At 39.6% G+C, this 112,876-nt stretch overlaps 7 protein-coding genes and 1 long non-coding RNA gene across 16 annotated transcripts; 5 read left to right on the top strand and 3 right to left on the bottom strand.

Annotated features, from left to right (window-relative positions):
• Positions 1-3,941: 3,941 nt before the first annotated feature.
• On the bottom strand, positions 3,942-22,658 carry scn1ba (sodium channel, voltage-gated, type I, beta a). The gene is made up of 6 exons (XM_040117422.1): positions 22,604-22,658; positions 11,133-11,299; positions 10,019-10,256; positions 8,166-8,307; positions 7,784-7,855; positions 3,942-5,509 (listed from the first exon to the last, which is right to left on the bottom strand). Exons 1-5 carry the CDS (start codon positions 22,656-22,658, stop codon positions 7,789-7,791), a joined length of 669 nt encoding a protein of 222 aa, XP_039973356.1. The 3' UTR covers positions 3,942-5,509; positions 7,784-7,788.
• A 5,728-nt stretch (positions 22,659-28,386) lies between these two features.
• Positions 28,387-34,259, bottom strand: LOC120784578. 2 transcript variants are annotated; one of them, XM_040118488.1, is made up of 5 exons: positions 34,167-34,259; positions 32,031-32,390; positions 30,124-30,393; positions 29,295-29,357; positions 28,387-28,896 (listed from the first exon to the last, which is right to left on the bottom strand). In XM_040118488.1, the coding sequence occupies exons 1-5, from the start codon at positions 34,213-34,215 to the stop codon at positions 28,535-28,537; spliced, it is 1,104 nt and encodes a 367-aa protein (XP_039974422.1). In that variant the 5' UTR covers positions 34,216-34,259; the 3' UTR covers positions 28,387-28,534. The 2 variants fall into 2 exon arrangements, with proteins under 2 accessions (XP_039974422.1, XP_039974423.1); XM_040118489.1 differs by having other exon boundaries at positions 28,869-28,996.
• A 1,333-nt stretch (positions 34,260-35,592) lies between these two features.
• On the top strand, positions 35,593-43,110 carry psmc4 (proteasome 26S subunit, ATPase 4). 3 transcript variants are annotated; one of them, XM_040118784.1, is made up of 11 exons: positions 35,593-35,714; positions 36,379-36,477; positions 37,480-37,666; positions 38,930-39,076; positions 39,403-39,512; positions 39,747-39,840; positions 40,081-40,248; positions 40,420-40,496; positions 41,456-41,624; positions 42,642-42,697; positions 42,875-43,110. In XM_040118784.1, the coding sequence occupies exons 1-11, from the start codon at positions 35,682-35,684 to the stop codon at positions 42,986-42,988; spliced, it is 1,254 nt and encodes a 417-aa protein (XP_039974718.1). In that variant the 5' UTR covers positions 35,593-35,681; the 3' UTR covers positions 42,989-43,110. The 3 variants fall into 3 exon arrangements, with proteins under 3 accessions (XP_039974718.1, XP_039974719.1, XP_039974720.1); XM_040118785.1 differs by lacking the exon at positions 35,593-35,714 and adding an exon at positions 35,757-35,868; XM_040118786.1 differs by lacking the exon at positions 35,593-35,714 and adding an exon at positions 35,915-36,047.
• A 3,411-nt stretch (positions 43,111-46,521) lies between these two features.
• On the top strand, positions 46,522-65,700 carry si:dkey-199f5.8 (beta-1,4-galactosyltransferase 3). Of its 3 annotated transcripts, XM_040117756.1 has the most exons (9): positions 46,522-46,701; positions 54,847-55,159; positions 55,254-55,332; positions 55,966-56,185; positions 59,788-60,023; positions 61,153-61,340; positions 61,470-61,592; positions 62,053-62,157; positions 62,329-65,700. In XM_040117756.1, exons 4-9 carry the CDS (start codon positions 55,975-55,977, stop codon positions 62,618-62,620), a joined length of 1,155 nt encoding a protein of 384 aa, XP_039973690.1. In that variant the 5' UTR covers positions 46,522-46,701; positions 54,847-55,159; positions 55,254-55,332; positions 55,966-55,974; the 3' UTR covers positions 62,621-65,700. The 3 variants fall into 3 exon arrangements, with proteins under 3 accessions (XP_039973690.1, XP_039973688.1, XP_039973689.1); XM_040117754.1 differs by having other exon boundaries at positions 55,254-56,185; XM_040117755.1 differs by having other exon boundaries at positions 54,847-55,332.
• Positions 65,701-66,803: 1,103 nt separating this feature from the next.
• Positions 66,804-79,581, top strand: LOC120783677. The gene is made up of 3 exons (XR_005706367.1): positions 66,804-66,855; positions 76,355-76,493; positions 77,329-79,581. It is a non-coding gene; the product is annotated as an uncharacterized LOC120783677 (long non-coding RNA).
• zmp:0000000881 (CBL-interacting serine/threonine-protein kinase 24) lies at positions 70,688-78,936 on the bottom strand. Its single transcript, XM_040116800.1, has 5 exons — positions 78,805-78,936; positions 76,329-76,474; positions 74,166-74,304; positions 73,424-73,531; positions 70,688-72,479 (listed from the first exon to the last, which is right to left on the bottom strand). Exons 2-5 carry the CDS (start codon positions 76,472-76,474, stop codon positions 71,544-71,546), a joined length of 1,329 nt encoding a protein of 442 aa, XP_039972734.1. The 5' UTR covers positions 78,805-78,936; the 3' UTR covers positions 70,688-71,543.
• A 2,924-nt stretch (positions 79,582-82,505) lies between the features above and the next one.
• Positions 82,506-86,922, top strand: LOC120783747. 2 transcript variants are annotated; one of them, XM_040116936.1, is made up of 8 exons: positions 82,508-83,001; positions 83,455-83,485; positions 83,652-84,205; positions 84,927-84,986; positions 85,350-85,610; positions 86,172-86,222; positions 86,389-86,426; positions 86,740-86,922. In XM_040116936.1, the coding sequence occupies exons 1-8, from the start codon at positions 82,941-82,943 to the stop codon at positions 86,743-86,745; spliced, it is 1,062 nt and encodes a 353-aa protein (XP_039972870.1). In that variant the 5' UTR covers positions 82,508-82,940; the 3' UTR covers positions 86,746-86,922. The 2 variants fall into 2 exon arrangements, with proteins under 2 accessions (XP_039972869.1, XP_039972870.1); XM_040116935.1 differs by having other exon boundaries at positions 82,506-83,001; positions 86,389-86,922.
• Positions 86,923-87,806: 884 nt separating this feature from the next.
• Positions 87,807-105,535, top strand: lsr (lipolysis stimulated lipoprotein receptor). Of its 3 annotated transcripts, XM_040118789.1 has the most exons (12): positions 87,807-87,888; positions 87,966-88,047; positions 89,824-90,153; positions 90,881-91,000; positions 91,331-91,387; positions 93,415-93,561; positions 94,674-94,877; positions 95,069-95,125; positions 97,815-97,931; positions 98,735-99,032; positions 102,236-102,704; positions 104,480-105,535. In XM_040118789.1, exons 2-12 carry the CDS (start codon positions 88,008-88,010, stop codon positions 104,513-104,515), a joined length of 1,875 nt encoding a protein of 624 aa, XP_039974723.1. In that variant the 5' UTR covers positions 87,807-87,888; positions 87,966-88,007; the 3' UTR covers positions 104,516-105,535. The 3 variants fall into 3 exon arrangements, with proteins under 3 accessions (XP_039974723.1, XP_039974721.1, XP_039974724.1); XM_040118787.1 differs by having other exon boundaries at positions 87,825-88,047; XM_040118790.1 differs by lacking the exon at positions 91,331-91,387 and having other exon boundaries at positions 87,827-88,047.
• Positions 105,536-112,876: the final 7,341 nt, after the last annotated feature.

The raw sequence follows: 112,876 nt of genomic DNA, 5'->3' as shown, positions 1-112,876 counted from the left end.
ACTTGATTTTTGGCCTCTGATGATGTGAAAACATCTGTCATCTGTACTTCCTCCTTTTCTTCTTCTTCTCATCACTTAACCCCACTCTTCCTCTCTTTCCTCTGTGTGCTCACTCTTCCCCTTCTCTCTCTCTCTCTCTCTCTCTCTCTCTCTCTCTCTCTCTCTCTCTGTTTGTTTCAATGAAAATAGTGGCTACAGAAGCATGTGGGCCCTGCTGTGCATGGCCATCTGCGGATAACAAAAGGATGTAATATTTATTTAGGAAGGGAGGGGGGTCTGGGGTGGGGGGATGGGGGGGTAGAGAGAGAGACAGCTGAGGAGCAGGGGTGAGAATGTACTGTAAAGATGTGATTGTACACCACGCCATGGAGAGAAATGAAAAGTTCTAAAACATGCCACAATTCCTCACTCGTCTTTGAGTCTGTGTGTGTCTTTACCTTGAAAAGCATTTTGGTCAAATAAGGCTGCAACTAATCCTTATTTTCATTGTCAGTTTGTCTGTCTCCAATTTCTTTGATAGTTTGGCCCACAAAATGTCATTGTCTGACCATTTCAACTCTAAGTAAACGCAGAGCAGCCTTTGCTTGATTAAATCGGGGACAAATTTGGCTTAACATCACTGAGTTCATACAGTGATAAGAGATCGGCTTCTGTAACTCAACAATAATCGTATCCAAAGAGAAATTCTCTGTTCAAGTTAACCCAGTCATGAGATAAAACCACTGACTCAGGGACCAGTTTCATAGACGTGATTTGTGTTCATTCTGTGTTAACTTTTTTTCAGCCATCTTTCAACAGATTGAGGTAGTTTTAGTCTACACAAAGGGTCTACAATGAAAGTTACAGTAGCTGACTTACATCCAAAGAGACCAGTGATTAACAATTAACTCCCTGAACTCAAGCAGCCTTAGATGCTACTTAGTGGATAGTGTTCAGTGGAAGATGCTGGGACAATACTGGTTATGATGGATGATATCAAGGCATTTTCTCTGCCCCTCAAGTCATTTGTTACCATTGTACAGAATGAAAAACCATCTTCAATGCTGAATAGAATACAACAACAGCAACAGTATGCATAAAGGTTTTATCAGATGTAATTGTTTTTCATATTCATGCTGCGTTACATAATGCTCTGATCATTTTCAAATCTATCCAGTGCAATAAAGGAAAATAAAGTGTTTTGTCTAGGGGTGCAACTTAGAATTATTCGTTTTATCGATAATTTTTTTTTTTTGATGAATTGACTAATTGCTTAGTCAGTTATATGTCAGAAAATTGTTGAAAAAATGTCCATCCCAAATTCCCAAGGTACCTAAGGTGACATCTTCAAATTACGTGTTATGCCCAATTATGGCGGTTTAGGTCAGGCACCCGGAAACCATTCAGCTCTCTAAAGCTGAACGATTAAGGTCATTGATCACTGATTGACATACTATTAATGTTAATCAATGATGACATCAATATCAACAATTTAGATATCTGATTAATTGTTTTAAATTGTTTTTAAAGTAATCATTCAAAATTTTCCTTGGTACCAGCTTCTCAAATCTGAATATTTGCTAGTTTTCTTAATTATAAACTCTTGGGGTTTTTGACTGTTGGTCAGACAATACAAGACATTTAAAGATAATAACTTGGGCTTTTAGGAATAATGGACATTTTCCACTATTTTCTGACATTTTGTTAATTGAACATCAATTATTTCAAAGAAAATAACTCTCAGGCCTATTAATAATGAAAATAATTGTTAGTTTCAGCCTTACAGTTCTCCTATGATGGAATAATGCTACCTTGCCTGAGGTTTTCTGTGTGTTAATTAGTTGACACAGAAAAAAAGGAAGCAGTTTGACAAAACGCAACTTTACAACACATTAAGGACAAATATACACTAAGACAATTAAGGTCTTAAAACTATATTTTGACACAGTCACTCTACCGGGGCCACAGGATGGAGGATGGAGGAGCTGTTGATATTGAAGTTAAGCTGTGCAAATTCTAAACAAATTTCAGACAATGACTGGTTTTAATGTTTTGGCACCATTCAGACAAAAGAGTAGAAGCACGATGTGGCTGATTGTTGCACGTTGGACCAACTGATATTGAGTAAACCTGGGGCTTTTGGGGCCCCTGTGGACCACCATCAACCCCCTCCATTATGACCTTTCCAAAGTCAAACCGGGTCAGCAACTGCTTTTTAAACATAGTTTTAGCTTTTGAAAGGAGGTGAAAGAAGTGTTCAAAAGTTGGGAAAATTAACTCCATAGTGTTAGATCAGCATTTATACCCCGTTTCAACTTTTTACAAAGTAGATTTTCTCTCAACCAAGATCCTCTGACCGTTGCAGGGTTATGGCCCCTGTGCCCAACACTGTTTTACCATTGTATGTGTCTGTTTTGGTAGAAATCAGTTACATTTCCCTTTTTCTGAGAGCATAAGCAAAAGTAGCATAAATACACTGAGGCCATGTCCTCATTGTTCACATGGAACCTGAGGATAGTTTACAAGTTACAAAATTACACATGGTGGTTATTTCTTGGTTCATTCCAGAGTTTTTAGACTCAAAATATTGGAATATGACTACTTTTAGTCAACAGAATAAAAAAGTAAACCAACTATTGTTTTCTCACCAACATCGAATGCTCGGCAGTATAGAGAAGGCTTTGTGACAGCATTCAGATACCGGGTAATAAACTGAAATGATTTTTAAAAAAAAGTAGAGTTGCAGGTGGTAGTGAATGAATGGTTGAACAGGGTTTCCGAGAAGCATAGTTTGCTTTCAACCTGTTTGAAAACCGTGGAGGGGAAGTGTGAATTGAAACTGAAACCAGCCACCAATCTTCCATTTACTGCATGTAAGATCAACCGAACTCAAGCCAGACACAATGGGGTTTTCTCATAAGAGTTTTATTTTTTTCAGTGTATCACTTTTTTGGCAAGCAAAAATTCCCACACTTACACATGAAGTTGAAAATGACAGTTTTAGTTGAAACAAAACTAGTCACTGGTCGGTTCATCTGTGCAGGAAAAAGCGTTAATGATGATATAAACTGATGCATACCCAAAAATTAATTCGCTCAGTAAGCAGTCTATACATTTCTTGAAATGCCTTAAACGGAGATATCAATCATTTCTCTTCTTCTCTTCATTTTTTTAAAGCTTATTTGGACACAATTTGGACATTGTGTGTTTGTACTGAAAAAAATTCATGTTGCGGTCTTTTCTTATTCCATCAGTTAGCATTCATTAATTCTGTATTCATTTATCAGTTTGCGTGGCTTCCCGTCTCAGTATCTCAAAATGTGTCAAACTCGGTTTTGGTACAGAAGAGATGAACAGTAAACATGCAGAACGGCAGTGTTTGGCTGCCATCTAGTGTTCGCCAATAGTCAATAAGTGGTCGTCTTGAGAGAGAAGCAAATACAGCTGCTTTTTTTGTTTTGTTTTGTTTTTTACAAAACAAGGCTTCAGCTCTTTGCTTTTCCCTTTTTGGTTTCCACTGGCTTCACTCTGGGAGGCACACTGGACAGGTTCTGTGGTACATTTGCCCATGGCAGTTAGATAATAGCAATTTGCCAAGCCCTTAATTTTCTACAAAGACACTAAGACATCTGTGAGAAATTACACATCAGCGGGAAAGTTTCCACTGTAGACAAACTCAGCGGAAAGTGACACGTTCATATCACGCCTCAGGGTAAATGGGTAAAGCAGAATTTTTAAAAAAAATTTTTTTTTATAGTGATACAAATTAGTCTGATGCAGTCATCTTTTAATATGTCACAGGAAGCCCCGCTTAAGCCTCAGATGCCATTGTAATGTAGCGAGAGTTTTTTTCAGCACTAAAACTTGTAAGCAATTTTGAAGACCAAATTAAAATCAGCCTATCGTGTTTAGCCAATTTAAACAGGTTGGTGTTCTGCTAAAAAAAAAAAAAAAAGGCCCGCAGTACTTTAATTAAAAGGGAATTCCCACTAAAAATGCGGCTTTAGATTGTTGTTGCACAAAAATCAACATTTCCAACATTTTTATAGCAGATTTATGCATCATGAGCTCTAAGGATTAAGGAAAACACAGGAAAAACATCACCGATTTCTGAGAATTTAAGATAAAACAGGGTCTCATCTCAGTTGCTTCCCCTGTCCAATGTGAAACATTAAAAACATGACTTTTGTTATGTTGTGTTTTTCTGCCATGTTTTACCTAGAATGTACAACCTGATGATTGTATTTTCCTTTATCTGAGAGCTAAAAAAAAATCTTCTTCAAACATCCCCCGGTGATGAACTAAACATTTCGCAGAATTTGCATTCAATACAGATAACGTCTCTCCTGGTGAGCAGATGTGTGAAGGTGATGGGCGATCACTTTCCTGTTAGGTTGTGTTTAAACCTGCAGAAGCGACTGAATACAGCAACTTTAACCTGATGTGTGACAATCATGACTCACTGATTTTCACAGCTGCTCCAAAAGTGACATTTCATCTCACATTTTCACATCTACTTAATTACAATCTGCTCTCTGATTCCGTACGTTGAAATTTCTCAAGACGAAAGAAAAACGTTTGCATGTGTTGCCAGTTTGGGTTTGACCTTTTATGTTGGTCCGCCTGTTGTATGGCTCACTGCCGAGATACTTTTTTTTCCTTTGTATTTTCACTTATTGTGTCTCATTTTGGTCCAAATGCTTTTTTTTGGGGTTGGGGGCTTTTTCAGGCTGATCTTGATTTTTTTTTTAAAATTGGGGGAAAACACCAAATACTTGTAATTATTTAGCAATAAAACTGGTCGAAAATGAAACATTTGAACATCAGGACAAAATATATGCTGTTGCAGCACTGTTTCCTCTGCAGTTTTAAGAAGAGTTACATCACAACAGCAAGAAAGCCTTACTAGTATTTAAAAAATAAAATTAATCCAAATTTTCTTCCTGTTGTGTTTGTTCATTTAAAAACATTTTATTTGCACCGCAGCTTCATAGACCTACAGAGTCAACACTGACAAAGGTTTGGTTCAAAAATTGACTTTCAAAACCCATATCGGTGGAACCCTGACGCCAACACACTGTGTGTAATCAAATGTGACAAAGCTGATTCGAAACTCTTAAAGACGTGGCACAACATCTTGAGCACGTTGTCAGTTATTTGGCTAAGCTCGTAAGCATGCAAATAGTAAATATACAATGTAGGCCAGTAATATACTCTACATATGTTCAAAGATTATCTGTGCATACTTATATACCTATGTACAGTGCAATTCTCTCTCTCCCTCTGTCCCGTTGAACCACGACCTGACGCATCCATTCTGTCCCTCAGAACGGGATACAGCTCAGTCCTTCACATCCATTTTGCAGGAAGTCAATTAAAAACCTTTCAGTGAAGCTCTTTCTGCTCTCTGTGGTTTCATTTTTCCATCATGCCGAGAGGATGGCGGGAGGCGAGTGACGGTGAGAGGAGAGGAGGGCACAAAAGTGGATGTGAGTTTCATCAAGGAAGCCGTCTTGAATTCTTCCTTGACCTTAAGTAAGAAAACATAAAACAGATAAAATGATTAATGCTAAAGACGGGGTAGGGCTGGGACGGAGGTAACACACAGTAACATATGAAGTTTCTCCATGGACAAATAACGCTGACTTGTTGAGAACACAAGGATCTATCTAAAATCGAAACCAAATGTGTTTACGGGATGTCAGAGACAACATAACATTGTCTTTCATTCCAGTATCTCAGTCCAAGATAAAAATAAATTTTTACTAAATTCAAGTGGCCTATAGCAAGATTGTAGAGGGGAGAAAGTCAAATAGAAATGAAAGTAATATGAAGTTTAATGGAGGAAATTAAGTAGTTTTAGGGTACAAATTGCTTAATTGAGTGAGGGAACAAAATAGGTGCTTTGAGAACACTAGTTGGTACTGTGAGGGGGTAAAACATTTAGATCGTCACTTTGAAAAAGTTAGAGTCTGCACACTTGCAGTGTTGAAACATTGATCTTTCAGTCTAATAAAAATTTTGGGAGACAAAATCCAGTGTGTGGACACACTTTTTTGCTTCACTGTCCTGCAGCTGGCCTAAATATAGAATGGGCTATGCACACAACTACCTACTGAATGGCACCGAAGCTTAGTTAAAAAAGTTTGATGGGTAAGTAAGTCGATTGAAGACCGCAAAGTTGAATGCGGCATGCTGCCTAACCGGAGATTCTTTTAAGGTGAGGTTGTCTAAGGCAGCGGTTCCCAAGCTGGTGGTGGTAAACTAGGCTGGGTTACTAACTGGGCAAAGCAGGAAACTGCCCAGGGCCCCTAAATCCTCAGTTTATTTTGGTTTTTAATTTCTGTCTACATAGTTCGATCAGCCACTACTTTGTCGGAAAAATTTGTACCACTTGAAGTACAATAACAGCTATGACAGGGCCTCCCTCCTCCTCCTGTAGCCTGGTCTTGTAGGGCAAATCTAGTTTTAAGACCTTAATTATTTTAGTTTATATTGTTTTGTCAAATTGCATTACATTTTTTTTCAGTGTATCAAGTAATTAACACAAAAAGCCTCAGGTAAGGTTGTATTATTCCACCACAGGAGTACTATAGGGCTGGAACCAACAACTATTATCATTATCAATAGGTCTGACTGTTATTTTCTTTAATAATTGATTAATTTCTCAATGTATAAAATATCAGAAAATAGCAAAAAATGCCCATCATTATTGGAGCCCAGGTGAACATATATAAATGGCTGACCACCAGTCAAAAACACAAACATGTTGAGTTTACTGTAATAGAAAACTTGGAAAGTAGCAAATCTTCACATTTGAGAAGCTGGGACCTGTGATTTTTTTTTTTTTTTGTTGCCATTTTTGCATAAAGAAAAAGACAAATGATTGATCCAGTATCAAAACTGTTGCCAATTAAGTTTCATCTAATTGATCAACCACCTAATCATTTTAGCTTTAGAGTTCTGGCTGGTCTCGCGGTGCCTGGGGAAATAATAAAACTGCCATGTATTGTAACAGTCAAGCCTTAGTTCATATTTTGAATAAATACGAAACACGAGAGATGAAAGTAAAGAGTATGGCAGAAAGAAACAAGAACAAAATTCTAAGGGATTTGGTCCCCAATGAGAAAAAAAAGCTGCAGAATTACACGGAAAATATAAAATAAGACTGTGAGTCTATAGTCATGTTGGGGCTCTGTGATGCTGTATATGCTAACATACCCACATTGACATTTTTAGCTGGTATAAAGTCTTCATTTAGTGATTTAGCATGCTAGCCCTTGCTAGCACTAAAGACAAAGTGCAACTGAGGCTGACGGTAATGTCATTAGTTCTGCAGGTATTTTCATCATAAACCAAAATACTGGAAAAATTTAAATAGAAAATGTCTGTAATCCATTAATGATGGTTAAGAGGAGCAGAAGATTTCCACCTGGCAAGAATCCGGCTTCTAGCTGAAAGAGCCACATTGAGACCTTTCTACTATCTTTTCTGTTTACATTTTTTTTCAAATTAAACAATCTGAGAAGAGAAAATCACTCTTTGACTGAACTGCTCACTACTCCTAGACATGTACCTTTGCTTGATATTTAGGGGGGTCACAAGCAAGAAAAGGTTGGAACCCACTGGCTTAAGAATTAAATTTAGGCCTGTCTGATTGGGTCTTGGGTTGACATTAATTAACAGTCAATACTTTTGTATGGAAAGAGCCGTGAATAGTATATGATTAAAAAAAAAAAGAACAAAGCAAAAGATAAGAAAAAAGTGAATTTGGAGATCAAGTTTAATGAGAATGCAGACCTACCAGTGCTATTCTGCCACTTGTACACCTGCACAATTATCTTTACTTTCCGATGCTATGGCTAAATACTCCGCCCTGAAGGAAAGAGAGTGGTAGACATGAGAAAAAGAAGAGGAAAAACAGGCAGTCGAGATCAGTGAATCAGAAACAGAACAAGATATCAGTTTCAGTGAGGAAAAGGGGAAAATGTTTGTTATATTGAAAAGAGCACATTGAAATAGATTGCGTCTCCGCTTTCCAAACAATGACAGGAAAGGAAAAAAAAGCAGAAGGTGGGAAATCAGGACATTTGGACGGCCCAGCAGGATCTGGGTATGAAGGAGATGCACTGGAGGGAGGCTGGCTGCATGTGTGTTTGTGTTTGTTTGATTTAGGTGTTACTCACGCGCTCTCTCTCAGAGCTTCCTCTCCTGCTACTGAGATCTTCCTGTAGCAGTAAATCATCTCAACCAGCAGCCAGAACTGCAGCCCGATGATGGAGACATACATCATCACCTCAGACAAGATGGATGCCATTCCCCTGGTGACTACAGAGACAGAGAGGGAGATAAGTTAAGATGTATTATATCTGTGTACTCATGGAAAGGGGTTTGAGTCTAATTTGTACCATGAAAAGAACTGAGGGCTGCCCAGGCCAAACATTTTTTGAACGATATGAGACATAATTCACGACCCCCTTTCAGGAAATTCATTTCCTGAATGCTGTTTCAGATATAGTTAACCTTCAGGATCTGATGTCTGCAAGGGTTTAGCGTTCTGCTGTAAAAGCCCCACAGGTTAAAGTTTACTGCTTATTGTAGCCTTGCGGTGAAACAAACAGCTTTTAGTGGTTAAACTGCCTGCTTCAAGTAATAAAAATGAATTAAGGACCAAGCATTGAACCTTGGAGGACACCTTTGTGCTAATTTAAGCACTGGTCACTAAAAGCACCCACTTTAATAAACATTAAGTAAAAATACCTGCATTAATATGTTTTTGAACACTTGGGGGCATCAGAACAAACATAAAACACAATATGTTATCACTTTTTTAGTTAATGTGACAAACTTGTAACCACCTGGTCAATGTAAGTCCAATACTAACTCTCGCTTTAGCTCTGTTTTTGGTCTCTACCACTTCCTGAGGGAAATATCTGGCTCTTTAGTTGCTAAATGCTCTACTATGTTCACCAGCTAGTTGCTAACTTTGTTCGTCTGCTGTTTAATGCTGGGTACATCGCGTTATAGCAGACTCTTAGATCTTTTCTTGCAACAAAAAAGTGGCTGCGGCAAAAACCGAAGATGCTGGAATTCTACACAGAGCTAAGGAGAACTTTAATGAACTTGAATGACTCTTTAAACCTGCATTTTTAGCACTTGGGGCAGAACAACAATCTGTAAACATAATCTTAAATTAACCTTAACACGTATAGAGTTGATATGGTGAACTTGCTAGCAAACATCTGCCTTTTAATACGTACAGCAGATAGGTAGCAACATTATCACTCATTTAAAGTCCTGTTTCTGTCCACCAGAAAAATATCATTGTATCAATGTCATCATCTGGCCGATCATTAATATAAAAATATTGATTAGAGAGGCTTTAACAGTAGATCTGACTGAAATGCAAGGAAATGCATCAACACTACTCTGACAATTCGAGAACTTAGAAACATGGCGAGAATGTTCCTGAGAGTTTCGTTCTTAGATGTTTATGATCTGTGGAAGAAAAACAAACACTGCAGCTCTGCAAATAGGCTTGGGCAAATTTAAACTCTGCTTGCATGGCTGTTTTTGCTTTTGTTTGGACTGGGACTATTCACAAGACATGTAGAAGGCAGTGTTTGACTAAAACAGACAGATAACATAATCCCTTACTGTGTATACACTGTAACAACAGAGCTATCCTCACCTCTTAAAGGAAAACCCTTACCATGTATTATTGTATGTATTGTAGGTGTAGAAATGGCTTGGGCTGTTGTGGCGTGAGTGTTCAGTGGACAACTGAAATGTGGGAAAAACTATTTGAACTCTTGCAGGAGAATTAATGCCTATGCAATTTCTTCAGTGTAATTATATGTTTGATAAATATGGGCTCTGGTCTCCCAAATGCTCTTCAGATATCTCAGTGTGATATCATGTTGTCCCAAAACATAAAAATTTAAACCCAGAAATGCAAGTCAATGGTGATTTTGGCAAATTTAGTGTCACTCTTTCCCGCTCAAGCATTCAGTACAACATCCCTCCCCTCCGCCCTTACGTCGTGGCACCACATTAATGACGATAGTCTTGCTAGTGTTGGTTTGAAACTCGTAGTTGGGGTACATGAGGACGCGGTTGAATATGCACTGGTAGGTTCCCGTGTCGTTGTACGTCATATTGAGGATGTAGATGGAGCCGTCCTGTAGGTCCCTGGTGTGCTTGCTGCCGTTCCAGTACAGACGCTCGTAGAATCGCGGGTCAATGATGTCGCCCATTTGATCTCCATAGCTGTATAACTGGAAGAGAATCACAGAACGGGATTTCTTTGAACAGGAGGCAAGGTAAAATAGACTGTGAACATTAAGCTAAATGTTCTGACAGTGCTGAGATGTAAGGGTTGTAAGGGATGTGCTGGGCTCCAGTGCTCATTCACACATCCTTGTAGTAGGTGTAAGACAAACTGATTGTTCTGTCTTGATTTGAATATTCATACCCAGAGTGTCAGGTTAGCATTTCAATTTTCCTGTCATACTTGAGGTCAGACAGCTGGCCTCCACATCACCCCTGCTGCTATTTTTCCGATACTGTCCGAGCTGCAGTAATAGCCTCACTTCTGCACTTCCTGGTGAATTAATGGATATAGATTCTAAATGGCAGCTGAGGGCTGATGGGATCTATCTTGCTATAGGTACTGTACATACAGTAATGGCCTCTTTGCTTTTCCCGGTGAAGACTCCTTAGGTAAGCAAAAGCGCTGCCTTCCAGTCGACACAAAGGGGGGGGGGGACCCTAATAAAAAATGCAAGAGTCTGCTCTCTTTCTCATGATAAATGCATCAAAGCTGTTTCCCAGAAGAGGAGACAAAAGACACTGCTGTGATGGATGTTTGGGGCTTTGTGCTGATTTTATCTATCGCTTTATCAAGATACTTGATAACTAATTAATTTTAACTAATAAACTAATACTATCTGCTTCCCCCTGTTTCCAGTCTTTGTGCTAAGCTACGCTAAACAGCTGTAGCTTTATATTTAATGTAGAGTGCAAGTGTGAGAGTGGTACCACTCTCATTAATAAGCATATGTCCCAAAATGTCGACTATTCCTTTAATTCGTTGCTGAGTTCTACTGCTTCAAAGTTTGCCTTGTCATGCAGTATATCCTTTTACTACTTACATGGGAGAAATCGAGCTCATCTGAAGCCTTGAAATACCATTTGACGGTGGCAGTGGCGGGCACCTCGCCCCTCATCTTACAGGAGATGCAGCCCAGTTTGAAGCCTTCACTGGCCACGGCCTCTGTGTCCGAGTCCACCTCCACACAGGCTCCGTGGCACAGAGATGCTGCAGAGTGAAGAGGATGAAGACCACATAGTTAGATACATCGTGCTCTCAGTTTTTATGGCTCTCTGTCTATTTGGAGGTCACAGGGTTGAGAGGTAAGAGCCGTGGGTGGCCATCATCGTCTTTTTCATGTACCCGTGACTCAAGGGAAAGGTTGACACACGGGCAGAGCTCTGATGTTTTCCAGTATCTCAGTACTTGCAGGCAAACTGTCTAAACAGTACTTTACAAAACAATGTTAGCTACTTTAAGTTTTGTATTTTTGCGTGCTTGCTCCCAATGCTCATTGCATGCGAGTTTTTTTTTTTTCTTTTATGTCGGGCACAGCTTTGTTCTTGCATTTTTTTATTTCCACTCGTCATTTCAGTTCATAGATTGTTGTGAATTTGGTTCATTCTCATATCGAATTTGGTAATTTAAATTTTAGGTGTTTTAAATCTGTGAAACTGAGGGGAAATAAAGAGGTTGCAGTGAGCGATACTATTTTTTTGCATTCTGTCAATTGGTATCCGAGCTAAATTCATATATAGAAGCGTGAGTCTATATATGCCATCATCACCGTGACACATACTTCTCATTGGCCAGGAGTTACACACCTGTAACTCCAAATGTTTCTTTCTCAAACTGCACCTTGCAGTTTCCACTGAGGCCTCAGCATCGCTCTCAACCAATGTTCTTGTGCTATTCTCAACTTTGACCTCTGGGGAAGCTTTTGTTTCAAATTTTAAGATGGAGGGGGAGGGAGATGAGGGAGAGGACAGGAAACACATACCACGACGCTGATCAGATGAACTCTAAGAAATCATTAAAGGGCTGTTTGAGATTCACAGTGGCTGCACATCGTCCATGTATACAAATATATAAAAAACAAAGGCTCTATTTTTTACTCCCTGGGATACAAGTATTGCAGCACCATAGCGAGACATTTAAAAGAATTACACACATAGAAATGCCACCACACTGCAGAGAAACAGGGAGGGGGAAGAATGAAGGAAGAGGGAAGAAAGAGAAAGTTAGCACAAGCTTCAGTAGTAGCCATTTCTACAAAAGCATGCGGAGATGGAGAAGCGGGAGAGAAAAAGCCTAATGCTGGCTGATGCACTGCAGAGAGAGAAGGGGGGGGGAGAAAAAAGGGAAGGAGGAGAAGAGAAAGTTAGGAACATAATGTAAGACTTCACAGGCCCAAAAATGTAAACCCAAATGTACTGTAACTAATGTATCTGGCCCCACTGTTGTCATATGTCAGTATAGGAGATGGACCCGTGCATTTAAAACCAAACACAGACCCGAACCACCCAGCTGGACCCGAGAACGACTGAACCCGAGCCTTAGCTTGACTGAAACTGATTTCATTCCAATTCGGCGGTTTTAGTCGACCTGAACATAGACAGGTGATTAAACGCTTTATTTTTTTTTTTGCTGAGCTCTGGCCACAAATTTGCGAGTGTTTGTATCAAGGCCACATTCGAGCAAGTAATCAGTTGCGTTTTGTTCAAATGGATGAAAATACAGCATGCATCGATGAAGGATTTCATTTCATCAGGGCGTGTTGGCTCTGCTGACCACCTGAAGGTGAATGGCAGCTTCATAAAACTTGAGTCTTATTTTTGTAGTTTTAGCCATGATTCTTATTCATATTAATAAAATTGTCCTCACCAGGATAACTGCTGAGATCTGGGAAGGCAGCAACATTTCTTAAAAGACATCATGAATACAAGCAGTCACATGATAACACAGGTTATGAACAAACTGCCAGGTCAGCCACAGTTATTTGGAAGAAAAAACAAAGGTGAATATTAAAATTACCACTCAACCTGTCTGTTGCAAGCATTCATCACAGGTTACAGACCTCCTACTACTAGTTACATGCATACAGTCTTTCTTTGCAATATGGGATTACTACTGATATTTCTGGTGCACTCAGGTTCAGTTTTAACTCAAAATATAGTAGTTTAAATCAGTGTTTTTTTTGTCCCCCAAAGTTGTATCAGATGAAAAACCCCTTCACCGACACCCAATTCGTTTCAAATGTTTTTTGACAATATAAATAAATGAAATTTCAGTATTTTTACCATCCTTTTTTTTTTCGTGCAAGACATCGTAATCTTGAAATTGTTGATACTGAGACTCAGGGTTTTGTTGGTTTGTTCTTTTTAGTAGGTTTGGTCAAGTTTGCATTTACCATACAGTATAATACTAGCACTTTGAGTGACATTTTGACTTGCTAACTAGTTTCAGACTCTCTTTCATATCAGACTTTGTTGTAGCATAGTCATGTTCCCAGATCTCTGTAATTATTCTCGTGGGTACAATATCATAATAAATGGTTGAAACAATGGCCAAAACTCTTAGAATACAGCAAAAGTTGTAATAAACTGGAATTTTCCTTTAAAGTGACATTTACACAGACCTGAAACCTACCACAATAAGTCAATGGGAGGAAAACTTATATTTCTAAACCTACAAAACAGGGTTCGGTTAAGGCCGGGGTCTTTTGTTTTCTGGTTTTCTGGGCGGCGAGTCCTTTGAGGACCTCTAGATTATAATAAACAGACCTGAAGGAAACAGCATTTGCAAATTCTTCTCTGAACTGCCTAGAGAACAGGTGCACTTATTCACAGGAAAAATGCAGTGAGCGGAAAATATAAAACAGTTGCGTTATTTTATAGTTTTCAGTTTAATCTCTGCTCTAATTAGCTCTCTTGTCTGTTACAAATGTGACTTGATTGTTTTTTAATGACATGCTGCTGTAAGATGCACCAGCTGTCAGTTCTGCTGCTAGTCCTTGGCTGCCAATAGAGGTCCATGAAAGTCATTCATCACTTAATGCCCCTGTAAAATCTCACAGGAAAGCATTTTAAACATCAACAAATAGACATTTTTACAAATAGACACAACCAAATTGCAGGTTAAACACTAATATGCAATGATTTTTTGACTCGAGTCTGTGAGAGATTCTAGGATATCAGCTTCAACTGTGTAGAGAAGACAGACATGCAGAAAGAGACAGAAAGGCAAAGAGACACCAGACAGACACAGGAGCAAGACATCCCATGCAGAAACACACAGAGGGGTTTGAGATGGCTGGCACATTGACTGGTCAGAGAAAAGGAGGTGAGACCTGGAACACACATAGAAAGGAGACACATTACAATGACAACAAAGTGCATGTTTGTTGGGAAGCAAGACTGAAATTAAGAGGGTGTATGAAGACAGAAACAGCAGCAAACACAGAGACACAGCGTGGGGCAGTAATCCTGAGGGAGGCCGGTTACGCAGCGAGAGGTGAGATTGTGCAAGGTGAGCAGGGATGCTGCTGACCGTCCGAAGCTGAGACAGCAAGTTAAGACGACAGCGGAAAAGACAGAGCGTGAGAGGGAGACAAACACGCAAGCAGACACAAAAGGAACTGCACATCCAAAGTGCAGACTAAACAGAGTCGGAGCCATCAAACTGCCTCAGTAACAGTTCTCACTAACAGCAGCAGGACACATATACACAGAGCATTGAAAATGCAAATCAATTGCATAATCTGTGAATTTAGGTCCAGGATTATGCAACGGATATTCCAGAAATTGCAGATTAGGAGTTTTTTTTTCCCTGAGAGGGGGTCTGGCTGGATAATCCCTCATATCAGTTGCTGTATACCCCTGAGGCCTACAAAGCAAAAAACTGACTTATAGCTCTAGCGCCACAAAAGACCATCAACCCACCGAGGTTAGCTAGTTTAGCATTTTGCTGGGAGCTAAAGGAAATACAAAAGGATCAAGGTTATTTGCTGAACTGGCCATAAGAGAGAGAAGGAGAAGAGAAAATTGGATAAGCGACAGCAAAAGAGATGAGGGAGGACATCATCTGTTTCCATGCCTGGGTTACTACGGACATAAACTCACACACACACACACACACACACACACACTGTAGGCATATATAACCTGGGGAAATGCCAAGCATCCATGACATTTCCCTTGACACAAAGCAAGCGAGAGACTTTCCACTGGAACAAGTGGTCCACTGAAGCACACTGCTCTGTAAGCGTAGCTTTCAGTTTACTCCACAAAGCTGTCACATTGTCTTGGCTGGTAGAGTGATGGCACGCTGGTTCATCTGTATAGAACAAGCCCGGGGAATCCCAGACTGTCTTTTAATCTTTACATCTTGCACTCAAACAGCTTCTCCGTTGCTTCAAGAGCATACTATCCGTTTTGTGGAGTGCAAAAACCACAACAAGGCACCAAATTCCACCACATTTCTTACTTAATTACTTACAAAAAAGAAATAAAAATCTCGTATAAAATTGCCTTATGAAGTCAAAAATTATTTGGAGTTGTGTTTCTGGTCACCCGATGAATGTAAGTCCAATATTCATTCTTCGTATAGCTCTGTTTTTGGTCTCCACCAACTCCTGAGACAAATATCTGGCTCTTTAGCTGCTAAATGTTCCACTATGTTCACCAGCTAGTCTCTAACTGTGTCTGTCTGCTGTTTGGTGCTGGGCAGGAAGGGACATTGCCTCACAAAGTCAAAAATAAAAATTTAAGAGGACTTCTTATAAGCTCCCAGGACAGCGAGGCAAACCTGTGATCTTCTGTGATCAAATCAAACTTTACACCGTTGCTACATTTCATCTCTGCTCTTCATTCCTTCTCAGAATTAGCTTGCAGTCCCCACTTATGAGATTTATGTGGGGTAAAATATCAAGAGACATAAACAAATAAACAAAGCAACCTTCAGAAATCAAGGATGCAAGAGCTAAATGGCAAAATCGGTTCCAAAATCAAGGCCATTACTGAAGATAAGGACCAAGGATATATAGACTTTGTTCTCTGCTGAATGTCTGCATTCATGCAGATTGAGATCTCTTTGGCCGCTGTCTGGCTTCATGTTGATCTCATTTCATCTCTCTCTGTTGCAAGCTCTGTTCTCTGTAATTTGACATTTTGCCCTGCAAAATAGATCCAAATCTATTTTGAAGAATGAAATACAAGGCCTGCATTCATTTTTTTCTCAAGAAATCTTCAGCTTAGAAGCCTCTTCAACTTTGTCATGCCACTAAAAGCCTTATTTGTCCTGTAATCATACATGTAGCCTCTAGAGTTTTTCTGGACAGATATTTTGACTCGCCAAAGCAGACAACTTTAGGTTTTCTAGTTCCAGGACCCTGCAGTCTGCTGCACCAGCTGAACATAATGTAAATCATAAGTTTGAGTGTAAACTTATACTTATGTAACAGGTATTTTGGAACTTGTCAGTTTCACACTAAGCTTTCCAATTTGTTCAGTTGCACCACCTCTACCTGAGCTACAATTTTCCTAAGTTGACCACAATCAAAACATTGTCACAGAACGTGACAGTCACCTGGTGCATTGTAAAGGTAAAATGGGACATTACAGACTAATGACAGAAATTAAGACACCAACAGACTTAAAAAAGAAAACCTAGCTAACATATCACACAACACATTTATCAGTCACCTCACTGATAATTCAATGGTCACAACTGATTGCTTTTGTTGTACTTTTATGTTTTTTACCGAGGTGAAATGTCTGTATCACACATAAAAAGTACTCATAAATAATAAAAATATCAGCAAATTGCCCCTGGGAAAACTGACATCCCGGTCAAAAGATTCTGCCGAAGTCAGCACCCAAACAGTTACAGGTATATCCTATCTAATGTTTTATGGTGCAACCTTAAGTTATAAACTATAGTATGTTTGAACATTCACACAGCTGGTGCAACAGCCTGCTGGTGTTTTTATGCTGACTCACTGGTACATCTACACTCATTAATGTTATTAGTTACACCCATGCTTTTCCTGCTATGACATGTCAGTATATGGGCCATGGAAAAGAGCTATACCTGTGTCCTGCACAATGGGCTTAATATAACATAGGTTTGACATATTATATAACATGTTAGCAAAGTATTGCCGTTTTACTCATCCTAGAGACAAGAGCAACATTAGTGTTTATTCGTAGTTTTGTTTCTGGCCACCTGATGAATGTAAGTCTAATATTTATTCTCCTTTTAGGTCTGATTTTGGTCTCCACCAAATGCTCCACTATGTTCACCAGCTAGCGTCTAACTTTGTCTGCTGTTCAGTGCTGAGCAGGAAGTGTACAGTGGGTGTTGAGATTTTTCATTCTTTCTTTCTTTCTTTCTTTTTTGCTGAAAACAACTGCCCGGTATTTGGAAACGAGGTTGATGAGAGGCTACAACTTTACAGTTTTGGGACATAAAATCAAAACAATGAGCTGAAAGACGCTAAGATTCTGTAGAGCTGAGGGAGCAGCATACTGTATACTGTAATTCTCTGATGGTTCATAACTGCAAGCAACCCCTTTCACATCACACAAAGTAATTTTAGTCAATGTTAATATAAAAATATTGAGTAGTGCAGCTTTAAGGCTTGAATTTTTTTGCATTGGTGAATAGTTGAAAACCAGCATATTTGCCTGATCTGAAATTTAACTATTTTTCCATTAATTGGCTCAAAACATGTTGTGACATCAATGCTTCAGTACTTGTCACAAATGTTGGAGTCGGAGTTTGAAATTTTGGTGACACAGGTGACACATTGTTTTATAAACTGACTGAAACACATTCAAATCAATACTTCCATCTGTTTCCACACAGAGAAAATTATCTCTTCGTGTGCTGATTAATAACAATTTCCAGGAGCAGTACCTCAGTGAAGTAAGTGTACAAGTGGAGTGAAGAAGTACGTCACTGGTGCTGATAAAGCATTGTAGCAGTGACAGCACTTATGAGCTTCAGCTCTCTCTTCTCACTGGTCTTCCTGTCTCTAAGATAACAGCTCCTTCCACACCTTCTCTTTCTTTCTTTCTTTCTTGAGTGATTGTCGGAGAGCTAATTTTGCTTTTGCTGTAGCTTCTTCGGGGTTTCTTCTATCTCTCGGCAGCGTTATTCTGTACACCCAGTACTTGCGACAAATAAGCAAGCTCCACAACTGTGTGTTCACGTGTTAACTCCAGTTTTGGTGACCGGTGATAGATAGTTAGAGGGATTTTTGCATTTTTCTCGGTTGGTTTCAATGCTAGAAGTAGTTTTTATTTTTTCCAGATGGGAGTAACAAAGTATATTTTCCAATAAAAATGAGAAACTTGAAATCTGCTTACAGCTACATATCAAGCTATTAGCCAATACATTTATAAATTCTTACTGACCACTTTATTTTTGCTTTAGCAATTTCACGCTTATCATAGGAGCAAAGTGCAGAGCAGCACATTCATTCAGGGCTGAGCAAAAATACTTTTCTATTTTGACGGTGCTTACAATAATTAATGAGAAGCTGATGAGGCCCCAGTTCTACAAACACAAACTGAGTTGTGTGGAAGGTCATCTCGTCCTTCAAAGCCCCTCTCGCTCTTCTGACTCCCACCCCCCTCCAGCTGCTACAGGGCACCCTGGGAATACAGACCTCACACAGCTGGATGAATAGGGGCTCAGGTGTGTGTGTGTGTGTGTGTGTGTGTGTGTGTGTGTGTGTGTGTGTGTGTGTGTGTGTGTGTGTGTGTGTGTGTCTATTTGCCTGTCGTGTGTGAAACAAGAGAGCAGCACACACGCAGCCTGCAATTAGGTCGCGGCACAGTATCTCGCTCCAAATTTGTGGTTTAGAAAAGGATCTCGCAATATAAAAAAAAAAAAAAAAAAAGGCCTCAACTGGAATGAGAAAATAAACTCCCATCAGAATTCGATCCATGAAGCTTTGGGGCTGCATAGTCTGACATTCATGTGTTTGTTCAGATTGCAGGGCCACTCAGATGGAGTGCATCAGTCAAGAGCTCCTTGTTTACAACGCCTGCTGACCGTACGGGGCAATAAATATAGATCCAGACATCCTGTACACTGTACGTAGCAGCCATTGCAGGTCTGCTAGACCAGGATCCTACGACCTTATTTTATCAGGGGTTGTAAGCACACTCAGGTGGGAATAGAGGTGACTTTGATTCTATTGAATTATTCAACTTTTATGGGGAAAAAAGATTTTTTTATTCTAAATGTAAATGCTGAAGAAAAAAATGTTTTTTTTCACAACTTACGGCCTCCATTCTAATGTGTTATTTTCCTAGTTTAAGAGTTTGGAAAAACTGCAAACTGTATCACAATTCAGAGCACGAGTGCTTTTCTCTAGACAATTCCCAAAGCATAAGTACAGACCATGAATCACACTTGATGTGCTTTTGAAAACTTGCTGCAGTGCATCACTTGAGTGAGCATCTGTAATCGGTTTATGTTCTCCCCCCTGCAACTCTCCCTAATGTTATTTCCAATTTGTGCAGACGCAGTGGTTGGAATGGAGTGATGGAATGTACATGAATCCAAATGGCTCGATGCTGTGGTCATTCAAATTTCCTGTTGACAGTGATCTCCTTTGACCGCGGGTTGGTACTCGACTGCAGACTAAATGGCTCCATGGAGCGACTCTGGACACAAAGAGTCTCTCTGCTGCATGCATTAGTTCAAGCTGCCATTAGACGCATTAGGTTTTATGAGCCTGTGTTCTGGAGAGCAGGGACACACGACTCTGCCAGTTGACTAGTTCGTGTCATTTTTGAAGACAGCATGAACAAATTGAGACTTTATTGTAAACCTTGGCTGAGTGTTGTTTGTAGGGATCTAATGTCATAATTCATTTTTAAAAAATGAAGAAAACATTCCTTCATAATTTATGCATCTTCAGTGCTGATCTTAGGACGAACTACAGGTGATCTCTAAGTGGGTTCTATTGTGTTTTGGGGCGAGCTGTCTCTTTATTGCTCCCGATTCTTCTTTTTCTGATTACGTTTATCCTCTGCACCTGTCAACAAACTTCATTTAGATGGAGCTTAGTGTGATGGAGCATGGGTGGAGCTTGTGATCATCCTCAAATCACCCTAGTTAATATTTAATTGTTGTAATATGTGTATTTCCTTTCCTTGGAGATCCATTGCCTATCAGAAACGTCTTGAATTCACCCCGTTTTTATTTTTAAAAGCACATGCAAATGCACATTTCAAAATAAAAAGAGCACATGCTGCTATTTTTATCAGCCTCAATCTGTTCCTTTTCCTCTACTTTTGGAAGATTCCATCCAATTTCCTGCCTCGCCTTATATCCTCATCCTCACTGTGTCCAGCTCCAGATGTGCTCACTCACTTCAGTCCTTAACTAACCCGCTGGCCCTTCAACCAAACCGTCTATTTCTGTCAGTCGAGGTTGTATAACCTTCTTACTTTTTGCCAGGCCTCGCTCGCACTCACTGTTCGGTTCCTGGCTCGACATTCTGCAGCTCTGCCTGCGATTGTTACAACCTCATCTCTTGAATGAACTGCCACTTTGCTTAGAGGAATAACAACATTACTGTGATCTTTTTATTGTTTTTGAGATTATGAAGTTCTGCTGGCTTTTGCATGTGCGGCATGTGTGGTCAGTAGTATTGTTGTCCGTGACAGAGTGTCAGACAAAGAGAAGCTAGCCGACAGACATAAGTACTCAGTAAATCTCTCTTCTAATGCATTGCCTACTTTTTGTGCTCGATTTTAAATCTCAGTGCTTAAAATAAGATTATCTCTGATGACAACATGCCATCTAAAAAAACTTTTGACGTGTATGTTTTTTTTTTGAGAAACATATTAAAAAATGGGTAAACTGCTTTTTTTTTGTTTGAACTTGGATTGGGTTTTTATTATGTTAAAAAATAAAAGCATTTAAAGGAAGAAAAACTTTGGTTTTAACCCATTTACCAACGTCTGCATCTTGTGTAAATTCCCCCAAATCTTTTTTAATGCATTCCAACTGATCTTTTTTTACATTTAGTTATGTTTTCAAATAAACCAAGAGGCCATAAATAAAGAGACGCTGACAGTGTTATCTTGCGAAAGATCACTTCTTTGCAGAGTAGCTTCTCTTCCTGTGGGTGCCATGAGACTGACAGTAACTTAAAGGGGACGGATTATACACCTCAGGCTATTTTCACGTCAGTGCAAGGTGTTTCTCCCACCATAAAAGAATAAATTGCAGTTAACGGCTCCTTGTGAAGGTGGGAAACTGAGTCGCGATATCTCAAACGATGCAGCAGGAGGATTGGAAAGGTTGGGGAACAGCTTAGATGATTGGTACAAATTTAAAGGAAAATTTTCTCTTTCATGAAGCTAGTTTTCTGGGGCAGTATTAGTACATACGTTGCATACACAGTAGAGACCTGACCCGAGTGAAAGCCACCAGCTGCAGTATTATGAAAAATAGCTGAATTTTCTTCCAGCAGGTGCACAGTCTGAATAGTATCAAACAGAAAAAAAGTGCCTTAACAGGAACATTTGCAGGAACAACTCGTCACGAGTGCTGAAATCAATCACTGAAAACGTCCACTGAACTCATCTAGGGCTTGTTGATTAATCGATTGACAGAAAATGAATCAGCAACTGTTTTGATAATCAATTAATTATTTAAAAAGTTTTCAAGCAAACACACTAAAGATTCTTTGGTTCCAGTTTCTCCAGTGTGAGGATATGTCGCCTTTTTCTGTTTTATGTCAATGGCAACTGAATATCTTTGGGTTTTTGACATTTAATGATGTCACGTTGGACTTTAGGAAATGGGGATAGGCATTTTTCTCTATTTTTTGACGTTTGATTAACCAATTATAAGACTGAATTATCGAGAAAAACGTCGGCATATTAATTGATAATGAAAATAATCATATGAAACCGCGCTGAACTGCAAACACACATGCAGACATACACATCAGAGGGACACTATGGCCCAGTGTAAGACACAGCAAGACATGAATAATGTACATTGTTCTAGGGCATTGAATACACAACGGCTGCTGTATGTGTGTGCATGCATGTATGAGCGTGTGAGTGTGTGTGTGTGTGTGTGTGTGTGTGTGTGTGTGTGCTGTCCATTTTAACGGCCCCACAAGGTCTCATCTCATTATCCGGAAAAAGGAAAAAAAACAAAACAAAAACCCAAAAAAACCTGAACAGCTGGGCTTTTAGCAAGCAGAACACTCAACCACGGAACCACAAACACTCATTCACACATATGCATCTGAACAAACACCGACACACACAAACACAACCGTCCATAAACACACTCACAGGCTCGAGGAAAAATCCCAAAACACTGCCTTCAAACAGCAGACAGCAGTAGAGAGGGCAACGTCAGACAATGGCAAACACCTCAACAGTAACACACAGCGCAGACAGTGAATGGCAGATTGAATGGTGGCTCATATGCATGCCAAGGTGTTGCCATCACGGCGTCGGCATGGCAACGCAACCACTGCCCACTCACCTTGAAGCACCAGGAGGGCCAGTGGTAGCAGCAGCAGCTCGTGTTCTGCAGACATCCTGACAGGAGAAAGAAGACTGGTGGCAGCTCTCAGCGGCGTCAAAGCACTCCACGCACGCACACACACACACACACACACACACACACACACACACACACACACACACACACACACACACACTGCAGAAAGTGAGACACACAGGCAGACAACACAGCTACAGCAGCTAATCCAGCTTGGTGATGAGCACAAAGATACCAAAGACCTCCTAACTATGATTAAAAGTCTGGGAGGTGAGAGGAGGTGACTCTTTTCCTGATGCAGTTGGGACCCTGGGTGTGGTTCACTTGGGTCTCTCCTTCTTCTTCTTCTTCCTCTTTCCCCCCTTTTTTCCTTTCAGCTGATACAAGGGCTGGAAGAAGGGGCGGTCGCGTGGGTGGGTCTTCTTGGGCACCCGGTCTTCTTAACGCCTGAAAAACCTGACAACAGCGGTGTGGAGGGTGCGCTGCCTTGTTTGTTCACGTCCCAGGGTCCTGAGAGTCCGTCCAGCCCGAGAGTGTGTGAGCATATAGAGTTACCAGAGGGAGGAATCGCCCAGATCTTCAGGTTTCAGCCTCTTGTCGCTACAAAAGGACCCTTGTTTAACTATTCATACTCTGTGGCACACCCCTAGGCCTCCACAGTTAGACTGTACGCGCTGAATAATGCCAGTATCCTGACTCTCTCACCGTCAGTGATTAACAATAAAAGGTACCGGAAGACTGATCTCTTAGGCTGATCTGATGGGGGAGGAGGATGAGGCGTCCGATGGACTTTGTGCTGGAAACGGAAGACGCGGCGGTGTGCGAGAGGACCGTGCAGCGGAGCCTGGGGGTGACTGTTCCATTCAAAAGTCTGTTGAGATGTCAAAATTGTTGCATGCATGAACGCCCTAGACGGGAAACATGTAGCCGCACGGGCTGACTTTTCCCTCACACGCCACTGGGTATGTGACCTGAGCAAGAAAGGAGGGGTCTGTGCTTGGCAGAGCCACAGTGTGAGTCAAATGCCAAATGGAAGCAGTGTGAAGTATCCTCCCGCTTGTTTCCACCTCTCTTTGGCTTTGGAAGAAGTGACAATTATCTCCTTGTTATCCTTATTGCCTCAAATCAGTGTTATTGCTTTTTTTTTTTTTGACAGCCCAAACTGCGGGCTCACAACTACATACCTCCTCAGATAAAGCTCTGTAGTCAGTGCTTCTGGGGCAGAGTCCGGCCGCCTCGTTACTTACTCAAGCGAAATCCCCCGCTGTTTGCGCACATCAGTTTGAGCCATATGGTTTGCTCGGCTGCTGTCTGCGCGTGGCGCTCGCGGGCTCGACTGCGACGGCACAGGTGGCTCCGCCGGCCAGATGGGTCGCCAGCGCGTGTGGCCCCAGTCTGCAAGGCGTGCGCTGAACAGTTACAAAGAATAAAAAAAATAAAGGGAAAAAAGGTGGTGGTGTGTGTGTGTGTGTGTGTGTGTGGGGGGGGGGGTCTTCGGTGCGTCTTTGAAGGCTAAAGGAAGTGCGCTGTTCTTCTGGGCATTCCAGCGGTGTGTCTGAATTAAGAATAGGGTTCGACTATGTTCGAACCCGGGCGATCATAAAAGAAACTACAATCAACTAACGACTAGTCTCGATCCGGCGAGTTTTGCTAAAAATGCATAAAGTCCCGTCCTGTCCTCTTTTTTTTCCCTAAATCCCACAAACGCAGCGGCGCCGAGCGCAGCTGCTCTGCGTCCTTTTACCTGTCACCTCCTCTGATCGCAAAACGACGCGCTTTCTTCCCCGCGGATATCCTCGAAACGCTTCGTCCTCCTGATGGGTCATAGGTGGGGGGCTCTCGCCCCGCGGTCCATCACGCAGTCCGATGCTGGAAGCCCCCCCACCCCCCCCACCCCCTGCTGTCACACCGGGTGACCACCGGTGAGATTTTAGGATCAGAGCAGGACGCAGAAAAAAAAAAAAATGAATAAAAATGAAAAATAAATAAAAATCTCCTTCCTCTTCTGGGGTTCAGGAGGAGACACGCGGAGGAAAATGTCTGTCAAAGACCCGCATATTCCTCCTGGAGACGCTGACCGGGGCGTCCGAAATGAAGGAAAGCGAGTTGGGGACACACACGCACGCACGCACACCGAAAAAAAGAAAACCCCACATAATCAGCAACTTCCAGAGATTACATGGTGAGTCACTGGAAGGACGCCGCGCTAATCAGTCTTTGGGATGGGTGAAGGCTGGTGGAGGGAGGTGCGCGCAGGAGGAGGAGGAGTAGGAGGAGGAGGGGGAGGGGGAGGGGGGAGGGTGTGATGCATTGCAGCAGAGGGATGATGGAGAAAGAAGAGGAGGAGGAGGAGGGAGAGGTATAGAGCCGTTGTTATGGCAACACTGATTTAATGCGATGTTTTCATCCCTTCCAGAAACCCCCACGTGCCGGCAAACAGAACAGTCAGGTCTTAAGCTGGAAAGTGCGCGAAACATTACATAAAAATACAGAATATTCCAGGAATATTACATGAATTCAGCGTCGTGTTTATAGCTCGCATAAATACACATTAGTCAACAGCACGATAATCGCAAATCGCTGCTGTCGTCGAGGTCATGGCCCCTGAGCTCTGCCATACACCCCCCCCCAGTGTCTGAGTCATCATTTGGAAGAAATTTGTTTTGTTTTGTTTAAATAATAAAATAAATCAGTCCGCAGCATCAGTTTCTTGAGCCACGTCTTTGTTGTCAGAGTTACCGCCACCAAAACCCTCCAGTACCGAGGAAAGCGACGTCCTGTGCCGACAGCAAATCCGTCCGCTTCTCCACTCGTCTTCCTGCCCGGTGTGTTGGGGGCGCCGACACAACAGTGCCCGTTGGGTGGCGCTCGGCTAACACCACCCGGTCTGATCCAACAGCCCTGCAGCAAATCCTGCCTCCGCGGGGGGTGAGAGTGGTCAGCTTGTGCTGAAGCTGCTCTGGGGAGGCGCTCACTCGACCCTCCGACCAGTTTTGGGGAGCTGCGGTTTGTGGCGCCGTCGACGCAGGCGCATCGCCCGTGGTCGTTTTGTGGCTCTGTGTGTCTGGATGTCTGGCTCCTGTGGGGTTGGCCGGGTCTTTTAAGTGTCGGTATCCAGGGGCCCGTTCTCTCTCCACCCGTCCACGAATGCAGGTTCTTTCACATTTCAAATTGGCAGCATTTTATTGGTCTCGTTTCATATTATAATGTTTAAAGTTGCCTGTCATTCTTTTATTACACTAAATAAACAGTAGAACTATCATTAATGTACAGTTTATTATTGCCAAAAATCAGGGCTATAATCTTGACTCTTGATGCAATTTGTGCCCACCTTCTTTACAGCTGTTCCCCGGTCTGGTCGCCCTGTTTCTTGACCCACTCCTGAATAGTGAAAATCTCATTGCCTCTTGAAAACAGTAGGTTTTTTTTGTTCTGTGTTTATTTATTCATTTATTTAAGGGATTGATCATTTTCAGATACAGTGTATCCCTGCCATTTTGGCTAGTGTCAAATTCACACATTTGAGTGTGTGTTTATGTGTGTGTTTGCGTGTGTGCGTGTGCTTATCCCTCGTTTTGGCCATTTCATTATGCCAGCAGTGGGGATTACTGTGCTGATTGCATCCCTGTCCTCGCCCTGATAATTGCATCCCTGTCCTCGCCCGTGTGCATGTGGGTGACCTTCCTGTCCCTAATTCCACCAACATCCCTTGTTTCTTTTTTCTTTTTTTAATTTCTGGATTAAATTCAGTCACAGCAGCAAAACACCAGTGAGGATGAATGAATATCTCTCATCCAGTAAGACACATTTAGGATGAAACTTGTTTCATCATTCACAATTATAAACCTATCTTGTGCTTCTAATACAAAAAGGCAGGTTTGATGCATTCGTAGATGATGAATTTTATTTTTAAGAGATAGAGATTCAGCACTAGTTTTTGCTTTTTGCTTTTAAATCTGTTCAGTAATTTGATTACCTCTTGTTTAGGTTTATGCTTACAACAGCAAGTGCTCTGTGGTTGTACTCCCAGTTATCACATAAATGACAAACAATTGAGTAAAGGGGGCAGAAAAAAGGCCACGCTCAGTGGCTACCTTTTGTGCAACTGACCTCACTCACCATTAGAGGGAGATAAAGTATCAATAATGCTTTTCCTTATTTTGATAGAAAGTAACAGAAGGGACTGTGAAGGAAATGATGCCAGAAAAAAGAAACAAATATAGAAAACACAGAATCCGGTACAGGTCTTTCTGACGAAAGAGGAACCCCTGGATCGAGGTTCTCTTTTATTTTCCTGCTGGATATTTAAAGACACAAAACGCAAAGACCAGTATCAACATGACGACTGTACAGTCCTGGTTGAAACTATTGGCACCCCTGAATTTTAAGTACAGAATTTAGAATATCTTCAGAAATAAATACAAATTCACCAATTTTGTATAATCAAAATATTAAAAAATAAAAACAATAAAAACATCCACGTATACTGAACAAAATAAAATAAAAATAAAAACAACTTGCATATTAGTGAAATAATTCAAACACAAACTGTACCTCAGACACGGTTATCGACTCCCTTCCCTAATATTTAGTTGCAGAACCTTTGGCAGCCTCTAAATGTTTCTTGTAACCATTTAGAAGCTTCTTGCACCTGACTGCTGGTAGTTTCTGCCACTCTTCCATTGCTATGCGTTCGAGCTCTTTTAAGTTTGCAGGGGTCCTTTTTGCAATTTCAGATTTCAGCTCTCTAAGGTTTTCAGTGAGATTTAGGGCAGGACTCATTGCTGGCCAGTTTAAAATAGTCCATCTTTTCCTTTTCAACCATTCTTGTGTTGTGCTGCTTGGATATTTGCTTTGGGTCGTTGACCTGCTGAAAGACCCAAGACCTTCACCTCAGACCTAGTTTTCTGACACTGGGTAACACATTTCGCTCTAAAAAGCCTCGGTAGTCTTCAGATTTCATCATTCCTTTGGTACATTCAGTCCCTCCAGTGCCCCAGGCAGCAAAGCAGCCCCACGGCATGATTGAACCTCCACCATGTTTTACTGTAGGTAGGGTGTTCTTTTCCTTATGGGCTTCATTTGTCACCTATAACCAAACTAATGCGCTGCATTCCCAAAGAGCTCTACTTTGGTTTCGCTGTCCATAGAACATTAACCCAGAAAGACTGTGGCTTATCCATACCTTTCTTTAAATAGTGGCGTCTTCCGTATCCTTCGCCCATGGTGCCCTAGTTGGTTTCGTGTGTGGTTTATGGTACAGGCTGAAACCACCGCTCCCGATGCTCCAGCTCAGCCAGAAGCTCTTTAGATGTCTTGCGTGGTGTATTTTTCACGATCCGCATCAACCTTTGTGGACTTCTCTCATTGAAGTTCATCTTACCACCACTTCCTGGAAACGTCTCAACAGTTTTATGACTGTGAAACTTCTTGATAAGATTATGATCTGTTGAAATAGGGAGTTCAGGATCTTTGGTGATTGCCTTGTAGCCTTTGGAAATGTGATGTTTTTTGATAATAGCATTTCTGATGCTCTCAAACAGCTCTCTTGTCTTCTCCATTGCGAAAAAGAAACTGGAAACAATCAGCCCTGGTTAATTCAGGTCAAAATTTTTTAAATTTTGATTGAGGAACTGATTTAAATTCATCAAAACAGTGCCAATAATTGCGTCAAGCCTACATTTTCTGTCTGTATTTTTATTTCACTATATGAAAGATATTCTAAATTCTGTACTTAAAATTCAGGGGTGCCAATAATTTCAAATGCCACGATTATCGAAGCATTAATAATATATATTAAAAAAGTCATTCATCATCCATCCATCTTTCGATGCTAAATTGTTGGATCCTGTGTTTAAATATGCAACCCACATCCTACCAGGGAACCAGGGACCTGGCATGGAAACTTGTGAATCAATGACTGCCCGAATGCACCATGAAACAACTGATTGAATTTTGGGATCCTGAGGGCTGATTGTGTCCTCTGATTGTGGGAAAAAAGAAAGTCACACTTCTGAAATGGGACAGCTTTGTTGAACCAGTATGATGTATTTGAGCTCTAAAGGGTGCCGCCCCTGAGGTAAGAGGTAAATATTTGACAGATTGAACAGTTATGTGTGTGCTTCTCTTCTGACTTGGATTGACTGAAGCTGAGGGCCCCTGTTTGTGAACTTTGATCTCATAGATGGAAGGATCGGTCTTCTTTCTGTGCTGCTCCGCCAGGATCTCCATCGCTAAGCGCCTCCGTTTCAGCCAGATATTGACAAACTCAGCATCTGCACACCAGCAGGGCAGTTACCAGGCCTAGCAGGATGGTGATGGGAACCAGAAGGAGAGCCAGATACAGGGCCCACGGCTCTGGAAACACCATCGAGCCTAGCCCGGAGAAACACAATCCTAAATGAATCCTAAAAAATCCTGAAAGCAGTATTGGATTTACTGTTATCCCTTCTCCTGTAAATGAAAATTGAAACTAAGGTGAAAGTTCACTCAATTTACAAAGAAAATAAAAATGACCCTGAAATTTCAAACAACACCCACTATTTGCATGGCTAGATGCCACTAGGTCTACACATGTCTTGCTGATCTTTTACAACCACAATATGAAAACATTTTAACTAAACAACAGAAGCAGCAGAAAGCGAGCGCTTGCTGCTCTTTAAGGCAGACTCACCACAGATGATTTTTGGATGTGCTGTCAAAACCTTTTTTCCAGCATCTCCAGCTTCTCCAGCCACTGAGATGAAAACATTTAGATCAAATGAGTCTTTAATGTCTTTTAGTGTGACATATTGCACGATATCTGGGTACTGAAGCATTTTGAACTTGAAAATGCCCAGTGCAGCTTTAAAATAATATCCTCTGATATTTTAATCTTTAAAGTTTTTAGTTAGAAGTCCTTAGGCCAATAAAATGTGGAGGCAGGCTTTTTCTCACACGTGGGAATGTCCAGCCAGGGTGTTTTGCTGGGAGATGATAACCGAAATGAAGCGTGGAACTACGGCCAGGATCTCAGAGCTAATGTGGAAGATTACGAGACGGATGAACACCAGAAAAGAGCTTGCTTTCGGCAACCATTCCTCCCGTTTATCCTGGCCATTAAAAGATCCCTTCCCAATATGCTTCTGATGTAAGCGATGGGAGGCAAGATCTGCAGTGCTCGCCCCGTGCAAAAATATATTGCAAAGTTTAATTGAAGCTACCGTGAAGCTTCAGCAGTCTGAGTTAATCAAATCACGTGGAGATCCTCCAAAGTTATAGAGTTTTTAGTACAAAAGATAATGTGTACAGTAATAGTCAACATGTCACGGTCAAAGGAAAGAGCATCAGTTATATAGTCCAGCTCTTTTTTCTTATTACTACCTCTTGTTGCTACTTATTACCAGATGAACCTTTTTATTTAAATGATCAAATTCCGAGGAGTGGTTAACACTCAGCGCAGAGCAGCCAGTGAGTAATGTGCAAGCATAAAAGCTAGATCAGATCAGAAGGGAGATTATTACCAGGCGGCGAGTACTGGAAGCTGCTCTTGGTTATCAAATCTTCATCCAAGTGCAGCTGACACTCATATTTTCCACCACCCCTCAGAGAAATAGTCGCAGAAAGCGTCACATAGTGCAGAGCTGCAACGTCATCTCCTGGCGCAGCGTCAACAGTTTGCCCTTTGCATCCATCGTGAAAAATGGACAAAACAAGTCCAGGCTCCTGGGTCACGTTTACTTCACACCGGAGCACAGAGTCATTGTGATTGGTGAGGTTAAAGGTCATGGTGTCTAAAATGAGATGCAGACAGATACACGGGTAAGTGCACAGCACGTGAAAGCACACTCATGAACACAATCCTGTTGCAGGTTGAAACTCTTTCCTAACCTCCAAACTTACGTCCTTCAGTCACTGCCCGGCGGTCCGCATCACCTAATCTGCCACACCTACCATGAAGGCCATAATTAAGTGTTTACACACTCTGTTTCTGTGCACACCGGAAAATTGGATATTTGGAGAAATCCGCTTCAGGCAAGAAATTGGAGAAACCGTTAAGCTTTACTGCACTGACCTTTTTAATACTTTACATGCAAGTTGTCAGCATGCAGATTTCCTCTCTTTGCCTACTACAGTTTAGAATTAAGGCTGTTTAACTGTTACAGTGATATAATAAAAGATTATTTTCTGATTGGGGCATTTGAACTTCTGATGTGATTAGAAAGCAGGCTCTGTGGAACATTTTTTCTTTTTTCCTTTGTGCAAATCTGTCTCAACTTCTCAAACAACCAACAGTTCAGCTTTTGTTCTTCAGTTTAAGACTTTCTAGGGCTAGGTATTATTTTACTCAGTAATATAAGTAATGATCTTTTCTTTCTTATTTCCACGGTCTGAAATCTTTGTCCTGCACACGTGCAAAAACCCTGTTAGACCTCTGGTTAGGTTTACCCATGGCCAAAAAAAATCTGGTCTCTCCAACAGAAGTGCACCTCTGTTAACCTGGTTTCTCTTAGTCCCTCATCCTGATTAAGGAAACCAGGTGTCTCATTTAAATCATAAAACATGTTACTGCAGAAAGTCAACAATAACCCGGGGACTTAAATGCATGTAAATATCTAGAGTGGACAATGAAGACTCAACTACCCAAACAAACCTTTTCTTACTTCTGTGCTCAAACCTAAAATCAAGTCCTAACTTTAAACTTAACTCTTGCCAAAACCATAAATATAATCATCTTTAATCCTGAACATGAGAACTGAGCTTCGACAATGCTTAACCACAGCTCTAACCACCGGGTGAGAAATTAACATGATAAAGGTCCACAGCTATGTTTCTGGAGATATGTCAGCGTGGACAAAAGTGGTGGACCGACAGACTGACATAACCATATTTAGAGTCCTCTCTCTGGGTGGCTAAAAAGGACTTGAGGGATGCTACAGGAGCATGAATATTGTAATTCTCCTTTATAATGAACCATTAAATTGAAGTTACATGTTGAAAATATCAAAATAAATGCCCTCATCAACAAATGCCAGAGGGAGATCTTTTGTTTGTGCCTGTCAACACCTCTTGGAAAGTTCTATGACAACTGTGACAAGGAGGAAATCACTGCATTTATGTTGCATATATCACCTGCTGCAGATGGCTGTGCCGTTATCCTGGCTTAAAGGCCTAGTTCTTCTTAAGGGGGATGCTAAATCGTAGCCCTGAACCTGATTTCTTCCCCTCAGCTTCTCTCAATCCTCTGGACAAATCGGAACTTCATCCCAGTTCTGCTTTTAACCCAAGCCCAACCGTAGAGGGGCCTCAGATGAAATTGTTGATGGGAAGACTGGTTCCTCATTATTTTTTCTCTACCCTGTCCGGATATTTGTGCCCCACCCCCCCAGCAATATATTGCATAAAAGAAAAAGTAAAGCTTTGTATTTACCATAAACCATCAATAAAGTTTCATTTCCTTTCCTCCTAAAACTTTTATGCCTCTCCGTGGTGATGGAGAGCTTGCAAAGGTACTTCCCATTATCTGCCCACTGGACATTTTTGAGGAGTACGGACTTGTTTGAAGAGTTTGGGTTTTTTTCCAGAAGTTCTACGCGTTGATCATATTTCTCAGAGGGGGTCCACAGTCTGGGATTTTCCTTGTCCTGTGTTAAGTGCACCCAATACAGAACTGGTGGAGTCAGCATCTTCTCGTCATTGGAAACCTCGAGCTGGCACGGCAAGATAACATCATTACCCAGAGCAGCGGTGAGCACGGGGGGCTGGTGAACTGTGACCAGGGAGCGAGTACCTGAGAAAGAGCCATGAAAATAAAACAAGAACAAAACAATGACAGGATGTAGGGCAACTGTAATAATTTCCTGTCAGATGTAAAATTTGCCGTATCTTTCACAGATATGCTTAACCACCTCGACTGTGGTGCTCTATTAGAACCGTGTTCTGATGATTGTAAATACAGCTGCAGTTGGCATTTGACAGGGTAAAGGCACTAAGCACAATGTCTGCACGCTTGAGTTTCTGGTTTTTACGGGGGTGTTTGAACAACTTATTTTTTGAGCAAACAATTTTGAATTTATGAGCATGTGATAGTTGCAGTGCCACCTAAATTCTATATATTTCAGAAAAATTAAATAAAACATGTTCCTTTCTGTTGAACACTTGAGCACTGCACTTTAAATTCACAGATTGTATGTCATTAGGATAAACAGCAAGTATTCCAGTTTTTACAAAAAACATTTGTAGAAAAATATGGATAAAACATCTGTGGCTTGAGCCCCAGATTTATGAGGGAATGTTTTGTAGCCTGGCGTTTGCTGTTTCTGCCATCTGCACAGTGACTGGACCCGAAACATAAAAATCCAAACTTTGGTGAGGAGATGCATGAAGAGATGCTCAGCTCAGGTGGAGCTGAGATGCCGCAATAAGGCTGAGGCACTTGTGAGGTCAAACTCCATGCTACCAAACCTTACCAAACAGTCTCTCTTTTGGACTCAACCTACCTAATAAACAATCTTTAATGCTTAAAGAAGACGTCAAATTTGATTTCAGCTTTCACATGTTGAGGCTGCAACTTCCCAAAACATTCCTGAATGGTTAAGGCACATACCATGACAACGCCATGTACTCATATAAATCCGTGGTGGGGACCTCTGTCTCACGTCAAACCCTTCTTTCTCCCTTGTTTCTAGTCTGCCTCTACTCTGTCTCTTATCCAACAGAAGTGACAATGACAAATTTTGAGACAAAATTTAGATTTTGAATGTTTTGATTTTAAGGCAAAAATGCAAATTTAATACATTTTTTCATGATGGCCAAACAATAGGTAGTGCGCTACCAACCAGATGCTACAAAAACAAAACAAAAAAAAAAAGAAAAAAGGAACAATTCAGATTTTTGTCATATCCAGATAGGTTTTCATGAAGTCTGAACAGTTTCAGACTTCATTACAGAATAACAATTGTAACACAAGATCTTCTTGAATCCCCCACTAGTGCCATTAAGAGGGGAAAAAAGTAATTTTCCAGATATAAAAACATGATGTACAGGGATGTACATTTGAAATGTGATTTGATTCAAAGACGTGTCTTGATCCACTAATATAAAGTTAAGATTGAGGATTCTCTCTCCTTGGATTTATCATGAAACACCTGTAGAAGTAAAAGAAGTTTAGCAACCTAAAATCAGACAACAGCTGTTAGTTAAAGACAGTTCATCTAACCTCAACCTTTTTTTTGCTTTGTTACATATCTGAAAAATACACCACAGAATGTACGTACACACACCCGTGTCAATAACATAGCAAAGTGACACACAACCTCTAAAGAAAGTCAAACTGGTCTGAATAAAATCAGGTCAACTGCAATCGGCGTCAACTGTGAGTCCTAAAGACTGTATTTCAGAAATAAATTTGAATTGCCTGCAAAAATGTATTTTGATCCTACAGAACATTTATGATTAAACACAGTGAATAGCAGAATATATACATTTCCCTGTATTTTATAATGACAGCTTGGCATCCCTTTTAAAAAAACACATATAAATTATAAAAAATCTTTCTAAATTTTACCTGGGAAAATAAAGTAGAGAAACATCATTGTCGTCAAGCCCCATTTCATCCAAATTAAGTTGTGATGCAACTCAGACAAAGTGATCTTTAACATGTCTCTCGACTAGAGACACATTAAAAGATAATGTTACCTCTTTAGAGTATGGAGAAATGAAGTCTATACAGGCGTGTGTTACGCCACTTCCTCAAACGCTGTAAGATATTACTCCAATGAATCATTTCGAATATAAAAAAAAACTAAGACACATAAAGGGTTTCCCTTCCAAGTATTTTATTTTATAGGTTGCACAGTAAACATCAAGAATGAACTTTCAAGCTCAACAAGAAAAACTTATTTTTTTCTGACTTTTTTATTTATGGTGCAATCACCTCATTTTTATTACTTATCAACTGTTGAAGCCTGAAAGGAAACTGTTGTGACGTGTATGTTATTAGATTCCGTTGGTATCATACAGGCTTTGCAGAGGTGTGAAGACCACCAGCGCTGCAGCAGGATATATGCAAAAAGCTTTCTGAACACCAACATGTGACTGTGGTAAAACTGAGTGAAGAGGTGGTTCAAAAAGAACTCAAGAAAAACCTGAATATCACAAGCATCTTGTGCCATTCTATAATTTCTGGAATTTATCTTGTTACTCAACTCTTTTAAAAAGGTGGGTAAAATGGGTTTGGCTAAGTTCAGCCATTAATCGAACAACATTTTGCATTTAAACAGCTTATGATAATGCACTTAATCAGGATGTGATTAATTTTTATCATTCCTTATTACGAAGCTTATGTGTTTGTGGTTTTAACACATTTCCTCGGAATCACAGCAAAGTTAGACGTATGACTAATTTCTAAACTCTCAGTTATGAAAAAAAACTAGTACTTAATTATTTACTCAAGCACTGTAGAGTACAGTTTGAGTTGTTAGCAATTTCACAAAAGACTGTCTTCCCCTCTAAACATCCTAAATGTTGTCATTTAAATATATAATTTAATAAATCTGTATAGCAGAACTTTTTCTTCTTTTCTAACTCGTTTATCACTCATTGACCCCTCAGATTTATTTTGTGACCATTTAGAGCGGTTGACCCCTGGGCTGGGAACAACAGGACTGTACAACCTATTAATAAATAAAGTAGTTAAAAGTAGTTCGGCCTTGGACAGCTGCAACGGTCAAATGCTGCTTATATGTTGCTGCATCAGTTTTATCAATCTAATAAATTCATACATATATATCCGTCACAGGGACCATTTTACTGCAGAACGAGTACTTTTACTTTGATTGCCGATAATACTTCTGTACTTTTACTTAAGTAGGGGTTTGAATCAAGGAATTTTACTTGTAATGGAGTATTTTGAAAATGAGGTATTGGTACTTTTATTTCAGTAATGTATCTAAGTACTTCTCCCAAAACTGGATGTATCCTGTAACAATTAAATGCCCGTACCCCGCAATGAACCACATTACCCGGACAACCTTTCGTCAGCGTATTACGTCAAAACGTTAGTCGGTTGGCAAATTCCAACATGGAGGATTTCGTAGCTGTAGAAAAGAGCCCGGTATGAATTAGTGAGATTGTTTCCTGTTTTACATTTAAACATATAAGGGTTTTCTGTGCTCGGCTTTTGTAAATATACGTTCTCGAGAGCTGCTTTCCGTGTGTATATGTCGCAGTCTTTTTGCCGTTTGTCAGCCCGTTAACACTGCCGAAACGTAAACCTGCCAATTCATTCTCTAGTCAGTGCAGTTGCTATGTCATGCGAGTTAGCTGCTAGCATTAGCTTGTTGTTTGTAGCAGCTCAAGAAAAAAGGATTTAAGCGTTTTTTTTTTTAGAAAACTCTATCTACCACATTGATGTTTATCTTGTAGATGCTGTTTTTATGTTTCGACGGTGGGTCGCAAACTGCTTTAAGTAGTCAACTTTTGCTTTTGCGAACCGCTAAAGTTAGCTAGCTGTTAACAGGCTAAGGGTAGCTAAGCTAGTGTTTGTCTCTGTTACGTGCAAAGTAATAACCGAGCGTACAGATGTTTTTTTATCGGTGTGTTCCTGCAAAATTCTGTTTCTGCTGTCTTCTGTTCCTGAGCTAAAAATAATGTTTACCATAAACATGACATTCCCGTTTGTTCAGGCGAAATGCAGTGCCACCTCGTCAAAGATGTATCGTGTTAACTACATTAGTGTGCTCGTGTTACATGTTTTTGTGTTGTTGTCTCCTTCACAGGACGACATGCCGGCAATACTGAGCTCCAGACCTCAGACAGGTCTGTCTTTCCTGGCACCAGAACCAGAAGATCTTGAGGACCTGTACAGCAGATACAAGGTCTGATACCTGCTCATATATTTGAGTTAAAAGTTCTAACCTACCACATATCTATCTTTTGAATATGACAAAACTTTAAGCTTCAAGGTGAATATAATAGGTTTTATTCAGTGTGAAGTCTGTGTGCAGTGAATTCCACTAAAGACAAAAATAAAACAAACGCTTGAAACAAACTTGTACAAATTATCCTCATGCTTAATAGTACAATAGTATTCTTTCAGATCTTTGTATCTCTTGATTTCTCAGTGATTCGTGTGATGATGATATTACGTGAAATAAAATGTCAATTCAGTCTGATTTTTAGGCTGAAATTACAGAGGAAGAGCAGTACATTTTTGTTCATTTCATAAGTTTTATCCAGTATTTAGCTACCTACTTTTGTTCATATTGATTTCTTGTTAAAAAACATTTGTCTCAGGAAATAACTTTTGGTTCGCTTGCAAAGTAAACTAAATAAAATATAAAATATAAATAGCTTATCAAGAGTAATACAAAAATAATAACTGTATAATTTACTTAGAAATTTGTGATCCTAGTTATATTTAGGGCTCCCCATAGAATGAATCAGAGACAATGTGGTGCTTTCAGTATGACAAGGTGTCCACTAGATGTCATTTTATCCGAGAATATTTCACATAGTCTAAAGGTGCATGATGGTCCTCACAGGCAGAGTTTTGAAATATGCCAGTACATTCATAATTCACCATCGCAGCCATTAATATTTACAAATTAGATAGTAGATCTAGAAACATATGTATTTTAGATCGCTTTCATGCATAAGGTATTTAAATGAATTCCAGATGCATCTTGTTATTGTTTTTTCAAGTGTTCAAAATGTTTGTTCTTAAATGTTTTGTAGTTTTAGTTATTCTTCATCTGTCCATGTCCACACGAAAGCCACCAACTTGGGTCTATGACCTCCAGCAAGCAGATTTATGCTACATTCATCTTCAGCAGGCTCTCACACTTGTTTCTTCCTCTCCCTTTGTTGTGCGTTGGCAGAAGCTGCAGCAGGAGCTGGAGTTCCTGGAGGTGCAGGAGGAGTACATTAAAGATGAACAGAAGAACCTGAAGAAAGAGTTCCTCCATGCCCAGGAGGAGGTGAAGAGGATACAGAGCATCCCACTCGTCATTGGCCAGTTCCTGGAAGCTGTTGACCAGAACACAGCCATCGTTGGCTCCACTACAGGTACCATTCAAAGAAAAAACTGCCAAAATGTAAAAGATCCATACCGACCAAAAATAATTATTTGCTGCCAATATTAATTATAAGTAATAAAATATGGAGATTAAGCTCTGTTTATCCTATTGACAGTACTGCAGAGCTTCACAAGTCAAAAAATGTATTGCTGACCCAAAAAGTACCAGTGATTATTTTACACAAACCCAAGATGGACTGCATACACTTAAAAAAAAAAAAAAAAAAAACATAGACCCAAGCCTGAACTGAGTGTAGCTGTACCTGGAAACGGGACCTGAATCACCGCAGATCTGAAAGTTATTAGCACTCAGTATTTGCTAGTGCTGCAGGCATCCATTTATTTGTTTTCTGTGTGTGGCAACTTTACTCATAAAGAGTGACCACATAGTTTATGCAAAATAAGACCTATGTGACATTTCAGTGGGAAATTTCAGATACAGAAAATCTTAGCAACTAATTTGGCTACTTTATGGTATGACGACATTTAAAGACATGCATCTGCCCTCTAGTTTTCACCCATAAATACTGAAATAGTTTTGTTTTGTCCTTTTCACAGATATTTTGATTGATATTTTGTCATTAGTCATAACTTAACTTAAAATTTAATACTAGAGACCATCTTGTGATGGGATAACACCAGTCTCGACACCCATCAACATATTGACATTCTGACCCATGAGTACTGAGTATGTCCACAGATGGACAGACATTTAAACACCTGCCAAAGTACTCAAAACCACTTGTCTGGTAGTTCCTGCTGCAGTAGGTGTCTCCACAAGCGTATTTTACAATCATGCCACACAAACGCACGTGTGCGTGCGCGCGCATGCACGCACACACGCAAAGACCCACACACAGACTCACAGGGTCAAAACAATACCAGCCACGTTCTCACATCTGGTAATTAAGGGGATTTATTTCTACACCAAGGAACAATTAACTTCTTACTGGCAATACATTTTGAAGAGTTAAATTAAAGTCAAAACAGTATACCTTTAAAACACAATAATAATCACTGTGAATATAAATAAATAAAGATAATTAAAAATGGATGACATAGCAGATGATGCATACAAGCTGTATATTTGAATCCTTTATCATGTTCTGGCTTTCAGAGTCTTTTGAGAAAACCAAGAAGAGATGTACTGTGTGCAAATTTTAATTATTCAGAGTGAAGTACATGTTTTAAATCTGAAATGAGCTCTGTCCCTGTGTTCTTTCCACTTTTACTCATCGTTGTTCCCCTTTAAGGGTCCAACTACTATGTGCGCATTCTGAGCACCATCGACAGAGAGCTGCTGAAGCCCAACGCCTCAGTGGCCTTGCACAAGCACAGCAATGCCCTGGTAGATGTGCTTCCTCCTGAAGCTGACAGCAGCATCATGATGCTGACATCAGGTGAAACACTTAGTACCACTTTCTCCCAGAGGATTTCAGGTTGCACAGTCTTTAGACATGATTAAGTGCTGAGAAGCTCAACACAGCAAAAGTGTGACTATGATCACATCTAGACTCCATTTTTTTTCCATTAGAGTCTCCAAAGATGTTATTTATTTTTTATTGTTAAATTTAATTTTATTTCCTCATCCATTGGCCATTGATTTTATCCATTTAAAATGCACAAGAAGGCATTTTCTGAACAGAATTGTATTATCTATTCAGTTTACTTTAATTGAATAGCAAAGCTGGTATAACTTTCCTTTTTGCTGTGTTTCTGCTCCCAGACCAAAAGCCAGATGTCATGTATGCTGACATTGGTGGTATGGACATCCAGAAGCAGGAAGTCAGAGAAGCAGTGGAGCTGCCACTCACGCACTTTGAACTTTACAAACAGGTCAGTATCCAACAGAAATGTGACATCTCAGCGTGGACTCTGACAAATATTTATAGGCTACATGGTAAAAGTGAAGGAAAATATCACGGATTTGCTCAGTCAAAATGTAGTACACCTGTGCTAGATTGTTAATAGATTTTTGTTAATGACAAACGATTTGCATTACCACTGACAAGCAAGTGGATTGAAAGAGGACTAATCTGTGAGTCGGCCTTTGTCTGCTTACCGTCTCAGATTGGTATTGACCCACCCAGGGGTGTCCTTATGTACGGACCTCCAGGTTGTGGTAAGACCATGTTGGCCAAGGCTGTGGCACACCACACTACAGGTAAGAGACCTGTATGTCTTTGCTAATGCACAGGAATTAAACTCTCGATATACCACTGTTTGATATTTTCTATACATTTTGTATATTTTGTGGTGTGATATTAGCCATTCTCCTTTATGTTAACAATTCAAGATGGATTCAAACACTATAATATATACATTATGTCATTACTTACAACAACAAAGACTACTACTAACACCAAGTGATAAAACGTATCCTTGTCATTCTTTCCATCTCCAGCTGCTTTCATCCGTGTGGTGGGCTCTGAGTTTGTTCAGAAGTATTTGGGTGAAGGCCCTCGTATGGTGCGTGATGTCTTCCGGCTGGCAAAGGAAAATGCACCTGCCATCATTTTCATTGATGAGATTGATGCTATTGCCACTAAGCGTTTTGATGCACAGACTGGAGGTACAAATCTGTGTGGCTCACATGTAGACGTGTTGCATACAAATCCAGCTCATAATGCCCTCTAGTTATGGTTTCTTTATCCTATATTCAATATTTATCCTGATTACATCCATGTATGTGCACTAACATCGCAGTAAAGATTTACCCTCTTATCTTGTTTTTCTTCTGCAGCTGACCGGGAGGTGCAGAGAATCTTACTTGAGCTGCTAAATCAAATGGACGGCTTTGACCAGAACGTCAATGTCAAGGTGAGCCAAATCCACCTGTCTCAGGAAGCTTTTAACTTTTCCCCTGTGACTGCACCATCTTCGTATGTGCTCGCTTGTAGTGCCAGTGATGGAGCGCTGTGTTAGCCATCCCAGCAACCAAACCCCCGCCCCTCCTATTAGCCATCCATTCACTATCCCATTGTCACTGTGTCCTGTGTCATTCAGCTTAGAAAACATCCCTAAAGCTTATATTGTCATTTTTTAAAACCTCTAATGGACATTTTGCCCACAAGCTATTTGCACATGCAGTACTGCACAGACTTGTACAAAGCCTTAAGTATATAAAGAGGGTGGCTGTTTGTTTAATTCCATGAACTGTGTTTTTTTTCTGTAAAGATTTCAGTTTTTTTTTTTTTTTTGGTATGTTTTTTTTTTTTCTTCTTTCTTTTTCTGCAGACACTTCACAAATTTCAAAGAGAAATCTTGTTCACTGAGCAGCTGTAGCTTTGCATCACACTCCCTGTTACACTGAACAAAGCAAGTGCCGTTCAGTGTCTGCATTTTTTGTTGAGCAGTTAACACACACATTCAGTTTTTGCTTGCAAAACAGCAATGGCAATGTGAAGTGTGACATTCAAAATAAAAAGTATATGATTTTCTCTAATTAAAAGTTATCATGACAAATACCTTTGTTTAGTTTACCAGCCTTTTTGCAAGTAATGTAATGTTGGTTGTTTTTTTTTTTTTTTTAATATAAAAAAAACCCACTATGCAGTGACACACATTGTATATTACAGCAGTGCTTGAACAGTTAGTGATAGATGTTTCAAAAGGATTGGCAAAACCACTGCCCTAGATACCATGGGTGCATGTGGTCCAATTTCAGCTCATTCTTCCTCCCTTCATTAAGCCAGAAGCAAACACTTTATATGGGACCAAATGCACCATATTACAATGTGTTCACAATTTACCATCATGCTCACATCAACCCCCCTTAGGTGATCATGGCCACAAACAGAGCAGACACACTGGACCCGGCCCTGCTACGTCCTGGTCGTTTGGACAGAAAGATTGAGTTCCCCCTGCCCGACCGCAGGCAAAAGCGTCTCATTTTCTCCACCATCACCAGTAAAATGAACCTCTCTGAGGAGGTGGACCTTGAGGATTGTATCCTTTTGGCTCAATAACAGCATGGTCAAGTGGTGTTTGTCTGTGTGTAACAGGGTGAGAAATTAACTTTTCCTTTTAGAGGGCATTTTGTGCACAGTACAAAATACTACATTTTCTTCACATACATTAAAAACGCTTCCATTTGTGCCATCAAAATTTGTTTGAACTTGTGTTTCAACTACTAAACATGATCAGTATTACAATACAAGATGGCTTGATTTTCTTCTTCCCGGTGACCAATTAATCATCCACTTATTCATTGTTATTTTTTTAATTATTATTTTTGAAGGGATAATTTATGTTGAAACAGTTTGTCTCACAGGCGTGGCATTTCCTTGTGGTACTGTGTGTTGTTGTGTTAATGTTTTCTGCTGCTTTTGGCCAAAAACTGTTAGTTTGCGTATTCATACTGCACTAATGACAATGTCCTGGTCTCTAGCTGTATTTACAAATTCATTTTAAGGACAGTTTTGCACCACGCTCCCTCTAGGACTTTTTCTGACCCTGGTTTACATGTATGTATGTATGTATGTATGTATGTATGTATGTATGTATGTGTGTGTGTGTGTGTGTGTGTGTGTGTGTGTGTACAGCATGTACTGTATGTTTGTACATGTGCAGACTTGCACTCCATCAACTCGTTGCTCACACAGGCTGGCAGCGTAAACACACCAATCCTATTCCCGTGTTTTTAATGGAAAAATGAATCCTCATTCTCTGCTGTTTTCCAGCTTAGTTCTTCTATACTGTTAATGATCTGTGATGTTTGTCTTTCAGTCACTTACTTATTTGCATCAGTATCACATTTAACACACAGCTCTGAGTGTGAGACCTGTAACTAGCTCCTTGCTGACGATAGCAGACTCGCTCAAATTGAAGAAGTTTGAAAGGTGAACGTACACCTTAGATTCACTGTTTACTCTGCATCGTGCCTGCATGTCTGAACACAGTTGGGATACTCAGATGTTGTATTGGCATTGCTGTGTTGTTCAGTCATCCTTAACTGATGCACAGATGTGGCTAGACCGGACAAGATCTCCGGGGCTGATATCAACTCCATCTGCCAGGAGGTGAGCTAGTGCTTTTGTTTATGCTTTTTTATTTTTTTTTTTCTTGGAGTAGTGGAAAATGAAAAGTAATGGAAAAATGAAAAATGTTTTATTTCGTGTATAGAACAACTAAATATATACATATTCATTTGTGTCATGATTTCTTCTTTCTAATTATTTCTTCCTCGGCTGTCTCAGGCTGGCATGTTGGCGGTGCGTGAGAACAGGTATATTGTCCTGGCCAAAGACTTCGAAAAAGCTTACAAGACTGTCATCAAAAAGGACGAGCAGGAGCACGAGTTCTACAAGTAGAGATAAAATACATCCAGACAAAAGGTGGCCAGACACACAAGTTTGTTATTGATTTACGTCTGTGTGTCTGTATCTACAGTGTGTCTTTTGTGGATTTGCAGTCCCTGACCTGCATTGAAAAATTTTTTTTTTTTTTTTGGACTAAATTTACTGCAGCACAAGGCCTAATGTCAGATTAGCCCTGTCTCTCCACCCTTGAGAAGAGACACTGCCATGTGATGGAGTGTTTTTTGTACAGGCACTCCTCTAGTTCCTAAAACTATCTGGCCCTGACTGTAGCTGAGGTAGAACATTTGTATCTATATGTATTCACTTAACAAGACATTACTTATAAAAAATCCATTAAAGTTTTTCCATAAAAAAGGTAAATGGTTGTCATCCTGTTTTTTGTTTTTGTTTTTTTTGCCTTGAAATATATGACTTTTAACTGAAGATACTTAATTATAAAACGAGCATTGCTGAGGCTTTCTTGTCATCAGCTAAATGGTGTGTTTATAGCGGTAACTATTAGTGGATTAATTAGTAAACTGATGGAAGATTAATCTGCAGCCATTTGGACCAATTGATTAAATTGTTTAAGGCATTTTTTTTTTTTTTTTTTTTAAAGCCTCCAAAAATTCAGTGGTTTCAGCTCCTCACATGTGATTATTGGTTGATTTTCTCAGTCTCTTATGATTTTCAGTCTTCTATGATATTAAACTAAATATCTTAATCTTAATGGGGAATGAATATATATATATATATATATATATATATATATATATATATATATATATATATATTATACACACACACACACACACACACACACACACGACATTACTGACATTCATTTGACCACATGATTAAGTAATAATATAATCAACAGATTCATTGATATAGAAAATAATTATTAGTACCAGACCTATTTGGGATTAAAGTTATTAAATCAGCAATTCCGTCAGCTATAGTCTTCCACTGCCAGTCCTTTGTGTACACTTTTTTTCACTGTTAAGTAATGGTGCTATGTTTCCTGCTACCAAAATGTTCTTTTGAGAGATGTTGCTAACACACTTAATAAACACTACTTTTACTTCACTTTTGCCCGACATTCTGAGGCAATGGAGATGGGAAATGTTTCCCTTAACGTTAGAATTGATTACTGAGACAAAATCAGTGTGAATGACTTGAGTATCAATCAGAAACATATTTGTCAAAAATGAACCATATCTCCCACCCATACACTTAAGTGTTATCCCTGCTGGTATCACATTACAACAGCAAACGCGTGCTCATTCATATCTGTATTTAGCAGTAGCCGTACATCAGATAAATGTAAAGTTTTGTGGAAATACACCTGCCAGTGTTTGGGTCTTGGATTTGACAGAGTCGACTCAAATGGATGCCAGTGCTAAGCCGGGCTTCTCGGTTAGTCCCTAAATGCAGTCTTCCATGCTGCTCAGTGGTCCTCTGCTTTTCTTGTTTTAAGTCTGCCCATGAGTCGAAGCAGACCAGCCTGAGGTTGCAGCTCTCCCTTCAGGCCACAAGTGGGGGGAAGAACATTATAGCATCCAAGCTGCAGTGTCAGTAAAACAAATACACACCAAGCTACATGGCAAACACTACCTTTGTTCAATAATATTGTGGATTGACATATTTGGACAGGGTGAGGTTGATGATCAGGGTCACTTGAGGAAACGCTTTGAATATACTGTAGTACATTTAAATGAGGTTAAATAAGGAAGGCTTTAAAAATTAATATTCTGATAAGAAATTTCAACTTAACCCGCTGTTACATCCCAAACTATGAAGTAGGTAAATAAACTAACATTCTGATGTTCTATGACAGTTTGGGAGCCCCCTGAATGCGACTTGACTTAAGAGTTTGATTTACATTTGAAATCAAATTAGTGGTACCCACATGTGTTTCACTTGGTCTCTGGTAGGAAGGCTGTAAGTGACCTGGTCAAAATAGTAGGGACAGAGCTGCAGGGTTGCCAGTTCTGGCCAGTTGGACAACCTGGCGAAGATGTTATCCAGTCTGTGGTTTTGACCAAAGTACCGTTCGGGGAAGAGTCGACACCACGTGGCTGACACCAACGCATCCATGCTGGTTTGAGCGGCTGATGGCCTGAGAGGAAATAACTGGTACACAGGTGGTTGGACTGCCATTTTTGCTAACTCTGCGCCGTCAAAAACAGATATGAGATCAAATTCAGCGTACTGGCAGCCACAGAAAAAAGTGATTCTATATTTATTGATATTTTCATGTTATTACACATTTGGATTTTCTTAAGCAAAACATTTGCTAATTGCTTTTGAAAAAAAATAATGAGTATATTATAACTATGATCAAATTAATCAAAAGTAAATGATTTTTACTCACCTTAACTTTGAAATGTAATCTCCTGTATGAAATGTGCACTTTTTGTTTTCATTCGATTTTTTTGCCCTGTTCTAGAGCATGAGTTTTTTTGAAAACACTGATTCAAGAATACATCATATCACATCATCTATATCATATCATGTTTATCATGATAATTGTAGTTAAAATAAAACTAAAAATTAAATATAATAATCTGCATCACCGGTGACACTAACATACATATAACTAATTTAAAACCTTGGCTTCTTCATCTTTTCTTTCTTCATCTTTTTTTCTAGCAGCTGAAAAGTTTTAATTCTTTAGTTTCACATTCCCACATTCTGGGTAATAGAATACAGAAAAAGAAAACAAAATTGGCACCCTTCACTAATATAATATTTGGCTGCAAGAACAAATTTTACCTTATAATATAATTGTGCCTTCTATTTTTTTTTTATTATTATTATATTACTATTACAATTTTTTTTTGTAATTTTCTTTTGTTCCGAATACTTGACATTTTTTTTTTTTTTTTTAAATATTCAGATTATTAAAAAAAGTGGTTAATTTGCATTTATTTCCGAAGAAATTCTCAATTCTGTACTAATAATTCAGGGGTACCAACAATTTCAACTAGGCCACATACAAGGATTTTACCGGTTCAAAACAGATCATGTTTTTGCCCTATAGTCTCAGGTCATACCAGGTCCTCTGGGAGTCTGAGCTAAAGTCATAACAGCGAACAATTCCGAAATTAAAGTCCCCATTTTCGCCACTTTTAAAGCCATAGTCAAGTCCAAGTCAGGTCTCATACAGCTCTCTATATTTTATAGACCTACCCTAATGATCTAATCACCCCATTTAACTGTTAATGGCTTAATTTTTATGACTCTCGGTTGGTTTAGGGGTGCCGGTTGTGTTTATGACATTTGAACAGCGTTTGAAACTTGAATTGCTCATTGAAAAAATAAACATAGATAGGCCTTATGTTACTAATGTTAGACACACTGCTAATTAAATAGTACCCATACCAGTATAGCTGAGGCAGTATTGGTGCAAATTACTGCTAGAATAACCACTAATAACACTGTGGTAATAATTTTCTCATGTAAAAAAAAAAAAAAGACAAATTTGATCTTTTTATACAGATAGGCGCATAATGTAATTTGGGATTGCCAGTGAAGGGGAGGGGAAAATTGCTGCGCGACGCTGACTCTGCTCAGTCGCTCTTGGAGACTGCCGCACATCGCGTCGCCCACACAGCATCAACTTCAAAACATATCGGGCATACGGAGGAAGTGGGGTATGGTGGGGTTTATCGAAGGCTAACAGCTACTTAACCAGCCGGGGGATAAAATCAGCCTGTCCGGTAAGAATGAAACGGCCAAATATTTTGTTAACCCGCACCGGAAAACGGCACCGTGTGGGTGTGTGTGTGTGTGTGTGTTTGTCTGGTAGCTAGCTAGCCAGCTAACTAACGTCACTAAACCGGAGCCGTTAGCTCGGCTTGGTTTGGCTCGTGTCGTCTGTCACAGCTGGCGAGAAACAGTTTAAGTTGGAGGTTCGGGCGAGAGCAGTTTCCTCTGTGGTGTTTAGAGTGTTGAAAAAGTTTGGTTTGATTATCTCTTGCTTTAACATGTTCATGTCAGTCATACAACAGTTGAAAGATAGTTAGTGTTTTTTTTTTTAATCCACTTAAAAGTAAGACCCGTGACGGTATAAAACACTTCCACTGATAAAGTTAATAAACGGCCAAAAGGTCGATTTGCTTACTCTGTGGTTGAAACAAGACTTTTTTTTTTGAAAGTATGCGTCATTAGTTAGTTAATCAAGTTAACGTATAACACAGTCAACATTGTGTCAGCTAACGTTCATCAAAATGAGCTCAGTTTACGTTACTTGTCTAGAATTCTTGCACAACTTTTATTTAAACCGCTCGAAAGTTGGCTTGCCTCTAAAGTTAGCTTGTTTCCGTGTCCCTGCTGAAAGCACAAGTTCGTCACCAACACAACTTTTGTTACGAGTTTAACGACGGCTGGAATTGACTTGCAACCCGGCTTATTAATAGCTAACTATTCACGGGGGGCTTGACTTAGCCGAGGCTGGCGTCATTGCCACTGTTAAGATATTAGGGTGTGTTGAAGATACGCATCGATCGCACCATTTCACGCTACTTTCAGGGCTAAGAGGCTAAGAAACAGGTTTCTTAGCCTCTATTCTTTCTCCATATCCTCATGTGTACCCTGCTTAGCAGAACAAAAGGCTCTGCGTGGCGGCCCCCTCCCCCTCTCAACTGTCCGATTGATTGAGTCCATACTTGAGGTATGAGGGGACCAGTGCAGGGGGGCAAACAAAGGGACTGCTCTTTTATTTTTTCCACAAGAGGATGGACCAATAGTTTCATCTTTTGGCGGCTCTAATGTCACACCTTCTCCGTGTGGTCAGGATGATGCACTCTGCACGCCAGCTCTCTTTAACTAAAAGTATGTTGGCCCATTTTTCTAAATTCACAGTACGGACATCTAACTATGTACTATCTCCACATTTGAAACCTTTCCTGTCTCTCAGACTTAATTGGTGGCAGAGAATAAAAGGTTTCCCTTTGCATATGACTGCTGGAAGTTATTCCAGGTTGTTGTGCTATTGAGATTTTTTTGTGATGATATAATCCTGTGACAGAGTAATGTCCTTAATGTTTTTTTTTTTATGATGTTTTATCTATTATCATATAACACATTACTGCAACAGATGACTAATTCATCATCAATCTGCCACATTCAAGATATTCCCTGGGAACAAATGTTGGTATTCAGCCGAAGTCAGTCTCAGTTATTTTTCAGCATTATTTTGTCTTAATAGATAGAATTTTACAGGACTGGGAGTGTCCACTCTTGTCTTGCTTGTGTAACTTGTTTCTCCAGTTTTGTTGTGGGTTTTATGGCCACATGGGAGTTTTCTTGTCTCCATGGTTGTCATTGCTAGGTTTACAACCTACTGGAAGTTTCTTTGATTGGATAAGTGACTGTCCCTGGTTAGTTGGTTATGCCGAAGGTGAAGGCTATACTAGGGCAACTGCATGAGCAACCAACATCAGAAAGATGAGAGAAAAAGTGGGAGGAAGAATGGTGTGTGTGTGTGTGTGTGGGGGGGGGGTTTTGTTTTAATTTTTTTTTTTATACCCCTTCTCTCCTCAGCAGTCTGTCCCAGCAGAGTCAGACTCGAGGGAACAGCCATAGAGACATGTACCAGCTGAACCCACAGTGAATGGCCAGGACTCAGGATGGTTGCCATGACAAGGATGCTGGCACGCGTTGTTATTCAGACACCTCTTTTCCCAGGGCATGTTTGCACATTATTTTATTGCCTGGTCTTGCTTGGTTGGTGCTTGAGAGAAAAAGCCTGCTTGTGTATACAGAATCTATATTTTCCTTAGTTTGTTTTTGAACCAGCACCTGTACAAGTTCTTTGGATGTGCTTAACCTACAACCTGTTTGCCTAATGTCTTGGCAGGCTGGTAAAGAAAATTGAGGCTGTTGCGTAAGTGTGATTTGTGGTCTGCTGACCACATCGGTCCACATCCGTTTCACTCCTATGTGTAGTAAAACACCAGTTCCTAAACCAGTTGAAATACTCCTGTTAATTACCTTACGTTCACAGGCCCTGACTGTATGGGTTTCAGGAATGACATAGACCAGTTGTCACGATCAGAAACCTGGATATTGTTATGATCATGTGTACAGGGATATGCATAACCATGTTTTTCATGTTCCATGTAAACGCCATATCCCAAATATATTCAAAAACAGGATAAGGCTCAAAGTCAGGACACTAATGCATATGCAAAAGGCACTCAGGGTGTTATCTGAGGTCACGATGAACCATCGGCACTCTAATGCTGCCTGGCACAGACAGTTTTTATCAGTGATGGAAATAGTCAGGCGTTGCTGTGGGGGACCTTACTCGGGAAATGTTTTTTGTAAAATTCCTAATTTTTTACACAAAAATAACCTTATTGTATTCTTCATTGATGTATTTAGGATCATTGGATTGTTGAATTTTTGGTCAGCAAATAAGAATCTAGCATCTAGTATTTTTCCTATATTAACAAAATATATGTGAGAGATTTTTGTTAGCATTGGAATGTTTTTATGTTTTTTGTGCAAGCTTCACTTTACCTAACATCATGCATATCCAACCTTTTTGGTTCAAGAGATACTCAAAAAAAGAGAGAAAATCAGTTGAGAGAAACTGTATATTTACTGCATATTCAGTTTTCAAAAACACATTCTCCTCTCTGTTTATGTCCTCCTGTTTGCATGTTGTCTCTGTTCTCCTCCTCCTTCTTCACTGTTTTTCTGGAAATTCACATTTTCCAACTTGTTTTTTTTTTTCCTAAAACAGAGATCAGTTGTGCGTTTTCCCCATCTGTTTCAAATTGTTTGTGTGTGTGTACATGTCTTCCTGTGGTTTTTGTGGATAAATTTTGTTGAAACCATCGTTGTGAGAACATTTTGGCATTGTGAGGACATTTTGGGAAAATGAGGACATTTTAGCCAGTCCTTACAACTTCTAAGGAATGTTTGAGGGTTGAAGGTTAGGCATTTAGTTGTGATAGTTAAGATTAGGGTAAGGGGCTAGGGAATGCTTAATGTCAATGAGTGTCTTAACAACTAATGTAAGACAATTTTATGTGTGTGTAAGTGGAGGGGACAAAATATAAATATAATGCCATTTAGTAAACATAAAACTAAACATTGGATCAAGTCCTCTCGGACAAAGCATGGATGAAAGTTTTTCCAAGTAAATGACTTACCTGCCTACCATTTTACCTACCTAGTTCAGGCATGGCATTTTGCGTTTGTTTATTGGTATCAGGGTTTGTATGTTAATGTTTTATTATTGTTTAATGACGGCTTTCAACCTGTCTGACGCTTAACAGGACACACTTCTTGACAAATTGCTCATGTTCAGACTAAATAGTAGGAGAGTCTGGTTGAGGGGTTTGGGGGTCCTCTGCCAAGAAAATCTGATGTTATCTGACCAAAAACTACTTTTCACATCATTTTGGACCATTATCATTACAGCATTTAAAAAAAAAAAACACGTTGCTGGTTGTGACAGATTTTCTCCTTGGTTCATTTCTGAAGTAAAGTTGCAGGGAGACACTATGAGCTGGTTTTCAATCATCGGGAATTTTTTTCTTCTGTTGCATCAAATGACCTTACACCAGCCTTCAGAAACTCCTACATGTTCAACTGGTCTAATGAAACAGTTTAAGGACTGACTAACTCTGCAAGACTGACAAATTTTGACAGACATGAAAACACTCCTCGCCATTCAGAAAGATTTATCTGATGTAATGAACATGCAATTGTCTAGTCCTGAAATATAAGATAACCCCACACTTTTTCTAAACTAATTTCCAGAAAAGAAATTTATATTCCTTTCACTACAGAGCGGTAGAGAATTCTTGGCATAGTTTTTTTTGTTCATCTGGCTTAGGCGCCGTGCAAAACATTTAGGCATTGCGCCTAAGTCTTATAATGGCCTGGCTCCAGGCCTCTGACACGCTGCCCACATCTCAGATTTTTTAAAAGAAAATGGAAGTTCAGTCTGAACATGCTACAGTTGCCTTTTGTGTTCAACTCATTTCCACCTCTGCTCCTCCTGTGCTCCTTAAGCAGCCAAAGATCTGGACATTACTCCAGCTTACCATCTCATTTAACTGATTAGTCCTCGTTTCCTGGTAGCAAATGTTCATTAATCAGGACCACATATGAGATCAGCTTAACTGTACCTCATTTCCAACAGCACATCAGGAAATGCTCTGTAATTGTGGCCGTTTATTTTGAAAGGGCGCATGTTTTTCTGCCGTGCAACCCGCTTCCTGTTGAAAGAGACCCAGGGGACTGTACATTTAATTAACCTCTCCTATTGACTGTCATCTTTAATGCTAGCTCTTCTGTTATGAAGTTGTAAGGTTAGATGTGTAACAGTGATACACGAGTTTAAGAGAGATGGATGACACGTCATTATGGCATGCAGGAGTCTTGTTCGTATCTCTGAATATAAGCCTAAAATAAATCTTTGTGTAGAAGCGACTGGGATTTGATGGACACCCCCAAACAGTATTAGGGTTTGAGCAGATTTAACAGGAAGGTCACATATTTGAGACTGGAGAGCACTTGTTCATCATCAATAGGCTGGCACATATAGAACTGATGACACACTCAGGCAGATGTGAAAGCTTCATCCTCTAATGCACAGCCTTCCTATGTGGGGTAAAGAGCTTAAGGCCTTTACCGGAAAGTGCAGGGTAGTTAGGTTTTTTTTGCAAGCTTTTCTATCCTCTATTTTTTACTTTCTTGGTAAAAATATGAGGATGACAAGTGTTGAGCATTTCAATCCTTCTTGTCAGTATTTACCTGTACTTTTTTGTGTCCCTTTCTTGCAGTAACACTTATCAGAAATGCAGATCGGAAAGCAGTTGCAGCCACTTTTCAATATTAAAATACCATTATACTGAAGCAGGGATGGGCCACCTCTCTATTTTGTACTCATTTGATGTGAACCAGCTGTGCCTGGAATTTCTGGCACAGATAACTACCAACTGTAAAATGACCCACAACAGGTAATAAATGACTGTTGAAAATATGATTTGTCCGTAAATGCTGCTGATCAGTTCTAAATCAGGGAATAGGGTGCTTTGACAGTTGGAGAGGAATTAAAAAGGGGGAAGAAAGAAGAAAAGTGACTGGTTTTGGGGCCAGTAGAGACTTAGTAAGAATGTCTAGATTAGGTAAACCTCCTCTGTGGTTACCCCCACTGTGTGGCTCTCATTTATCTCCCTCTGGGGCTGCTGTGGCTGTCAATGAGCTGTGCATGAGTTCTGTGCTGTCCCTTTAGGATTTGAACAGCAGTGCTAACCATAAGCCATAGTCCCCAGATGACAATCTAAATATATAACTCCCATACTCCTATACACCAGCCCCTTTTATTTTCTAACCCCCATGCTAGTCATCTTGGCTGCTCTTGCATTCAATCGTGTGTGCACGCATGCATGTGGACATACCATATATATGTAATATTAATGCCCCATGGGCAGAAAAGAAAATTTCCCATTTGTCAGCTGTTATGTGCCATCACTGTTTAAAGCACACATTGCACAATGAAGTAAAAAATAAGAGGAGAGCAGGATGCTGCGAACAAGAACAGAAATGGCTGGCTTTGGTGTACTTGAGTATGTTAAGTCATGCTAAACCTACCTCCTTTTTAAATTCTAAATGTAGAGAGGAAGGATATCCGTGCAGGAGAGACAATGAAGTCAAAAGCACATAGTGTAACCAGACTGTTGGCTGCTCTCCATCTCCCCCTCCAGCTCCTCTTAGTTCACTTTGTCCTTCTCTCTCTTTGGTTCACTCCTCGTCCTCAGCCTTTTAGCTAACACAGAAAGATTCGTCTAAATCTAGTCACTGTGTCTCTTTTATATGCGTGTTAAGTCAGTGCCTGCGCTTTGTTTAGGGAGGTTCCTACTGCCAAGTTCTCTCACTGTATAAGCCAGCTCAAGCACAATATGGCCCTCAAGCACTAAAACAAACCAGACTTACCATTTCTTCCCTTTGTAAAGACATTCATATATCTCATCACAGATGAATGTGATACAGGAATATGTGAGACTAGGAAGGCGGTAGCATAGAAGTTTGAATTCACTCCCTGGGGGTTTTCCTTATGCATGATGCTTCGTCATCTAGCAGCTCAGACTTGCACGTTTTGTCCTTGAAAACTTGTGAGGTTTAATCACTTTATATTAATCTAGTGAGCCTGGAAGGGCATGGACCAGTTAGTAAGTCTTAGTAACTACTTAAAAAAAGATTACTGTTTTCCCAGGGGCTTGTTTTTGTTCTCCAGATCACATCTCCGAGTGGTGGAGCTGAATTCTCCTCCTGTGCAATTAACCAGAGTCTTTATGGCATGATCTCTATGAACCATATCCATAATCTATGGGGTTATTATAGGGGCCAGGCAAAATGAGAGGGGTCAATCCCCCATCTGCTCACAGTTCCTCTTGCAGATGAAAATCATCTGCAGCAGCAAGCAGAGGCTTTCCTCTCCTTTTTGATCCACATATCCCCTTAAAGAAAAACCTTTATTATCCTTGAATTGAAATCCTTGCAGTCAGCTGTTTAAAATAGTTTGCAGAAGTACATTAACACTGAATTTCAGCAGGCATGAGTTTGCCAAATGTCATATTTCTGTGTAGGTGATCAAGTAGGCTGTATGTTTCTGTAAAATATAATGCAACATAAAGAGTAGGCAGTCATTCTTCTCTCGCCACATCTTGTCAGGGCATTGACTGTCTGTCCTTTTTTTGTTTTGTTTTGTTTTGGGGTTTTTTTGCTGTTTTTTTCTTCTCCTCTAGACAACAAGCTTTGTCTAATGTACGTGTTTTTGTCAAGTGCGGCACGGTTTGACCGACGAATTAAACACAAGAAAAGGGGAAGCACGAGAACACTGCTTTTGAAACTAATGCATCCTGCACACATGAGATTGCTCACAATGTATTGTTTTCCCCCTGTGTGATTAACAGGGCATGCTCTAAGGGCAGAAGATGTTAACATCATATGATTCAGTAGGAACTAACTGAACAGGCGTTAAAACGGTTGCTGTGGGCATTTGGCAATCTCTGACTTTTCTTGAAATAGTTTTTATAAAACACATTAGCCAAGCAAAATAAAAAAATAAAAAAGCCTGCTCAGCCCATAGATGGTATATAGTCCTTTATGACTTTAAACATTAGTTGTGGAGTCTTAAGTGCATTGGAAGACATCACAGCTCTAAATGGTTTCATTCAGTGCCATAGACCTAAACAAATCTTGACTTCTGGGAATTAAATCTAAATTGTCAAATCAGTAACGGTATTTTGTGTAGGTGAGAGGTTGGCATTGAGTTGTTTTTTAAACTTTTTTTTTTTTTTTTTTTTTTTAATCTGTCTCTTGCAGTCTCTCCAACAGTCTCGTAGCATTCAGGGGGATTAGGATTAGCGGTCTGAGGCAGGCTACTTTAACAAGCATTAATTGATTTGCAGCTAAGAATTTGTTGGACATTGGAGCAGACAGCACCAGAGCAGGGATAAGGGTTATTCAAGGTCGGCAAATGCAACATTGCATCAACCTACAGGAACAGAGTAACTGAATTTGTCGGCCGTAGTATTAGAAAATTTCAAACTCCGGGTGCTGCATGACTTCCCGTTTGCCATCCTCTGTGGGCAGCAGGCCTCTCTTTGGGGAGGCATCTGTACTGGAGCCCACGCTGGGCCTGATTAGTCAAGGCTATCCAACTCGCCATGTAAACAAACACAATCCATTTGTTAGGCCTGTATTGCTCACAGTTAGTCATTGTTTGTATGGGAAAAACATTCTGCTCTAAGTACAGAATCGCTGATGTCAACAGTTTGAACCAAAGGGTGTCAGTCAATGTAACTGTCCCTCCTCCTCTTCTGTGTTTTGTCTTTCAGAGCCGTGCTGGAGTGATTGGTCCAGTTCCTGTCCATCCAGTGAGTCCAGTGGCTGTCGGCCCTGTGAGCAGCTTGAGGGGTCTGAGAGCTGTGGATTGCATCATTATGGAACAATAGCAGTGGGAATCAAAGCTCTCCCTCCTCCTCCTCCTCTTCCTCCACGTCCTCACCCATTTCTTTTTCTCTCAGCCTGACTCTCCACTGAAACCCTCCCCCTAGCAAGTACACAGTCACCCACACACATGCAACCGTCTGACCACTCCTCCCACGCTGGTCATGGTCTACTCCCCCGGTCTCTCCAGTCAGTCAGGCAGTGAGTCAATGGAAGCTGTGTAATCCTCTGTAAAGTATAGGGCCTATACGGTTGCATATGCTCCCTTTTGTGATGGCGGTTGTTGTTGTTGCAGAGGCCTCCCTCAGGAGAGAACATGAGGGAGAACAGAAGGCAGCATAAAGCTCACAAAGGGAGGAAGAGAAAGCGAGAGAGTGAGTGAGAGACACTGACTCTGCCATTTATTTGACCGGAGGAGAATGAGCTTCACAGGGCAGTGGATGGAATTCAGTGGTGGTGAGACTACATGATGTGGGACTGGCACTATTACCCCACGCTTATCACAAATTGGACCAGCAGTCAACTTTGGAAATATTTGCCACATACAATTTTGGAATTTTAATATTTTTTGGAATATTTTTCTATTTTCCCTCTCCTTGGTGGTCTCTCTACATTATAGCCTACCAAAAGTGCCTTTTTTGTGTTACTTTTGCCAATTTTTTTTCTCATCTTACTTCATATTCAAATTGCATATTTCGACAGATTATTGCTAGTAACTTAACATACAGTAACCATCACATTAAATGTGTGTTGCCATATTTTAGGTACAGCCAAGACACCTGCCTCCATCAAATACACATTTGAGAATCATCACTCTAATGAATTTTATTTCTGCTCGGGGACAGTGTATTTAGCCTCACCATTAAATCCCTGAGAGTCAGGTTACTCAAGACTAGCGTGACTTTCTGCACTGCCTCCTCTGGATCTCAGTTTTTGACGACAGAGCCATCGCCATGGTCACTATCCAGTCTAAATGGCGCTACCTTTTCATGTTCCTGGGAATACAGCTGGTGGTCATGGCACTGCTGTCTCGGGAGGGATACCAGAAGAGAGTCAACTACTTCATCCGCATCTTCCGCAAGCCCGACTCCACTGGTTTGTCAGGCCGCAACCACACAGGAGCCAGCATCGCTGGAGGGGATGTATATGCCAACCTCACCCACTTATCCAAAGCTAATAGCCATGCAGATGAAATGCCCTACTGCCCCAAGACATCCCCTTTTATAGGTGAGTGGTCTTGCTTACTTCTGTGTCCTTCCATAGTACACCTCATGGTGCACCTGAAAGTAGCGCAATCTTTCCTCCATATGTCTGCATCTCTAAATACAGCATTGATCTATGAACAGAAGAAGTTTTCCAGAATTACGTACATATTGATGTCACTTTTCAGTTGTGATCATGAGTTACAGATAGCAGCCCAGGGTCCACTTGTGAATATAAAATGTCCATCTATCAGTAAACATAATTTCAGTGATTAAATGAACAGCAAATTTAAATGGATTATAAAGCTATTTCCAGTTTAATTTTTAAAAGTTGGTGAGCTTGGTTACTTCACCAGTTTAGTAGTCGTGTTTTACATCTGCTGTTGTTTAGAGTCACCACTTCTTTGGGGCAACATGTTTCTACTTCAGGTTTATCCTGCATTTTTATGGATTTGTCTGAAATCATTTTTTTCTATCTCCATAATACTGTGCTATTAAAGGGTTAGAATTATATTTTCACATGTACATGAAAGCTTTGGTTTGAGTCAGGATGTTAAGTTGTTGATTCTTGCTCTTATTCACCAGCATCAAAGGGAACCCTAAATGCGCCACAATGATACAGGTTTCAGACATTTCAGTTTTAGCACCAAGAGGCTGAGGCTTAGTGGGGCATCATACTATTAGGAATAGAGTCGTACAAAATCAGCTGCTGCTTGGTTGTAATGTTTTGTTGTAGTTTTCATTATCTGCTCCCTCTAATATACTGTGTAAAGCCCCCAGTCTGCAAAAAACCTATATTGTGGTAGAGGCATATTAGGTTCAGGTTATGGAGGTTAGGCAACCTGAACAAATAATATAAGATCCCTATTTGTTTTTGTAAACTGTTGTTTTCTTTTGTTTTTTTTATAAACTGTTGTTTACCGTTGGATGTACAGTGAATATGCTCTCTTGTCACTGAACCCCTGATCATAAACTTTCTGGAGTTTCACTGAAAGTGGTTTAACAAGTGGTACTTCACTGGTATTGTTGTGCCGTTGTTGTGCTCAAAAGGATTTATTGGGATGCATCGGAACATCGCACATCAAAGACAACGTGTTAACTGTTAAGTTTTATCAAACCACCAGGTCATCAAACAATAATGGCCAGCATACCACATTAGCTTTAAAAATAAGTGCTAACACTATCCACATATTTGCAATAAAAAGGTGACACTAATTGATCACGTGGAGGCTTTTTGTTATCAACAAAGATATTAAGATAAAATTTGCTAAACATCTGTCCTATTTTTCTGATACTTCCTCTAACAGCATCAGTTGTGATACTGCATAAAAATATGAAATGGGTTTTGAAAGTACTGTTTTTCTTTCACACATAGTATTCTCTTCAACCTAACTTTCAGTAGTAGGTTTCTCATTAGATTTTTTTTTTTTGATCAGCTTGTCAGTATTGCTCTCGCATTATAACGTATGATATAAAGAATCAAGGAAAATATAAGTCATGGCAAATAGAGAAGGGCATCCATGCACTATAACTGACACAGAGAGTGTGCTAATACTATGACAGCAAGCAAACATACTGCACTGCCATCAATGTAGACTTTGATGTAGGGGCAAATGAGCGATTATGAAGGGTAAATATAAGCAATTAGATCAAATCAGTCAGGTCAGTCAAGATTATCAGTTGTAATGTCCCTTTAAATTTGTTGATTTGAATCATCTGTTAGATAACTCTTACGTGCATTGGCAATCTGTCTAAAAAGCAAATGGCTTGTTTTTAAAATCCTTCTTCATGTATCATTTTCCATAGATCAATACACACTCATAGTTAAAGCTGACAACATATAATCAATGTCAAGACTGCTCTTTGATGCTTGAGCCATTGTTTCCATATGGAGGAAAGCTCGGAAGCTTTACTCGGTTAACACATTTTCCGGACAGACATTTGTTTTTGTTCCCTGTAACACAGAATGAATGTTAACTTGCAGTAAACTACACCTACTATAGTGTTTTTTTTTTGTTTTTTGTTTTTTTAAGCAATTCATTTGTTGTCTTAGTTCAAGGTCTGCTTGCTAGCTTCTTTCCTCCAGAGCATTAAACCTCACTTCTTTCAACCACATTTCATTGGAGTTTGCTCAGTTTTCAACTGAGCCATTTGATGACAACTCAGCAAACTCCATCGGCTTATGAAGACAGTGAGATACAGTTAAAATCTTGAGGGAAGAAAGGTAGTAAGTGGACCTTGTTACAAGTTCTCTAATTGACTGTTCCTTGTCCCACACTTGTTACACATTACCAAGACAATATCATCCTGCGTAATGTTTATCCAGCATAACTAGGAGGCACCATCAAAGCAGGCTTAGTTTTCTGCTTTCCAGGCTCTGCCCTTTGCCCCTTTGTTTCCAGATTACGGCCAGTAATTTTAAAGTACATGCTGATACCGGAGCCAGAAGGCATCGGCGACTTTTGTTGCAAAAAATAATTGAAAAAGGTCATTGAGGTATTACTGAACGTTCTGTTAGGCAGCAGGAAGTGAACAGAAGCCACCTGGAGAGTCACTGAAATGGGTTTGAAAAGGGGAGAATTACTGGTATTGTTTTACTCAAACAATCCAAACAGGTCAGGTTGCAATGTCAGTCACATTTTAGGGGATTGCATGTTGGAATTTTTTGATCATGACAAAATCCTTTAATAGGTAGCTTGAACCGTGTCGATGAAACACATCTAGGGCTGCAACGAACAATTAATGACGGTTAATCTCTGCATTATCTTTATTTATTTTCCCCAAATAGAAAATTGGGCTATAAAATGTCATTGAATTGTGAAAAATTTGAATGTGACATTTCCAGATTGTTTGTTTGTCTGACCAATGGTCCAAACCCCAGATATTCAGCTTTCAGTCATTTAAAATGACTGAAATGAATTACTGTTTGGTGTTCTTGAATGGTCTTAAAACACACTGAATTTAGTTTCCTCAAAAAAAGGCCTTAGAAGGTATTAAACAGGTATTAAATTGCACCCCATGTGGTATTAAAAAGGTAAAAAAAAAAAAAAAACAAAAGTCTTTAATTTAACCTGGTAAACCGTGCAGAGACCCTGACTGAGAAAAGCACATTATTCTTACATTTGAGCTTACTTTAATCAATATTAATACCTTAAAGTTAACTAGATCATCACGATAGAGATGTTGTTGAGTTTTGGTATGTATCTGTACAGATCCACAGCGTCATTGAAAGGCATCAAAAATTTTCAAAATTTTGAACTCTTAGTTAGAAAACTTTTTTTTTTTTTTTTTTTTTTTTTTTTTTGGAAGGGATTTCCAGTAACACCAGCACGAGGCATGTGGTACTAAAAGGAGTTACTAAACTATACTGTGCTTTATACAAAGAACAAGTGCCGGAATTAGGATCGGTACATTTACTAATATATCCAGATCTGTGGCAGTATCAAGAATTTTCTTTCCAGGAATAAGTTCAGTTTAGGATGTCAGACTCAAGAAAGGTTATTATAAACTGTAATGTAACATTCAAATAACGGGCTTGTATACTCTAACCAGATTATTTGCCTTCACTCCAATAAAACATATCCTATTTCCCACTGGTAATGACAACAGGCCGATTTCTGCTCACAGGTGGACCAATCCACGTCAGTTTTCCATCAGGTCTCACCCTGTCAGAGGTTCAGAGGAAAAATCCACTCGTGGTACGTGGAGGACGCTATAGGCCACCTGACTGTGAGGCGTGGCACCGAACAGCCATCATCATCCCCCACAGACACAGAGAACACCACCTTAAGTTCCTGCTCTACTACCTACATCCTTTTCTGCAGCGACAACAGCTCAACTATGGAATTTATGTCATTCATCAGGTGAAACTCTCACAACCAAGTGATATATTGTACACTAAAGGAAGATTCAAAGGATGATAAAGGGATTTAAGTAATGTCTCACTTTAAGTAATGTTTTGGTTAATGTAGGTTATACGTTTGGCAGAAACATTAGGTAGTTTTTTGTTTTTTTTTTGGTTGGATATTTACAGCTAGCATTAGATAATTTGCTCTGTATGCACAGTGTATCCTTAGGTTGGTATCCACCCCTGAGGCTAGATGAAGAGTGCCCTCTAGTGTGCTGTCACTCAATGTGCATGTCAGAGTACAGTAAGGCTCAAGAGGCTTAGAGGGTTTGATCTCCTTAGCTGCTTTAACAGTTGATTCATGTTTACTCCTCAACCCTTCATCTCTTACACCTCTAGAGCTGGATTTGTCATTGCACAGCCATATTGTTGAATCTAGCCTCTAATGCTTTGTGTTGTCTCTGCTTAGCGGATACCTTAAAATAAATCTGGTTGATTCATAAAGAATTCATCATACGCTGTGCCGCAAATTGTTTTTAGGAAGAATCAGGGAACTAACATCTGAATAAAGCTTAAGATATGATGCATTACACACTGTTGTAGGGATGAGCAGTATCTCTATATTTATCATTGGTTGATTTAATAATTCAGGGTTTTTTTAAACTATATTGTGAAAGCATATCATTTTGTTTACTAAATTACAACTATTAATATTTGATTGGCTATAAATGTAGCAGTTATTTCATTACAGTTCTTCTGGAAATCAACAACTGCTTATAAAGTCAACACATATAACTTTACTACTAACTAATTATGTTTTACCTATAATTAGTACCATTGTTTTTTTTTTGTTTGTTTTTTCAAGTAACTTCTCATGACATTGTTAGGAAATTAGAGACTGTGATAATGTGTTACAGACATTTTGTTTCCCTCCTAACTGACTCCTATCTACTGACCCCCCCATATGAGTCAAAGGTTCTCGCTTTGTCACAGGCTTAACTGAAGTGCACAATTGTTTCAGTTTAAACACTATTAGACTGGTGTGTATGGTTAGTAGATTTTGAAGTTTTCAGATTTGATCAGACCCATTGTGACGCACATTCGCACAGTTGTTTTGACAATAAGTGTTTATGTTCGCTCTGCAGGCCGGGAACTACACTTTTAACAGAGCCAAGCTGATGAATGTGGGTTTCCGTGAAGCCATGAGGGAGGAAGACTGGGACTGTCTCTTCTTCCATGACGTGGACCTCATTCCAGAGGACGATCGCAACACATACGTCTGCGACTCCAACCCTAAGCACGCAGCCATCGCCATGGACAAGTTTGGCTACAAGTACGTCCTTTCTTGTCTGTGAATGTCCATTGAAGGGTTCACTCTTGACAGATAGACCCATAGCTCATTCTGTGTTCCCCTTTTTATTTGAAAAACTTTTGTGTTTTTGTGATCTCTAATTCTCTCCAGGCTTCCGTACAAGATGTACTTTGGAGGAGTGTCAGCTCTGTCGCCACTGCACTACCTCAAAATGAATGGGTTTCCCAACAACTACTGGGGCTGGGGGGGAGAGGACGATGATATTGGAATCAGGTGAGAATAGTTTAGGCCAGATTCTCTTAGAATGAGAGGTTCTGCTGTGGAAATAATGCCTCCATAGTCGGAAAGACATTGACATTTCCAGTGTTTTAGCTCTGTTTGAATAATGGCTGAACTCTGAGTTCGTGGTGAAAAAGTTGGGACTTTTTATAGATCATTTATATGACATTGATACTAAACCCTAATCAAGCTGTTTTTTTGATTGCTATAAAGACACCAAAAAAATAGCTGTAAAACTTCAAATGTAACTATGGCTGTGCTGTGGATGCAGTGTGCAGCAATTTCTTATGTCATGACCACAACGTACCACATATCAGATTTTAAATGTTTTAAATGTCTATAGAAAAATGGCCCAATTCTGTGTGAGTTAGGCCATAACCCAAAGAGCCACACAGTAAACTGTGAACACATCGAAACTGTGTGAAAGACTGACATTTGTTTCTCATCTGCTCAGGGTGTCTCTAGCGGGGATGTATATCACTCGTCCATCACTGAAGGTTGGTCGTTACAAGATGATTAAACACAAGCTGGACAAAGGAAATGATGTTAACCCAAAAAGGTACAGTAAATAAGTTGGTGCATTCTGTTGAGGTTAAGAAATATGTGCTGCTTGGTCTTAAATGGAAACATCAGAAATGGTAGTATTTGCTATGTTTTTGTTATTACTGTACAGGTAAAAAGTGACGCAGCCTTCAATATTCACTACTTTATCTTTGTTCTCCATTTAAAGGTTCAATATGCTGGCAAAGACACGTCAGACCTGGAAATTGGATGGGATGAACACAGCTGAATATGAGATCATCTCAAGGCAATACCTGCCCCTCTACACCAACATCACTGTCAACATTGGCACTGAGGCCGGTCTACACGCACCTCCTCCAACACCACCTCCTCCCGCCAAAGCTGCAGGCAAACCTGCGGCCAAAGCACCAGCCGAAGTCCTAGTAAAAGGCCCCGCAAAAAACCCTGCCAAACAGAAAAAGGGCCACTCAGAGAAACATTCTACCCTAAATGAGCGCTAATCATGTTTCACATTGCCATTACTTCAATAGGATAATCCTATCAGTACATGCTGTAGGATGGTGACTTTTCTTCTCAGTGGCCTGAAGTTTTTCGCTCATTTTAAGCTTTTTCTGCAGGTAGTCAGGCCGTCATTTGGGTGATTAACGCACCTGGTTTATTAAAAATAAAAACAACAGACATGAATTTCTCAACCCTTAGGTGATGGCTCACCACCTTGGTTCCTACGATCCTCTTACATCACTGATTATTCTTCCAAGGGGGGAGCCACAGCAAAGAGAGAAGGCTAAAAGTTGGACTCTATGAGTTTGTATATCTACAGCGCTGTGGTCGCTGGTTAAACCTTGTGATGCCTTAGAATCTTGTTATTTTTTTGTCTTTTCACTCGTGATTTACATTATTTAGAATACTGGGTTTAATGGAGCAGTAGCTGCAATTCCCAGTAGTCGCACTGTGCCACAACAGAGTCTGACTTGTTTTTTTTTTGTCTCAAAGCCAATGAATACATGAGTGACAGTGTGTTTCCAGTTGAATGTGTGAAGCTGCTACAGTGAGTACTAAATGAAGGAACTTGTATTACTGTAACTACTATTACTGCTTCTGACATAACAGTGCACATATCCGTATATCTGTCTTGAAATATCTGGGCCTTAGATTAGAAGGGGTTCCTAAAGAGAGATGCTGTTCTACTTAGGTTTAGCTTGTATATCAAAATATAGGCTAAAGCTTTCTAATGTTTTCAAAGCTAAGGATGCTGTACACATACATTTTCCTCTTATCATATTCATTAGAATTACCAGTGGGAACGAATAAAGTGAAAGCACTTCAGTTCTGTACACCAAGGCCAAGGTACAGTTCCTCTGTGTAGCGTTTATCTTAGCATAATCAGTGCATTCAGATCAGCCTTTCAAATAATTTCCCTATATTTCAGCATATCCACTCTCTACAACATTTGATACAATTGTCTTTTTTTTCCTGGTGTTTATGTGTATTTGCCTTTATCAAATACAGCAGCTCTTGGTGACTCAGATCAGTCCTCTGCCTTCAGATGAGCTTGCGATTCACATCAAAATAGTCTCTTTGCTTCACCTTTTTACATACGCACACACACACACACACACACACACACACACACAGAGAGAGATTATGTACAGTTTACTATACAGGTCTTCGGTAAATGTCACCCTCAAGACTGCGGGCTTGCTCCCTCAACACTTTATATGCAGTGAACCTTGATAATGTGCTATTTTTTAAAAATATCTTTTGCGCCTCTCCTGTCCCTCATCTACACAAATCTTTGAAAATGAAATGAACTAGAAAAAGCATTTTCTCTGCACAAAAACAGTAACTTCTGCAGTGTCCTCAGACCAGCACAGGTCCAGTATTGGAGATTAGTCAATACTACTGTTTCAACTTAAAGTAGCCACATTTATTCATCTTGACAAACAAATCTCTGTGATCACTGTTGATGGGAAATGAAAGTTGTTTTGGTGTTTTCACAAGAGAACATTTTTGAAATTTCAATGGTTTACTTTAATGGAATAGAATTCAATTAGTCATTTAAAAAGCCATCAAAATTCTAAATGCATTTTTTTCAAGTTAACATATTGATGATGTGACAGTGAAACAAAGGAAAATTTGAGTGTGTATTATGTTACAGGTATCTTTGGCAATATATAATAGTTACAGTTTGGCTCGCTAATACAAGTAAGCAGGTTGTGTTTCTTTCTCTTTTCATTCTTTCCATATTCCATATTTCAAACACATAACAATTTGTCACTTGGTGTAACCGCGGTCTGTGTCTTCAGTACTGACCCAGTGTCCCCACAATGTGACTCAGAAAACCAGTAATTCTTTAACAAGTTATTACATGGAGACATCTGCCATGCCCTTTCCCCTTGTGCCCTTGTTCTGCATAAGGAATCTCTGCCCTCCTCTTCTCTTATCTCCGGTCTGACAGATTTTATTGTTTACAAGAACAAAAATCAGTCCCTTTATCCAGTGAGCGTGGCTAAACTGACAGGCTGAAACCAAAGACAACTGCATGGAAAGCTTTGATGATGGATTAAAAAAAAAAAAAATTGCGTATACATTATGCTCCATATGTTATGGTGAGTTCTGTAAAGCTGTATCATTCTATATTAACGGACAGGCCTATTATTTATTCTTAAACATATTAGTAGCTTCTTTCAGTTCTGTGTTCAAAAAGCTCTCAGGACAAACGGCGTGTATTCAGATTTCCCCAAAATTTGCAAGCAACAGATGAAAAAAATCATTTTTTTTTTAGCGAAGGGATGAGGATAGTTTCTTGATGATTGAGTGTTTTTTATTTTTATTTTTTTCTTCCCCCCTTCAAACTCTATAACGAAAACTTATTTTTCTCTTCATGTCATTGTGGTATTTGTCAACTGAAAGTGGACTAGATGAGGTCTGAGAGTGGTTGCCTGTGTTTTTCTCAAATAGATTATTATATAAAATAGTATCATTTTAATGTGAATTCATACTCAACTCCTATGGCCTTAGTGACACACACAATGCGAGTATGCAACACTTGGGCACTAATACAATAACAACTTTATATCGAGACTAAATGTGCATGGCAAAGAACCTATTACTGAAGATATTGGAATGCACTAGGGAGTACAGTAGGGAGATGATTCATATCAGTGCTCACCAAGAAAATGTGAAGCATGCTGAAATGTCTGTTTTGTGAACCAGAATCTGTTGTTGTGACTGTGTGCAAATTTCAATCTGCCCCTTGCTGTTGTGTAAAATTAGAGGGTAAGAGAAAGGCATTTTTGAACAAAATTTACAAAGGAAGCTTATGTTTCCAAAGTCACTATGTACAGTCTCCATTATTTACTGTGTAACACTTGAGCTGATGTTTTTTTTTTTTTTTTTTTAAGTTACTTTATGTTTAATTTGATTTCACTCCATTCTGATGTGGATAAGCTCAGCAACAATAGAAAGGAGTCATCACAGGGTAGTACTCAAGCAACTAAGGACATTGTGACTTTGTGAGTTATTTCTGCTCTCTTTATGAATTCTGCACAGTCCAGAGTGGCCTTAAATTCATTAATAAACTGATTATTCAAAAGAAATGGTTTTAATTGGACTTCTTTTTTTTTTTTTTTTTTTTTTAACTGTTTTGTAGCTAGAACAAGGGTCAGTGCCATATTTCCTTTTGGTCTCCTACAGTACATAGTCGCACCAATGCTACGTCCTCCCTAATACACTTCCAATTCCACTTCAAATATTTGTTCAACAAAGCAAAACTCCCTTAAAGTCCCCCTCCAAGCAGAATTTATTGGACGTAGTTTAGAAAGGCACAAACCTGTCCCACACTTCACAGCGCATGTCCGGACAAAAACCAAGACATGAAGCCCAAGGAACTCTCTGTAAACCACTGTGGCGATGCATAGACGCATAGATGCATAGATCAGGGCTAAGATATAAAACAATTTCTAAAGCTTCGAGTTTCAATTAATTGTGAAATGGAAGAGGTCTGGAACCACCAAGACTCTTCCTAGAGTTGGCTGTCTGACCAAACTAAGTAACAGGGCAAGAAGGACCGTAGTCAGGGAGGTGACCAAGAACCCAACGGTCACTTTAACAGAACTTCAGAAGTCCTCTGCAGAGCTGGGAGAACCTGCCGGAAGGATAACCATCTCAGCAGCACTCCCTCAATCAGGATTTTATGGTAGAATGGCTAGACAGAAGTCACTTTGAGTAAAAGGTATATGACCGCCTGCTTGGAGGTTGCCAAACAGGATTTAGAGGACTCCAGGAGAATGAGTAAAAAGATTCTCTGGCCTGATGAGACAAAAATTTTACTCTTAGAGCAGAACTCCAAACACTTTGTCCGGCGAACACCAGACAAAGCTCACCACCTGCATAATCCCATCCCTGCAGTGAAGCGTGGTTGCAGCGACAGGGAGGTCCTTGAAGAAAACCTGCTCCAGAGTGCACGACCTGAGACTGGGGCGACTGTTCACCTTTCAGGACAACAATGACCCAATGTATACAGCCAAGACAAAAACTGGACGACTGTTAGTTTCTCAACCTGGGAAAATACCTTATTCATGAACCACCAAAACAAGTTAAATAATAAAAATAATCAGTAATCAGCAATGACCTTTTCCCAGATTTACAACATCCAAGGTCCTTGTTTGTATGTGGAACAGTTGGGTTCAGTGGATGACCCATTGGAATTGAAACCTAGTTTCTGCAGTGGTGGGTGAGTTTTGTTTTGCTGTTGTTGCTGCTTACTGCTCACTACACTTTAGTGTTAATAATTTTTGTTTTACGCTCAGGACATCAGAGAATCAGCAAAGTGATATTATCATCTAAACTTTGCCTAATTTGTCAGGTTAATATTTGAGCTGAAAAGACTGTCACGTGGATGTTTCTAGACTGAACACTGAGAGGGCCTGATGTAGTCTGGCTGTGCTAGAATGATTCAAATGTAATTTCCCCAGAATCAATACTACTACTACTATTCCAAATGTCTTAGGAAAACCTCTTGAGTTTGGTTCATTCACAGCCACCACCGGCTTAAATCTTTAATTCTCCATAAATCTATCACTGGAACTGACTCTGATCTACAGTTAACTGAAACAATACAGTCATATTAAAATGGGAGCAATTTGCAGTTTAACCTAAATTTCAATGGAAGGCACTCTTTGATCACATGTGGCAGCAAGTGCACTTCACCAATTAAAAAATGGCCATATACTTCCATTGCAATCCACTCCTTTGATAACTTGAGATGTTATGACAAGTTAAATAAAGAAACAACTAATACTGCAACTAATGATTATTTCATTATGGATTATTTATGGACTATTTATATTGACTATTTATATTGTGTGAGAGGCTTCAGACTATGAATGTCAGATAATCAGTACAGATAATGCAAAAGGTAAGCATATCAAACCTTAATATGTGTTATAGTCACAAATTTACAGTTCATAAAACTCCCAAAGACAAAGTGCTGTGCCTTAAACTTTAGTTCAGGGGCAAAATCTTAATGGTATGGTTCATCTTGTTCAAGTGAAATACAGTTAGGTGCATAAATATTTGGATAATGAAAGTTTTGGTAATTTTGCCTCTGCACACCACCAGGGTGGATCTGATCCGAAAGAATCAAGATGCGATTGAAGTGTAGACTTTCAGCTTTAATTCAAAGGGTTTCACAAAATATTACATTAGCCATTTAGGAATTACAGCCGTTTACCACAAGGTCCCTCATTTTTAGAGGGTCAGAAGTAATTGGACAAACCAACATAATTATACATATAAGGTTTATTTTTTTTATACTTAGATGAAATCCTTTGCAGTCAATGACTGCCCAAAGTCTGGAACCCATGGACATCACCAATTGCCGAGTTTCCTCCCTTGAGATGCTTTGCCAGGCCTTTACTGCAGCCGCCTTCAGTTGCTGCTTGTTTATGGGTCTTTCTGCCCTCAGTTTTGTCGTCAGTAAGTTAAAAGCAGGCTCACTTGAGTTGAGGTCAGGTGACTGATCTGGCCATTAAAGAATATTCCATTTCTTTGCCTTGAGAAGACCTTGTCTTGCTTTTGCAGTATTTCTTGGGTCATTATCCATCTGTACAGAGAAGCACCATCCCATCAGTTCTGCAGCATTTGGCTGAATCTGAGCAGATAGTACAGCCCTGTACACTTCAGCATTCATCCTGCTACTCTTATCATCAGTCAAATCATGAGTAAACACCAGTGACCCAGTTTCACTGGCAGCCATACGTGGCCATTGCCATAACACTGCCTCCACCATGTTTGACAGATCATGTGGTTGCTTTGGATCACGAGCCGTTCCTTTCTTTCTCCATACTCTTCTCTTCTCATCATTCTGGTACAAGTCAATCTTGGTTTCATCTGTCAAAATAATCTTGTTCCAGAGCTGGGCAGGCTTTTTTAGAGGTTTTCTGGTAAAGTCTAATCTGGCCTCCCTGTTCTTGAGTGTTACCAGTGGGTTGCACTTTTTGGTAAACTCTCTGTATATTTACATTCATGAAGGCGTTTCTTGATTGTAGATGCATCTTCCTCCTCCAGAGTGTTGATCTGAATAATGTTGCGAACAGGTTTTTCTTCCGCAAGGAAAGAATTCTGTGATCATCCACTTTAGTTGTCTTCCATGGTCGTCCAGGCCTTTTGGTGTTGCTGAGCTCACCAGTGCATTCCTTCTTTTTAAGAATGTACCAAATTGTTGTTCTGGCCACTCCTAAAGATTCTGGCCTCTGTCTGGTAGGTTTGTATTGTTTTTTAAGCGTAATGATGGCCGCCTTCATTTGCATTGACTCCTCTTTCGACCACATATTGAGAGTTCCCATGAACAGCTACCAAATGCAAATTCAACACTTGGAATCAACTCCAGGCCTTTTATCTGCTTAATTTGTCATGAAATAATAAGGGAACAGGCCATAACTGGCCTTGAAACGGATCAGTTGTCAATTATCCAATTACTTTGAGCCTATGAAAATAAGGGACTATGTATAAAAATGGCTGTAATTCCTAAACAGTTAATGTGACATGGATTGGCACAAAGTTTAGTACAGACATTCATGGTCCCCAGAGGACGAATCCTAATGGCTTTGGTGATCCCCTGACTTTTCCTCCTGCACCACCATGAGGTTAACATTTATGGTTTGAGTGAAACGTCTTGTCAGCTATTGGATGGATTGCCATTCAATTTGGGAACCAAATTCAGTATGATTTGTCCAGTACTTTGGTTTCTGACCATACATGCAAAACTAATGTTGTTTCCATCGACATCAGCTAGCCTACTTTGTTTTTAGTGAAAAAAATAAGTGTTTTGTTACCACTGACAACGACAATCTTCTGTGTTCATAATGAAATCTTGCAAATCACTGTGGTCCAACAGTGACCACCAGTCACCCTGTTTTATTCGTCTCTTTTACCTGCCATGTTTACCCAAAGTACTGCTGTTTTTGAATTTTTAAGACAAATACTCTGGCACTTTGTTTTGAAGCAAATCATCATTACTATGTAGTGTCACCCTGGTATCTGTGATATACTGTTTATTTGTATACAGATACCAGTATATCAAAGGTATCTGTATACAAAGATGTTGCTTGAAAAAATCCCTAAACATGTATCTCTCTGACTTAACTCCCATGTAGTTAACTTTATACAGCCCAAACAAAGGAAACCACACAGCCCACTTCCCGTCACTTTGCGGCTTAGATAGACTTATGTAGACTTAACTGAGAAAAATCTGCATGAGCCGAAGCAGTAGATCGAGCAAATTAATCATATCTTTATGGAAAGAGTTATAGGCCTCAAATCCCTTCTGACACTTGAGAGCTGATGTTTTTGAACTTACAGTCGCATTGGTTTGGATGAATAAGTGACATGCGAATCGTCAATCATTGACTGCAAATCGTAGATTATTCAATTGCAAAAATACAGATTTGCAGTTTAACACACACGAGCACACTGAGCAGAGTTCAGTGCAGTCAGCAGTGTTGATGTTTTAAGGCATCCGGTGCAGCTTACTAGATAGTATTAGGGTCAGAGGCAGTTCATTCCTGCAGCAGTGTTAAACAAAAACAAACTGGATTGTGAATTGTGACACAAGCTCTTCTGGGTTTTTGAAAGGGTCAGTAGAAATAAAAAACAGAGCATTTTATTTTGTCTGTCTGAGCTCTGATCACTGCAGGCACTAGGAATTCTGTGTTGAAACAGTTAGTCTCAAATGTAAGGATTTGCTGCAATCGCTCGTCTTAAATTGTAGTAAATTGATCATCTCTGGGTTTAGGACTGTAGGTCAGACAAGACAAAACAAGACTGTAGGTCAGATTAAAACCAGACACTTGTTTTAATCACTTCTGGTTTACAATGTTGCAATGAGCATTTTTCTTTGCTTTCTGATGTTTTCTAGACTAAACAATTAATTGGTTAATCAAGAAAATAATCAGCAGATTAATTGACATTGAAAAATAGTTAAGACATAGTTAAAAATAGAAAAGACAGCTGTTTTTTTTTTGGGGGGGGGGGGGGGTTGTAGTCATTTCAGAGCCACTGAATTAAGTGACTGTTACTATTTCTTGTTTGAAAATCTCAAAGCTCAAGAAAAACACAAAAAGACCACAAAGAGAGGTAAAACATCCACACAAGGACACAAAACAACCAATCTGGGGGACCTAAATAGGAGGGGGCCTATTTTGTCATAATCTATCCATACATAAACAAAGCATGTTACTCTTAATTCCAGCCATAAAGGTCACCAATACTGGAGTTAATGGAAACCAGTATTATGTTATAAATGGTTAACTGCATCCTAGTGGCTCAGGTTGACCGCATTCTGAGCGTTTGCTTCTTTTCATTAGCTGCTCAGATTTTCTAAATATAAAAGCAGCTAAAGCAATGACAACCAGTAGAAAAAGTGTTATAAACCAAATACAAAATCTAACTCTGCAATTGCAATAGCCATTTAAGAATTTATTTATATACATAAATAACATATAATGTATGAGCCATGTTCACAGTCTTATATAATCAGATGCTGAAAGAATCTGAATTCACAAAAGGTTGTTGATGCCTGCAGATATCTCGTTCTGATATATCAATAAAATTCCTACCATGGCTGAATATCATGTTCAGGCACAACCAACCAACCATTTCAAGATTGTCTTCTTATTATAGCTTCAAACTGCCATAATGTATTTCTAAGTTTGTAACAGGTTTTAAGTCTATTTTATCTGTGCCAGAAACAGGTGCCTTTGATAGCCTTATCTCAGTTTACTCTTTACTCAGTGGAAATGTATTCTTAAATGTTCTACCAAGAAGATACCAAATGTAGGGTGATCCCAAACAAACCATTCAACCAACACATGCAATCAGTTTTTGAGGAGATAGGACAAAATATAACTTAAACTCTTATTCTTATTTGTTATTAAACTTGACATCGTCAAACTTGACTATCTTCCCGTTATGTGTCACCACCTCCTTCTGCTCCCATGTTTCCACCTCTCCATTTTTCTCCTCAAAGCGTCGCACCAGCACCCTCCCTGTTGTGGGCAGGTTGCAGGGCAGATCCTTGGCAGCCTCTTGGAGCAGCCTCATTTTCATGAAGTCCTGCGTGAGGTCGGCTCCACGCATGGGGACCAGAGCCTGGTTTTTGTTCTTGTCTTGATGCAATGCTTTGAAGTCTGGTTTGGATGGGTGCTCCTGTTTTAGCGGTGATGGATCTCTGTTAAATGGCAAAGGAGCCCTGTTAAATGGTGATGGATCCCTTTTGAATGGTGATGGATCCCTGTTTAATGGTGATGCATCCCTTTTGAATGGTAATGGATCCCTTTTGAATGGTGATGGATCCCTTTTTAATGGTGATGGATCCCTGTTGAATGGTGATGGAGCCCTGTTGAATGGTGATGGAGCCTTTTTCATTGGTGACGGAGACTGTTTTCTTGCATTAACCTGGGTTGAAGGTGGCTTTCTTTGAAAGGGTGTATTGGTGACAATGCCTGCACCTCCGGCCCTTCGTATGTCACTAATGACCCCCGCCATGGAGGCCCTCAGAGAAGGGTTAGGCTCCACCATCCTACACACAGTGCTGCAGTATGGCTGATCGTGCAGGGTCTCCTTGATCTTGGCGGGACGGACGCTGGGTGTGTAGAGCCGAATCCGGGCACAGAGCTCAGCAATGATCTTACCCATGGCCCACACGTCTGAGCGCTGGTCCCGCTGGTTGCACCCCTGCAGCACCTCAGGGGCTGAGTAAGCCTGGTTCCCCATGTCCATGGCAGAGTTGAGACCATGCCGGAAGAACTTGGCCAGTCCCAGGTCGATGATTACCGCTCTGTTGGTGTTATGTTCGACCTGGAGGACAAATATTTCATTTGTATGGAATCTTTTCTCACAGTATTACAATTCACAGAGCTTTACAAGCTGGATAACATCTCATAGTGGCACAGGAAGAAGGGATCACCAAAGTCATTAGGATACATCATCTAAGAGTCATGGATATCTGAACCAAATGTAATGTGGTCCATCCTATAGTTTCTTAGATATTTCAGTCTGAATCAAAGCGGTGGACTGACAGACCAACCGTCATTGCCATCCCACACTGCTAGCATGGCTAAAAACTATGACAGGAAAATGTGTGCAAATGGACAAAACACAAGCAAATCCAGAACTGATCTGTACCGCTTTGACAACAGGTACGTCCCATTGAAAAGAAACATGTAAGCGAATTGAGAGAAAAAAAAAAAAATTAAATTATTTGACCACACTTACACAAGAGAAGCAACTGAAACAAAATGCTAAAAACTAAACTGTATTTCTTGTGTTTGTCTGCAGCCATCAGGTGCCTGAACAATTTTCATGGCACCATGTAACAAGGTAATATAATTCTTTTTTACTACAGAATCACATAATTTGGACTGTAAAAATTGTCCATTTCCTTATCAAAGGCATCAAAATTTTAATATCTCAACGGTAGTAATTCAAGGAATTCCCTGTGGACTTTGTTAGCCCCAGGGAAGAGGATTTTGTGTGTTAATGATTTTGCAGAGACTCTTTTTGAAAACGTCAGACAGAGAGCTGTGGTTTTCTTTATAAGACACACAGTTTTTTTTCTTCTTCTTTTTTTTTTAACAGAGAAAGTATGACAGTTTAAATCTGCCTTTCGAGCAGCTGTATGCTCAGCAGCTCTTCTCCACATTGTCTCTGCATGTGGGCAGATCATAGGCATTATCAGAATTTCAATACTGGCAAAACTTTGCAATACACCGACAGAACAGTATGTGCACCTCTCCACTCACCATGATGTTTTCAGGCTTGAGGTCTTGATGGACAATATCTTTAGAGTGGAGGTGAAGCAGCCCCTCACACATGCCGATAATGATAGTTCCTTTATTAGATGGAGTCAGCTATGGAGATGAAAATTGGAGCTCAAGTTTAGCTGGATTAGCATCAATGAAGCATGCGAAATATTCAAACCCTCCAACTCTCTCATTGAGTGGAACGCCCTTTGCCTTAAGACCTTAATTAAACTGCTTCTCTGAAGCTAATAAGGTGTAACGAGAAATCAGTGGTGCAGAAACTAAAACACTTTTGACATCACACATTGGTCAAAGGACTGATTTTTGTAGACTGTAGTCACAGAAAAGAAAGTCATGTTTAGACTAACCTTAAATGCCAGATTTTTTTCCCAGATTTCCCCCATACAATGGAATCATGAGGGGATGTCATTATGACTCAGAGCTTTGATTAGTTGGAAAGAGATCTAATGTGCGCCCTACAGAACATGATGTGTTCCAAATGTCTTTGGTGACCTGCATTATTGTGCCAAAACCATGCAGACTTTAAACATTAGTCATCATGGGCAAGTTGGGTTCATAATCAGACTTTAAGTAATGCTGTATGGTCCTGGCTTTAGACAATTTCATAAAGGCGTACGTGTTTTTACTGTGTTTGAATTTTAGGTACAACTATCCTTATCTACTGTCCTTAATTTCATTTTGCACCATGTGCCTTTTATATGCAGACATATGACAACTTTACCTGTATTTTAGACTTTGATGCTTTGAAGATGGTGGTCTCTAAGTCCTCTCCAAAGATAAACTCTAGAGGAATAATCCATTTCCCGTCTTTGACAGTTATGTTTCCCAGAAGCTTCACTATGTTGGGATGATTTGCCTTGCTGCGGATCAGTTGTAACAAACCATGAAGAGACAGAGAAATTGGCAAATTTGACAGCATAAAATACAATAAAAATAAAATCGCTATTTTTTGGAAAAAGATTTGAAACCATCTGGATCCTCTTATCTCTAGGTTAGCAGATTCAGTGTGAATGTCCTATAAGGTTTTGAGTCCCAATATATCCATAGTAAAAAAACTCAGATTTAGGTGAATTACATGTGTTTACTTGACAATGAGGTTCATTTTTATATTCATTTTGAAGCCCAGACTAAATAATGTAATTACAAAGGTAGACTAAAAAGGACAGAGAACATAGTCCCTGCAGAAAATGCCTGTTCGGTGAATACCATAATGTTTATCTTTGAGATAATCAGAAATGTTAAATCATGCTTGTGGTTATAGTTGATGCTTTAGCATGTGGTGTGTTTACTAAGTTACTAGCTATACTCACTTTATTGGCACGACCCCACATCACATACGTTTCTTTAAAGGGCTTTAGGTTAGCATAGTTTCCTAAGAAAGCCCAAGCTCTCTATGAAGTCAACAACAAAAAAAAAATACTACTACCACTGCGGTATGCCAGAAGAGCTAACTTTCATTTCATGTGGTCATGTCCATTGATAACAATATGCTGGTTTTCTGTTCAAACGGAGATTGGGAAATTTGGTAGATTACAGTCAGATGACAGTGTTTATATGTTGTATATTCGAGGTACCAAATAAATACTTACTTGGCTCCCTTGTGGCTACCATGCAATTAGTAAAGGAAATGACAGATGACCTAGAAGTATATTACACTTTATGAACTTTTTTAATCAACAGCCATTCCCAACCAGTATCTATTAAAATAGTAAGTAACCTACAAAACAACTAGTAGAGAGAATAGTAAAGCATTATTATAAAGATACAGCCATCTTCCCTGGCTCAGCCTAATGTTTTGTTCTTTATAACAATAATGTTATACAATAATAAAGTACACTATATTAATGATGGTAACACATTACAACACATTATAATGTAGTTGTAAGCATTCATAAAGACATTTTAAGTGTTTATTAATGCACAGTATTTGTAAGCAATTATAAATTCTCTTAATAAGACATATTTTTCATTATTATAACCGTGTTTTCCTATATTGTCATTCATTATCTGTTTATACGCCAGATTCCACTTATGGATGTCCACAGAGGGCAGAAAAAACTATTATATCTGCTTATGACCACAGTCTCGTGTGTTATAAACCATTTATGAAATCTTTATACACGCTAAATAAGGGAGCTCAAAGTAAGGATTTGCTCAATCTTAAAATAAATTATACAATAAATAATTTCATTTCAGGATCAATTAAGTTAACCTGTTTTCCACAGTGTTTCGTCTTTGTACCCAGTAACAATATTACTCCACACTACATCTTTTTAGGTATGGACTTTAAAGGATACTTACATTATGATTCATTTCTAAATCCCTCTTAAACACAAAGCTGTTTCAAACTTATTGTTGGAAGTGGGGGTGACATGACTGCTGGACTGAGGAGCACAGGAGCACACCCCCTGGAAGCAGGTACGGGTGTGCTTGATCAGGCAGCTGACACACGTGCCTTGACTGTCCTTATTTTTTTTTTGTCCTGAGTTCAATCACTGTTTGCACTTTAGTTAAACTGGTTCCATCTCTCCTTTGTTCTTTGTTCCTGAGTGCGATGAGAGAGTCGTTTATTCCATTCTTATTTGCTATTCCAAGTCATGTTTACTTTGTCATTGTAAAGCTGCACATCAAATCTTTAGTTAGTTAGGGATGTACTGACGTACTGATACGATTCAGAGTTGTTCATTGTTTTCTGTGTTCAAGATAATGTGAAAGAAAAAGAAAAAAAGTTGGAGGAAAAAAAGGGAAGGAAAATTTCAGCATGTCAGCAAAAGTGGTGATTACTCGGCTGTGGTTTTTTCTCCTGACACATTGGAAACTTAGGTTTTTTTTACCTCACAGCACTTCCAAGAAAGGAGGTTCTCCTTTTTTTGCTGGTACTTACTTGTACACTTCGCACTCTCTCTCCAGGTCCTTCCTACTGATGAGCTGCTGGGGGACCTTCTTTATAGCAGCCCAGGTGTCCCCATGCTTCTCCTTGTACACCTTCCCAAAACAGCCCTGTGCAAGAGTGCCAGTGGAAAACGCCATCTAGAAGTCGTGAGTGAGGGTGAGGTCATTTTTATATTCACGTTGAAGCCCAGACCAAACGATGTAAGCACAAGGGACATTGTCCCTGCAGAAAATGCCAGTTTGGTGAAGACCATAATGTTTATCTTTGAGATAGTCCGAAATGTTAATTCATGCTTGCGGTTATTGTGATGCTGTAGCATGTGGTGCTGTCGAGTAATACACTGCTTTTTCTGTCAGTGTTTTTGACGGTCTTTCTAGTGCCGGTTTCCTGTTTTTGGTATAGGTTAGTGTTATTTTTGGGGCTTTCCTCTTTGTCACCCTGCATGTTTGAGTGTTTGTGACTGTGGCAAATTCAGACAGCAGCGACTATCATGACTATTATGACTATAATGTAAAGGCAGTTAAAAAAGTGATTCATATTAGGCTACATTTCAATTAGCAGAGTGTTTGAGGTGTATTTTTCAGCATAAGGTCATGGTCATTTATAGAGCCACCAAACTTAATCAAAACCTCTGACAGCCTCCAAAGTTGGAAAGTAATTACATTTACATAAGTACTTAACTCAAGTGCCCTTTTTAAGGTAGTTGTACTTGAGTATTTCCACTTTATGCTATGTTTCTTCAAATGTTTCTTCAAAGATCATGGTTTAAATATAAAACATGAGTAGCTACTGAAATATACATTGTTATAGATTAAACTACTCAACAGTACATTAAGTTGTTCTAAATAGGTTTACTTTGACAGGTGTGCTTTATAAACACAAATTTGTAAAAATGCCTTTTACTATAATGTAACACTTACAGGAGCCCTTCTGATGCCTACTGAGCACTTGTACTTCTGATACTAAGTACATTTTTGCTTCTGTGCTTAAGGTTAAAATTTTCTTGTGGAATATTTTTACTTAATTGAGAATTACACAAATTCTCAATTTGAAGATTCAAGGTGAACAAGATTCACCACACTGCTACTGAACCACAGCGCTACTGTTTTGGAGATATTTTTCATCTGATCTTCCTTTTTTTAGCATGAATGAATGGATGAATCAGGTCAAGTTCCTTCAGCAATCAGACTATTAAATGAAAGCGACAGTACAAAACAAAGGATCTGATGGTTCTTGGGCCAGGGCCACAAGCAACGGTAATTCTTGTGCAACACTTGTATGGTGCAATATATTTTACTCCATTAGTTGGTTTTAATGCTGATGCAGAGTTTGTGTCTCAGGGACCACGTAGTCCACTGTATATGAAGCATTTGTCTGTTTTTACACAAGTGTGAGTGAGTGTATGTGTTAGCGGGAGGGGAACGGTGACTGTATATTGTATAGTTGTATTTTTATTCGTTTTATTCGTTTTTATTCTGCTTTGTGTACTTCTGCCCCTCGAGCCACTGAAATTCTGTACCTGGGATAATAAAGTTTATTATGACCTTGAATGAAACAGTCAACAGTCTGTCAGAGCTAAGAATGTTCACATGAGTGGAAATAAGCATTTTTGGAGAGGGAGTGTCTCCTCTTTGTTTTAATCAACAGGGCAATCCTAAGAATTCTGTGTGACATCGCCTTATAATCCACCTGATCTGCCATTTTGTTTCACTTGGTTGGAAGTAGTATTTGAATCGCTGAACAAATCAGAGATACCGTGTGGGAAGTGATTCAGAGGTTTGGAACCAGGATATCCCGAATCCTGAAGTAGCCTACAAAACAACTAACATGAATACATAATACAAGCAAGTTGCTGCTCATCTCAGTGACTGCAACACAGTAAATTAACCATAAATGAACCTGTCGTGTAAATTAGAGCTCCTGTGCGCTGGTCTAAACAGATGTGTTTGTCGTTTTGAGATGTTTGACTTAAGATTCAACTCTAGTCAGCAACTCTAGTTAAAAAGCTGACTAACCGGTATTGTCCACAAGAGAAGAAGAGCTTGTCTCTCTATTGCCTGGAATATGAAATTGACACCATGTAACATAAACGCTTTAAAAAAGCGTCATATTTGAATATCCTTTGCATATAGCATGAGAATAAACAGTCACAGTATCTGAAAGAGTAGAGACAGTCACCTTACAACAATTAAAATTCACAAAGGACAGACTTAAATATAAAAGTATAATAACAAGTGAACATATGAAAAGCTCAACACAAAATACGTTCTGTTACATAAAGGCAATTTTGCTATAATCACAACACCCTAAAGTGCTATAATCTAGATAATCCAGAGCCAAAACATTGGGCAGACTGGTTCAAAACAGGAAGGAAACAAAGAATGAAAATGTTAATAGTAATTTTAATGCTACGCTACCTGACAAATTTGTGGATAATAAGTGGATAGAAATCTACTCAGGTGCCTACCTTGTTGCTGTGGAGGGAAAAGCAGCTGCGTCAGGTCTGAACACGAGTTGACATAGTTGTCTCCCTTTATAGGCGTTCCACGCCTTCTCATATCTGGTGCATGGCCCCGAGCAAGGCAGGCACACCTGACTGCTGCAGCAGAATGATTGGAACTGGAGGGTGAGAAACACAGCAAGAAATACACCATAAACTAGTGTCATGCGAGAGCAGAAACTGTCTGAAAAACAGGAGGACATGTGACTGTGTGGCTGCGGCTGCACTGATGAAGCCAAGATGAGGGTAAGGCCGTAATCCCACTGGGATTACCGTGAAAATACAATGACAGCAAAAGACCATAATCTAATCTAATATGGTAGCTCTAATACAGTGGTTAGTTAGACTGTACAGTATGTCAGAACCATGGATGGATTATGAAACAATGGGCCCCTGGCCATAGACACTTAAAAGTCCCCTCTGCTGTGAGCGCCCCTGTGTTGTTTTGCATCAGGAAGGCCAAAGGTGGTACACTGCTTTGGTTGATACTGAAATATCTCAACAACCATCAGATGGATCCCTGTCTTTTGTATATTTATTCATCTATATAAATATTTTTGGGGCTTTTTGTGTCTGTTTTATAGAGACACAGTGGAGATATGATAAGAAATGATGTAGGGAGAGAAAAGGGACGACATGCAAAAATGGTCCTTGGCTGGATGCCGACTGAGGTGTATGCTCATATATGTAGAATATAAACCATGTGTGAAAATAGAGATATGGCTCAGAGGCCATGGGTTGGGGGTCCTCAGAAGGGGTCTTGCAGTCCCCAAAGGCAGGTAATGCTTTGTAACTAAAACCATATGTGAGTGACAGTTTTTAGGAAAACAACTGTCCTATTTAAGAGTCGGTGACCAAGGCTGAATTTCAGAGTGGTTCATTGGCTTCACACCCTCTCACAAGCAGATCTGCAGATGCTTGACTTGACGCTGTTCTTCTTTATAATAAACCTTTATATGCAATCAAGACAGTGTCAGCGGAGTCTCCTTCGTCCTCTTCACATCATCAACACCATCAAATAAACTACAAGACTTTTATTTTGTCCAATACTTTGGTGTATGTCCAATCACGTATAAAACTAAAGACATTCTCATCGGCTTGTGTCTGTTTTTGTGTTGTGTGCACATGCAAATGTCAGCATGCTAATGTCCTAACTAACATGGTGAACTCATGGTAAACATTACCGGCTAACCGTTAGCACATTAGCTTTGCCACTGTGAGCATGTTAGCAATCTGATTTTAGGCCTTAGCTCAAAGCACCACTGTGCCTCGCAGAGCTGACATGAATGAGGACTCTTGCTCTTACCGGTGGGTTTTACAGGTAAATCATAACCTCAAAGTTTAATCATCGACATCACAGGAAACGTGGTGTGGGTTTCTTCGAGCAGAGCTGATCTATTGACAAACATATTGACTGTAGCTGTTGCAGTTACTTAGGATGTGCAGCGGTTGTCTGTGTTTCTATTCTTGTTACATTTTCAAAACATAATAAACACATATTTTAAAAAAAACAACAACAAAACAACTCAAAAAAATTGCAAATTGCTTCCCGAATTTTAATGCAGCTTTACCATGACCTCAATAGGCACTGTGCAGGAATATTAGGGGCCAATGAACAAAAGTAAATATCAAATTGGAGTAGATATCAGCAGATGTTCTATATTAGAAGAATTGTGATCAAAAAACATCCTCAGGACAACCCTAGTTTGGACTGAGCCCTGTGATTGTCCAAAGAGCATTGTTTATTGTTACTTTGAATAGAGGATCTTGCTTGAATTGGTTTGATCGCTGTACAGACGGGAGACAAATGAAAGGAAAAACCAACATAAAGTCTTACATTGCGCTATTTGGGCCTCCAAAAGCCTCCAGGATAGCATCAAGGCTCCTTCGCATACATTCTCCAAGCCTCTGAAACTCTGCCGGAGGGATCTACAGCATTCTTCCAAGAGGTATTCCTCATTTTAGTCTTTGACGGTAAGTGTGACAGAGGCCTTAGCACCTGCATTATTTATGTTTCTCCGGTTATTTATTCCGATTTTTCCTTGGATTTATTTCCTTTGGAGCACACATGGGACATTTTTTCCCTCCAGGTTGTTTGATTACCACCAAAATGTTTTTTGGTGCTTCACACCCAGTTTCAATGAAACAAACTGTGGCATTATTCACAAGCTATATACGCCGCTAAGAGTGTTACTACTGTCATCACTCACTCCAGCCTCCCTTTTTTTAGATAGACTGTTTCACCAAGGCCCACTTCAGAGAGTCTCTTTCAAATGGTGAGGTTTCATGATCTCAAAAAGATAGTGAGACTGTGAATATGGGTTCCCTACTGTCGCAGCACTTAAATAACATCTTTGATAGCAAAGTCTACCCCAAGTTTAGTGCTGACAACAGTGCTGACATCTTAATATATAAGCTTCATAGTAATATTGAAATAATTCTGCCTTTTATCATGTCCACTTGTTATAAACATGAGGTAGATTAATTGTAATGGAATCACATTCAACTTGTTTATTTACGGTTTCCTTATCGTCCTGACAGCAGCACATTGAGGTCGTGTCCTCAGTGTGTTTACTGGGTCTTAGGGGATTTTAGCAACCAGGTGGGAGTTTACATTCTATAATTGACAAGAAGAAACCCTAAGTTGGATGTTATACAGGCTGATTTAGCTATTTTTCGACTAAATTTATATAAATTTAACCACAGGCCAACAAAAAAATAAAGAAAACATTCAGTGTTTATCCTAGTTTTATTTCTGGTAATGTGATGATGATAATGATGATGGAAACAGCATTTCAACCTAAGGAGTTTATAGAAAAAATAATTTAACTATTAACTGAATGAATAAAATATGAAAAATTAAGCATATGAACCAGCACACACTTTTGTCTGCTCAAGCCCAAAAATTACCCTCAGTGAAATACCTCCTGTTCTTGAACCCCCTTTGATTACAGTCCTGATTCTGGTCTCCTCTGAGAGGTAACTCTTTGGAGCTTACCCCTCAACTGGTCACAGTCTGTCTGAAAAAGTGACAGCAAACAAAATGTACAGAAATACAAACATGGTAAAATTTTAAAAAAAGTCTTCCTTGCCTATTTGTAAAGTGTTATTATCCTTTTTTTGTATGCACTCCTGTGACAAAATGAGGAACTGTTGTTGCAGTGATGTAGGGATATTAAAATAATTGACTTATTAAAAAAACTTTTCCTACTTTTTTTGTAGATTGAAAAATCCTGGTTATGCCCCTACCTGGCAGAACAGTTAGAGTAATCGCCTTAGAATAGGAACTGATTTAAGGTCTGGAAATAGATTTGAATGAAACAAAGTCATCATCACTCATGATGAGTCAAGAGGAAATTTGCAAACCGACAACTGATTTTTTAAGGGTGTTTCTTGTTTCTCTGCTGCCCTCTTGGCACATAATGACTGAGGATTTTTCTTTTGCTCCTACTCCTGTTTGATTCTTATTCTCACAGTCACTTTTTGACGGAAAAAATACATATGTACGCTACATACCAACATACGGAGAAAACAACTGATCAAAAATGAAAGTGATTAGCCGGAACAGGCCAGATCAGTGCCTTGTGTGGAAGAAAGAGGAAGTCTGGCACCAGCGATGACACGGTATGATTCAGTGGGTGGGTACACAACTGAGTATAAAAAGTGTTGAAAAAAATTCTTTGCGGAACGTTATATAATCGGATCTGTACTTGGAGTCCGCTGATGAAGACACATTTTAATGACAGGTGCCGACCGGTCCTCTCTTTCCCTTTTTTTTTCTTCTGGTTTGTTACAAATTATGAAACATGTTAATGCATCGCTACTGTTATTTAAAAAATTACAAATGATAAAATCTTGATTAAAATGGACTAACATGATTAAGGCTGAAGAAAGAAAGAAATTGAACGACTCTTCTCAGGCTACTTTATATGTCAGATTACATCAGCCTGAGTGAAATGGACGTCTTGCACACTGATTAGTGTCCTCCACCAGATGGAGATCTTGTTGTATAGTTATTTCAAAGGAAGGTTTTATCTAGCTGCATTTCATTTCCTGGATTGCCCATCGCTGTTTGAAGACAACAACTCATCTGCTGTGCCTGGATGCGCATTTTGATCACGATGACCCACCCAATGGAGGATTTTTTCCATCCTCGGCCAAAAAGTAAGTTTGGTTTTTTTTATTTTCATTTAAATCATTTTGTTGCTTTAAGTCAGAAAGTCAGAACACTTTTTTACTGTGCTCCCTTCATTCATTCAAGGCCCACAAACCGGCTTTGAAGGGAACTTAGTCTGCGCACTTGGGAGCTTTTAATCAAATCACATGTTTTATTAATTTCAGTGATGAAAGGAATTGTTTTGTTCATATTATTGCAGCTGAAAAAAAAGCACACAGTTTTGTTGCAATTACATTCCTACAGGGACGGGCATTTTTACTGTTATGGAGTATTATCACCAAGCTGTAGATTTCTATAATTACTGTGGTGGAATTTTGGTTAGCATTAAGAGTATTTTTTTTGTTTGCAATTTAATGTAATCTAAAAACCGGAAAAAGTACCTGTTTTGCAAATGGAAACTGTTATTCGTAACTCAACTTTATTTTGTTTTACACTTGAAGGTAGCCCGGGCATACACACCCAGGAAAGCGGGTATGTTTCTCTCTCTTTTCTCTTTTATTGTCCTCTTAAAACATATAGATAAGATTAATCTGAATTGCTGGGGACAATTTGATTTGTATTTGTTTGCATTAATGCAGCGGAAATATGATAATTTGTTTGTAATTCATTTAAAATTCTATTTCTGTCTATATTACAGTGATGCTGGCCTCTCTTCAAACATGAAGCACAGGTTTAGTGATAAGTACGATGAAAATGCTTTGCCTGTGGCAGCTAAAGGTAGCTTCGTGATAACCATTTCTAAAGAGGAACGGGACATTAGTGAGAGCCCTGGGATAGCAGGGGAGTTCGTGCCCCACCCATCGGTCTTGGGACATTCTGCTGCCTCAAATTCAGAGATCATTTCCTTGTTGGGCCACACAAAGCCTGAATCATACCCTGAGACTGCTGAAGTTTTATTAAATCCCTCTACTCCGGCTGTAGTTCCAAAGAAAAACTTTTCACCACGAGCCACTCTGAAAGCCCTATCAGGGGAAGGCCGAGAAGAGGGACCTGTAAACACTATACCGAAAACGACAACCATTAAGGGGGGAGAGCTGGATGTAATGGTGGATGGAGGAAATAATTACATAATGAGCAATGAGACGGAAAATGGAGGAAACCCTGTTGAACCAAGAGACCCCTCACTGGTTCTTGAAGAAGTGAGAAACAGCAGCCACCCATGGTTAAGAGCTGCAGGGAAGAACTGGAAAGGTAATTAAATTTCAATTTAATTGATTTTAAATTTCCTTAATGCTTTTGTTCAGCACATTTTGACTCATTTTAATTGCAAATAACATGGAATAATTATACATCTATGCAACATTATTTAAGTAATATACACACAGTGGCCACTTTATTAGGTTCACTCATACAATCTATTGCACTTAAATACTACAGCTCTGACATTCATTCTACCTTTATGAAGACTATAAGTGTCAGATTTTGCTGTCATTTTTGAAAGTGTGTAATTTCAACTATATATTACTGAAGTCATAGTTAAAACTGGACTACATTATATTGAGAAGTGTTTCTAATTTTTAGTCCTTCGCATCTACACACTTGAGAGGAGCAGAATATAAAAAACAGATCTCAATATAATGCAGTCCAGTAAACCACAAAAACTATGACCGCAATACTAAAACGTATAATATAATTAACACCTCTATGAAAGTGTTAAAAAACTCAAAAAAAAAAAAAAGAACACTATAGGCATCATAATAAATATAAATATTTCATGACAGAAGAGTTGTATTGGGTTGCATTAGATTGTACAGGTGTACCCAATAAAGTGGCTACTGAGTGTATAATTCTCATGGTATTCCTGTATATTAGTTATGATATGCATTGAATAATGCCACCTTAGCGGGTAATAATACTACTACTTCATGAAGAAAATAGATTTTTTATGAATTTTCTTTGTCTGTATTTCCAGTGTACCTTCTGGCGGTTGCATCCATTCTATTCACTATTCCTGCTTCTGAGTGCTTTGCTGGTATGTGGTGAAAAGTGGATATATTTCACACACACCTATTATACAGTGCATCCCTGTATGTATTTGCATTTTCCTTTTCTTGTCTTTAATAGCAGCTTAAATGACCTTTTATAGTGTACTCTGAATACTGTTTTACCCAATAATGCATAGGTTTTTTTTAACCGCTTGATATTTTTCATGTATTATAGTAACTCAACCTGCAGGAGACCCAAAGTGATTTTTTTTTATAAATTCTGAATAATATCATAGCAAGATTTTTATTAGAACCCTTGCGCTGAAATTTAAATTTACACACTATTTACACCACGGAGCTCTTTAGCTGTTTACATCTGTTACTCAGCAAGTTTTTTCTCTTTCTTTTAGCCGCAGTTCAGTGCTATACCTGCATGGAAAAGGAGAAATGCCCAAATTTGATGTCCATATATGACCATAATGACACTCATCTGTACGCTAGAGACCCCAATCAAACACTTCCAGAATGCCCTACAATCTCTTCCCCTGCTCATAAGACATGTAATGTGTGCCGTTTCCAAGCCAACGTCGTCATCGCTTGTTCAGAGGACGTAGGAAAATTGGAGGTGGAAGCTAGTGATGGATCACAGATTCTAAACATCTCACCTGTCTGTAAGTATGCCGTGAATGTATTGGACACGAATCTCCTGTTATCGGTCATTCACTGTTATTTACTTTGTTATTGGTCGCTTGTTACATTCAGCAGAAGATTTAACCGTTGTTTCAGCAGCGTTAAAATGGCAATGTCTCACTGTGCAAGAACTCCTGACTACACCTCCCTTTAGTCATTAGAACGGTTACCGGGGTTTCCCCCAAGATCCTGTTGTAAACCACCAAGACTCAAATCTGATCTTGTCATAAGTTTAGTTAGAAAATGATAATCTTATTAACAATTCTTGCATAGCTCACTTTTATTTCATAACACTAATGTGATTTCTTTGTTTGTCAATCTTTAAAGTGGCTCACCTCCTGCAAAATTATACATTCAGTTGCCACTTTATTAGGTAAACAGAGTTTATTAGTATACAAACAGCTTGAGACATCATGAAATAATCATTAAATTTCAGTATATTTATGACAAATAAAATGTATTAATGCATTAAAACATTAAATGCAAATCAGGTGGTTCTGTGGAGTTCCTGATGCTATTTTAATTTCTTTCTCCCTTTTTAGGTGAACAGCCGCCCAATGGCTGTGGACATACTGCATTGATTCCCAGTGGTGGTATGTGCAGTATTTAACACAAGCACAGAATGTCAAATTTCACGCCAACATAGATAATGAAAGCTTTAAATTGTAGTCCAATTGCCAAAAGCCAGATTTTTTCATTTTTATCTATTTATTTTTTGGCCTTGCCTCAACATGACAGCAATGTGTTTTCATTTTTCAGGTTTCTTTTTGATATTGGTCACAGCACTTGTGATTAGAGTAAGTGTGAGTCAATATGGTCACTGATCACACAACTTCCAACATGTTCATTTGAAAAAAAGTTTTCCGTATGAGTCCTGAATGAGCCTGTTTATCATTATCATCGCTGTAAACAATTCTAGTACAAAATCATTCATACTTACTGAAACAGGGTTTATAAAAAGTCTCAGGCTAACTTGAATCTTAACTGATGTAAATTATTAGTTTCAAATACCAATTCCAAAAAATACAGGAGTGGACCAGTGGTCCAATATTTTTAATTAAATAGATTCACACTTGACACACTTTTTTCTCTCTTGTTCATTTGAAACAGGATTAAAAATGGTCAAGAATGAAGAACACGGCATGATCAAAAAGAAGACAGCACAGGCCATTCTTTTGCCAAGCCATTTTTACTCAGATCTAATCAAGTGCTTTTCATTTTCATTGCCAAAATAACTGGTAATCAATCAAATTTTCTTCATAAATGGCCCAATGAGCATGTGTACCTATTGTCTTAAATAAAAACTGCTGTAAACACCATATGGTTCTGTCATTATTTATAACACTGACACTGGCCACAGTGTTGCAAATGAATAATCAGTGGTGGAAAAAGTCCTCAGATCTTTGACCTAAGTAAAAACAGCATTACCACTGTGTCGAATTACTCTGTTGAAAATTAGAATCCTGCTTTTAAGTGAGAGTGCAGAAGTGGGCCTTTAAGAACCAATAAAAAGTAGTCATTATGCAGAAAAATACATATTATTGCATTATAATTATTTATGCATGAATGTGTAAGCATTATCTTTTTTATGTGACAGCTGCTGAAGTTTAACTTCTCTGTTTACTGCTGATTGTGTGTGTGGTAGCTAGCTTAATGACGGGAAAGTCCATGGAAAAAATGCGTATATACGCATATGCAAATCAGGAATTCGGCCCTACGTGGTTATTCCACACACACACACACACACACACACACACACACACACACACACACACACACACACACACACACACACACACACACACACACACACACACACACACACACACACACATTTGAGGTCCCACGGGACGGGTTAACCATTAACAAACAGTGCTCTGATAGCTTTATCAGTGTCTGGATTGTACCAAGTGGTGGGGAGGTGAAACCCTGTCGTCTCCCGGTTCAAATTTCTACCTTAGCGAACGAAAATAAATTGACAGGGGAGCTTTTTTTGTGGTCTTCAGAAACCTTGTCCCGCTCTCACCACCAGGTCCACGTCGTGAAATCCATCCGTCCATCAGACACACACTCAAAAAAAACTAACAAAAAACAAAACAAAACAACAACAACAGCAACAACAACAAAAACACCCCTGACAATTTACCCAGCCCCGCTTTTCGCAACGCGTCGGGCAGAGCTCACCTGTCGGCCGCGCAGGTGACGTAGGGCGCTCAGGTACTCCCCCCCGCCTACAGCACACGGACGCACAAAATGGAGGTAACGCTGGCTGGCTGAGGGGAAAGTAGATTTGCGCTCTATAATATGCGTAACCTGAAGTTTTGCTGAATTTGCAGTAGTCACGTCGACTGAGACACCGAGAAAAACGGGATTTCAAAATGTTTTGGACCTTGATAATCGCCGCTCTAATGGCAGCAGGTAAGTTCGCCTGTTTTTTTTTTTTTTTGGGTGGGCCCTCTTCCCCTGAAAAGCCCGTTGACGAACACTGCTTCTCTCGTTACTTGAGCCTCTCTAAACTTTGACACTTTTTTGGGTTTTTTTTTTTCTTCTTATAGTCACTGTTTTCGGGCTGTTTACATTCATGCAGGGGGATCGTTTAGTTAGAATTGAAGTTAGAATATTTGACATCATTTTTATTGATTCAAAATAAAGCTACACTTAAAAAAAAAACAACAAAACAAAACATTCAGACAAAACCCTCGAAGAAAACGTGCAATTATAAGGTTATAGAAAAAAGTCAAGCGTATATTAAGTGTTTTAACAGCATTGTTATTGTCATTTGATCAAATCTGGTGGCGTTTTCCCGTCAGAAACACACACACGGACACTTGCTGCTCGGAAACGTTCATGCGCCATGGGCCATCCTGGCACTGAACCGGGCATCACACTGCTGTTTTTGTTCTGGCGCTGCTTTCTGTCGTTCCCGCAGCGCCTTGACATTTGCGACGACCAGCAGCGGAGCTTGAGGTGGGTGGGGAGGAGGTTCGGGTCGGAGCGCAAACGTGCCCCGGGAGTGGACAGAACATTTTAAAAGAGCCATCCCTCAGTGTCTCGTCCCCCAATCCCCCCAGCTCGGTTTTCGCCAGCTCCGCAAACCAGGGCCTCCAAAGCGGCAGAAAGTTCAGTCAACGTCGAGGCATCAGAGAACCCGCAATAGGCTTCACGAACATAATTTAATGAACTACAGCTGCAAGAGATCCAGACAAGACACTTGAAGCATGTACAGCTTGTTATAACAAAAACAATGAATAGTTTCCTCTGGTTGGGCTCTTTCCTAATCCCACTCACTATGAATTTAGGTCTTTGACATTTGTATACTTGTTTGTAGCAGAAAAAAGTTGCATGCAGTAATGTAAAATGTGTAAAATGAAATCAATCAACAAATATTATATGCATCCCCCCCCCCCCCCTCACACTGATATTATTTATGTTTATTCCAGTGTGGTGCCATATTACAGTGAGGTTTTTTCTAATTTAAAAAAAATGTCAAAACTCAGAATTTTTCTTTGCGTTTCTTTGTTAAATTTGCTAGAAAACGTAAATGCTAACTGTAACCTATTACAAACCACACTTACCACACATTTAGTCGTATGGTCTTCTTCGAATAACTTCTGTTATTATTGGCGCCGTATACATACAGTGGACTTGACTTGACTTTAGGGGCCTTTACAATTAAGAATAGCAACATGGAAGAAGTCACTGTATGAGAGGGACGTTTAGTTAAATCAGAGCCATGTCCCTTAAGCTTACAAATGAGCATCTCCAGTTACACATGTTTGGCTGGAGACAATCAAGTTTTTTGGTATTGTCTACAGTAACAAGCAACCCCAATGAAACGCCCAAAACCGCAAGTTTTGAAAGTCTATCTAAAGTCTGGTATAAATTGTTACTGTTTTCTCAGAGAAACTCAAGTGTGAATATGTAATCTCCGTGGCTGTAAAAGCTGAAAACACTGATCGTGTCTGAGATGACTCATCACACCCACTCTCGGTGATACTAGTATTGGTGAAGAAATATTGTTTATCATGTACCACTCCCTAAGGTTACTGTAGACAAATTAGAAGCATTTACCCAATATTAAAAATATGAGTAACCTAATAATAATAATCATACTAATAATAATAATAGTAATCATCATCATCTACCACCCAGTCTCATCCATATAAATCTTCAGTCTTTTTAATTTCTTTCTAGAGTCCACCTTTGCCATCACGGTCCAGTGCCCTACCAAGAGGTACATTGTCATCCTCTTCCAGCCCGTCACCCTCACCTGTAACTACCAGACAACCGCCAGTCAGCCTCCTGTTGTCACGTGGAAGTACAAATCATATTGCCGGGACCCCATCCAGGCTGCGCTGAATCCCAGCAGCGCGGAAAACATCCTGTCCCAGAACAACCCCAACTACGACCCCAACATCGAGTGTGCCGACAGCCAGAGGACGGTGCGCATAGTGGCCTCCAAGCAAGGCAATGCCGTTACCCTCGGCACGGAGTACCAGGGCCGCAAGATCAGCATCCTGAACAGTGAGTTGCTCAAAACCTACATTCTGAAACCCTATCCCAATCACATCAGTCTGCCTTTTACATTTTACATAGCCTGTCACAAGCCTGCGCACACACACACACACACACACACACACAAACCCCCCACTGTGCAATGCTTTAAGGAAGTCGTAGCAGTCTTTGTCTTTACCTGAACTTATTCCACACACCCATACTTCTGTCTGTTGATTGACCAAATCAGCCTAGCTTTTGACAAAGACATTACTGTTTCAATTTTCACTTGTAAAAATGTGGGGAAAATGGCATTTATATATGTGGATCAAGCAAAGAACTCAGTTAAAAAGAAAATTCATTAGTGTAACCACATTACTAGGATCTGTGCATTGTTCATCACTGTTCACTTTAACAAAATAAAGCTAAACTAAGAAAAAACATTGAGTCAAGAGTGATTCGATCAAGACCAGATCAAAACTTGTACTATAATTTTATTCTTGTAAAGATGTAGTAAGGCTGCAATGGAGTTCGAAGGCAAAGATGCCCCAGTGTAGAAGAATACACTCACTCACAATGGGCAGAAATATTTCTTTCAATAATATATTTCTTGTTTGAGATGTCAAAAATAGTGTAACTTAGCTTAACAAGGATTATTATAAGATCCCACTATTATAAGATTGTAATAATCGTGAATAAAAATACGGTTGCCACTGCAGACCAAGAATTTAACCTGTTTATCTGCTGATTTTTACAGATGCTGACCTGAATATCGCACAGACGGCATGGGGCGACAGTGGTGTCTACGTCTGTTCTGTGATCTCGTCCCAAGACCTCTCAGGAAATGGTGAAGACTATACAGAGCTGATTGTACTCGGTGAGTTGCCTTTTGTGGGCATGTGCAGTCACATTCTGACAGATGTATACAGTGCATACACACAGTTTGCTGCTTCCTTTCCTGTCCAGGCTTCCCCTTTTCTTCACCCACCTTCCCCAATTCACGCACATGCAGTTACACATGAGGTTTTACGATAATTGAAAGCAAATGTTTTAAGTACTCTTAGCCTGACAGATTTTGCAAGTTGCCGATGAATTAGTCAGTGAGCAGATTTGCAGTTCAGATAGAAGATAATTGCCACCAGCAGTAAAACTAGCCTGAAACCACGGGGCACTTTAAAGTAATTGTGGCTTTATCTTTCTTTCACAGAGAGAAAGTCAAATACTACTGACCTCCTGCCTGGCATTGACTTACTGGTTATGGAAGGTAGTACAAGCCCCTTGATATAGCTCAGTCCTGTTTTACTTCTGCACGAGATGGGTATGAGGGGAGGGTAAGGTTTAGTTGTTGAGGAGATGCGATTGGCAAACATCTGAACTGCATTGTTAGAGGTCACTCAGATTGTCGAGACTATTTAGACCTTAGACATTCAGCAGATTTCAGGCCAAGATTGTACTTCATGTGCACAAATACAGACAAAGTAGCAACTAAGAAAAGGCCCCTGAATTTAAGCTAAAAGCATCCTGTTGTGGGTTAAAAATGTAACAATATAATGACAAGTTTATGCTTGTGTTACACTACACTCACATCCTTCATTACCTATACCTAACACTCTCTTGTTATCTGTTTCCGTCTCTCTTTCTTTAATATGGCTCAGCTACCATGTGTGACTTTCAGTGGTGTTTGCAGATTTTCTGTGGCTGCCCGGCTGCAACAAAAGGACATTCAGCACACATTTCCTTATCAGTTTACACAGCCAAATACAATTTTGGGCTGGACTGCAACAGCGGGGCCCGCCCTATAAACGCGAATGTCCGTGACTGACTGCTGCTTGACGGAGTGATGAAGTTACACCATTGGTCGGCCATCCCGAGTGTTGGACGGCCATTGGCCATTGCCCTTTCAAAATGGAATGAAGTTGATGGGTTTTTTGAATTGGTTTTTGGTTAGATGCCTGAAAATAGGTCTGTGGTTATCACTTACAACATAAATTATGTAAGTAATTACCCCGCTTGCGATTTATAAAAGTTTTTTTTTTTTTTTTTTTTTAAGCTTAAAAAAGGCAGTTGCTGACGAGTGGCTAAATGAGACTGCAGAGGTTGTCGGTGACTTTAAACATCACGGTGAACACAAAACCCAATCTACTCACCAGTCTGCCTTCACAGCCTTGTTGTGTTTATACTGGTGCTCTTGCAAACTATCACTAACTTTCTAAGAGGAAAGGCTTTTGTTGAAGAGTTAAGTGTGCTAAATCAAATTACAATTTTGGAAGCTTGGTGGTGTCGTTGAAGTCTTGTGACCGAGGTGTAGTTCGTGTATAGCCTTTAGGTCTTTACTCTGGGGATTGTATTTAGGCTTCAAATCTGGCTGAACAAAACGTGTAAGCATCATAACCTTTTGTTTGTCACAGAGCTTATTTTCTGCAACGATCCAAAAGCCAATGGAAAAATCCCTTCAGAAGCAACGAAAACAACAGAAAACAGAAAAACATGCAAATGAGAGCAGCTATACTGGAAATTCAGCTGTAATAACTTACTGTATATTTGAACACAGAGTAGGAGGGAGGCTAACAGATAAAGGGTGGTCTAGCCACATACTAAGTTTTGACCTAGTCTTGTTTTCCTCTGTGCTTTGCTGATTCAGTTTCCATTATGGTAGATTCATTTTAATATACTTCCACTCTTGTTGCTGTTTTTGTTTCCTTTCTGAGTGGCATGCGCTGCCTGAGATAACTTGCAAAGTGATGTCATGCCTTAGTTATAAGAATGAACTGGTTTTTCCGGTTTAAAAAAAAAATTCTAAGATACCCAAATTACCACTGTAGCTAAAATGCTTTGTTGATCTGAGCAGTCATTTAATGTTTTTCCAATGATTTAAACAAATGGTTTGCATTTGTAAACAGCAAGCAGCAGGGCTATGATTCGATTAATGCTACGAGAGTCTAGACTGATTTCGTCAAGGGAGAAACGTCTTCTACTTTCTGCATTTGCATAAAACTGCTTAGAAATTTCCTGTTCAAAAAGGAAATCCCACCAAAGCAGAATTTCTGTTGTTCTACTCCAGGGAGTTACACAAAAGCAAATATACACATGCAGACAGCTAATCTGTAGTTCTGGTCTGAGAACAAACAGAAGCTTAGTAAGTTTATGTCCCTTAAATGTATGAATATGAAAGAACTGTGGGGAAAAAAGGCCTTTTTATTTTCTGGACTTGTGTTACCTGTTAAAGGAGCAAAACAAAATGTAAATCTTTGATACAAATGTATCTAATACATCCCTTGCTGGTCCGCACAGACTGGCTCCTGGTTGTATTGGTGGTTTTGGGCTTCCTGTTGCTGCTGCTCCTGATTGGGATCTGCTGGTGCCAGTGCTGTCCACATACCTGCTGCTGCTACATCAGCTGCCCCTGCTGCCCCAACCGCTGCTGCTGCCCACGAGCATGTAAGTACTACTTGTAGTCTTTCTTTTACTGCGTGTAACCTAGGGCGGAGTATCAAACTTCAGTACTTCTTTTAGTGTGAAAAAATGGCTGGTCAGACTCAAACTCCTCTTTACTTATCCTGTGATCAGATCAGTTCCTAATTTAAATTCTAATTTTACCACTAATTTACACTGCATTTTATTTATGGTTGCTTGCACTGAGACATATACATTTATGATTTTTGGCTTGTTTTCTTAGTTTTGTAGAGAACAAAAACATGTTTATAGTCTTCAGATTAGTATCTGTTACGGCTTTAAACAAGTAAACCCAAGAGATGGATTAGAACATACTTTCCAACTGTCTTGTTAGTCAGTTCCACTTACTTGGTTGTTTTAAATTAAAAATATAAGGTACGAAGTTTAAAGTTTAAAGTCACCTGAGATGAAGATTACGATTATTATCATGAGATTAAATTCATGAGACAGCTTTAAAGATATACATTTATAAACAAAAATGATAGCATGTAGTTCTCTTCTTGTTGCTAGTGAGGACCAACCTACTTTTCTATATAGTACACAGTGATGAAACGATATTTATCTCATTTAATGAAACGCAAGGCACAGGTGTAAGCTGCATCTAGCTTTTTTTTAATGTAGAGCCAGCTGCATGAGAGTACAGGATATCTGCATAATCAAGCACAGACATGATGGTTGATTTATTCTCTGGCTGAGACATGTTTATGTGTCCATGGCCTCGCAGTGATACTTAACGCGACCGAGTTAACCAAATTAAGGTCTTGGTGCAGTGTGAATATGCAGTTTGAATTTCAAGCGGTACCCACCCCTTGTCTCTGTCCAGTGGTGAGGAAAAAAAAAAAGCATCGCTAAAGCTCACTAAATAACATTATGTTTTGCTTAATCCCTACAAAAACATAATTTAAAATGACAAGATGTGGTTTTACGGCTTATATTTGTTGGTCTGTTAAGTTTTCCCCTAAATTTTATTGGCTTTCAGCGCAGTTGCTGTGTGTTCATTTCTCTTACTGCAGATCTATGAGGTATTTCTGCTGTTCCACACAGTCGTGTTTTTGCTTTTCTCTCCACTGCAACTAACTTCTACCATTATGTCACAGTGTACGAGGCAGGAAAAGCAGTGAAGAAAGGTGTGCCCAGTCATTATGCTCCCACCCTCTATGCTCCCAGTATCTATGCTCAGCCAGCATACAGTGGCCAACTAATAAACCAGCCAGCTGTGCCCCTACTTCCTCTACCCAATGGAGCTGGACCCCCACCTCCCCAGAATGGGTACAGTCGTGAATATGATGGCTCGAGCTCAGGTGAGAATGACTGACATTCAAACAAGGCTAGTGTGACCTTAGTCTTCATTGAAGATCTTATAATGTCCTTTCTGTAGCAGCTCTCATCATGTGTTGGTATGACCAGTCAACAAAAAATAAAGATTTCATAAAATCCCTCACCTAATTTGAATTTTGCTCCTTTTTTTTTTTTTTTTTCTGTGTTTGTGCAGTTGGACAGGGCTCCCAGGTCCCTTTGCTGCACGACCAAGACAGTGGAGGGGACCACAGTGAGTAAATGGAAAAAAAAAAAAAAAAAACAACCCCTAAATGCTTTCTGGTATTTATGTGGGTGGGGTATTTGTCCTGTCACTGGCACAACAAACCCACGTCTTAAAGAAAATTCAAATGACATAATGGAGATATGATTTCAGGTGTTTCCAGTGGGCTTTTCCTCTACTAATTATCTTGAAATGAGTTGCACTCAATAGTTAAACTTCTCAGCTTTTTTTTTTTTTAAAGGAAACTTACAACATTTAGATTAAGTGAGATGATATTGATACTGATATTCTTTGTTGTTTGGTTATAATCAAAATATAATGTGATTATGTTCAAATATAATTCCAACCAAGGTATTTTCTCTGATTCCACTTAGGATCTATCTATTTATGATGATACTTTATACAGTTAGTTACAGTTCTTGGACAGTTACACAATTTTTTGCAATTTTGCCTCTGTGCAAGCTATCAAGATGTGATTCAAGTGTAGACTTTCAGCTTTAATTCAAGGGTTTTAACAAAAATATCCCATTAACTGTTTAGGAATTACAGCCATTTTTATACATAGATCCTCATTTTCATAGGCTCAAAAGTAATTGGACAGTTGACTGACAATCAGTTTCATGGCCCGTTGTGGCCTGTTCCCTCGTTATTTCATGACAAATTAAGCAGATAAAAGGCCTGGAGTTGATTCCAAGTGCATTCAGTAGCTGTTCATGGGAACTCTCAGGAGGCCATCTTTATAGTGAGGAAAAACAAACAAAAGTCTGGCAGAGAGCAGATACTTGGGGAGTGGCCAAATCAACATTTGGGTGCATTCTTAAATATAATTTTTGCACTCGTGAGCTCAGGAGTACCATGGAAGACACCCGACCGCAACCCAAGTGAGCATGTTTTTAACTTCCTGAGGACAAAACTGAGACCCGCAATCAAGCAGCCACTGAAGGAGGCTGCAGTAAAGGTCTCGGAAAGCACCTCAAGGGAGGAAACTCAGCATTTGGTGATGTCAGTGGGTTCCAGGCTTCATGCAGTCATTGACTGCAAAGTATTAAAAATAATCCTCATATTTATTATTATTATGTTGGTTTGTCCCATTACTTTTGAGCCTCTGAAAATTGAGGAACTAGGTATAAAAATGGCTTTTATTCCTAAACAGTAAGTGTTATTTTGTTTGTTTGTTTTTTTAAACCCTTGAATTAAAGTTTACACTTCAATTGATGGATTTGTTTCAGATCCATCCTGGTTGTGTACAGAAGCAAATGTATGAAAATTGTGTCACTATCCAAATACTTATGTACCTAACTGTATATGCTTTTTAATTACTCTTATTGCCCCCTAGTGTTGTTATCCTATAGCACCCACCTTAGTACTTCAGTAATGAAATGAGGGTTTTCTCTCTCTTTTTTAACCCATTCATTGAAAGTTTGAGTAAAACTCCTTTGAAATTACACTTTTATGTCTCTTCATATTAATGTTTTCTTTTCTTTTTCCTTGGGATAGGGATATTTGGACACACATGACTGTGATTAGATGATGATCACTGGCCACTATGCTCTATACAATATATCCCTCATTTCCTTCCTGTGGGTAGTTTCTGTGAGGGCGACCTGTAGATGGTGTGAATTTGCTTATTAACTTAAAGGGAGCTGTGACTTGAGTTTGCAGGTGCTCCTCGTACTGCGGTTATGTTTAAAGCACACTGGGCCTCAGGCAACAACAACTTGTGTGAACAGACTTGTTTTTAAGTGGCACGTACAAGTGATTCATGAGAATTTGTGGCATTCATCATTTCCTTGCCAGTATGAAAGAAATTTACAAGTGGTCCAGACATGTCGCAAAGGTCATTTAGAAAATTCTCATTTGACCTGAAATCATAATGCCTTAATCTGACTGAATTTGGAGTTTAAATATGATACCAAAATTATTTTAATTCGAGTTTAAAAAATACTACAGTTCAGTAGTTGTTGGAAAAGTCGCCTTACTTTCCAGTATCATGCTCTGCTTCATCCAAAAGTGTAACATAATGAAGGCAATATTCTCCCGTCCAACGCCTTTAATACTGTCACGTGGCCACCAGTCATATTAGTCATGGACTGCTTCACTTTAGAAAGACGTTATTTAACCTCTAACCTCGGGTTAAACCATTCCACAAACGGACCTTAACACGTAGACTTATAACAATATTTTAGGGACGGTTACTATGCAAATGATGAAATCTCATCTTGTGGCAGCTCTGTCATTCGTGTCTGAGAGGTTTGGTGTGGGGGAGTAGACAGGGTCGCAACATGTTGAATGACAGAGCTGCCACAATAGTAAATGACATTCATATTTCACATTACACATTGGAAAGTGCTCTTAGTTTGCGGATGACGTGGAGTCTTTGCTGGGATCGCTTATGGATATCAGTGATGTGTTGGATCAAAGCTGAGTTTATTGTCTAAAGTGGGTCCAAGATATTTGAAGTTGTTGACCTGTTCTGCTGTCTTACCCCGGATGGACTTGGGGTTCAGTCCAGGGACGGGTGAGTTTGGTGTGTAAAAGTCCAGTTTGGTGAATCTTACTTGGAACCCTCGTATGAGCAAAACAGGCTTAGGATAAGAAAATTAAAATGTTCTTGCATGAAGCCCAGTGATTCAGTGTATTTGCATGAGGTTGCAGAAACTGAAATTTGCCCCCCCTCCCTTTCTCCTCCACTCTCCAGCTCGGAGTGGGTATCGTATCCAGGTGGACCCTGATGGGAACGCCACGCGTGCCATTTACTATATGGAGAGGGAGCTGGCCAATTTGGACCCATCAAGACCTGCCAACTACAACCGCTGTGAGTGACTGATCACTTCATGCTATTCTGGTCACAGTTACATGTCAACTGTGCTGCAGACTACTGTGGGGAAAAAGGAAATCAACACCTGGTAAAAGGTGCTAGTTGTCACGACTAGAGCGGGGCGATAATTAGAGATGGGTTCATGAAGGGTTAATGAATGCTGCTGAAAAATGCTATCGTACCCCAACCCTAGTGATAATGGTTAAAACCACAACATTAATAAGAATATTTTTCCGATAACAAAATATACTACAGTTTTGCATATGCAAAATTATATATAAAACAATCAGGTTAATTACACACATTGAACTGTTTTCCATTTTGGTTGATTGCAATGGGGAAAACCATAATTAACTGTAAATGTTATGTTTACACTGATATTAAGACAGATAACTGTTTCACTTTTACTGAAATGGATTGTCATTTCATCAGTAGCCAGTAGAAGTTTCAATTTTGGTTATTGTTATCCAGACCTTATAGTGATTTGTAGCTACAAATGACTGTGATCAAAGGAGAACATACTAGCAGAAGAACGAACAGGTCACTGGCAAAAACTTTAACTGTAAATTATTGCAGAATATTACTGTGTTTTTCTTCACAATTGAAATCAGGTGTAAATTGACCAAAGTTTTTAGCAATGTGCAAATATACATTGTATTTTATAAAGAAATGATAATGTACTGTATAAATTAGAATACAAAACTTAACATTCATTTGAGGCCTGTGTGTCCTTCAACCAGACACCATTTTATTTATTCTATCCTACTTACGATCTCTTCTTCTCTGTTTTCTTCCCTCAGTGGACAATATGAGTGAAGTCAGTTCTCTGCACGATAGCCTGGAGCCTCGAGGGCGCGGGGGTCGTTCCCAGCCGCCGCCTTTGGCGACGGTCTATGACCGGGATGAAGCTATGAGCACCATCAGCAGTGTTTCGCAGCAAGGCCGCCGTCGCGATGACTACCCACGCCGTGGTGGAGGCTACATGGGGGATCGTGCACGCGCCCGCTCTATGGACAACCTCGACGACATTGGACGCCGCTATGACCGAGACAACTTCCCACCCCACCGGCACCCAGATGAGCGCAGAGGAAGGAGAGGGTGAGTCTTATTTCCCTAATCACATTTTTCATTAAATATGATAAATGATACAAAAGGTAATTCAGCGAGTTTAACAATAATTTGAGGGGTATCTGCTGGTACAAAGAAGAGGTTTGCACATCCAATTGTATCAGACTGCTCCATTTATTTAGTACTGCAGTTATGTTTAAAGCAAATTGGGCCTCAGGCAAGAACAACTCGTGTAAACAGACTTGTTTTTAAGTGGCACGTACAAGTGATTCATGAGAATTTGTGGCATTCATCATTTCCTTGCCAGTATGAAAGAAATTTACAAGTGGTCCAGACATGTCGCAAAGGTCATTTAGAAAATTCTCATTTGACCTGAAATCATAATGCCTTAATCTGACTGAATTTGGAGTTTAAATATGATACCAAAATTATTTTAATTCGAGTTTAAAAAATACTACAGTTCAGTAGTTGTTGGAAAAGTCGCCTTACTTCCGCAGCTGCATCGGGGTCTTTATGTAGGTCGGTGTCCAGTATCATGCTCTGCTGCATCCAAAAGTGTAACATAATGGAGGCAATATTCTCCCGTCCAACGCCTTTAATACTGTCACGTGGCCACCAGTCATATTAGTCATGGACTGCTTCACTTTAGAAAGACGTTATTTAACCTCTGACCTCGGGTTAAACCCTTCCACAAACGGACCTTAACACGTAGACTTATAACAATTTTTTAGGGACGGTTACTATGCAAATGATGAAATCTCACGGACGCGCAGCTCCTAAAGAACAGGTGATTTTCGTCAGGCTAAAGTGAGGGATTTACAACAATGTTGTGCAGTTAAGAGAGTTAGATAAAGATCCATTTATCCATTTATTTAGTTCCAGTTTCTAAGCACAGGGAGCTAAATTCCAATTATTCCCTTGTGCTCAGAAAATAAAATACGTAAATGGGAGAAAAAAGTAACTATTCCTCTCTGCTTAGAAACTGAGAACTGAATTGAAAGAACCATTTTTTTTGTACTTTTTGGACCCTGACTGTGGTTACACAGAGCGTGTTTACATAGTTGGTCCACCAGAAGCACAGCTGGGTTTATTTGTCAACTGCAAGATGTACCTTTTTCAGTACATATCTTGATCGCAGTTATTCTAAGAACAAATGTAAACATATCTTTAGCAAAAAGGGTTTGGTCACAAGTTGTTGTCAAAAAAAATTATGAAACTATCAAATATTGTTATTGTTATTGGTATCAGCCTCAAAAATCCAGTATCGGTCGGGCTATAGCCTTGACCTCCTTATCGTAGCATCACAAATGTTATCATAATAACATAGATGCACCTTACTGTACAGTTTATTCAGTACTAATTTGGAACATTGGAGACAGTACCCTGCACTAGTTTTTTTTTTTTTTTTTTTTTTTTTGGCTTTTGTATTTATGTATGGATATTTTATTTTACTTTTTATGCATTTATAGTATATTTATACTGTAAGTGTGTGTGTGTGTGTGTGTGTGTGTGTGTGTGTGTGTGTGTGTGTGTGTGTGTGTGTGTGTGTGTGTGTGTGTGTGTGTGTGTGTGTGTGTGTGTGTGTGTGTGTGTGTGTGTATAGACAGTGGCTTCAGAAGGTATTCAGACCCATTCACTTTAATGTGTTGTAGATTTCATTTTAAATTGGGGAAAAAAAAAACATTTCACATCTACAACACAATTACGAGTTCGTGTGTGCATGTGTAGTTTTCCCCGAAATGAGATAACAGGTTTAATTTCTAGTTTATTCTGTGCCTAAAGATGAGATAAGAGAACGCCTGTAGTTTTATTTTTCTTTTCACCGCAGTGATCTAGCTTGTGGTTTGCAGTTTCAGTTAAACATGGACTTGACTTCTCAGAACAGGACCTACATTTTTTAACCAGCAATACCTCATCTACAGCAGGTGACTCAGAAACTCTGGAGCATGAACCTCGACTTCTCTTGTTTTTCATTCGCTTGTTTATGTCCATAGACTTGTAGAAAATAAAAAGTATTCGTGTTCTGCTAGTTATGTTTGTGAACACGATCTTTTTAAGGGATGACCTTTTTTCATATAACTTTGAACAAATGATATGAGCAGCAACATGGCAACATCTGCCAGATTATTTACTTTAGAGGGAAAAATATGAACATAAGAGATAATATTAATATATCTTCAGTAGTCAGATATGGATAAGACCTAAATAGAGAATAAGGTCAAGCTGTCGCTTGTCCTCATTATTTTTTACATATTTTATACAATGCCTTTAATTTTGTAAATAGTTTTGAGCCATTCTACCATTTCTGTAGGGAATGCACTGTAAATTTAAAAGTGGAACCTTCAATAAGAAAAATGTAAAAAAGAAATACAAGAGTTAAGGTGGATCTCATTTCACCTGCCCAAGGACTGCAATGGAAATTAGCTAGTGGCTAAATCTGGTACAAATCGTCTTTTTTCTTTTTTGAGACTAATATATTTTGTACATGTTCCTATATGCTATAAATTAAAAAAAAACAAAAAAAATCCGAAGATTTCTCAGAAAGAAGAACGAGCTTTCAGTTAATGTCATGCACTGGGTGGGGCTTCCCAAAGGAAAATGTGAAAACATAGTGGTAAATTTGGTGGTTTAACCTGCTGTCAGCTACATTACACTGTCAATATGATCAAAGATTCAGCTGAGCCGCATCTTAAGTTCCCCTAAACCAAGCCTCATATTTCCACAAGTGCCTCTGCACTGTGCTGTTTTAATGCCCAACACAGGTGATTCAATCAAACGTGGCAAAATATGGGTATTTATGATGCTCTTAGTTTTCTCATGTCCCCTACGACGTAGTAAAATTTGTGTCTATTTTTCAAATTGATTTCCCTGCTTATTAATTCACTAATTGTCACTCAGGACACTCAGTTAATGAAAACTACTGAGAATTTACACCTGGTGATTGTCAGTGATTGTAGTTTTTTCAACTGTCTTATTTATAGCTGGACACTATACATGGCATTTAGTGGCCTTAAACTTCAGGTGTATAGTGTGCAATGTGTAACTTAAACCCGGTGACTTCTACAAGATGCATTGCCTGGTTATAAGATAAACAAGCGCTATGGTATAAACAGGATATGAGGACACAGCAGTGAAGTTTAAGATTAACTTGAACTTGAATTTAAACTCAATGACAGAACAACGGCCCTCGTATTTTTTATGTTTCCTCTAAATATGCTGCCTTGTCTCTTTAGCTCAGACGATGAGTGGAGCAGCAGTGCCCGCAGCGGGTACGATCGCGTCAATGACGACCGCAGGCGTCGTGATTATTCCCCTGACGATCGTCGGAGAAGAGAGGGAGAAGCCTACGGTGGCCTGTCAGGGAGACGCAGCCGCAGCCGCGACGATCTGATGGACCTGGAGAAGGATCGCCGGCATGGCGGCGCTGCCAGGGGCGGGCGAGTTGATTATGATGACAGCTTCTTGCGAGAAGCTTTGGAGAGGAAGAGGATGGGCGAGCAGCAGCGGGCACGCAGCCGGGAGCACCTGGACAGCGAGAGTGCCTGCTCGGATTGGGGGAGAGCACCTCGAGGGGCCCCACCTCTTCCTCTGAGCCCACCCTCTGGATACCCTGGTCGCCGTGATAACTACCCGCCTCCTCAACCACCACCATACAGTGAAGATGAAAGTGTTACATCTTCTAAGAAAAGCAACCTCCGCAAGGTGAGTCACACCAGAACCCTGTGCATTCATATACGCAGTTTGAAAATGAAATTAAGTAGGAGTCTAAAAAATTTACGATCGTTATGAAGTAGGACTCTACTGTATGACTTCTGTGATGAGACAGATCCTTGATATTCTTTATTTTCCTTATTGTCAAAAAATCCTATGTAAAGACAACAAGCAGCAATGAATTGATCCTATTCACAAGTATTGCTTCATTATTGTCCTAAAACTATTTAAAAAAAAAAAAAAAACATCAGTAAGCCACACCATTGTACTGGCTGAAATGTTCCTTTGTTATCATGAACATGGGCACTGTAGTTTATTTCCAGTCAATCCAACATACACTGTAAATACTTAATAAACTTTATTTTGAAATCACCAAGTACTTTATTAGGAACACCGTACTAATACTGGGTAGGGCCTCCGTTTGCTCTCAGAACAGCATCGGTCCTTTGCGGCATGGATTCCACTGGATGTTGGAGACTTTCCTTTGAGATTCTGCCCCATGTTGACGTGATCATGCGTCACATCATTTCTGCAGATTTGTCGGCTGCACATTCACGCTGCCGATCTCCCGCTCTACTGCATCCCAGAAGTTTAATGACTGGGATTGCCACTGAAGTTCACTCAACTCACTGTCACGTTCATGAAACCGGTTTAAGACGACTTTTGCTTTGTGTCATGGTGCATTATAATGCAGGAAGAAGTCATTAGAAGATGGTAGACTTCGACCATAAAGAGATGCACGTGGTCAGCAACAAGACTCAGAGAGGCTGCGGCATTCAGACCATTACTGATTGGTATTAAGGGGCCCAAAGTATGCTAAGAAAACATTCCCCACGCCATTACACCACCATCACCAGCCTGGACTGTTGACACAAGGCAGGTGTTGTCCATGGATTCATGCTGTTGATGCCAAATTCTGATCCTATCATCTGCCTCAGCAGAAATCTTCATTAGACCAGGCTACGTTTTTCCAGTCGCCGGCCGTCTAGTTTTGCTGACAGGAGTGGAACCTGATGTGTTCTTCTGCTGTTGTAGCCCCTTCCCCTCCGGGTTCGATGTGTTGCGCATTCTGAGATGCTTTTCTGCTCACCGCAGTTTTAAAGAGCGGTTATCTGATTTCCCGTAGCCTTTCAGTCAGGTACAGCCAGTCTGGCCATTTGCCTCTGACCTCTCTCATCAATCAGGATGATTCTGTACGTAGAGCTGCCTCTCACCAGTTGTTTTTTGTTTTCTGGGTAAACTCTAGAGACTGTTGTGTGTGAAAATCTGTGCTGCTGCCACATGATTGGCCGATTGGGTAATTGCATGAAAAAGCAGGTGCATACAATAGGCGATCCTAAGAAAGTGCTCACTGATGGTTGTGCACCAACGATGTATTCATCTGTGGCTGAAAATAGACCCCAAAAATGCACTCTGAGTTTGAGTAACATTTGTTAAAAGCTACAGCTGTTTCAGCAAATGTTTGCCTTTTTTTAAGAAATGAAGTGATATATTTATGACCTGTTTCTAAGATTTACATCTTCAGTAGGAGGGAATGAGCTTGGGACCGAGTGACACAGACAGGGAACGCAAGTCAATGTATCGAAAGATGAACAAAGTCATTATTGCTTTGGTTTTTTTCATGGGATTTGACAATAAAAAAACTACATAATATTGCCAGCCTCATCCCTAAAGTCTCATTGAGGCACCTAAAATGGGATTACATTGAATTTATGTTTGGTTTTTCCTCAGTTCACTTTTAACTGGACATTTCTCTTATCTTACAGAATGGGGCCGTGAGTCGGGAGAGCCTGGTTGTGTAACCGTGATGTGAACAAGCTGTCCAATAACAAGGCTTTGATCCATCTTAACACGACCAGTTGATTTACAAAGACTGTAAATATTAGTCACACTGCTAATTTGCTGTGCTGATTTTTACATGGCATAATTTACAAATACTAATTGATGCTGAATGTGTATGTATACTTCTCTAACAGCGAAGAGGTGCGGAGATGAAATTCGATGTGCCTTTTTCATGTATAAAAGATTGTGGCTGCCACATGTGCCTTAGATTGTACAGAATTTCACAGGTAGATTTGAAAGTCAAGTTGATGCAAAATTCTGTGTAAAGGTTGTTCATCTTAACATGTAAACATGTTCGGATTTATTTCAGCTTCGGCAGTGCTTTAGACTTTCACAGTTTGACTTAGCTGATACAGGTACAGTTTTAAATTTGTAAGGGTTTCTGGGTTTTTGTGTTTGTATTTGTTTTGCTTTGCTTTTTGCTTGTGAAAAAACTTTTTTTTATAAGAAAACCTGTTGCTTTTAGTTGTGTTAGAGTGTGCTCCTTTAGTGTATTTAGAAACCTGGTGAACAAAATTGTCTCATAAAAAAAGTGTTTATTTTAATTCTTTTTTTTAACATAGAAATTCAGTTTTAACCTACACTATATTGTACAGCCAAGCAGTAGTATGCACGTAATATTCAAATATTAATTGTGATGAAACCTAATTTTACAATAAAGGTCTTGCCAGGCTATTTACTGTATTTGACTTGCAGAGTTTTACCACTAGGTGACACCATCATGTTGGTCTGGAACGTCATGGTACAGTGCACTGTATTTCGGTTAGCAGAAGTAAGGATGTTATAGATCTTCTGCTGTTGTTTCTCTGCATCTTGTGACTGTAAGAGTTGTTCATTGGAGCAGTATAATGTTTAATACAAAAAACAACTTTCTGTACTGATTCATTAAGAAACAGAGGTAGTTCTGATTGTTTATTGTAGGCAGTTTAGTATTAACTTAAGATTTCTGTTCCTCTGTTTTAGTCTTCAACACTGTTTGTTTTTGGTTCCATTATATTCAAATATCATAAATTACAGCTACAAAAAGAGCTGTTTAGTCGAGTTTACTTGACGCCCCTATGACGGTCTCATCATAAACTGAAATTTAAACTTTGCTAAGGTGGGATTTATCGCAGAGGTGTTGTACTACATCATGTTTTACAAATGTTTTTGCTAGTGTTTCCACTGCCCTTATTGCATGTCATTAGTTTGTCCACTCAGATTAGGCCTACATACACACAGGATGTAACAGTAAGTTTAATATTAACTGGTTGTAATTACTACAACTATGGGTGTATGACATATGAAGCAGCAGGACAAGTATCGGTGTTCGTCCTTTAAAGGGGGCTCAGGTAAGGATACATGAAAAATCTTTTATGCCAAGTTGCTCAACTAACAGTCAGAATTTAATTATAGCATATGACACTGTAGTGTTTTTAGAGTTCCCGCTGTTGTCTGTTTCAGAGGTTCTGCCTTCCATCAGTTTGTGTATCCACTTGGTGGCGGCAGTCTTCCTCCTCACACTGTACGTTCCTCCTGCTGTACGTCAGTCGACACCCTGAGGTGTCTGCTCTTACAGGGACAGAGGTTTGTGCCAATCACCTCCCCATTACTACACAAGGTCAGATGTAACAGTTATGTGTTTTGTTACGTTGCACAAGTGAATTTAAGTTTTAACCTGTGTTGCCATATTATTAGTCAATAAGAAAACAAGAAACCAAACCCATCGGACTTGAGCCAATAAAACGTTCAGCTCATTAAACAAGTTGGCAGCTGTCACATTTTGAGAGGTTGTGTCAGAATGGCAACTTCAAGCGCCGAAATTTCACTCTTTGAGGCATATTTCACTGACCCCTTTTATATTAATGCAAAAGTTTGGGAACATCATCAAGTGGCTATACACGACCAGGGGAGACGTGCTGCTTCTGCTTTTCACTTACCTGATTTCTGCATTTTTCTCTCACAAGGAAGCTTTCTGACAATAGAAAACTTTCTATGATTGCATTACCATTGAGTCCGAGAAATCGAAAACAAAGGTGACGTCTGCTAGGCTTATGAAACAGATTTTACACACACATGCCGTAATTTGATCATCCTTTTTGAAGTGGAGGTACGTTAGAATATTTACACAGCTATTATTTTAATATAGTTGCTTTGTGTTAAAAACTAATCAGGTAAAATAGCACATTCTCATAACATAAAAAATATTTTTATTGCTTGTGAGGGAAACAAGGATGTGAGCAATAACATGAATTACAGCAGAATTGAAATTAATAAAAATAACTGAGTTTAAAGGAAGTATGTTCCTGAAAAGAGAGCACTGTTTTTTTTAAGTTTTCCTGGATAAATAAAGGTTAGAAGAAAAAAAACTCCTTTACTGCAATAAACCACCTGCTCGGCCTGAAGCATATTGGTCATCTGCGTCACCAAACTCATTCTAAACAGGTATCACGGTCCCGTGTCCAGCATGTCAAAGGCTGATCTGAGATCTGTTGTTGTCTCCACCGATTCCTGCCTATCAAACTTTATGGGCATCCCCATAAACGAGATTAGATTAGATTTTTGATATTTATGTTAAAATGCAGCTGTAGAGAAGACACATAGTACCAGACTGTTTTGTCAATCAAATAGTAATAGTAGTTTTTTTGGCAACACTGTGTAACCTTCGAGATTCCTAATGGTCCTTGGGCCCCACTTCAGAGACTACAGACTGGCTGTAATATCATGAACCTTATTACAGTTTTTAGTGCTGCTTAAACGTTCATTTTACCACTGAGATCCTTCAGAGAAAAAAAGAAAAAAAAAAAAAGTACCTGAGTGATAGCTCCTGCACAGTAATCTGAGGAGAAACACCTGGGTCCAATTTCATCTTAAAGGGGCACTACGGCGATTTACTATTACACACTTCCATAAACCTGGGGGGCTCTAAAAAGCCGGACTTAAAGAAGAATTATCAAAACTGATCAAGACACTTTTTTAGTGTTCAAGTTAAAAAAAATATTGGATCCTACATTTCCCAGAGTGCCACCAGCTACATGCTCCAAGTTTCTCACCCCAGGGGTTCATTCACAAATTTGTTATCACCTGCTGACATCACTGTGACCTCGCCTTGGTAAAACTGGTAAAAATGTGTTCAGTGTCAAATTTAAAGCCCTGGTTCTGGGCATTAGTGAACTGTACATTATTAATAGCTATGCTGTTTGTTTAAGTGTAACAAATGAATGCAAAATGAACAACTTAATATAATATATAATAATATAATTGTCTGCTACCTGTAACTCAAAATAGCCTACAGGCCATGGACTGCACCCATGGACATAGAAAAGTAGAAGCCCCCCCCCCCCCACATAAGAGCAAGACCCCCAGAGTAAAAGGTTGATCATTTTGTGTGTCTTTGGTTTTGCATCTCTTTGTGGTTTTGTGTTTTTCTTTGCTGTCACTTTGTGTCTCTTTGTGGATGTTTGGCATCTGCAGTTTATCCCAACTGGAGTCTTACTTTTCAAGTTTTAGCCATCCTTCCTATCGGTAATAATAACATTTTACTCCATAAAGTAACTGCTAAGATCTTAAACTGACCTACATTGTAGTGCATGTCAACAGAGTTCATTTGCAATGAGAGATTATTATGGGCGCTTTGGGGGAGCTTTCAGTTTTACCTTCCAATAAAGTGGTTCAGATAATCAGGCAAAACTGTTAGCTTGTTTAGAAGCTGTCTGATCATCTGACCGATTGTCTCTTGCACAGTTGGACTTGGGTGTAGCTTTGTGTCTCCATGTTACCAGATCTCAGAAATGACTCTGGTGAGTACACTGCTGCCGTAATGATAGATACGAGGGCGGAACTCCGCACTTCAAGTTAACGCAGAATTATCCTCCTTTCATTTTGAAAAATGTAAGTCTGAAACCTGAAAGCCGGAGACTAGGTTAGATTGCCCTTACATCACAGGTTCTGAATGGCAGAGACCCAATCTGCAGAGAGAGGGAGGAAGAGGAGGGAGGAGGGAGAGCAGTAGAGAAAGCAAATGCCGAAGGAGAGGAGACGACTCTCTAAGCTCCTCACTGGCTTCAGATCAGCTCATAAGGTAAGAGCTCTGCTGCTGATCTACAATTATTGTTATTATTTTAGATTTTCCTCATATGTAAATCCTGAACGTGCTGCTGGGTTTTTACTTCACTCTCCGTCATATTTCTCTTTTTTTTTTTTTCCTTTTCTCTTCTGGGCTTAAATTTGTCACTTTAAAATCCCTTTTTTTTTTTTTTTTTTTTAACAACAGAATGGCAGTGAGTGGTGTATTGTGATCACATATGGGCAACACTGGGCAGGGGCATATGTCTCACAACAGTGTGGTGTGTATGTTCTCCTCCACATCACTGTAATTTTACAGTCTATACATGATAGATATATGATGTTGTAGCAGATTTTAATGGATTGCACCTAAAAATGATCTGCAGAAAATAAGTAATGGGCTACTACCTATGCATTATGTATTCGTCTGAGTGTATACTGAAATATTGGGAGACTGCTGAGTAGAAAAAGACATAATTTTTCAAATATTTTGATCAAAGGGGGGAAAAAAACCAGTGGGTTTCATATTGTTCTTGACAAATTATCAGCTAAATATTATGTTCAACATAATGTTTTCTGTCATCACAGCCTTGTTAACTGTCATTTTGTGGGAATACACAGTGGCCCTTGTGCTTTGGGCAGTCTTTAGTATCTGGCCTATCCATACACTTCTTTTCAGTGATTACACAAATACTCATGACACGACATTACTGTAAAACATAGAACTAAACTCTTCAAAACATACTGATGTGTCAGAGATAACTTTTTTTTTTTCCCCAAAAAGATGTCAGTAATTTCAATCTCTATAATGGAAACAGCTAGAGAACTGGTTTGAGAATTGTCTTATTGCCTAACAAAGCCTGCAATGACAGAAAATGACCTGCGTATTAAACACAATCCAAATCCAAACCACACAATGACAGTCGGAGCGCAATATGGAAACTTAGGCCAACTAGGACAAATTTGAGATTAGTTGCACCTTTGGGAATAAAAATCCAATGTGACCCAGGGAGAGCAGCATGACACGGCTGTGGATAAAAAGTCCTGAAAGGGGTCAGTAATCTCACGTTGAGTATTTTGAGGGATTTTAACTTTTAACCCAATACTCCGGACATTCCGGCACAAACGGTTTTCTCCATCATATTCTCTGATGACGCCCTTAGCGCCAAATTTGAAATTCATTGAACATGATAAGGAAGTACCAAATGATTTTCATTTTGACAGGAAATAAATGACAAGTTACATGTCCTATTAAGTCTCAAATGTAATCGAATTTAACTACCAGAGCAGCAGGCACACTGTCCTTTAAACCAACTTAGGTTTTAAGCCTGATGTTAATAATTTGTTTCCATCTATTTCCACCAATACGTTTTCCAATAAAGGTTTTCAAGACAAAGTTTTCTAGATCAAGACACTGTCCTCGTTCCAGTTGGTCAGAGAAGAACAAGTGCAACAGATAAATGCCCCAAATGTGAAATGGTTTAGGTAAACACCTGATAAGTGGAACAATAACAACACCAAGTTTTAGCATTTCTCCAACTGTTCTTCTGTTTGCAAATGGCAGCCATCCACTACGTCTATCCAGTACAGTGAACAGAGGGACAATGGGTCCTTTCTCAGTGTGTTGTTCTGTCACCCGTCTCTGTCCAGCACAATCCCGACACCCCCTCACCCACTCACACACCCTTCTCACCCCACACAACCCTCCACATATACACCATAATACTGTAAAAGCACGATCTTCTTTGTGTGTGTGTGTGTGTGTGTGTGTGTGTGTTCGTGTGTGTGTTTACACCATGTGAATTCTGATGTGTGTTTTGCTCTTACTACGGCAACAATAATTGTTGCCAACCGTTGAAAAAGCAAACACATAGACTATGTTTGTGGATTTGAAGTTTGGATTGTAACACTGTCGACCCAGTGTCCCCAGAGATTGACTCATTTCTCAGTTGTACATATGTTCTGCTTTTTATCCAGCTGCTTTGTGTTTGAAACAGCATTTGGTTGAGATCAGCAAGCAAATAATCACCGAAAAAAACATGTATCTCAATATTCTAAACTAGTCACAACAGTCCTGTGTTAAGCTTCAGGACAATGTATTTTTAAGCTATCTCATTGGATGTTTTAAAGGCCCCTCACACAGCCTTTAAAAGATTTTATTAGCTTTAATAGTTGGCTAATTTTCTCAATGTATTAAAGAAAGCAAGATTGTGGATACGTTTAACCAAACCAAACCGACTGTTGGTGGGAGACAGGATGGTTAGTCACCGTCTCCCATGTTAAAGTCCCTTTGCATTACCAACCGAAGCATGCTGCTTTGCGGGACCATAAAGGCCAGGGAACGCTTGAGATGAACTTGTTTGCGCCATTATGTCTTCTCTGAATGGCCACGGTTGAAGTCGGATGAATCGAAACGGGAAACGAAATTGTTGTTCGAATGGGGATGGCAACGCACGCTTCTAGACAGGCTTTCCTCAAAGGTGTTTATCGTGTTGCATTCGTTCCGCTTCCCCGTGAAGAGGACCGTCACTATTTCCACAACCACAAGAGGTCACTTGACAGGCAAACATAAACACAAGGTGTATTGAGCATTTGCTCAAACAACTGATGATGTTTTTCTTGTCAAGATAGTCTGCATGACAGAGGTGTTGCTTACAAGTAAAGCTGTGCCTTCAGATGTTCTTCTGAACAGATATTCAGCAGGTAGAAATATGGTTACATCAGTCAATTAATGTTATCAAAGGCCATAAATTCATTCAGGGACAGGCTTGATATCTGATTAGTAAATTCATCTTTGAGGTGTTTTTCAGTTGTGGACAAAGATGTTTTTAATAGATTAAATTATTTTAATAAATTTAATGACAGCGGTTTGCCTCAAAGTCCCTTCCTCTATGGGAGCCATAATTCCCAGCCCTGCTTCAAACACTAAAGCCGTAGGTCACGATCTCGATGTGGCTGCTCGAACTTGCTAAAAGCCACTAGAGTTACAATTGTGAGACAAAGGTTGAACAAGAGACAGAGACAAACGAGCGAGGGCAGAGAAAAGGGGGAATGTTGTGATTAAAAGACAATTATCTGTGCACATCGACTTCCCAGTGTTGTGCGGTGTCAGGCTCGAGCTGAGCTGTTCTGTCCCAGGAGGCCTCGGGAGACAATGGATACTGTGTCAATAGGAGGGGGGGTGTGTGTGTGTGTTAACAAGTCTCGGGGTTTCACAGCGCCATGTAACCGTGTGAACACTCCTAATGCCACATTTAGGCTTAATAATGTGTAGTGTTTTTGTTAATGTTATTGGTAGGACGGATGAGTTGGCAGGTTGATAGGTGACACTTGTTGAATATGTGGAGGCCTGAAAAGTTGCAAAGTGGAACTATTACACAGACTGTAGGAAATAAAAAAAACCCAACCAAACTAATGTGTTTAAAAGTAGCTCCAGAGTGACCTCAGTTCACTGTGTAGTTCATTCAAAGGACATTAAGGAGGAGTCTGTAGTGTCTTCAATTACAGAGGCAGTGGAGATGTTTCACATACACAGCCCCGGCTTTATAATAAGATATAATAAAAAGCCCAGTAGCCCGGTAATATCAGTCTAAAGTTCAAACAACCATGGCAGCAACACGCCAGTTAAAGTCAGTCGAACAGTGTAATTAAACCTAAATTGAGTGGACGTAGTGTTATATTGTCATTGCACTGCATTTGTAATCCTCATACAGCTTTGCAACCATACAAAGGATCACAAGTCGTAAACACATGAATCTTTCCCATCTCTACCATCCACCCCATGTTACACGAAGGCAGCATAGAGCAGGTGATTTCCTTTTTTTTGTAGCTGATGTTTTTCAGTCTGTCATGTAACTTGAATCTGGTGCAGTTAATCTTTTATGAAAAACTCGCTGAGTATTGCGGTGTGACATTAAACTCTGCGGCTCAATGTTAAAGCAGCGAGTGTGAGTTTGTGTAAAGAGCCGCATTAGATTTCAGGCATGTTTTGAGCCCATTTAACACAAATTATGTATAATTAAATCTACATTACTGCCCATCATTTATTCGCAACATGGCACAGTGTTCAGGAATCTTTTTTTTTTCCACTTCCCTCATGTCTTCCACTTGTTTCTATGTCTGTTATGAAAATGTTATGATTTTCTGTCACGTAAATCAACTTGCAGAGACTTGCTAAAGTTGTTGAGATTAGTAATTCATCCAATTTTTTTGTGTGTGTGTGTTTGTGTGTGTCTTAAGCTTCTATCATTGCTATGTAATGCGATCCATATGAACTC

This window comes from Xiphias gladius, chromosome 22, assembly GCF_016859285.1.
Source record: "Xiphias gladius isolate SHS-SW01 ecotype Sanya breed wild chromosome 22, ASM1685928v1, whole genome shotgun sequence".
NCBI classification, from domain to species: Eukaryota; Metazoa; Chordata; class Actinopteri; order Istiophoriformes; family Xiphiidae; genus Xiphias; species Xiphias gladius.
Note: the sequence above shows the minus strand (reverse complement) of the source record. Positions and strands in the feature narration are given on the sequence as shown.

Coding starts and splice junctions, on each gene's coding strand:
- LOC120784578 (XM_040118488.1), bottom strand. CDS start 34,215: ATGAAATGGGGCTTGACGACAATGATGTTTCTCTACTTTATTTTCCCA. Junction 32,391..34,166: donor TCTCTACTTTATTTTCCCAG/GTAAAATTTAGA, acceptor GCTCTTTCTCAG/GTACTCGCTCCCTGGTCACA. Junction 29,358..30,123: donor CTTCCAGTACTCGCCGCCTG/GTAATAATCTCC, acceptor TTTTCATCTCAG/TGGCTGGAGAAGCTGGAGAT.
- LOC120783747 (XM_040116935.1), top strand. CDS start 82,941: ATGCGCATTTTGATCACGATGACCCACCCAATGGAGGATTTTTTCCAT. Junction 83,002..83,454: donor TTTCCATCCTCGGCCAAAAA/GTAAGTTTGGTT, acceptor TTACACTTGAAG/GTAGCCCGGGCATACACACC. Junction 85,611..86,171: donor TCTAAACATCTCACCTGTCT/GTAAGTATGCCG, acceptor CTCCCTTTTTAG/GTGAACAGCCGCCCAATGGC.
- lsr (XM_040118789.1), top strand. CDS start 88,008: ATGTTTTGGACCTTGATAATCGCCGCTCTAATGGCAGCAG. Junction 97,932..98,734: donor ACCTGCCAACTACAACCGCT/GTGAGTGACTGA, acceptor TTCTTCCCTCAG/TGGACAATATGAGTGAAGTC. Junction 99,033..102,235: donor GAGCGCAGAGGAAGGAGAGG/GTGAGTCTTATT, acceptor TTGTCTCTTTAG/CTCAGACGATGAGTGGAGCA.
- scn1ba (XM_040117422.1), bottom strand. CDS start 22,658: ATGTCTGCAGAACACGAGCTGCTGCTGCTACCACTGGCCCTCCTGGTG. Junction 11,300..22,603: donor GGCCCTCCTGGTGCTTCAAG/GTGAGTGGGCAG, acceptor TTCACTCTGCAG/CATCTCTGTGCCACGGAGCC. Junction 8,308..10,018: donor CATTAATGTGGTGCCACGAC/GTAAGGGCGGAG, acceptor CTGTCTCTGTAG/TCACCAGGGGAATGGCATCC.
- psmc4 (XM_040118784.1), top strand. CDS start 35,682: ATGGAGGATTTCGTAGCTGTAGAAAAGAGCCCG. Junction 39,513..39,746: donor ACTTTGAACTTTACAAACAG/GTCAGTATCCAA, acceptor TTACCGTCTCAG/ATTGGTATTGACCCACCCAG. Junction 42,698..42,874: donor TCAACTCCATCTGCCAGGAG/GTGAGCTAGTGC, acceptor CGGCTGTCTCAG/GCTGGCATGTTGGCGGTGCG.
- si:dkey-199f5.8 (XM_040117754.1), top strand. CDS start 55,912: ATGGTCACTATCCAGTCTAAATGGCGCTACCTTTTCATGTTCCTGGGA. Junction 60,024..61,152: donor GAATTTATGTCATTCATCAG/GTGAAACTCTCA, acceptor TTCGCTCTGCAG/GCCGGGAACTACACTTTTAA. Junction 61,593..62,052: donor GACGATGATATTGGAATCAG/GTGAGAATAGTT, acceptor TCATCTGCTCAG/GGTGTCTCTAGCGGGGATGT.
- zmp:0000000881 (XM_040116800.1), bottom strand. CDS start 76,474: ATGGCGTTTTCCACTGGCACTCTTGCACAGGGCTGTTTTGGGAAGGTG. Junction 73,532..74,165: donor CATCAAAGTCTAAAATACAG/GTAAAGTTGTCA, acceptor TCATCTCCATAG/CTGACTCCATCTAATAAAGG. Junction 72,480..73,423: donor TCAAGCCTGAAAACATCATG/GTGAGTGGAGAG, acceptor TTTGTCCTCCAG/GTCGAACATAACACCAACAG.